The sequence below is a fragment of the Hippoglossus hippoglossus genome, chromosome 22 (assembly GCF_009819705.1).
Source record: "Hippoglossus hippoglossus isolate fHipHip1 chromosome 22, fHipHip1.pri, whole genome shotgun sequence".
Classification (NCBI taxonomy): Eukaryota; Metazoa; Chordata; class Actinopteri; order Pleuronectiformes; family Pleuronectidae; genus Hippoglossus; species Hippoglossus hippoglossus.
The window spans coordinates 22,371,536-22,492,769 of NC_047172.1; the positions used below are offsets into that span (position 1 = coordinate 22,371,536).

The 121,234-nt window shown below is 40.6% G+C and overlaps 5 protein-coding genes and 1 pseudogene across 5 annotated transcripts; 2 read left to right on the top strand and 4 right to left on the bottom strand.

Moving 5' to 3' along the window:
• Nucleotides 1–14,256: 14,256 nt before the first annotated feature.
• LOC117756193 (ornithine decarboxylase 1-like) lies at nt 14,257–19,069 on the bottom strand. The gene is made up of 11 exons (XM_034576598.1): nt 18,939–19,069; nt 17,964–18,112; nt 17,645–17,782; nt 17,362–17,535; nt 17,067–17,239; nt 16,735–16,951; nt 16,562–16,645; nt 16,219–16,381; nt 15,995–16,110; nt 15,665–15,879; nt 14,257–15,545 (listed from the first exon to the last, which is right to left on the bottom strand). The coding sequence occupies exons 3-11, from the start codon at nt 17,744–17,746 to the stop codon at nt 15,407–15,409; spliced, it is 1,383 nt and encodes a 460-aa protein (XP_034432489.1). The 5' UTR covers nt 17,747–17,782; nt 17,964–18,112; nt 18,939–19,069; the 3' UTR covers nt 14,257–15,406.
• A 7,634-nt stretch (nt 19,070–26,703) lies between these two features.
• Nucleotides 26,704–45,957, bottom strand: nol10 (nucleolar protein 10). Its single transcript, XM_034576576.1, has 21 exons — nt 45,774–45,957; nt 44,841–44,886; nt 44,647–44,745; nt 44,475–44,552; nt 44,360–44,397; nt 43,560–43,696; nt 43,378–43,443; nt 43,109–43,169; nt 42,535–42,620; nt 41,039–41,117; nt 39,770–39,919; nt 39,217–39,283; nt 37,776–37,828; nt 34,239–34,365; nt 30,537–30,616; nt 30,272–30,370; nt 30,041–30,133; nt 29,511–29,687; nt 28,779–29,083; nt 28,414–28,516; nt 26,704–27,497 (listed from the first exon to the last, which is right to left on the bottom strand). Exons 1-21 carry the CDS (start codon nt 45,837–45,839, stop codon nt 27,306–27,308), a joined length of 2,202 nt encoding a protein of 733 aa, XP_034432467.1. The 5' UTR covers nt 45,840–45,957; the 3' UTR covers nt 26,704–27,305.
• A 1,642-nt stretch (nt 45,958–47,599) lies between these two features.
• Nucleotides 47,600–56,337, top strand: atp6v1c2 (ATPase H+ transporting V1 subunit C2). The gene is made up of 13 exons (XM_034576614.1): nt 47,600–47,728; nt 48,995–49,062; nt 49,679–49,764; nt 50,063–50,125; nt 50,322–50,416; nt 50,765–50,856; nt 50,936–51,031; nt 51,112–51,180; nt 53,195–53,287; nt 53,381–53,468; nt 53,558–53,655; nt 53,747–53,876; nt 55,779–56,337. Exons 1-13 carry the CDS (start codon nt 47,600–47,602, stop codon nt 55,866–55,868), a joined length of 1,197 nt encoding a protein of 398 aa, XP_034432505.1. The 3' UTR covers nt 55,869–56,337.
• Nucleotides 56,338–57,053: 716 nt separating this feature from the next.
• Nucleotides 57,054–59,062, top strand: kcnf1b (potassium voltage-gated channel, subfamily F, member 1b). The gene is made up of 2 exons (XM_034576600.1): nt 57,054–58,484; nt 58,526–59,062. The coding sequence occupies exon 1, from the start codon at nt 57,163–57,165 to the stop codon at nt 58,480–58,482; it is 1,320 nt and encodes a 439-aa protein (XP_034432491.1). The 5' UTR covers nt 57,054–57,162; the 3' UTR covers nt 58,483–58,484; nt 58,526–59,062.
• Nucleotides 59,063–95,309: 36,247 nt separating this feature from the next.
• Nucleotides 95,310–111,192, bottom strand: LOC117756185 (calpain-1 catalytic subunit-like). The gene is made up of 22 exons (XM_034576579.1): nt 111,139–111,192; nt 107,552–107,806; nt 106,959–107,028; nt 105,510–105,628; nt 105,282–105,415; nt 105,000–105,174; nt 104,166–104,240; nt 103,981–104,066; nt 103,317–103,391; nt 102,822–102,982; nt 102,230–102,396; nt 101,939–101,950; nt 101,638–101,846; nt 100,402–100,447; nt 100,173–100,241; nt 99,757–99,814; nt 99,586–99,647; nt 99,352–99,420; nt 99,123–99,201; nt 97,355–97,471; nt 95,678–95,730; nt 95,310–95,537 (listed from the first exon to the last, which is right to left on the bottom strand). The coding sequence occupies exons 2-22, from the start codon at nt 107,786–107,788 to the stop codon at nt 95,511–95,513; spliced, it is 2,100 nt and encodes a 699-aa protein (XP_034432470.1). The 5' UTR covers nt 107,789–107,806; nt 111,139–111,192; the 3' UTR covers nt 95,310–95,510.
• Nucleotides 111,193–112,954: 1,762 nt separating this feature from the next.
• LOC117756535 lies at nt 112,955–115,179 on the bottom strand (annotated as a pseudogene).
• Between the last annotated feature and the right edge of the window lie 6,055 nt (nt 115,180–121,234).

The following is a 121,234-nucleotide window of genomic DNA, read 5'->3' on the forward strand; positions in this document are numbered from 1 at the left end:
TCTCTCGATCTCTCTCTTTCTAAACTCCCTCAACGGAGAGAAGGCTGTCGAGCCTCTCCTGCCTCTTCCTACGATCCTTCCACAGGAGGGAAGGCTGTCGAGCCTCTTCTCTAGCTCACATCTTCTCTTCCCATCCAACTCTTCGAGAGGAGCACAAAGGTGCAGCTTCCAGCTCATCTCACCAAGGAAACCTCCTCGCCCTCCAAGCTCTACCAACGTCCTAGCAGCGATGCGATGTCCTGCAGGAAAACTTCAGCCAGCAACTGAGCTATACCGCTCAACCGAAACCAGCAAGACGACACAAAACTGCGAACTGCACAGCAACTTCCTTTTTCCCCTTTCCACGGACTGGTAACACAACTGGGCTTAATAATTATACTAGGCTAAGCAAGACTGTTTATTCGATTCTGTGTGAGGTTTATAAGCTTGATTTGTGGTGTTGTGATATTTTGGGTACAAGTTATTGAGAAAGTAATGTTAGTCTGTTATGCTCTTCACAGTCTTTCGTTGCATCCAATCTAGTAACTTCCTCTAATTTGGCACACACACAGACACACGCATAACTCTTCACCTCATTAGCTCTACAGGTCGTAAACATTCCAATAGGTGGGGGACGGGTGTTATCTCTTTGGCCAGCCACCATCTTGAAAGCACGCTGACTCACACAGACACACACACATACCTATCTTTGTTTAGCAATTAGACCGTTAGTAATTTGTGTTTTTATACTTTATTATATTCATAATAAATGTTTTTCTTTCACAAATGTTTTTTATTAATGTTGCATAAGTGAATTTCGCCAACCTCTACACTGTCAAAAACCCCATATCTTTCAACTTAGCTAACTATCTATATGGTAATTTTGGTTATAGTTATTAATTTAATTGTTAATCAGAGTTCCAAAATTTGTAGTTAGAACCTTAATCTATGAGACTTAATCAATAAATTGGCTATCTTTTCCCTTCCTTTGAAGGGTGGTGCCCGAGGTAACTTTAATCAATTAAAGCTATTATTTAATATTAATAATAAAATATTAATATCTAATATTTTATTTTGATAACCAAATTTATTGAATGCCGAAAGGCACACCATTTTATGGTATCACGTTTGATGCATTATGGCACAACATTAATGGTGTCCCTGGGTGGACAGAGTACAGTTGAAAAAAAATCATAATTATGCAACATTAATTGTTTTTTCCTCTTCCATTTTTGGCTAACATAAATGGTGCCCCCCGCGTGAGGAAGAGTACAGTTGAAAAAAATTAATAATTATGCAATATTAATTTGTTTTCATTTTCGGCAAACGCTAGAAATAAGTGGAATTTTGAATTTTCAGTCAAGCCAAAGGTTTGAATTCAATTCCACTAGTCTGCCACCGGAGTAGACATTCAACCGTATTTACAAACAAGTGCATTGTGGTGAAATTTAATTTATTCATAAATTAAATGTTTATTAATAATTAATTATTCATAACTACCATTTTAGGTCCTCATAGTGTTACGCTAAAAGATTGCTATCGTTGCTAATAACTCCAGTTGAATATTCGTTGTTGAAATTTTAAGAATTTCTGTTAACATTTGAATATCACATATTCAATGTTAACTGGTCAAGCTGTGAAATTTTCTGTAACTGTTGCTTTAGAATTAAGACATAGCGTGCCACCGGCCCTATGGAACAGAGCTTGTACCTGGCTGTTACTGCCAAGCATATCAGCCCAAGTTGGATAAGAGAACCTGAGAAAGAGCCACAGCGTGCTTCCAGCCCTGTGAATTTATAGAACCCCTAACTGTTACTGCCCTGCATATCAGTTAGTGATTAAAAGTTTGGTGAACTGTTTAATCCACCATAGTTTGGTTAGGCTAGTGTACGATCAAATCCACACTACAAGGTGTCTGCCAGTGCAACACCAAAGCCAACCACACTGCTTTTTGATTTATAAACTTGTAAATCTAATTTTCAATTTCAGAACCAACAATGGAGAACCCCTGTGTAGAACAATTTGTTTCTTCCATAGCACAGAGTCTGACCCCTGGCTATCCTGAATTCATCAGTAAGTTGGACTTCAGTGAGTGTAATAAAGAAATAGATTCTCTACTTAACGACAGGTGTGATGCACAAACAGCATCAAAGGGTCCATTGTTGAGATGCATGATTCTAAATTTCCACAGGCAAATCAACCTTGCCTGTCAGAGCAAAGCAGCTGTGGAACAGGAGGTAAATGCCCTAAGAGCGCAAAATGCTTTTCTTTTCCAGGAGGTTCAAACTGCTAGTAAGAAAGCCCTGCACTATTTAGAGGACCTGCACTCAGCAGAGTCAGATCTCATTTCACACAAGGAGGAACTGTTAAAACTTAGATTAGAAGGCCCGGCCTCACATCAGTTTTTGAACCAATGCGATTCTGGTTATTCCGATTCACACTCCTCCGATAGTGTACGGTTAACTCCCTCTTCACTCCCAAGATGGGACAGAATCCCATCCGACCCTAAGTCTTCGGGAATTAAGTCACCTCCTGATCCTCCACTGACAGGAAGAGGTAACGGCTTCCTAACTTCCCATCTCCCTGACTCTGACACTGACATTGACAACACATGTAGTTTATCTTCAAGAACACATTGTGCCTCATATGCTTCTCATCCACGGATGCATGACACATTTTTCCGTGCACAACTCTCCAAAGGGGGGACTTCAACATTTCAGGATGTTTTAGCACCTCCCCCTCAACCAGAGAAACCTGGAGCAGGTGATGCACGTGCCCGGACCTCACAGTGTCCTCGCTTTGATTTGCTTGAGTTTCTAGCTAAAGATATTGAACAATTTGATCCAGACAACTGTGATAACAATATTGATAATTACTTTAGAGAACTAGATCTCAGCTTAAGTGATGTGCCAAATGCAACAGAAAGAGAGAAGGTTAGACTTGTGTTAAAAACCAGCTCTACAGCTGTTCACAAGTTTATTCAGTCACTTCCTTCCAGTGTCACAAGTAACTACACAGAGCTCCGTCAAGCACTAGTCGAGGAATTCTCTTCTACTGCTGACGAGATCACATCCATTGTTACAGCATCCCAAATTAAACATTCACGTCGCGAAAATCCCAAGGATTATTTTCGACGTTTGAGGCATGTTTATTTTCAGGGAAAGAACGCACCAGGCCTAGAAGAAAATCCCACCTTCAAGTCCATGTTCTTACGAAACTTACATCCATGTATACGCACACATGTTGTACTGATGACACAGCAAGGAAAACCTTCAATGCAGCAGATCAGGAAGATGACACAGGTGGCTTGGGAAACTGTTATCACTTTCAAGGCTACAGTAGGTGCAACCGAGCCCGTCAAAACAAACAGCACGGTGTCAAATTCATCCGCTGCCTCAAAACTTCACCCTCACAACAAAACGAAGGGGGGTGACAGAAGGCAGCGTAGGGACACAGAGCGTACCCGCCATGTCCGCCAACTTCCCAGAGATAGGCATTCCCACAGTAGAAGCTGTAGGAAACCATACTCTGAAATTCTGGCCCAGACAACTTACCACTGCTCAGAAGATGACGACAGCGTCTCTGAGTACAGTTTAAGATATGGTTATGACCGAGCACACAGTGACAGCGCCTCTGAAGTCCTCCTGGACTCTGGCTCCCCAGAGCGTTACGGCCCTGAGCCACGACACAGGTGATCCAGAGCTCGCTCCTCAAGGCCATAACCAACACAGTTCACCCCTGTACTGACAGTCAGTATTAAGTTTCTTGCAGTTAATAGGAAACCTGTTTTGTTAGCAACAGCAGCAAACTTCAAAACCTAAATTCTGATTAAACTTATATACCACTGCCAACTTTGTAAATATGTTTGGATCGACTACTTTCCATTTCATAATAATGAAGGCCATACCACATGTTAGGACATTAGCATATTATTACAGAAACAATGATACAGTCATTTGGATTTGGAGACTTTGAAAAATTATGACAACCTTCCGCAGAAATACCTGCTGAAGATTAAAATTGTTAAGTCTAACAGATCAGACTGAGTACTACATTGAGTAGGATTCCATGAGTGAACAAAACTCTTGGACATTCCAAAAATGACCTTATCATTGTACGTGCCACTCTCTCTGCATCTTATCTTACAATTTACAATGTCTTATTTCTTCCTTTTTCTCCCTAACCTAGTGAAGAGCACAGGTTATTCATATTGTACTGTCATTGTAATCTGAATTATTTGTCTAATTTGAATCTTGCTTAGCCAAACTAGATAGTATACACAAATGCCCAGATGTGACAATCCAAATGAACTGACAATTGGCTTTTCCAGCTTTGGACTAAACATGTTCAAGTTCGCCCTCAGGAACCCACGTCAGGTGCGATCCTGAGAACGAAGGGGGGATGTTGGGCCATGGTTTTGTGTGAAACCACACTTCGGCCTACATGTGCCATCAAAGCCGGAAGCAGCATGTCCCTCCAGGACTCCGTCTCCCAGGGGCCATTAAAAACCAGAGCAAGGAACTCAATGTCCCAGAGGGCATCAACTTCACACAGAGGGGTGGAAACCCCCTCCAGGGACACAGGTCTCAACTCCCATTGGTCACTCTGGACCCCATGACCTGTGAGGTCACCGGGCCAATATAAGCTAAGTTCTCCAGCTTCTGGAGCTCTCTCTCTCGATCTCTCTCTTTCTAAACTCCCTCAACGGAGAGAAGGCTGTCGAGCCTCTCCTGCCTCTTCCTACGATCCTTCCACAGGAGGGAAGGCTGTGGAGCCTCTTCTCCAGCTCACATCTTCTCTTCCCATCCAACTCTTCGAGAGGAGCACAAAGGTGCAGCTTCCAGCTCATCTCAGCAAGGAAACCTCCTCGCCCTCCAAGCTCTACCAACGTCCTAGCAGCGATGCGATGTCCTGCAGGAAAACTTCAGCCAGCAACTGAGCTATACCGCTCAACCGAAACCAGCAAGACGACACAAAACTGCGAACTGCACAGCAACTTCCTTTTTCCCCTTTCCACGGACTGGTAACACAACTGGGCTTAATAATTATACTAGGCTAAGCAAGACTGTTTATTCGATTCTGTGTGAGGTTTATAAGCTTGATTTGTGGTGTTGTGATATTTTGGGTACAAGTTATTGAGAAAGTAATGTTAGTCTGTTATGCTCTTCACAGTCTTTCGTTGCATCCAATCTAGTAACTTCCTCTAATTTGGCACACACACAGACACACGCATAACTCTTCACCTCATTAGCTCTACAGGTCGTAAACATTCCAATAGGTGGGGGACGGGTGTTATCTCTTTGGCCAGCCACCATCTTGAAAGCACGCTGACTCACACAGACACACACACATACCTATCTTTGTTTAGCAATTAGACCGTTAGTAATTTGTGTTTTTATACTTTATTATATTCATAATAAATGTTTTTCTTTCACAAATGTTTTTTATTAATGTTGCATAAGTGAATTTCGCCAACCTCTACACTGTCAAAAACCCCATATCTTTCAACTTAGCTAACTATCTATATGGTAATTTTGGTTATAGTTATTAATTTAATTGTTAATCAGAGTTCCAAAATTTGTAGTTAGAACCTTAATCTATGAGACTTAATCAATAAATTGGCTATCTTTTCCCTTCCTTTGAAGGGTGGTGCCCGAGGTAACTTTAATCAATTAAAGCTATTATTTAATATTAATAATAAAATATTAATATCTAATATTTTATTTTGATAACCAAATTTATTGAATGCCGAAAGGCACACCATTTTATGGTATCACGTTTGATGCATTATGGCACAACACCAGGTATGGAGTTCCCCGAGTCATCAGATCAGACAACGGGTCCCACTTCTCCAACAAACATTTAGGTACGGTAGAAGCCGCACTAGGGATCACGCATCGATTTGGTTCCGTGTATCACCCCCAGTCGCAAGGATTGGTAGAAAGAGCAAACCAGACATTAAAAAGAAAGATAGCCAAAGCATGTCACAACACCTCACTCACGTGGGTTGAAGCACTGCCCTTGGCGCTCATGTCAATGAGAAGTTCATCCAATGGTGTCACCCATCTATCCCCACATGAGCTTCTCACAGGAAGGCCCATGCCAGGGCCTCCTCGAGACCCTGGGTATGGACCCGGGTTGGATGTATGTCAGGAGAAATTGACTGACTACATGAAAGCCTTAACTAATCTTACTGAAGTTTTGTCTGCACAGGTCCAGGCGGCTGCTGGACGTTCTGACGAGACACCCACGGAGACTCCTGTTCCAGTAAGACCGGGTGATTGGGTAAGGGTCAAAGTTCACAAGAGAAAGTGGCCCGACCCTAGGTGGACAGGACCTTGGGAGGTAACAGAGTGTACCTCACATGCGATCCGAGTAAAAAAAAAAAAACAGGAGCAATTTGGCACCACCTCACACATTGTGTACCCACTGACCCACCTTCTCGGTCTTTACGAGAAGTAGCCACTGATTTGGCCGACTCCTCCTCAAAATCTTAGAGTAATACGTTGACCACAAAAGGAGGGTCTATCTGTATGTCTTGTCTTGATTATTTCCAAATATAAGCTTGTATACTCTACTTTAAACTCAGCTACGCACCTCTGAGTTCCATATGAGCAGAGAGAAACACGCATTCAATTAGAGAAGCAGTATACTGAGCTGGTAACATATATCCTGTGTCAAATGTTTTATGTATTCAAGAGCAATTTTCGTTAATGGGACTAGAGAGTCCATCTTATCTGGTATTTCAGTTGGAGTTGTTTATTTTATTTATGTTTTTTATTGGTTTATTAGATGTTTGTTTTATTTGTTTTGTTTATGTTTTATTCAAACAAGGATATTTTAATATTTTAATATTTCAAAATTCAAATTCAAATTCAAATGTCAGACTGAATAATGTTCATTGCTCTTTGAAAAGGTGAACTTGCATGATTATGTTATAATATAATTTTTCCTAAAAAGGTTTTAGAGTTATGACAATATATAATCCAACAAGATTTGCTATCGAGACCGCCAACCAAAATATTTTTTTATAGTGCACAAAATTAGAGGGTTCCTTGCACTGTTACACATATCCAAGCAAAATTGGTACTGTGAAATGATATATCCTTAACTGAATAGAGATCGAATTTGGAGTGAAGAAGCAATTTCCACACAGAAATTCTTTATTTATTTCATTTTCTTTGTTTTTAGAATTGGAAGATAAAGACTACTTAAGAATTTTACTTGAGATTTTCACCCTTAGAGATAATATGTGCTGACATTTTGCAAGTAAATTTTGTATCTGATGTTGTAATCATTTTATGATCAAAAAGGAGGAATGTAATGACGTTTTTTTTTACCATTATACCACACTAAATATTATCTCTGCTTATGCATACTATTCTGCTTGTGTAAACTGCCAAAATGACATCAGAGCCACAAATCTGAGACTGTGCTCGTCCCCCCCAACAAGACCACGAAGGCCTTCAGCATGTGTCTGTGTCTTATCTCCTGGGATTTTAATATTCACTCAGTCCACACACGTAGTTCTCACAACACACACACACACACACACACACACACACACACACACACACACACACACACACCCACACACACAGTTCAACTCTTCACACACACACACATCTCTTCATTGCATCTACATAAAAAGCATACGCCTGCAACAGTTTCTTTGTCACTACAAATGCAGTGTGCTACCCAAGGGAATGAATGTGATAAAATGGCCAATGAATGTGAACGAACAGATAAATCTGCACAGAAAAAGTTTTCTTTTTATCCTACAGTGCCTCAGTGTGTCAGAGTGGACCACGATCTCGACTGTGCCCCTCTTCAGAGACCTGAAGTGGCTTCAGCCCCAGCCGTTGACCTCCGCCCTGTATTCCACCACGAACAGAACAGCAGACACCTGCTACAGGTGTGGAAAGAGGGGACGTTGGGCGAGGGAGTGTCCGGAGGAACGAGGTGCAGCTGCTCAGGCAGATTTGAGGAGGGGGGGGGGCCAGGAGAGAGCGATGGAAACTCTGATTCATTCGACGCCTGAGATACATGGTATCGCACCCACACCACACATACATGAAAGTGACACACCAAATGTCACTGACACACACACATTGATATTAGAAGCAATCACATGCTTAGAAATGGAAAATTACTTTTCTGCATTATACATCACATGTTCATATGGTTCCTGATATCACATATAAAAAACAATGGTTTAGAGATGAATGCAAAATGATAAACCTTTGATAACACGTTTTGTGGAACACAGGCCCCAGAGGTTACACCCACAGATACAATGCACGAACCCCCTTGGGACAGCTCCAAAGAAACATCACCCTCACCCGGAGGATCACGCCTGCCGGTTCCCCCGACAATAGACTCTTAAACATCTCCACTATAACAAATTGACTAAAAAAGCCGCACTGCCTTATTATTTTGTTTTAGGAGTAGACATGACAGGAGCTGACCCCATGGGCATCGTTCTCCTCCTCCCCTAGAACTCAGCCTTCCCCTTCCCTGTCTGATAACTCTACTACTAGCTCCACGAACTCTCCCCCTGAATCCACCTCACCACTACCATCCCCACCCAGCTCCCCTGCGGTACAATATTACGAAGCCAGTACCGTTGAAGATGTGGTAGAAATAGAGACTGGATACACTGATGAAAACATATGGCTAAAATGGGTCCACTTTACTGCCCGTTCCCAAAACCTCACTAATTGTATAGTCTGCAGTCAGCCCCGGCCCACCTTAACCACCACCCCGGCCCCCCTACTGATAGACTCGGATCGACCCGGTTTTGATTGCATGTATGGCTTACACATGGAAGCCAGTCCCGCCAACTGTTCTACTCTCAGTCATCTCTTTCCCCCGGCGCCAAACAACACGCTGCCCCTATATTTACTCCAGTAAAGGGAAATTACACATGTCTGACTAAAAAAGGTAACTCATCTCACAGAGAGATGGGTTCAATGCCGTCCTCCTGGTGTTCTAGAAACATCAATGTTACCGACTGGCACAACGCCACACAGCTGGAGTGGGCCCGCAGTGACCTCTTCTGGTACTGTAGAGGAAAACGCTTGAGGAACCGCCTTCCTTCAAACTGGAAGGTTTCCTGCACAATTGTTCAATTGGCCATGCCCCTGACTATCCTCTCTCCCCGCCCAGGACAACCCACTAGCACCCGCCGACGAAGAACAACGGATTTTGACTTAAATAGGGACTCACCCACATACATAGATGCCATAGGGATTCCACGGGGTGTTCCAGACCAATATAAATTAGCGAATCAAATTGCAGCGGGATTTGAGTCTATCTGGATATGGGTAACTCCCAACAAAAACGTGGATCGCATTAACTACGTCCATTTCAATCTCCAACGCCTCACCAACCTTACTCGAGACGCCATAACTGGCCTATCCGAACAGCTCGCCCCTACTTCCCTTATGGTCACACAGAACCAAATGGCCCTAGACCTCCTACTGGCAGAAAAGGGTGGTGTGTGCACTATGATAGGAAGTTCTTGTTATACATTTATCCCCAGCAATACCGCCCCTGATGGCTCGGTGACCAGGGCCCTCTCCGCCTTACGCACCATGGCACAGAACATGGCCGCAGACTCTGGAATTAACAACCCCCTAGATAATTGGATGAACACTGCATTCGGCAAATGGAAAGGGCTAATTGCATCCTGCCTCCTCTCCCTAGCTATCTTTTCAGCTATCCTAGTCACCTGTGGCTGCTGCTGCATCCCTTGCTTTAGGACCTTGCTCAACAGACTCATCACCACGGCTCTGACCAAAGAACACATGCCCCCTCCCCCACCCTATCAGTTGCCTTTGTTGAGTGATGATGATGATGATGATGATGATGATGATGATGATGATGATGATGATGAGTTTGCATTGGATGAGATGGAGGTTGGGGAGTTCGTGGATGATCCCCAGTAAATTGTTCACACCATGAAATGGTGTGAAAGGAGGGATTTGTTAGGATTTTAATAATATAATTAGACACTATAGCCCCGAAAAGGATCGATTTTACACGCACCATGTTTGTACCTTAACAGAAATAATTTATGTTTTGTTATGTGTTAGGACTGTAATCCGTGGCATACAATACACTGTACTTAAACCTGTTCTCATACATAAACCTTTATATATATTACAGTATTCCTTTAGCTTTATTCAACATCACACATACATGAATGCACTGTGCTCATTAAGACACTGTGACCTATGCCTTAGAAAGAAATGAAGAAGCTGCCCCAGCTTCTGAAGGCCAGATAGGAAAGGCGTTGTCTTGTCTGATAAATACGCATGCTTACACACACAGAACATACAGACGATAAAACAGAAACACAATGTTTCACACTCCAATGAACAAAAACACTGTGTCTGCAAAACTACTGAAGACTCACAAAGCTTCAGCCGGATAAAGGCTTTTTCTTAATACACAAAACTTAACACTGTCAGAATGTGAAGATTTGCCCAGCTACTATCAAAGGAGTGACGAACCTGGGAGCGGCTCCTCATCATTGGTGGATTCCAGTTCCAAGATGCTGGGACCACGCCTTCAACCTACTATTATAAATATTGCACCTGTCATCCGTTCGGGGCGACTCTTGACTACCCCGAGCTACTGACTAAAAGCCGAGGCTGTGCCTTGAGTGCCCATAGCTATGCTGTACCTTTTCATTGCTTCTAAATAAATACTTTTTGAACTAAGACCGACCCTTCTCATACCTAAGGATAAAAGAACACGACACCTAGTATAATTATTAAGCCCAGTTGTGTTACCAGTCCGTGGAAAGGGGAAAAAGGAAGTTGCTGTGCAGTTCGCAGTTTTGTGTCGTCTTGCTGGTTTCGGTTGAGCGTTGTGTAGCTCAGTTGTTGGCTGAAGTTTGCAAGCAGGACATCGAGTCGCTGCTAGGACGTTGGTAGAGCTTGGAGGGCGAGGAGGTTTCCTTGGTGAGATGAGCTGGAAGCTGCACCTTTGTGCTCCTCTCGAAGAGTTGGATGGGAAGAGAAGATGTGAGCTGGAGAAGAGGCTCCACAGCCTTCCCTCCTGTGGAAGGATCGTAGGAAGAGGCAGGGCTCGACCGCCTTCTCTCCTTGGAGAGAGTGTAGAAAGAGAGATCGAAGCTGGAGAACCTAGCTTATATTGGCCCGGTGACCTCACAGGTCATGGGGTCCAGAGTGACCAATGGGAGTTGAAACCTGTGTCCCTGGGGGGGGTTTCCACCCCTCTGTGTGAAGTTGATGCCCTCTGGGACATTGAGTTCCTTGCTCTGGTTTTTAATGGCCCCTGGGAGACGGAGTCCTGGAGGGACATGCTGCTTCAGGCTTTGATGGCACATGTAGGCCGAAGTGTGGTTTCACACAAAACCATAGCCCAACACTACGCAGATGTTAATTCTGTGTGCACAACCAATCACTTATTTGATGCTATAAAAACGGGGGAAACATCAAGATAGACAACTTGAGACTCTCAACTGAGCATTACTGCACAGACTACAGGCCCCAAATGACATCACCAGGGCAGGATGGTAGCACCCCTGTCTAGTATATTTTGGCCTCAGTTTTGTAAAGTGAGAGGACAAGGGGCACATCAAAACCCCTATTAACTCACAAAATATGCAACATACACGCAACAAATCAAATAGATTAAAATTATTAAACTACAAACAAGATGGTGGAATCAAAGATGGCTGTGCAGCTGTGTGTCTCTCAGTTAAGGCCACCTCATGTAAATGAAACTGGATATGGGCGGAACAAACAGCAAATACCCTACAAACAGACATAACAATAATATTCAGAAAATACACTCAATCAAATCTAATACACTGACAAAGTCCTATAACCGTGTTGTGCTATTCTATGACAGGCCAAGTTAGGTAACCAAGTCCATGGAGGAGAATACCTTCTGATGTCAGGAGTCCAGTGAGCTAATGTCGTGCTGGCTGTGTAATGAAGGGCAACGCTGTGTGCCCAACAACAAGAAGCAGAAAGACAGTATGGAGACGGGCGCTGGGGATTTATTTGCTAGGTGACATCATCGGGACACACAGTGACCAATGTAGCTGGTGACCTGGTCCAGGGGCAAACTTCACAACCAGATGTGAAAGGCTGTGTGTGGAACAAAGGAGCACTGTGGTCTCATCCTCCATTCTGAGAGGCTGAGGCCACAGCAACAAAAGCAAAACTTTAACACGATAAGACACACTGACTACGATTTCATGGACCCCAACATTCCAATATTAACCCAATCAGGACAATAGGCAGAATAAGACACTGCCATGTGAACAGTATTTTCTGAATACCTTAACCTAAATAAGTTCAAAATCAGAACAAGCAATTAAGACATGTGGAGTATTCTGACCTTACTGTCTTAATTGCATTACATTACGCATGTTGTTCAATTGGGATTTTCACTGCATTTTTCGGCATGAATGGCAGCTACAACTGCTTGACGTCATAATCAGACGATGATCTGTAACCATAGACTGTATAATGAAGTCTGTAACATGTAAACAGGATTATAAATGTAATATTCGATTAGCAACTCATGGAAACATCATCCAAATAATGTCTTATTCTCATTAAGGTCAACAGTTTGAATGCGGCTGTCTAGGAAAAGTATTAAATAATGAGGGTGATGTTAGTTGGGCTGAGGTGGTCTCTCACAGTTCACTGCCCCAGTGTACCACCTTAAAGGGAAACTGTGTCCATGTTTATCCTGTTTTACATCAGTATTTGAAGAGGATCAATGTTTGATTTCCCTTAATGTTGCTTGCACCATGAACTACAATTATACAAGTATGAGGCCCAATTTAAGTAAAAAAGAAAAACAAGTTAAGGAGAGTAAGGTTGTAATACTAAGAGAATAAAAATAATATAAGGAATGGGCAGCAACATGTTATGACATACTTCAGGTTTCACCAAAAATGTAATACTTTTGGCAAATCAGTACCACATCATCATAAGTACATGGGTTCTCCTTGCTGCTTATTTCCTAAAAAAAGTTCTCAAAATATATCATATGTTTTCTTATTAAATTGCGAGGTTCTTCTCGCATTATTATAGCTTTTGTTCTAGTTAGATTACATTATTCTGGTAAGTACTTTTTTTGTCAAAAGATGTCAATTGAATTACGACTATATTCTTGTAATATTATAATTCTCTTCTTAATTGTTTTCTTCAACAGGGCCCTAATACTCCTTCCTACTGAACTTCACTCACATGTTAGCTCATTGCTGTCTAAAGCAAATACCTTTAAGCTATGCGTCAGACTTTGCCAGGGCTGAAACAACCAGGGTTACGATTATGAACCAGCACACATTTTAGAGGAGGAGAAGCCTCTACAGCCCACCAGCAGGGGGCAGAGCTGCGTGACTTCAACCTCACTAAAAGGAACAGGAACAAACAACCGACACCAGCGTGGCGAAGAAGTTACAATAACTTCAAATGCGACAGTGTTTTATTACTAACACAGCAACGTTACATGATGAAAGTATATAATAACACAATACACGTTATTTTATTATGCCCATTAATGGGTTAAATCAGGTTGGTATATATAATGCAATATCTTATATATATATATATATAGACTATACAGTGTACCGTCTTCTGTACACCGTATCTGTCTGTATTTATATCCATTATACAAATTTTGTATTATACCGTGCAATATTATCCTTAACTTGCAATCATTCTGTGCCACTGAACTTTGTTCTCATACTTTCTCTCTCTATAATGTCTGTGTGAAGTTAAAGGTATTAGCCTATATTATATTAATATCTCCATATGTATTGTAATTTATAATTTTTTGGGATACTATATATTTGTACTAATTTTATTGCCTTTTTCATTTTGTACTTTCACTTGCTAATTACACAACTACATTGTGTTATCAGTGTATTTTCTCAGTCTATTGTCAGCTGTTGATTTTGTAAAATTTGTTAATTTGACCTGACATACCATAGGTATCTTTATTCCTCACACAGACCATCAGATCTAGGACTTCGCAATTTTTTCTACACTGATATGAAGACTCAATTGTGTGTCAAAGGCACAGTTGTGAGCAGGAAGCGGACAATTTGTTTCGCAGCTGTTATTGAAATTTATGCAACAAAGCAGGAACTGTAATTTCCTTCTGCAACCACTAGATGGTCTCTGTACATAAGTTTTTAAAAGGTCAATAGAGCCTGTGTCAGAACTGAAATGGCTGCATGTGGTCCTATTTGCACCAAACACACAACATCCACAATTTGACTCTGCACCTAATGTTTTATTTATTAAAAAAATACAAAACTTCTAAATGTTTCCACAGGAAAGCTCAATGAAATTGCAATCCCATCTCTTTTGTGTCTATGCCATGTGTGGTTAAACATGTTATTAATATCACAAATAGATTTCTTGCCTTTTAAAAGTTACAAAACATAAAAAGAGAATAGGAGAAGAGAAGGGGTGCAGTCTGCTTCTTGAGTCCCTGTGTTTTAAGTGTTAATCTTGAAGATTTGTGTGGCACCCGTTGTGTCCACTAATCAGGAAAAATATGAGGATATGGGGGGCTGAGATGCCAATTAAGTGTAAGTATCTGTATTGTTGCTTGACAAATTGTTTCATTTGCTGCAGCCATTTTAGACCAGTCATACCATATGGTGTTTTTACATACAGAACAGGATTCATGCACATATTTACAGGTATTTCCTGTGAGCATACACATTTAAACTTTGCATTTGAAATGGTTCTGGCGATGAGCAGCAGAGAAGAATTTACGAGACACATTAAATACTTAATGAAATGTAGAACGACATTAAAATAATATGGTGTTTCTTGATGCGTTAACATCTTAAGGATTAACACTTGTGGAGTTCTGTACAAAAGTGGAGATCATGGAAAAGATTAATATTAACATAGCAGCCATTTAAGGAATTAAATCACCCCTCCAATCACCTCTTTGCGAGTTACTAGCAAGGGATGTGACTTCAGCTGTTAAGCAATTTGCCATTATATTTTAACATTATAAATTAAAAGCACCAGTAACCCTTGAAAAAAGATTTTGTCCAAATGTTGAGACCAATGGTGATGAGGAACCTTCATCAAAGTGGTTTTGTGATATATTTAGCAATCGACTTTCTATTCAGCAGATTCTTCAAGATCTAATTCCCACAGTCATTTCCCCTGACTAGGGCAAGAAGGCTGCCCATAGAGACACTCAGAGTGTGATTTAGCCTCATTACATTGAGGGTTGATCTCCAGCTTCCATACAGAACAGAGAAATTGTGTACAACAACATGCCCCTCTCATTCTCCTGTCAAGTAACTGGCCTTAAACGTTCACATACATTTGGGGAGAAAGCAGGGGAAAACCCCCCAAAAGAATCTTGTCCAATATTTGAAAACAAAGGATGCTAGATATGTTTAAACAACACGGGCCTGGCACGGCTTGGTAGGCATCTCCAAGCTGCTCTCTTGGCCACAGCCTGCAGACACCTCGAACAAGCGAGACTCCTCCGCAGGGGCTGGCATGCCCTGCAGACAGATCTGCTGCACGTGTTGCCTGCAGAAGAAAATGCAGATGAAAGTTAGAATTCTATAACACAAGAAGCACTACAAACTTGTAAATGTTCCTCAAGTAATACAATAACAAACTCATTTGGCTACAGTGACATCACTCACCAAGCAGGACGGGAAATGACATAGTGAAGGTCAGGTCTTTGGAAACCATTGAAGGTGGAGGAGGCAGCCACGGTGTAGGCACCCATGTTTTCGAAGACCAGCCAGTCGCCCACTTGCATGTCAGGCAGGTAACACTGCTCAACAATGCGATCAAGACCATCACATGTTGGGCCCCAGATACTGCAGGGGTACATGATCTCATCTGGCTTTGGCTTCTATTAGTCGTAAGAGGTGGGGAGGAGAAAGAGAGAATACATTTATCATGACAATGCATTTCACCTTTCATTGACCACCATGAATGATGAGTATCTTGTTGGTGTCTTGTGTTACCTTGTGCAGTATTGGCAAACAATGAGCGTGGTCATAGAGTATACAGTTGAAAGATCCGTACACTCCATCGTTGACATAGTACATCAGAGTCCTGTCATTGGTCCCTTCGTCTTCATCTAAAAGAGAAAAAAAAATAACTTTACTACTGAGCAACGGAACAAAACTGCTCCCAGAATAAACAGTTTTAGCAAATCATGGTAATTTTTCTAAATTAAGGCTTTTACCGTCAGAGACTGAATCCTCATCCATTATGACCTTCTTGGCAATGATGTTGACAACTAGCGTGTAAGCAGAAGCTACATAAAAGCGTCCTGGTTCAGCGATGACCTTAACACCACAGTCAGCAGGGAAATACTTGTCCAGGGCAGAGTTGATTACAACTGTGATCTAGAAAGAACAAAAATGTCCATGTGTAAATAAGACTGGAAGAGAACTTGTCGTACTACTGATGCTCCAGCTAAATTCATGCTGTACTTTTTTGTCCAATATAATAAACTCAAACAATCAGTTTGACCCTGTTATATAGCAGCCAATTTATATATTTGAAAAAGATTAATTTAATTTTACCTCCTCAAATTTGAGTTCAACATTGTCGGAACCAGGGAACCCACCACCAATGTCCAAGAGATCCATGTTGAAGCCGAGCTCATCCTAGAGGGAACAAGATTCAGTCCTTATTGACTTTGGTGGAAGAAAACCCTCATAAAATCAGCTGTATATGTATTTAAGTCACAACTCACGCCCATATGGAAAACACAGCGAGCATCAGCGATGGCCTGCATGTAGGTCTTGGAATCAGTACAGCCACTGCCAACATGGAAGCTGACACCGATCACGTTCAGTCCCAGTTCTTTAGCCCGCTCCAGAAGACCTCGACAAGATTTGAGCTGGGCCCCAAACTTCACACTCAGACGACACACTGCCTTTGAGTCATCTGTGGCAATACGCAGCACCAGCCTGGGCAAACAACAAAATCAAGTTATTCAAAAGGACAAACATTCAGAGAATATTGCAGACACACAATAAAAATAAAAATACCAAAGCCTTTGTTTCATGGATGATAGAGTCTTACTTGGCATTGTCATGACAACGGGCCACTTTCATGAGTTCCACTTCGCTATCAAAGGTCATCATCTGGACCCCATGGGCAGACGCATACTTGATCTGCGAAACTTGCTTACAGGGGTTGGCATAGATGATTCTGCTTGGATCCACTCCCAGAGACTGAACCATCGCAATTTCCGTCTAGATAACAACATTCAACAAAGAAAATACTCGTTCAAAAACTAAATTTGCAAAAGTTATCAATTGATCTTTGTATTCTAGTGCTTTGCATTTTGTGCTATGGACACTTTTCCAAAACCCACCTTGCTCGCACAGTCAAATCCAGTTCCCAGGGATGCCAGTGTTGTTACGACTGTCCGACTGTCATTGCATTTGACAGCATAGAAAGGAGTGATGCGAGGCAGGGCCCTCATCCAGCGCAGGTGTTTCTTAAGCACATCCCCCAAGTCACAGACGTAGAAGGCATCTCTCTCATCCTGTAGAAGAAAGGAACATATGCATTAAATGGAAGCAGTCCTTTCCATCCATCACTTAACAAATGGGGCACTGGGTGTCCCCTGAACAAAACCAGCACCAGACCCTTACCGTCATGGATGATTCATTGATCTTCTGCTCAACAACATCCCGGGCAGTGAAACCCTCCTCCAGGAAAGGGAATTCAAACTCAGTGGGAGTTGCAGTGTTCATGGTAACAACAAGTCCTTTTGTTTACTCACAAGTAAACTAGAAGAGGGAGGGAGAGGCGTATTGAGATTACATTCAACTTTGACAACAGTTTCTTTTGTGTCCTTGATTACACTCTCATGGGAAAGTCTCAAACTTTGTGAGTAACACTCAAAACACTGTAACTGAATGGAAATGGATTTGATTGTATACATAGAAGATAAGAGAATGATTCACTTACTTTAATACAAAAGAGATGGAATTTAGTGCTGCTGTTCCTCAGGTGCAGAGAAGCCAAGGTGGTTCACCAGTGAAGTTAAACCCCTTCAGATAAGACTCAAGGCCAGGGCCTGCTGAGTAGCCAGTGTGTGATCTCCTAGAGTTATGATTCTGTGGACAAGACAAAATGTTAACACAAACAGTTTTTAAAATGTGTCTTCCTCTGGTGGCAAAAAGCAGTTAATAAGTCAGACAACTATTTATAGACCCTACTTTAGTGAGTTCGAGTTGTCATTTTTAGTCACAAGTTACAGATTATTCTATCAAAACCACCACAGCCCACGAAAGTTCATGTATGTTAAGAGACACAAAATTGTTAAGACATTGTTAAGTCAGTCCTCAGCAACGCTCCATTTTATAACTGTCAGGACAACTTGACACCATATGCAGAAATTCAATGAGACGACTGGACGTTTAAGCCCCGCCCCATATATCCTCCAATCACAGAGAGGTCCGCCTTTCAACGTAAAAGACCGGCACGGAGGCGGACCAATCAGCGACCTGCAAATGACACCGACGTAGATATGCCGGTTCCGCTTGGAGCGCTTCTTGCCATGAGGCAGTTTGACGTTGGGACATTTCTCTTATCGTGATTCATCCGAAATGAACACGAGCAAATCAAACCCGTAGCAAATGTCACCACATCAACGTCCGAGGTCCTGGAGACTTACGTGCGCAGTTAACAGAAATAAGATCGTTTATAGCCAACCAGCGGTCCTACAAAACGGCCACGTCGAGACGTTCAGAAACACTCTCTCCAGCTTTGAATGAAACTGACGTTACTGGCCCACTCGTAACCCCCCTTCATTGTTCTTTTTCAGCCGCCATAACTGAACCGGCCCTTTAGCCGACCTCTGCTAATATTACGTGACTAGCAATGAAGCTAAAACGTGCCGCCTTTCGCGTAATGGCGTCGAGAAGAAACGTCCCCTCTTACCTTAAAAAGCATTTACAAAGAGTTTGTCCATTAGACACAACCGCCGGGATTAAAAAGAAGCAGTTGTCCCTCTGAATGAAGTCCGCTGCTGGAGGAGTGGCTTCTCAGACCCGAACTGAAAGATGAGTAAGGGCCGGCGAGGGATCCCGGCGGTATTTATAGAGAGCTCGTTACCATGGCAACGCAACCAGCTGAAACCGGCCCCCTATCCACGTAGGAACCGGTTTAGTCTCGTCACCTCATCCACATGGTGGGAAAGACAGAGGAGGCTTCCACCGCCGTGGATTACTAATGGTAACACAGCTCCTGTCTGTGTCAACGCTAACATGGTCAGGACACCAGACAGAGACTAGTCACATTACTGTTCGGGTTCCATCCAGACTTCACACAAGAACAAACACCGTATCTGTAATGTCTCTTTTCTCCGACTGTTGTCACTTCACGGTGTATTTAATCATTTCCTTGCCAGACTGTGTAGGAAACTAGTAAAACATTCAATAATAATAAAAAAAACTTTATTTATAGACATTAAGAGCTGTTGAATAAACTCATATGGGCCTCAAATGTGAGGATCTGATGCCTTTCTTTTTCACACAGTTTATGAAAGTAAGTTAAAACCCTTTTCTTGGTTTTTCACTGTTTTTTTTGTTTTTTTTAAAGATTCATTTTAAGAAATCACAGACAATTCAATTTCATAGACCATTAGCCATTAAGGAAAAAAGAACTGGTTATATTTGATAATGAGGGGAATCATGAGTTGCAGTCCCCATGAGCGTGTTTTGTGCTTTAATCTGACTTCATGATGATGATCAAAACATTTATACAAGGCCAGCTGCGATGGAAGAAGCCTGTGCTGCCTTTGTGTTAATCCCAGAGAGGCTCTGTCACGCTGGCAGACCGCAGACAACACTGTGCTGGCCACGGCACGGCCTGACCTGACATTTTTGACCTGCCTGATGAGATTAAAGAGGATTGCAATGACACGAGAGCATCAACACGAGCACATATGTCACAATAGCTCAGCAAGATAAATGCAATGAATGTACTCACAAATATTTGTTCAGGAAGTGACACAGTAGCTTAACTTATTAAGTTTCTAAAAACAACTGTTTTCCGTGAATACAAAATCTAAAAGCCTGTCATGGTGTGAATACTTTTAGTCAGAAACTAGTTCTCTCTCCTGTGGTGTGCCTCAGGGTGCTGTATTGCTTCCAAGTTTGATTTCCTCTGTTCATATTTTCCTTGGGTCATATTATTGGTCAATATAAATGTATCGCTTATCATTAATATGCTGATGATATCCAATTGTATATCTCATTCAAGCCGGATGAAACTAACAAACCTAGTGTCTTGCTCAACTGTCTGACTGCCATTAAGGACTGGATGGCAGGCACATTTTTTACATTTAGACAGAACTGTGGTTCTTATCATTGCTCCAGAAAATATCATTTCAAAGGTTTCTCAGTGTATTGGGTCTCTTTCTTAGAAATCTTTGACTCATTTTTAATCAGATTGTGCACTAACCCTGTGCAACACATCAAATCCTTAACCCGTTCTTGTCTATTCCATTTAAGAAATATTGAAAAACTGAGGCCTATCGTATCAAAAACCTGAACTGGAGTTAATGCAGTAATTCACACTCATATTTCCTGGAGTCAAGTGTAATTCCCTTTTCACCTGCCTCAGCAAATCATCTCTGGACCACCTACAAACAGCCCAAAACGCTGCTGCAAGGCTAGTGACTGGATCCAGTGAGATGAATCACAACCCAACCATTCTATATTCTTGAAAAAAAGGTTCAGGCTCTTAGCCTAAGATTCCAAGCACTCCATGACCAGGGACCTATGTACATCTCTGACCTTTTGCTACTCTACATCACCAACAGGTCACTTAGGTCTTCTGACCAAGGTTAACTAGTTGTCCCTTGCAAACGATTAAAAGTAAATGGTGATCATGCATCTGAAGCCATGGCTCCGACACTATGGACCGCCCTTCCTATTAGCATAATATCTGCTGTCTCTGTGGACAGCCGAATCAGAAGCTAAAAACTAATTTATTCTAATGGCCTGAGCCTGGTTTTACTTCTGTTTTTTATATTGTGTGTGCAAATGCTTTGTCTGACTCCTTTATTGGACTTTTGTGAAGCACTTTGCAACTTGCTTTGAGAAAGGTGCTATATCAATTAAACTTTTCTTACTTAAGAGATCATTAAATTCCTGATGCCGATACCTTCCACCCTTACTCCACAGACTAATCAGTCCAAATGCTGCTTTGTTAGACATTTGGTTTGCAAGCAGACATTACCAAACGGAGGAAAATGAAGAATCTGGTCAATACGGCCCAGCAGTACATGTGGAAATGTTGCACAGGCATCAGTTCCAGGACACTAACAGGAAACTTTTGGGCGTCGTGAGGACCACATATCTGTGGGCTTAGCTTAATATCTTTTCCAGGTCTCGAGGCCACCATCAACATGGCATTTTACTTTTTGCACAAAAGTTTCCAGTAAGATCTTTTGCAGGGTTAGTGAATTAAGTCACTTTTTTCCAAGCAGTTCTGATTCATTAAAACAAGTATTAAAAAAAAAACTTGTGTCTTTCTGAATTGATTGAAGAGTTAAAATGAGGATGAGTGTCTTTCTTGTTTGATGACAGAATCTGCAATCACTCTTATACATTCCAGCTTTCCCTATAGCCCTGCCCTGGATCTGAACTTGTTCTAGCAGGCCTCCTGTGCCTCTGAGGCAGGAAGTGGGCTCACACACTTGGGGCCTAACTCGTTTTCAAAGTTCAAAATCACAAGATCACGAAACGCTTAAAATATATTACAGCGGAAACGAAATAAACAGTTTCTCCTCCCTCCAGTCATTTCCCTTTGTTTCTGTTTTCGTCTCTCTTCCTCTAAACGTCTGTTTCCACCATCTCCTTCACCTCCTCTTGTTATGTCTGTCTCTTGCTCTGTGTGGACTTTCCGTTATCATTACTGTGACCACATTTACAAGGCTTCACAAAATACAAGGATGATGTGTTCTAGCGGCCGACCAAAACATACAGTGCAGTGTATGGGCCTCTGTGACCCTTGTTGTGACTTGTGTATCTGCCGCACATGGCATTGTGTTTCTCTTCACTTCTTTTTTCACCATTTTATCAACTTTATGTTCCTGCACTATCAAGCTCAGTGTGAATAACATATCTTGTAACAATAAGCAAATGAAACAAACCAACATTTTCCTTGACATTTCTCAAGAGGTTAAACTGAACTTTATTTCATTTGTATCAAGATGAAGAAAAAAAAAACTGATGTTTGGAACAAATAACTTCAACACTCAAGGGAGATTCTTCTAAACACATTGGTTCTGCTTCATGCTGTGTTTTGGTGAGACATCATGATTTAAATGGTTCCATTTACCGAGCTATGATAACCGTTTTAGTGACAACCATTAGTTACCATGTGACGATATATACTGCTTGTAAACAGTGCCTGGCAGTTACATAACACAGTAACACAGTCACACACATAAAGTATAACCTGTTGCCCACAACAGCAGCCGATTCTCTCATTCATGTTCACACACTCTTTGATTCAAAGAGTTACATTTCTATGGGCTCAGCACTGCGGGATTGCAAGTGTTTAGTCTTCACAAGAAGGCTTGACATCAATATACCTTAGTATGTCTGTCTGGCCCAGACAGCTACTTATGACCCCGTCAATCTCAATGTTTCTCTGCATGGCCTCAGGCCCATATGAGCACACCACAATACCTTCAAGAAAAAGTCAACTTGGCTGACTGGGCTCATCCATAGTTAATTCATTCATAAGAAGGATGCCACACTACACCTACTCCTTCACATTGTGTCGAGGGAATCCATTTTTAGAAGCATGTACTCACTGTCTGAACCACACATACAGACATTGCTCTGTTTGAACTGTACTCTTAACTTTGCACAATGCAGAAATTTATAGGCCTGAAGGGTTCATCACCACCAATAAAGGAAACACTCTTTAAGGCTTGCCATTGTATCCTTCTTTTAACAGTGTCAAGCGAAGCCACAAGTGGTAATTTGGGGTTAATGATGAGTTATTAATGAACTCAATTTGTAAAAGGAAGCACGTGTTACTTCTTATGTAAAAAGTCTCAGTCCCCAGTGGCAGCTGTGGCCCATGTAAACCACAGTGTTAAGACTAGGGTCTGCACTTTAAATAACTCTGAAACTTAAAGCGCTTGTTCCAGCTGTTGGCCGGCTCAGACACAAAGTCAGAAATGTCAGCTAAAGAAACAAGTTGATCATTTTTTCAATAAAGTTAACAAATAAATTAAACTTACATTTGGAGTACTGTCCTTTTGTGGTGTGATACAATAAATCCCACTCTGTTCCATTTGTAAACTGCAATACGATGATTTCAGACCATACACAAAACGATGCACATGGCAACGATGTGGTGCTAATATGCCAAATGCAGGAAACACCGTCTCACCTGTGCAACAATCTGCACACGCTCAAAAACAAGAGATGGAACAACAAATACATTTTACAGGTGTTGCCAACAACCTGTAGTAGCAAGAAATTATGAAAGCCTGTAGTGTTGCTTTGAAGTTTAACACACAGACATTTGCACAAAAATGCTAAAATATTATGACATTTGCTAACTAAATGATGAATGCTATATAACTGCGTTAAAATAGATTATTTAAATTAAGCCTAATCACAATCCAAATGATAGCAAAAAAAGTCTTCATAATGAAATTAGCCTTTGACTGTGTAGCTACTCCACTTGACAACTCTGTCCCTGAAGTGATGAGAACAGGGTTTGTTTAATCTGGCTCTGCGCTGACTCATCACTTCTTCTTCTTTCAAGGTTGAGTTGCCCAGAGTTAGTCCAGAGACCTCGGCAAAAAAAGAAAAAGAAAAAAAGTGTGATCATATTTTCACTAGAAGTTCTTTTGTGCTTTCCTGGATTGGCCTGAAGCAGGACAGGGCTGCATCAGCACATTTCACTCTTTTGATCCTTTTGGAGAAAAAAAAAAAAAAGGCTGAAGAGGAGGCTTCGCCGCTTCACGTGTGTTAGGTGTCATGGTTCCAGCGTTCACACGATCGTATTTGATCTATGAAATTTAGAATGAAAGGAGTAGAAGCGAAAGGGCATGCCACTGTTTATATCTATATCTATACCTTCCCATGATGCACAGTGGCAGCAAGTTTGCATGCAAAAAAAAGTCCAAAAAAAGTTGTTGACCTAATCAAAGTCGGAGAGCTTGATGACCTCTAAAATCTGAGTTTTATGCTCTGAAGCCTTTAACACACACAAGTTATCTCCCAGGAGCTCAGATAATGTGCAAGCACATTCATATAAACAACATTGTTGGGCATGTATTATTTAAAGTAGACGTCACAGTCTTGTTAGCCAGGCTCTTTGTGGCTGGATTTGTATGTATTTGAATGCTAAAACCAGCACATGAACCGAAAATGCAGGTATAACAGTTAACAGTAGTAAGGAACAGATTGGAGGTCATAGATAATGTACAAGCACATTCATATAAACATCCAAATTAAAATTAAAATTATTTGTCCAATATGTTTTTTAAGTAGACTTAGCAAGGCTCTACTGTGGCTGGATTTTTTAGGTATTTAAATGTGAAAACCAGCCCATTAACAAGCTAGCGTATAATTAGCATGCTAATATTTACTCAAGGAACAGAGTGGAGTTCATAGTGTTCAGGCACATTCATATAAGCATCCAAAATAAGTTCAACAATTTCTTTGGCCTCTAAATTTTACAGTAGACCTCACAGCCATGCTGGCCAGGCTGAGCAGCTGGATTTTTATGCATTTAAATGCTAAAACGAGCACGCAATGTTAATATTTGGTCATTAGTGTTAACCCAAAACCCAGCTGCAAGTATAACAGGAAACCAAAGTACAAGACAGAAATAATTTAGTTGAGCACTTTTGCTGAGACAATGTGCTGGTAGCTCTTGATAATCCTCACTATGAAGAGTTTCCAATGGAGCCACTTCCTTACTATAGGAAAAAGCTATAACGTGGAAGCACAAAGCTTCATCACATACTTTGATTCAGTCACATTAAAGGATGCTAGTTTCTGACTCTTTGTTTATACTTCAATATGAACCAGTACGATTTTCAATTATGCTCTGTCCTGGTGTCCCACTGTGACCGTGTTCCGATTTGCACTGATTATAGTAAACCATAACTTAGACGGTTTTATTTCAGGTGAAAACATGCGTTGATAAAGTCCAAAAGGCAGAAATTTACCACGAGGCATACCGTGGGCCTACCCAATGGTTCGTCTTACAAGGTATATCAAATAGCGCGTCCTTGTGCCTGTGGAAATTCAGTTTCTTTCCTTATTCTTTGTGACGGCCCTGGTTGACCCACTTCCTGTGGCCTGATTGCCAGTTGTCATGGTGAAGTCAAAGCACTGAGAGGAAAAGGGGCCAAATTGCCTGGAACCAGGATTAAACAACTATACCAGATGACACTTTGCTAAATGATGTTTTTCTTCTTACAGTGGGACTGCGTCACTGGTTTCTCAACACAAAGGACTAAACTAGGATAGAGCTCTGTCGTCGAGCCTCAGCAACACAGTTTCTTCCGATAGAAATCACTCTTTAGATACTTGGGTAAAAAGCTCCCTTTTCATACCAGTTAGGCTTTGTACCGATGGATTTCCTCTTTGAAACAATGACCCTGATCTATTGAGTACAAAGTGAAAGGGTCAGATGAGGTAAAGCCAATTAATAAACAAGGTTTAAGTTTGTGGAATTGCATGAATTTGCTTTAACATTTAGATAAGATAAATAATATCACCTCTTATATCTGTACAATAAATGGGTAAATATGCAGCTGGAGGCTAGCTAGCAGATGGTTCGCTTATAGCTTAGCTTAAAAATTAGCACACGAACAAAGATCATTGTGATAAGAAGTATTTCAAATAACAAGAAACAATCTTTGGGGGAAATGCTTTGGACATTTTGACAATGTCCCATCCACAAACATGGAGGAGGCAAGATTTATGATGCATACTGCAGCCAGCGACCAGATGGCTTCACTTATGGGAAGCAGTCATGTTGTCCACCTTTATATACAGTCCCTGATAAGAACTGAATGAGGCTAGCTTTATTCCCGTTTCCAGTTTTAATGCTAAGCCAAGAGGCTGCTAGCTCGAGCTTCAAATTTACCATACAGATATCAGAGTTTTATGAACCATCTAACTCTCTGCACGGAAGAAAATAAGCCTTTTTCCCATAACACTGAACTTTCATTTTAAGGCTTACAGTGCTGATAGCATGCTAGACTCTTGCAGCAAAGCATAACAAAGATATTTGTGTCTAATATGTTAAACCCCTCTTCAGAGATGTGTTGTTCATACTGTCACAAAAAACAACTGATGGGTCACGCTGGAATAGCAAGGGGACATCATATTAGCTCAAATGAGCCTGGGGCCCGGTTTGGCATGCTGAGCGCCGAAACGCACCTCCCTCCCATTTGAAACGGGCCAATGCAGGAGCAGAGGGGGTTTGCACACCATCAGCACATTGGGGGATGGGAAGGACACCCAAGCAGTCCCACTTCCAAGAACTGCAGTTGTTGGCTTGGGACAGGAAAAAAAAACTTAACTCGTTCACATTTTTTTCCTCCTCTCCCTTTACTTCTGACGCAAGTCGGTTGTAATCTGCTGCAAAGGAAACATTCTCTACTGAGACTGAGTAGTAAAACATTTTACATCATTCTAGCACTTAGTAAAGATTGCCACATTTTGATTTTCAACAATTAAAAAAGCAGAAGATCAATGTGCCAATTGCAAATACATTGTTGGCTCAACAAAATACAATAATAAGAAAATTATAATTTGAGACATCTTTTCTCCAATCCATTAAATGATATAATAGGCTCCACTGAGGAGCACTAGTAAGAAACTAGATGCCTGAAACAAGGCAGGTCAAGTCAAGTCCTTTCAGCTCTTTGTGTCTTTGACTCCTCCTGGGTCCACCCTGCTCAAAAAATATGCAGTCAAGGTACTTTTGGATAATGGCATAAGAATTATATGTGCAAAGACAGACACATCGCTAATCTTTTTAAATGTGCTGTGAATTTGCAGAGAGCAGCTAAACACATGGCTCAGACCACCCAGGAGCAGGACAACCTCACCCGTTCATCATTGTCTGTCTCAGCTTTGTGCACAATGTCTCCTATATGTCCATAGAGCATAAACGCAGTTTTCTTTAACACTTGAACACAACTCAGAGCTGAAACTACTAAACTTTGATTTGAATGTGAGGACTTTTGCAAGGAATGCCTCTGTTGTCCATCCAGGATGAAGCCTCTGACAGTGGACTATGTTTCCCTCCTCAGTAGTGGCCTCTTCCTCTCCCCCCTCCTCTCCCCCCTCCTCTTCCCCCTCCTCTCCCCCCTCCTCTTCCTCTGCCGCCGCCCCAGCCTCTTCCCCGGCCGCTGCTCAGGTGTCCTGCCGAGCGCCGCAGCTTCTTCCTCTCCTCGTGGTGCTCCCGCTCTGCCTGCAGCTGCTTCCTCTGCTGCTCCGACTGCAGAGGAGGACAAAATTATTTATACTCATTGTTACATCTGCTGTAGACTGATGACTTCCAGACAAGATCAGAGGAAGAGCACATTCAGGTGGATAAGCAATAACGTACTCAAATCAACAGTTGTTAAATACAACATTTACAAAAATGTAATTTCATTCAAATATAATTGAAGTAAAAGCAAAGGGTCCTCGCACCGTCAGGGTTCGGGCCCTAATTGGAGGTTTTTATACTGACAAGTGTACTGAAAGTTCACTTAGACCTATATATTGATATTTTCAAACATAATATTTGCATATTGTGTGTATAGGTATTTAGAGGTTTTATGCTCTTTACTATTCCGTCTCTAAACTGTAGTGAGAGCTTATTCCCTACACTTGAATTAGATTGTTGTGCCTATATATTACGGCAGTTACTGTAATCATATTCTGCTCTTCCTTGGGAATTGCTGACATGACTCCACCTTGGAATATTATTATCATGCTATGTTACACTGGCTTGTTATGGGAACGCAGGATAAAGGCCACTTTGGCCAAGGCTTAACTTTTTATTGAATTTATCATGGATGACAAATAGAGTTGCCTTGGACAATTGTGGCATCAGTTGGTTTACAGCAGATAGTGACCTGACTTGTTTTTGTTCTTCATTGCTTTGGAGAAAAGGAGAAAATCCATCTGTTAAGGGATTTATTTGACTTCCTCAGGATGAGTCTGAGGAAGAGCCTTGTGCTCGAAATGTCACTACGGGAAATATTTCCTTTAACAGGAGCTAATATTAGTGCATGTTTTCTTTTGTTGATCCGTCACCGATTAAACATTTCTTTACTGGATGTGAGCGTGTTGTTCACATATTTTGTTTTTTGCTTCGTACAATCAAGCGACAGTACATCGGACAGTACATCACGTGAGCAGTTTACCTTTTTGAGAGTGAAGGTTAACTGTTTGCTGCCAACTGCAGCGTCGGTCACGTTGCTAGTTCCAGAATTTTCCTCCAGCTTCAGACGGTCCTCCAGTGAAGCCCTGCAAGAACATGCACATGTTAATGCCACAAAACGCACAGTATACATCCAGGAACACAGTCAGAATTAGGTTCTATAATGTGCTTACCTACAGCTGTTAAAATTGCTATGAGTATTATTTCTATAAGTTTGTAAATGTATTAATTCAGAAAAACCTGCAGCTCAATGCTTCTGCATCGGCCATCAACAGCTGCAAACCCTAAAGTAAACAATAAACCAGCACTTGTGTAAGAGTTCCATTTAATACATTTCCAAAAACGTACTTCTGTAGTTTCTGCTTGCGGGCCATGTCGTTAAAACTTCTGAACTCCTCCCCGGCTTTGATTTGATAAAACTGAGGCTGACTTGTCTTCTTGCTCTCGGCCATGTTTGAGGTTTTCTCTCCTCCTTTCTCCAGCAAGACGGTGTTGCGGTCAGCATCCTTCCTCTCCTGCCGCCGGCGGTCTCGGCCCTCCTGCCACAGCAACCTCCGCTGCTCCCTCACCTCCTCCACCCAGCTCTTGTCATCGTCTGAGCTCTCCTCCTCGGAGCTTGCTCGCCCCTCAGGCTCCTCCTCGTTGTCAGCCGCCTGGACAAAGACATTGAAAAGTTTTAAAACATTTATTGAGATATTGTAATATTCTTTCAGGGCTCTGGACACAGGCCTGACCTTTCATCCCAAATCGTGTCTAGAAAACACAGTATGACTAAACATAGCACGCTCCCAGAGGCTTGGGAACAAGACAGAAACAGATGACCGTGTCTGGAAGGATTATGGAGCACCGCAAGCTGGTATCACACTTAATACTCTACTTCCAGTAGAAGAAGTGAATGTGGAAAGCCACGATTTAGTTATTATGCCACTTCCCTCTGGCTCAAACTAATTAAAACCCCTCACAAGACTTCCTTCCTTTGTTACATAGAAGCAGTTCAAAAAGTGTTCTTTACTCATACCTCTCATTTCTAAAAATCCTGGAGTCAAACATCAGGAGTCATAACTGTGCTGAGAATATTACCTGTTCGGAAGCTGCAGCCTGCTGAGCCAGTAGATGCAGCTTCTTCTTCCTCTTCAGTCCGACCTTGGAGACGATGGGGTTGAGCAGGCGGAACTCCTCGCTCTGCTCGTCTACCTGGTACTCAGGGTTTTCGAACATCATCTTGAAGCGGTCGTCGCCCAGGATGCTGGGGATAGTCTGCAGTTTTGAAAAGTTGAAATGGTGGAACTGGTTAGGAACAATGCATTAGAAGAAAAGATACCGAATTTTCAAAGTTTTTTTTAATAGATGCTGTGGTAGGAAATACATCCAGCTCATGAGGTACACAAAATAATCTTAATTTTATTAAATTTGTTTGATAAAAGTTCCAACTGAGTCCCATTTTATAAAACACAAAGATCACACTTTTATGAAGGTGACAAACTGTGCACGATAAACATAAATGCATTACAGTATTATTGTGATGGAGACAGCATCTTAACAATTAAGCACAAACAGACACAAACACAGAAACACCTTTATTTCTGTGGTTACAACCTCAGTTATCTTACCTTGCCCTTCTTTTTCCTAGAAGCCAGCTCTGCTTGGTCATCACCCTCCTCCATCAGCTTGAGAGCCAGATCCTTGTTCACCTTGGGCAGCTTCTGTTTCGGTCAGAGACAGTCGAATATTTCATTAAAAACACACAGGAAGCAGGAAACACGATCGAACAGTTTTTACGGACATCAAACAGTCACGAGAGGTTATTTGTTTTTCACTTTTGAAATGAAAAATACACTCACCGTAACCTGCACTCTCTGAGTCCTGGACTCCTCAATCTTCTGGCGGATCTTATCCTTGCGATACTCCTCGTATGCAAAAGGATTAGCCATGCTTTTGACCTGCGGCCAAACCAAACAGCAAAACTGTGAAATCTGAACATTCCGCTTCCACAATAACAACAACAACACTTTTACAGTAAGTTTTGTCTGTTCAGCCTGAACTCAGCAACTCATCTAAATAGTCAAGATATGTAAAAGAAACGTTGATACAGCAGTAACACCATACCTTGTGATAAAGCCTTATGTCCATGAAATAGCCGTGCATGTAGGCTCTCAGGAGAGATGATCCCACCAGATGAGACAAACCTGACACAAAGTAATAAACAGGAAGATGAGTAAATTAATATGAAGCAGAGATAGATCAGTTTGAATTGTGTTAGCAGCAAAGCTCTATGGAGGCAATGATGGTCTGTAAAGCCCATTTACCGCTGGTCAATGAATCGACTATCACCCACTAACATCTGGCTTTTTTCTGCAGTGGGAATGAATACATCCGACATTCACTCTCGGGTCAAATGACTCGGCAGTAGACACAGGTTTTTATCGACCTCAGCTCCAATTGGCAGTGATGGAAACATGATACCCCGGTGAATGAGACAGCGAGGTGAGAGAGCTCCTCAGTTTTCGGTGCGTTTGTGACTTGATGCTGAACATGATGCACCGGGGGGGGGAAACTAAAAGGCAAACTCCTCTACTGGAAATAGGAAAGGAGTCCATTGCCTCTTTTTTCTAGATTTGAAAGAAAACCTGCATATAACCGCTAATTTTGGTGTAAAAAAGGTATTAGTCTACAGGTCCAGATTGATATTTCAGAGTTTTTTTTACAGACGTTCATGGTCCCAGAGGATGAATCCCACTGGCAAAGAAACTTAATTCTTGGGTGATCTTTTTTTTTTTAGGTTTTCAGGCAAAGTCTATTGATGTTCTGATCATGTTCTTCATTCTTAACCAGTGGTTCCCAGCTTATGTTGAACACTTTATATTTGCATTTATAAAGGTGTCTCCAGATTGCATTTGCTGACAGTGATACTCTGACCATGTTGGGATTGTTCTCTACCTGGCCAGCTGTTGAGAAATTGTTTTATTCACAAAGAATTTGGCAATCATTATCTTTAGTCGTCTTACATGCTCTTCCAGGCCTTTTGTTTCTGCTGAGCATGGCAGTGCTTTATGTATTTTTAAGAATCTATGAAATTGTTGCACACTTGAGTCTCTGCAATTTGTCTTTTTTCAGTCTAACGAGGCACCATTCATTTGCATCTACGAGTTCCCATTACCAGCTACTGAAAGTAACAGCTGTTGTTAAATTAGCTGTTGTAATGCAAATCTAACAACAGCTAATCAAGTCCAGAGCTTTTATTTGCTTGAATTAAGATAAAATGATGAGAGAAGAGTTCAAACGTGGCCAAGAAACTGAACCAATTGTCCAATTGCTAGTGAGCCTCTGAAAATTGAGGGATTGTGTACAATAATGGCTGTAATTCCTAAACATAAGTGCAATCTTTGTGTTCAACCCCCTTGAATCAAAGTTGAATCTCAACTTCAACCATTGAGGTGGTGCAATGAGGCGACATTAAAAAAAATTGTGTGACTGTCCAAATACTTATGGCCCCAAAAGTATGTGAAACTAGTATTAGTGTAATCAATGAGGAGCTACACCTTGTAAAATATTTCAGCAGTATTTTGTCTATGACTGTAAATGAGAGAGGAAAACCAGTTTCATTGACCTATAGTCTAGATAATATACAAATCAGTTCAGAAAGTACCAAGAAAAACTAGGTTACTGAGGTCACACACTGTGTACTGGAACTGCAGGATTCAGTTGTAGTGACTATAAAAAAAAAAAATCTGCCAGCGTGTAGGTGCATGAAGTTGAACGGGGCGCAGAGAATGTGGAGTAAATTACTCTTCCCAGGAACTTACCAGTCAGACTGGGCTGACTCCGGGTTACATAACAGGGCCACGATACGCAGCTCCTGTAAATCAACACCGCTGTTCCCCCCCCCCCCCCCCCCCCCCTGCCTGCCCCCTCCTCTCCATTTATTCCACATTAGCCAACCACCTTTCTGCTTCTTGTCATTTGATCTCTTTACTGCTGAGCCTGCATTCCAATGTTCATTCAACCCTTCAAGTGTCCACTCCCCCGACCCTTCTTTCGCCCACCCCCACAAGCCTCTCAGTCGTTCCCTAGAGCCCTGTCTACGCCTGTTTTTTATATACGTGTCCTGATCTGATCACAAGTCGACAGCTTTCAGTTCAGGTATGAACGCACCAGAGACACATTGAGGAAACGTTTGAGATTCGATCAAACATTTGGAGGTGGTCTGCGACACATGTGGCCAAATTCTTTTAGCCGTCTGTGTCGGGGCCACATTGAAGGGCCGCCTACTCAAATGACGTCTGACCTGCTACAATTACATAACGAACCAAAAATATTTCACACTTCTTGGTGTTTCCAATCCATTTATTTATTTCATATGAAAACTGCGCCACATGTTCATTTTCTACTTTTATTTTCACGAGTAAAAAAAAATATTATTCTATCACAGAGCTGGCCAGCTCCTGCTGTCTTTCTCTCACACACGGACAACAGACCTGTCCATCAGAGTCAAGAAGAATATGGACTTTCTCCTTATCTTTAGAGTATTTATGGACTTTCATTTTGAGAGCAGTACTTCTTTTCACTTTCAGATTTTGTAAATCTGTCCCTTAAACCACTCCCCTCCCTCTTAAACAGTCTATGCTCACGTACACATTTTCTCAGTTCCTTTTCAGAACTTTGTCTGCAATCAGATATATATTTTTTAGCACAAATGTCTTGTGCTTCAGTAAGAGTTCGTCTCCTCGTGCCCTGACTGCTTCTGTGCGGATGTGAAACTTCAGCTCTCAGATTTCTGTGCTCGCTCTTAGACTCAATGGAGCCTGATGAACCTGATTATAAAGGACTGGGTGCCAAAGAAATGATTTTTTCAAACTAAATGCAAATTAGACTTAAGTCCTCATTATTGATTCAGACAGCTTCCCCAGTTACTCAATATATTGGTTGACTTTCTTCTCCTGTAGAGTCTAATCTTAGAAATCCTGGTGATACACAAAATCAGTGATGGTCTTTGACCATTATATCAAATCATTGACCTGTAGTGGATTTTTCCATTTAAAAAATACTGCCAAACTCAGGACCTTTGTTTCACAAACGGGGCTACAGACGATTATTCAGGGCTTTGTTTTATCCCATTTGGCCGACTGCAATTAACTTTATTACCTGTCTCAGGCTACCTCCATACTACGGCGTTTTCATCCAAACTAAAGCGATCTCCGTCCACACCAGCGTTTTGGCTCTGTATCAGTTTTAATCCCTGTCCATGCTATCAAACCGGAAAACACATATCAAATGGACAATTATGTACACTAACCATGCACGTGCCTGTGTAAACAGGAACCTTTTGTTTGTTAGTTGCAGAAAGAGCTAAGTGAGATGCTCCGCAGTCTCTGCAGACTTTCTCCCCCTGGCCTCCTAGTATTAAGTCAGTAGAAATCCAGGGGGATCCCCCACTGGATTCACCACGAGTGAGTAAAAAAGCAGTGAAACACAGACGAAGACTGCGGTGTCTGTGTGTTGTAAAAACAAAATCATGTGATCTCCACATCAGAGTTAAAATGCCACTTCGTGCCTCTGTTTGCTGCACCACCTCTCGCCTGAATAATGGGGAGGATTTGTTGCTGTTGTGAACGCGTGTGTGAAGAGAACCTCCCGCTGTGCTGTGCATGTGTGAAAGCGAGACTGCAGGTAAACTCTGTAACCAATTCTCCGGATTTTACATTGTCTGCATGCATTGCCTTTAGAAAAGACTAAACTGATACTGTAAAACTGTTTGTTCAAATTGATTTGCAGATGCAGTGATGAGAAATGGAGGCAGCAAGGTCTCACCCAGATTGTCCAGGTCCTTGCGGGTGACAAACTTGTAGTCATCGTACACTGTGCTCTCTGGACTCTCCTCCAGCTCCTCTGTCAGGTTGTCGAGGAAGGAGCACCACCGAGGTGCAGGGCCCAGAGCCTACACACACACACACACACACACACACACACACACACACACACACACACACACACACACACACACACACACACACACACACACACACACACACACACACACACACACACACACACACACACACACACACACAGTTCAGAATACTGAGTAAGTACTAAACCTGTCATGTATTTAGGGAAACAAAAATAGTCTTTACTGTACAAGATTCAGTTTCAGTTAGAAATGACTCAGCTGCTTCTGTGGGCTTGTGCTGAGCCAACACTGGTGATAGAGCAGAAGCATCAGCAAAGTACCGACTGCAATCATTGATGAGCAGTCGTTTTCACAGTGTGCACATTAACAGTTTGATTCTACTCGCTTTACACTGTGTGCTTGAAATCCGCATATGCTCATGTTTAGAAACACGTATATAAGCACCAAGCCAGGAATTTCATTATGTCTCTGTCACAATCTCATACAGAGCGATAAACAGGAAATTATAGTTAACATTCTGAGAACTGATTAATCATTAAACTTGTTTAAACAAAATTCCAGACAGTCTCTCATTCCAGCTTGTCCACTGTGACTATCTGCTTCTATTCTTTGTACTAAGCGATAGTAAAGTTAATATCTTTGGATTTTTGACTCTCTGTTTGGATCAAATAAGCTATTATCAACTTTCTGATATTTGAAACAGTTCATTGATAAACCAAGACCGATTAATCAATAATGAAAAGGATTGTTTGTCACAGCCCTAAAACCAACTCTACGCAGGTTTTATTATGTCTGAAAACAGATCAGGCGAGAGATGGAGCAGCCGGGCGAAGCAGGCAGAGGCAGGGAGTGACGCATTACCTCCACTGTGGAGATCACGTGGGGTTCTTATAAGATCAGCACGATAACACACAGCAGAAAATAAAAATACAGAGCGCTATACAACTCTGTGTCTCTTAGGGATCTGTGTAAATTACTGGATAATTTCACATTTAAAATAAATTATTAAATCATTCAAATGAAAAATACTGATGAGGTATAATCAGTTTGTTGTTGAGGTGGTTAAAACCATAGACTCTATATAAAAGAGGTTAAAACCCATGGACACATCAGGTGTGGCGAGGGGTTGCCAGTGGCTTTGTGTTAATCGAAGTCTGTCTTCATACAACACTATCAGTAGCTTTTTACATGATTTTTCTTTATAATATTATAAAAGAGATTCATTCTCTTGGATTGAGATATTGCGTTTAAGAGGTTTTAGTTAGATTTTGGTTGTTATGTGTTGAAATAGACATTTATTAGTATAAATGATATGGATTTGTTTTGCTGTATATGTAACTGAAGCATTCTCTAAAAACCTGTGGGGACCCCAGGTGGAGTAAGCACTGTTACAATAAAGTGACCCACATACCATGAGTACCATGTGTTATTTGTCCCTTATCGGGATGTCTGAGATTAATCACTTCAATTATCTCCTATCTAATTCCAAAAGATCTCCGTCTGTCTGGATGTGGAACGTGCAACTCGCAAACCGTTCTATTATTCAGGGCTCAAAGAATTGCAGTGTTGAATTTGGTGCGATTCGGACACGGACCACATTTAATATTGATGAAATTTGAATAGACAGGTGACCGGCGCTCTGTAGAAGCAGCGGCAGGGAATCATCAACATAAGTGATATTGTCGATCACGACAACAGCAACAACAAATTATTTGATCTAGTTCGTGGTTTTGCAAACCGAGTGGAGCTTCACCAAACTTTGAGCCAACAGGTGAGGTCACTTTAACATTTTTGGATTCTCAAGAGCAAGCTGAACTGCCATTAACAAAAATGAGGATGATGATAATAAATGTTATAAATGAAATGAAATGAAATACTGAGTTCAAAGTCGGAGCACAAAATGCTGATGACAACAGCCTTTACCCATCATGCAGCAGCTTTGACAACATGGACAACAGACCTGTCCATCAGAGTCAAGAAGAATATGGACTTTCTCCTTATCTTTAGAGTATTTATGGACTTTCATTTTGAGAGCAGTAATTCTTTTCACTTTCAGATTTAGTAAATCTGTCCCTTAAACCCCTCCCCTTCCTCTTAAACAGCCTCTGCTCACGTACACAGTTCCATGTTCCTTTTCAGAACTTTGTCTGCAATCAGATATATATTTTTCAGCACAAATGTCTTGTGCTTCAGTTTGAGTCTGTCTCCTCCAGCCCTGACTGCTTCTGTGCGCACGTGAGACTTCAGCTCTCAGATTTCTACGCTCGCTCTTAGACTTAATGAGCCGGATTATAAAGGACTGGGTGCCAAAGAAATGATTTTTTCAAACTAAATGCAAATTAGACTTAAGTCCTCATTATTGATTCAGACAGCTTCCCCAGTTACTCAATATATTGCTTGACTTTCTTCTCCTGTAGAGTCTAATCTTAGAAATCCTGGTAATATACAAAATCAGTGATGGTCTTTGACCATTATATCAAATCATTGACCTGTAGCGGATTTTTCCATTTAAAAAATACTGCCAAACTCAGGACCTTTGTTTCACAAACGGGGCTACAGACGATTATTCAGGGCTTTGTTTTATCCCATTTGGCCGACTGCAATTAACTTTATTACCTGTCTCAGGCTACCTCCATACTACGGCGTTTTCATCCAAACTAAAGCGATCTCTGTCCACACACGCGTTTTGGCTCTGTATCAGTTTTAATCCCTGTCCATGCAATAAAACTGGAAAACACATATCACATGGACAATTATGTACACTAACCATGCACGTGCCTGTGTAAACAGGAACCTTTTGTTTGTTAGTTGCAGAAAGAGTTAAGTGAGATGCTCCGCAGTCTCTGCAGACTTTGTCCGCCTGGCCTCCTAGTATTAAGTCAGTAGAAATGTCAGGATGTACATTCAGACATGTTTGCAGGAACCTGCCATTTATGTTGATATTCCTGTGTCTAACGTCCTACGCTCAGACGTCACCTCCTGACACAACACAAACTATCTGCGTAGGAAAGCTTAGAGGTATCAGGTATCGGCTCATTGATGAAGCTAAACAATGACAAGGGACTGGAGGACGGATTCTTTTGACTTTGCCCTCTGCTTGTGACATAGCGTGACTTCATCATCTCTGTGGACTGAGTAGATTGCACAGAACAGGCTGAAATACTGAGTTCAAAGTCGAGGCACAAAATGCTGATGACAACAGCCTTTATATATCATGCAGCAGCTTTGACCGTATCAGATAACTGACAGAGAAACTTGACGGCCCACACCCTGTTTTGTTAACTCCCAGTGTCCATAAAGATCGGCTGAGTCAAAGGGGCTTGTTAACACACCAAATATTATTTATTGCTCCATATTGCTTTTTTCTCAGATATGAGCCTGAGATAAGAGCACCTGGTGATGTCATGGTTAGGGAATGTAAAAGCCTGCGTACTCACCGGGATGTAGAAGGTGTTCATCTTGGGATCTTCATTGGCAGTGAAGAGCATACCTGTCAATGACATGGAGGATAAACGCAAAACAAAGAGCAAAGAGAAAATATTAATGGAGCTGATATCTGGTGTAAACCAGAACCACCAACTTTTGCAACTCATGGACCCTTTAACTGACACAAATTAGACCCTGGACACCCATTTGACAAGATATTTGTTTTTTTTATGTTTTATTTAAGGAAGTGTATGAAATTGACGACCAAAATAGTCATACATTCTCTCAATGTGTTTCTTGTGGATGAAATTATACTGAAAATAAATGATTCCCCTTTTTGCCTTTTTCCCTTGGAAACCCCCAAGTACTCGACTTTAAGAACCCCAGGTGTAAATATTGAATTTAGTACGAGTCAAGTATTTTAAGGTCCTACAACAGGGACTGGTATTTAAAACAGTAAAAGTTCCAGGTTAAGATTTGAATTTTGACAGGCAACAGAAGAGGATTTTTTATAAATTAGCCGTGAGGCAACTGAAAGGTAGAAAAGGAAAAAACAAGATGATTTGTAATTTCAGGAATTGTCTTTACTTCATTCCTCTATAACAGACTAAAGGATGAAAACGCGTTAAAAAATCATCTAAAACTAAACAATGACTTTAATGTGAATGTCACCCTCCGTTTTTTATCTTGTGTATACTGACTGGCATGAAGTGACCTACAAGATTAAACAGCACAGTCGAACACGTGTGCGAACCCGACTGTTGGACAGCGCCACCCGTTGGTAGGAGAGAGCTGCAGGAAAGCTAGAGGTTGTGTCAAGGATGCAAATCTGAAATAGTTCTCAATGACCATATTTTGACCATCTTGTGTTTCTTTTTAATTCTTTTTAATTTTTTTAATTCTCATGCTATGACATTTAATAATTTACCGAGCGGAGATTGTAACTTTACAAAAAGCTCCAAAATGTGTTCTGTGTCTATTGTTGAGGTGAAATTGTGTAAAATTGCCAATATAAACTTATGAAAAAAAGAAAACTGATTTACAACACCATTTTAAGGGGCTCCAAGTGTGAATGGTTTTTTTCGTTGAATATTTCTCGAGAGTAGGTTCATTCTTTTGTTTTGTCACAGAATATATAAGCATTTGCTCCTGCCTGAACCTTTTCAGTCGTTATATAAGATTGTTTAGACTTTGTTTATACTTATAGCACATTGTGTAATGATGACCGAAAAAATAAATAAATCCTTACTTTTTGAATTTATCTTTTGTATCTAAATATAATTTATATAATGTTTTAGTATTATTATCTAATTATTTTACTTTGTTTTCATTTTAAAGTAACATTTTGATGAACCTGTTCTTATGTTTTTGCTGCTGCGACACTGGTAGTTTCTCTACATCAGGACCAATTAGCTTTATCTTATCCTGTGATGTTGCTGAAGTCATTCTCACCTGAATTAGGGTACATGCACACATCATTAATGTTGGCCTGAGGCTGTATGGAGGAGAACACCTTGCCCTGTGGAGGACAGATAGAATAGGTAAGAGATGATGAATGGTGTCAGAAAGAGTCAAGACAGATAATGAGACAGTCCGGTTCTGTTTGTGTTGTACTTTTGAAAATACACATAAGCAAAGCCTGCATGATGAAGAATCTCTGATGGGTGACAACATAGTTCAATATTGCGATTTGATGTACAAACAGATACTGAAGTGCGCATATACAGTCCCTATGTCTTCCTCGGTGATGATGCTAATTAATCTAAAACCTTTGCTTTCTGTGATGAAGGAAATCACAGCGTAGCATCATGTGGAGTTCAACTTCGGTGAACTTTGACCTGCGATACTCACATGTCATAGTTATGGCAAAAAACCCTAGAACAAGAACTGATTTTATATATTATCATATTAGTGGAAGGATGTTAAAAGCTGCTAATATTTAAACATGAAAACAAAACGTCATACACTTCATCATCATTCATGTGCAGCACAAGTCAGGTCTTACGTTGTCTTTGTTCCAGAATTTTATAATCTTGGAGTCAGCAGACACAACCAGGTCGAGCTGATCGTGGAAGTTGAGCGCCTTGATTGGCAGGTTGTAGAAGTGGTCTTTAACCAGCAGCGGTTGGTTGGAGCGCAGGTCGTACAGCAGAACCTTCAGAACACAGCACAGGGGGGATAACACCAACGACATTCAGAAATGTATTGTATTCCAAGAGAATAAAAGATTCCACCAAACTCTAAATCAATAATTTAAAGCTAAATTACACCAACAGAGTCAACGTCACCTGGCTGAACATTTTCACTCCAAAAAGCGTCAAATTTTAGGGGAGTCCGCCTCACTTCAGTCAATTCATAACAAGTTAACAAATTGCGGGGAAGAAGTGGAATTTCACACCAGGCAGGCAGCTGAGTGTTTACAATGACATCAAACAGAGAGGAAGAAAACAATGTAGCCACAGATCTCTGATACTGAGGTTACATCCATACAAATATGTCTTCAGTTTAAAATAGCCTTTAAATCTAAAACGATCTCCGTCCAGACAAGCTTTTAATCAGGAGCAAACTCCGTCCATACCAACATACATAGAGAAAATTGTGCGAATGAGAAAGAGCATTTGTGAAAAGTTAAGAGCAGGGAATTCCTTTCTTGGACCGAAGATGAGGTGGAACTCTTACTGACATTAAACTCTGGAGTTTGTGCCTGTCACATATGAAGAACGCAGCAGGAGATGGTTTTGTGTCCACTCGCTCGCAGTGAATGCTCCAGAGGATCTCCTGCTGTGTTCTCACATGGACTCATTCGGACATTATCTGAAGTTTTTACTAAGAGGGCTGGCAGGAAAAACTCTGGAGAAAGTCTGGAGCCTTTGACTCGGCCATTTGCGTCCGGATAATTGGAGGAGATTTGGAGTTCAGTTCTTGTCTGAAAGCATTTTAAGTGTTAGTAGTGCTTTGCATTCTCCACTGGTGGTTCAGTCTGCTGGTGACTGTTTCATTGTTCCCAAACATCTGAGATTCTGCCTGTTCAGACTTAACGCAGTCCTGGAGTTTTCAAACTCAAATGTTATCAGCAGCATTTCCAAACTTCTCCGTTAGGCACCCGAAATAGTGGTGTGAAAGACAAGCGTAAACGTAGAAACAGACAGTTAAAGAGCCTGAGACCGATGTTTGCCATCATGAAAATCTTGTGTTGTACACTCATTTGAATTTTTAACACAAAAAAAAGTGGATGGAGTAAAAAGCAGAATATCATAAGAGTGTTTCAGCTCACCTGTCCTGTGCTGGTGCCGACTGCCATGGTGAGGGAGCCATTAAACTTCAGAGCACTGATTGAAGGCAAACCTTGAACTCTGTTGAGAAAAACATCATCAGAATAACAAAAGTCAAAGTGAGACACAGCAGCAAACATAAGTCATAATGACAGAGACACTGTAGCTTTTCTGAGACAGGATAGAAAACCGACTGGGATCAGAGAAGAGCTGGATATTTCCACACTGCACCAAAATGATGCAGAGCTTGCACTTAGTGTTTTCATGCAGCTCAGATACAGCAGGGCTCCAGACTAACTATTTTTACGAGGAGAACTGTAGCCTCTTACTGAAAATTTCAGGAACGCAAGCAGAACATTTAGGTGCACACCTTAAATCGACCTGCAAAGCAATTATTCAGATCTTCCCACATAAATAGAAAACTTACAGAAATGACAATGTCAGGGCTCCAGACAAACCTTTTCCACTAGTAGCACTGGTTTTACGGGCACCAGCACAAAATGTAGGTGCTCCACTTACAAAGACATACAACGCAATACATTCATATTTTTTCCCATCTTAACTGTTTTACTGATAAATGTTTCGGTAATAAATATAAATATTACAAAATAACAACCACAACAAAACAAGTAAGTGAGGAACTTCCTCTGACAGAATGCCTCTCCCTCCCCTCCCTTTAGAGCACATCCCCCTGAGGCACCTATGAAGGCCAAGCCTCATATTTGGGCCTTTTAGCTCTTTTGCCCTGACTGAACCTCATCTGTTCAGCCTACTTGGCATCAACCTCCTCCAAGCTAGTTCCCTCAAGACTTATTCTAATCAGGTGCTCCACTGTCTCCACATGAGGGGAGCCTCTGACATCACATTTAATCCTCTCTTGTGCCAAGAATCCTATCATATTATTCTGAAATTGGCCATTTTGCACTTTTACTTTAAGTACATGCTGATTAGGGCTGGTTATCGCCACCGATTTCCCAAATCAATTTGATTACGACTCACGAGGTCTCGATTCGATTCAGTTAGGGATGTTTCACTACCAATTTTTCTTGGATATGAAAGAAATTCTCAGAGAACTTAAGCTGTAAACTGTGAAAGGAAAGAAGAAATTATTGTGATAAATAATATTATTTTCATACCACTGAAAAAATAAAAATATTAGATCATAATCCTGCAAGTACACCCTTTCAAAGAGCAATGAACTTTCAATTCTTAAGAATATTGTGTCTGACATTTGAATTAGAATTAAAAATATTATAATATCCTCAATAAATAAACCATGAATAAAATAGACCACACAGACAACTAATATAATAAATGATATTGACTCTCTGGCTCTGTTAACAAAAATTGCGACTATTTATAAAATTTTGTCTCCGAAAATAGTCACAAAAAGTGACAAAATGGTCGCAGTGTGGTGCCCTGTATAGACAGTGGAGATGTGGCCATGTGGCTTCATATGAAACCATTCGACATGTCAATGCGACAGATTGGCACTTACTCTGTTCCCTCAGTGAGGCTGCTCAGGGCACAGTCCAGTATGCCCACTCTGTTCCGCACACGAGGGTCCCAGCATTCCACCCTTCCCTGGAGACCCAACAGATGAACCAGTCAATAAATACAGGGACTGTGGTTTTTTTAACATACACCTCAAGGCTTCCCAAAACTGACTGAGACAGAATTCTAAGCAACACTTGGTAGATTTAATCACTTAAAATAACAATTTCAAAATGACTTTGATGGTGCACAAAGTTATATTAGGGAGACTGGCAGGTCTTTAATTGCCAAAGTGCCCCCTGGAGGCCTAGAAGCGCACTATGTAACAGCTGGAACATTACGAGCTGCTTTCCTGATGAAAAGTGCCAGGTAATGGTTCGAAATAGTTGAACTTAATATGAAATTTATAGTATATATATATAGTAAAATGGAATTCTAAAGTTTTTACAGAGGCAGGCTGTCAGACCATAGACTATATATACAGATGAAGAACGTGACTGCTCCCTAAAATGAAGCCAAGACATCTTGATCGTGTCCTGAAAATCTAAATGAAAATCTGGCAAAACCATGGCACGTACCTCTGAGGTCCCTGTGGCAAGCAAATGATGGACGGGGTTTATGTCACACACATTGTTCTCCCTGGTGGAGAAGTCAAGAAAAAGGCATCGTGATTATCAGAGAGCGATCACAGCAGAAATATTTATGTCCAACTGCACCAGTGGTAGAGTGGAACAACAATTTCAATATTTACACTTGAATGAATTTAGAGTTAACAACTGCTACTATTGGATCATATGCATATCATTGCACACATCAACAGTCACATACTACCAATGGTAATACTTACACAGCATCAGTCTGGAGTGAGTTGAGAAAGCGCCCTTGTTCCAGATTCAGCCTGAAAACCTCTGAACTGTAAAAGAAGATTCCGGTGTCACCAACAAGCTTGTTTAAAGGACATGCTCAGGATACATTTTGAATGAAGAATGACAGAGGCCCTCATCATCCACCATTCAATCACTTATTCACCTTGTCCCCACAAAGAAGAGGTCACAGGAAGGGTAGTGGTAAGAAAAGTCTCGTCCGAACTTTGGAATACGCGTCTTGTAGTATTGTCCGTGCTGAGAGTGGATCTCTACGTAGCGGTCAGAATGCAAGAACACCAACTGCACAGACACAAAGCAAACATCACAGAATGACTTTCAAAGCAAGGTTCATCAAAAATGCTGAAGAACACAGAAATAAAGATATATTCACATAACAGGATAAATAAGTAAATTAAAGCTGTGACTGTGCTGTAAATGATGACACTACAAGGATTTCACAGATTTTTCAAGAATATCCCTAAAAGAGAACTTTTTATATTACTAATATGTGGATAAATCTGGTCGTTGATTGTAAACAGTGCTCACTGAAGTGTGCTGTGGAATCATAGTAAGCAGGGACTGTTTTCAGGGACTGGGAACATTGTTAAGATTAACATCCGATTTACTTGGTAAACGTATATTCTGTTGCCAGGAAGTCCATGAATATGACCTCTATGATATTAGTTTTATATTGTATGATTTAGCATTGATGTCATAGATAGTGGTGGTGATGTGAGGATCTGCTGTTTTCTCACATCTGCCTTTTCTGACATTCTCCTGTTTTTACAAGTGGATTTGGCAGAGAAACTCCGCAGAAAGTCTGGAGGCTCTCACTTAGTCATTTACCCTCTTACATAGAGCCCCTCTGGAGAATGTCCAGGGATCAGTGCATGTCTGAAAGCAGCTATACACAGATCAGGTATAAAAACAGCATTGTGGGGCAGCAGGCCACTGATGTCTTACCTTAGAGTAGTCATCAGACAGGATGTCAAAGGCCAAAACTTTGAGGGAGAAAAAAGAACCTTGTTAAATTTAGTCATTAGTGACATGAAGGCCAGTGAACAAGTGGGTGACTTACCGTCGGAATCCAGACAGCGTTCAAACTTCAGGGACAGATGATAGGTGTCGTAACAGCGAACCCTGGGCTTGTAAGTGCCTGATATCAACAGATACAAAAGTCAAAAATCTAAAAAAATTAAATGACCAGCATGATTGGGGCATTGGAACATTTTATCCACAGCTCATCTCACCAACTGCCAGGATGAACTGCCCGTCTCTCGACACTTTGATGGAGTTGCACACTGTGGGCATCTCAAAGTCCTGGATGAGCTCGATCCTGCGCTGGATGTCTGGAAAAAGAAACAATGAACACAAAAATAAGTCAAAAAATGATTATGTGCATTTTGGGGAAAGAAAATGAGCCTGTGTGTAATGCTGAACTCACCTGCATCGTTCTTTTGAAGCTGTCTTTTCTTACGATCTGAAAGCCACTGCATTAAAGAAGATACTCTGTTAAGCTCGTAAAGAAGCATTAGTTAAAAAAAAGTAATAAATAAGTTAACATACCATATAAACATCAGAGAAATGTGGGACATAGCAAGAGCGATATTATTTAAAATTTAAAGATGATTGCACATAGAAAGATAAGGAAATTCAGATAAGATCATCCATAGTTAGTCTTACACAATGGGGACATTTGCCATGTCAGCAAAGGGTTTAGAAAAAATAAGATGCAACAGGTACAATATAGAACTAAATAAGTAAGCATAAACATAGGGAAATATAAAAAACAGGAGAGCTATAACTACAAAGAAATACACAATCCAACAGAAACAATGCGAAGAGGATTGGGCAAAGAAAGGTATTGAAATTACACAAAGTATCAGGATAAGATGGAGATATTATTTGTAGAGAAATGGGTAAAGAGCAGTGGCACATGGTGATTGCACAAGGATGTATACTGTATATGTGCATGAGTATAAAGAGATATTGATAGTTTGTATGAAATGACACCTGTGTGAACAATGAGGTGATCCATAATAAAACAGTTGTTGGTTACAGCAATGCTCTCATCTCTAACATGTGTGTCGTTTATTCTAGTTAAGGTCAATTCTATTACTGGTCCAGCATTTTGTGATATGAATGTACAGAATGAGGGATGGAGGCTGAACTGAAGAATCTCAAATGATGACCAAACACATATACAAGTTCCTACAGTTACATGACATGTTACATTAGCGTGGTGAGTTAATGTTAAAAGTGTTTTTTCCTCCATACGGAAGGTTAGGGCTGCTCTTGACACGTTCGCCGGGCTCGTTAGCGATGTTAGCGTGTTAGCTAAAGTTAAACTTCATGCATTGAGTCACGTTGTTCTTACCTCAGGAAGAGACTTCCCGTGACTCAAGTTATAAATCTTCACGTCGTTCACACTTGATATCTGCATGATGGCCGGTGACAGAGGCTCCGGACTCACTCACTCACACTCACTCACTCACACTCTCACTACACCGTGGTGAACCGGAGTGAATCCACGTTGTTACCACGGCGTAAAAACAGGAAGTGGAGGTGTGTTTTGGGAGACGTGTCCGGGTGGAAACAACACTCACCGCACACGGTCCTCTTCGCAGTTATTTTTTTTAGCTTAAACGTTAAATAAATTATTTCTAAAATAATCAGTCAATAATTAAAACAATATATCTACAAAATGTAAAGCTACAAGTGAATAGTATTGCCTTATTATGTTTCTATATTGCCAGGTCAACCGAGTTGCCTAGCTACTTTTTTTTTTAATTGTACAATACAATATGGAAGTTCAATAGTGTCATAAGCTCGAAATAGAACAGAGAACACAACAATATAACTTAAATACACACACGAAGATAAATTAAATAAGATAACATTGTCATAGTTAAGGGGCTTGTAGTAATTCAAAGGTTATTTTGGCCTTTTTCTTCTTCATATACATCAAGGATTTGTTGTACAGTGCAAACTCTCTCATCAAGACTGTAAATAGAGTCTGTGGTTTTTTATACAGTTATACAAATGGATTCAAATCTGTGTGTTTAAAGTGTTTAACAGCAAATCATAATGTTGATCCTCCATCGTGATTCTAAATTTGACTTTATTGGAGTTAAGGTTCCACCCAATTGTACATATCACACCAATGTGTGTTGCTGTAAGGCCCGAGTTAATACATGAGAACCGTAGTGTCGATTTCTTCATCAGATAAAAAACCTATTTTAAAAAACTTGTTATTGTTATTATTAAAGTTAAATCTTTGTCCGAGGAGTTCTCTTGAAGTTTTTGTCTTAGTAAATATTTTTGAAATGAAGCTCTTATGCTTTTTGGAAAAGTATAAGAAATTAGTCATTAAGAAATTAATAATTAATTTATAACTAGCTAAAACTATTTCTGTTGCTGTTTGAGTTTTACAAAACACCACTTTAATCTCATGGGTCAAATCACTGAGAATGGTAATAATACATTCATCAAGACCCACCTCTTTAAAAACTACAAAATATAAACACAAATAAATACATAGAAACAACCCAAAAGGAGTTGACATCATGCTCTCGTGTTGTTTCTTGACTCTCCTACGTGTGGCAGTATGAAAGTTATTTAAATTGATGATCACCTGACTTTTAATGCACATGTGTTCAAAAGTACAATTGAAATAATAGCATTAGTGAAATTAGTGTTGATAACTTGACTATAACACCTGTACCTGTTCAAATGACTTGGAGTGATGTACCAGCTTGGTGTCATCCTCTGATGACAGTGTCTGTCAGTCAGTCAGTCTCTGGTGGAGCTGCTGCTCGCATTCTCACAGAGGGACTAACACAGGACAGTCATGAGGATGACCTAACGGTAAGAAGCTTTAATACCTTATTCATCTTCCATTTTAAAACTTTTGTTTAACTGTATGTTGCCATAACCAAAGAGAAATGTTAATACGATAACAGGACATTCAATAATTCAATAATCTAGTGGAAAAAGTGATACAATATGACATTTTACAACTACAATGAGGTGTTAAATCGTTGCATGTAATCTTAGAATGAGACACTGTATGATTTTAATTGTTTAATTGTTATTGTGTGTTGGTTTTTTCTGGGTCACAGACTGTTTGTTGCCAAATCCTGTTCACGTGGATTTGGGGGAGGATTTTGACTGAGGGTCTCTATGTGAAACACCGGGGGAGTCATGACAGACTTGTGGTTGATTTCTGTCCCACTGGACAAGACCAGTTTAAACAGCGTAGAGCAACTCAAGCGCACCATTGCCAAAACCAGCCGGGCCTCCTGCTGCAAGTTCTCCATCCCAGATCTCAAGGTGAGGCGGTTTGTCATCTGCCTGACGGAGTCAGATACATTATACAGAACAAATAAACAGACATGAAAGTTGTTGGAACTAAAGAGAAGAATAATTGCAAGTGTGTATTAGTTCTGTGTTTATTCCAGTACAGTAGTGCTCTGCTGAGGAGGAGGATGGTGTTTGGTGTCCTTCTCAGGTGATGGGATGAAGGCTCAGGTTGCTCTCTACAGTTTGAGGCAAAAATTCCATCTGACCTATTTAACTTAGCGAGATCACTGTTCACCTCAGCTGACAGGGGTCACGTTTGAACTGCAGTTCAAACCAGTTCAAAAATAAAAAACCCTTATAATCTTCTAAAAGAACATATTACTCTGATTTTAGCTTATTTTTATTGGCTTCAAGTAAAATTTGGATTTTGAGATTTTATTGCTGACTTCTAGGGCCCATTCTGGACATGGACCTGATTACATTTCAGATCTTTTGACACCATATGTGTCTGGTCACAACCTGAGGTCCTCAGTGAAGGCCTTGTTCGCCATTCCACAGTTCCAGCTGAGGACCAGAGGTGACAGGGTCTTTTCTGTCAGGGCTCCCACTCTTTGAAACAATCTCCCTGAGGAGATCTGTGTGGCAAACTCTTTATCCTCTTTTAATTATCTCTTAAAGACAAATTTTTATAGGTGTGTTTATCTTAGCAACTATTTTAATCATTTTATAATGTTTTAATTTATTTAGTTTTACTCTGTTCTAATCTGTAACATTTTGTATTTCTGTTCTCTATTCCTGTGTGATCTTCAAATTGTTTTTTAAATGTTTCCTAGCCTTTCATTTTTAATATCACTTGTTAAAGGTTCAGTGTGTAGAATTTAGTGACATCTAGCAGTGAAGTTGCATGTTGCAGCTGAATACCCCTCACCTCACCCTCCCCCTCCAAACATGAAAGAGAACCTGTGGCAGCCTTCAGTTGTCATAAAAACTCAAAAGCTGTTTAGTTCGTCCAGTTTGGACGACTGTAAAAAACATGGCGGCCTCTCTACGGAATATAAAGGGCTTCATATAATGGCCCCATTCTAGGATAAAGAAAAAAACTATTCTTACAATTTAGATGAAACACACACATCACTAGGATTATTGAATATTGTGCCAATAGATCCCTTTCACCTAAATCTTACACACTGATCGCTTGTGTTTAGTGATTTGAGCTCTGGATGATGTCAGATGGATGATGCGTCAGCCCGTGTAACACTACCACCACTAACTGTGCTGTCTATGCTGTGGCCGCAGGTGGGAATACTGGACAGTCTGCTCACTATGTCAGATGATCTTTCCAAACTGGACACACTGACTGAGAGGTGAAAAACCTGTTAAAGCATGAACCAAACTGTACATGTTTCCCATGCATGTGTCCTGTTGTTCCCCAGTGGTCATTGCAGGTTTGCAGCTTAATGTGCAGCTTTGTCCTTAATCAAGACCAGTAACTCTAAGCTTGTGTGCGGTCTGTGCCATGATTAATTGATGGTCAGGGGCAGCTGACGGTTAGTTTTCCCTCCTGATTTTAAATTCATTGTTGCTGAGCGGACGCAGAGTAAGTGGGGAGGCCTATTTACGACATCAAAATGTGGCCTTACGAGATCAAACCACACAGATTTATTTATTAGTTTACTCGAAATACCTTGAAATAAGTTTGACTCATTGTTTTCTGTCTCTGTCCTCAGTTGTCCACTTTTTTATTTCAAAAGGTATGTTAGCCTGCTAACATTGCCAGATAGGGTGATTTTCCAACATTTCGAGAGGAAATAATGAATGCTTCTTTGGATTCACAGATATCTGTGAGTGTGTGAAATTTGGTGCAGCTTGACTGAATTCAAGGAGACTATCGGTCCTGAGTGCCATTCTTGTTAAAATTGTATATTATATAATATCATAATATATATGATATATTGTATATTCTTCCCTTTGTCTGCTCAGTGTGATCAAAAAAACATGTCAGTGTATGAGGGAGGTGATGGAGCATTCTACTGACAAAGTGCTGGAAAACGCCTTAGCCAATGGAGGTGAGTCTCTCTCTCTCTCTCTCTCTCTCTCTCTCTCTCTCTCTCTCTCTCTCTCTCTCTCTCTCTCTCTCTCTCTCTCTCTCTCTCACACACACACACACACACACAAACAAACACTGAGGGTGTTGATTACATTGTTTACAAACTCATCAAGTAAGTGCATAGTAACCACAGGGTGCATGTATATTGCAAATGAAACTAAGAGCTGCTTAAATCATGCTCCATATGCAAACTCACAGAAGCAGCAGGAAAACATAAACCAGGCTAACCGCTGTCTCTGGTCACGTTCCTCCCTCAGACCACGGCGTGCCTCAGAGAGCCGTCCTGTCGCCCCTGAAAGCTTACCTCAAGTCTCTGAGGGGTATTTTATCTGCTCTTTGAGCTGCAGTGCAATGATGTGTGAGCCTTCTTGTGCAAAGTGTGTGTTTTTAAAGCACTTTTGGCCCTTTTTTTCCTGAATGACAAATTTCCCTGTGTGGTGGTGTGATTTTTTTTTACAACTGTGCAAATGTTTGGTCAGGTCACGACTTATGACTGTGTGTGTGTTTGTTTCTCAGTGGACCTGATGAGCTATGTGACAAAGTTTCAGTGGGACAAAGCCAAGTATCCCACAGCTCTGCCTCTCTCCAGCCTGGCAGATATCATCAACAAGGTACAGACTGATGAAAATGAGGATTTAATAAGTGTTATATTATTAAATCTGACTGTAATATATTTATTACAGTCAGAACCAGCAGCAGGAGATCTCCAGCAATGAATAACTGCACTTTCACAAAGTTACAAGACCCAAAAGAAACATTGAAAGTCAATGAAATAGAAATCACATTGTCTTTAGTTTCAGTCAGGGAGCAAATTACTTGGTGAAACAGTTACGTTTCTTGTGGAATTTATTTATAGTCTTCAAATTAGTTTGGACCACTCAAAAGGGGGCTAAGCTCCAATGATAGAACCGTTCACTTTGGCTCACAACTTCCTCACCTTATATCTGCATGTGTGCCAGGAAGTTTCTCAGGTGGAGACGGAATTGAAATGTCGAGCTGCGACGTACAACAGTGTGAAAACAAGCTTGCAGAGCCTTGAGCACAAACTCGAGTGAGTAACATCCATTCAAGATGAAGTAACACACATAATGATGTTTATAATCTAAATGTTAAAGTGGCTGTCTTTCCAGGGGGAATTTGCAAACTCGCAGTCTGAATGACATTGTGAGGAGAGAAGACCTGGTGGTCTCAGAGTACCTCACCACTCTACTGGTAGTGGTGCCCAGGTCAGTGCTATAACAGGGGTGTTCATGTGTAAATGTATATTGTGATATTCCTGATGTGTTTGAATGTGTTTTGGTCCCAGAGGGAGCTACCTGCAGTGGGAGAGGACCTATGAGTCTTTGTCACAGTTTGTGGTTCCCCGGTCGAGCAGGTGAGTCGTCTGTATGCACCGTTGACCTTGAGAGAAAACCACTCCACTTGATCGAGGCGCAGGTGCACTGGCTGAGCTCAACATCCACAGGGTCAGGCTCAGTAACCACTGGTGTTCTATTACCTGCAGAAAGGGAGAGTTCTGCGTGGCGAGTCTTATTACTTAAACCAGGGGCTTTTCCTAATGCAAAGTGTGAAAATGCCCTCCATAAAAAACACTTGTTAGTAAATGACCAAAATCATGCAATGCCACCATCATCGCTCATCTCCCCCTGACGAGAGGACAAACAAGGGCCTTTAAAGGTTCAGAGTGTGATTTAATGACACCTAGTGGTAAAGATGCACATTAGAAACAACTGAACCTAAATTGTTCATTAAAATGGACGTAGACTCGGAAGTGCCTGAAACCCATATTGTATCGAATGACCACTTGAGTTATAACATCATGGTTCATGTCTTCTTCAATACAGCATTATGTCCATTTTGTAAATTTTTATCCCATTTAGAGTAGAACAAACAAGATGATGATTTGCATTGGGGCATGGATACTATGTGATTGACAGATGATACTGTCCAATGGGTGCAGGTGTAGGTGGGCGTGCAGTTCCCTTGAGCTCTGACTGAAATGCCAAACCTGAGGCTTCAAAGCAGCAGCTCACAAACCAATGGGTGACGTCACGGCTGGTTTCTGCCAAGGCAATAGGAAACCAGGCAATAACATGTTAGAGTATTACTGCAGAGTGGTTCCCATCACTACAACAAACAAATAAATAAAATATTAAATGACTTACTTTTTTATATTGTATATATGTATGCAGCCCTCTTCCATGGGGCGGCTGTGGCTGAGGGGTAGAGCGGTCGTCCTCCGACCTGGAGGTTGGCAGTTCGATCCCCAGTCTTCCCCATCTGCATGCCGAAGTGTCCTTGGGCAAGATGCTGAACCCTGAATTGCACCATTTCCATGGTGCACCCACCTCTCTGCCAATACAACCCTCAAAGGATAAACACTACAGCTGATTGATGAATGAATGAATGAATGAGTGAAATACAAGAAAATAAATGTATTGCTTGTCAGGGTTGCCCAGCAGAGGGCAGTCTAGTCCACAGGAAACTGTAACGTGAGAAGCCATCATTATTCCTTTCAGCCTGTCAGTGATGATGAAGCCCGAGACAAGTTGTGATGACAGTTGATTGTTTTTCAGTCTGTCTCCATCTCACTAAAAGAAAAAAAAAGATGCATCACACATACTCATGAAAACTAAAGAAACACTGTTATGGATTTAATGTTGGTAGGTCTCTGCTGCCCTCTGCTGAACCAACTTGGAAAACCAAGAAACCTCTCCTCCATTTCACCATGAAAAACAATCCATTCACCTTTCAGACAAAAAGTGAAATAATTATCCATTTAAGATTTTTTAATCATAAAGAAATAAAAAGGTTGTTCATTTTTCAGTATCGTACAAATTTATTTTTATTATTGTGGCATGCACTTTATGAGCCCAACCTAAAACAAGCTAACAAGACGTTCCACTGTTTAGAAAAATAAAAAGTTCAAAAAAGGAAAAGAAGAAAGTAGAGTTGCAGCACCTGTCATCATCTGCACACCAGAACATTTCAGGATTTTGATTTAATATAGATTATTCTTAACTCTTCTTAATAAGGGCAATACAGTAGAAAATGTGATTCATCCTCAACCTCTCACACAACCTGTTGTCCTCAAGGATGTTTTTACATCAACAAACTTGGAGGGGTAGAGGAAGGACTTCCAAATCAACAGATCACCAACATTATTCCAATTCATCCAGAGGGAATCAACAGTAAATGTCAGTTAGCTGGTATATAGCCAAAAACATGCATCACTAATACAAAAATGATGGTTATTCCCCTTATTATACAGAAAATAAAACAATATAAGCTTCACAATGCTTGATATAAGTATAGTTATTACAGTGCATCAGTATCACCCGGCTTTGTTCATTCTATTTCTCATGGTCATGGTTTTGTGTGACCATCAGGAAGCTGCATGAGGACGGAGAGGGGGGAGTTTTCTCAGTCACACTTTTCAAAAGGGCCGTGAGTGAATTTAAAGCCAGAGCCCAGGAGAGCAAGTAAGCAGGAGGGATTTCCAGAAAAACAATCCGTCATCAGGTCAAAGACGTGTTGTCTGTGTCAGTTACCACAGCGTAGCCTCTGATCCACAGGTTCACTGTGCGTGAGTACCGCTTTGATCAGGAGGAGGAGAAGCAGCAGGAGAGGAAGCAGCTGAGCGTTCACAAGAAGGAACAATGCGTGAGTCCAACATCACGTATTCTCTCTGTAGAGTTGAATTCTGGTGTGTGTGTGTGTTGTGTAGATATTTGTGCTCTGCTCCTCCACAGGGAATCTTTGTGCGCTGGCTGAAGGTTAATTTCAGTGAGGTGTTTACAGCCTGGATCCACTTGAAAGCCTTGAGGGTGTTTGTGGAATCAGTCCTCAGGTCAGTGCTGATATCATGTACTCTCAACTTTAGTAAACCATTGACATGTGGAGCATGTGCGAGTAGACTCATGATGATATCCCACTCCCAGGTATGGACTACCTGTAAACTATCAGGCTCTTCTGCTGCTGACCGACAGCAAGTGCTCGAAGAAACTCAGAGGAGAACTCGCCTCACTCTTCATGCACCTGGATCCCACCGCCACTTCCAGCAAGACAGACGTAAGAGGTCCCATTAACCTTCACTTATTCTAATGCTGCTTGTAACTACACCACTGTTACATTCATATTTCATCCAAAGCCACATCGAGTCAAGCTGCATGAAACACGGTCGCAACCTCCCCTTCTGCTGCTACATAGTGTTAGATAACAGCCAGTAAACTGTTTTTGCAGAACACCGTGACGTCACTGTGAAGTTGACCTTTGACCCTTTGGATATAAAGTGTCAGCACTACTACATCATTTGATCCTTTCAGACATGTGCATGCAATTTTTATTGTAGGAGTGGCAGAGTTCACAACATTTTACATTTACTTGCATAATATGAATTATACATAAAGCAGTCTTACAATATTTATGTATTTTTGGTGAAGGAAAAAAAAGGAATCGTGCCGAAGAACAAAATACATAAAATAATAAATAAAAGGCAGAAAGGAATAGAAGACAAAATAAAAACAGTTTACAGTGTACAGCATGCAGTACCTATCAGACCTACTTCGACCCTACACCCCTTCCAGGAATCTGCGATCCTTCGACTACTCACCATCAACACCTGATTGGTGACTTTTGGGTACAGAGCTTTCAGCGTGGCGGCCCCCATCCTCTGGACTGCTCTGCCAACGGAGATTCACAATGCCATATCCCTGTGAATCCATTTAATTAAACTATGGGAGTGAGGAGGCCTGGCCAGAAAGAACAAAAAGATGGAGTAGATGTGAACCAACCACGAAGTTTACCCAGTTCAAATCCAGAAACTCTTATTCCCTGACTAACTAAAATCTCTAAAAGTGTTTAGACCCTTAATTCAGTACTTTTTGGGCTTTGTCAGCAGCTACAGCTCTGAGTCTTTATCACTTTGTTCAGGTGGATTCTGGCAGTTTATCTCAGTCTTCCTGGCAGATCCTCTCAAACTCTGGGGCTTTGGCTGAGCCACTTATTGACAGTCAGAGACTTGTCTCTGGGCCAGTCCAGTGCTGTCTGTCTCTGTGATAGTGAAAAGTGACCCTGTCACCCCAACTCAGGTCACATGCACTCTGGAGTGCATGGTTTTCTTCTGTCAGCTCCTCTGATCAAGATGACCACATTTTTCAGTTTGTGTCAGTTGACAATGGTTTGTTTCCTCCAAAACGTGAGAGAAAATCTAGTCATTTAGATTAAGTGATTTTTTAACTATTTAAATTTAACATCCAATGGAGCATTTAAATACCTATGCGCTGCTGACAACCAGCCCAAGGCATTGTGTTTTCAGGTTATACGTCTGTCCCGTTCTTGTGAACATAATATCTCAAGAACTGGACTCAAAAAAGAACTGATTAGATTTCGATGGTCAACAGTCAAAGGTCAAGATCACAGTGGCCTCCAAACTATTTGGCCTCATATACATGATATCTCAAATCTGCCTTTAGGAAATATTTTAAGATTTTGACCAGTTGTCACATTGATTCAAAGATTAACTGATAAGATTTCAGTGGTCAAAGGTCATGGTGACCTCATATGAGTCTGGAAAAAATATGTATGTAGACTGAGACTGCAGTGGTTGGTGAAGGAATACAACTGCAGTGCTGTATTTCTAGTTAGAGAGGAGCACTGTCAGCCATCTGCTGTCCGGCCTACATGAAATGACATCTGTCTCATGCAAATTTATCCATGGTCTTGCCAGACTGCAGGGAGGAAAGTGAATTAGTGTGGGCTGCTGCACTACACACACATTCACTGCAGGCAAATAAGGACAGTGGAACTATGGTGCACAACATACAAGACAGAACAGCCTGTGAAATGAACATCATTTGCATGGTGCACAGACGCTCCAGTACAGGGCAATAATGGGGTTTAATTGGTACTAGATAAGTGTAACGCTGCAGGGTTTTCTTTTGTGTGTTTTCTGTGTCTAACTCTGCCAAACAGGTGAACTGTGACATCCCAGGACTCTGTCAGCAGGAGTACTTCTCGTACATCTGCTTTGACATCAACACCTGCATGCTGGAGATCAGCTAGCAGTTGGCAAAGAGGGGACCCACACAGGGACCAAGCAGTGAGGGGCCCCGTCGCTCGTGGAGGGAGGGGCCCCGAGCGCGACATTAACACGGACAGAAAAGAGAGGACCCATGATGAGAAATGAGAGACCCTGTGGCTCCTGCACTTGTTCCAGACCAGTCACTCACACTCAGAGCCAGGAGTGTGAAAGCCCTCAACACTAAAAGAAACCTAATCTGGTAAAGAGTGTATCCAAGAATGTCTTTTCAATACTTCTTCTGAGGCAGAAGGAAGTGGCTGCTTCAGACAGAGATGTAAATAATCCAGTCAGGTTAACCGTGGATGGATTTGGCTTCTCTTCACTACAGTGTCGTCTACACACAGAGAAAACTGTGTGATGTGCTGCTCATGGAGTTATAGAACAATTAAAAAATGTCGGTCAGTGTTTTCCTTTGACAAACATGTACTGTAAGCGCACAAGAACTTTTTGAACCATCACAGTAATAAAGTGGATTTCTGCATGCACTGTTGTACATCATTAAAAAAGATGGGATGGTATCAATGGGGAAAGAGGAACTTTTACTTAAATAACTCAAATAAGAGTAGAGAGCAGTCAAACTGAAGTCTGGGCAGTGGAGTTGCACTGTGGGAAATATGCTCCAGCCAGGTTCAGGAAGAAGCCTATATTTCTGGTTTTGCCGCATGGACATTGTTCCTTCATTAAATCTGTTTATTGTCAGTACAACAATGATAAAACCAGTGGAGCACACTTTAAACTTAAGTTTTGCTTAGTCCAGTGGGTTCTTACCTTGGTATTTTTCTTTTTAAGGACTCTTTGACATTTGAAACATGACAAGGGCCCCAAGAACACAACGTAAAAAGTACCATGTTTTCCTCTAAAATGTAGTGGAGTATAAGTAAATAGCCCAAGTAAATTGCACTTAGGTAAAGCCCTTGATCTTCATGTGATGCCACATTACATGATCACCAAAGAGTGCACTGTCTCTGTTCTGTGGAACAACCAGCATCATAACATGTGTCACTGCTGTTTTTATTTTGGAAGGTTTCCTTTAGATATTAGCAGCTCAGAGAGAGAGAGAGAGAGAGAGAGAGAGAGAGAGAGAGAGAGAGAGAGAGGTGGGAAGTGTTAAGAAAAGCTGGCCGCTCAAACTGTGGCATTCAGCGCATGGCACAATCTGAGGAGGAAACATTTTACGCACGGAAATAAAAGACATTCATTCTGGTTAAAAACAAACGCTTTTTAATTTGTTTTTAATTAAATGACTGATATTGACACAGGGAAACATTAAATACAATGTGGACAATCCCGAAGCCCAACTACAGGAGGGGTTTCTGCGCAGAGGGGGAGATTGCTGTAAACATCGGCGGAGTCCGGGTGGTGCTTTTCGGGGATGTTTTGAACCGCTACCCGGAGAGCAGACTGGCGGAGTTAGTGAACTGTCCAACTCAAAATCACGAAGTTATCTCCTCGCTGTGTGATGACTTCGATCCGAGTAGAAAGGAGTTCTACTTTGACCGAGACCCCGATGCCTTCAAGTGCATCATCGACGTTTACTACTTCGATGAAATCCACATCAAAAACGGCATCTGCCCCATCTGCTTCATCAAGGAGATGGAGTTCTGGAAGATAGACAAAAGCGTTTTAGATGAGTGTTGTAAAAGTTACCTGAGTGAGAAGGAGGATGAGCTTACGGAGATTTCAAACAAGGTGAAGGTAATATTGGAGGATATGGAGGTGGACCAGTGCTTTACGCGCGCCCAGCGGTGCCAGAGGTTCCTGTGGCGGCTGATGGAGAAGCCAGGTTCCTCCCTGGCGGCGCGCGTCATCGCCATCGCATCCTTCCTCTCCATCCTGGTGTCGGCGGTGGTGATGTGCGTGGGAACCATCCCGGAGCTGCAGGTGACGGACTCCGAGGGGAAACTCGTGGAGCACCCGATATTGGAGGGGATCGAGACCGTGTGCATGCTGTGGTTCACGGCGGAGTACCTCCTGCGTCTCGCCTCCTCTCCGAACAAGCTGCACTTCGCATTCTCCTTCATGAACGTCATCGACTTCATGGCCATTATACCCTTCTACGTGGTCCTGTCCCTCACCTACCTCGGCACCTCATCCATGATGGAGCTTGGGAACGTGCAGCAGGCTGTGCAGGCGCTGCGCATCATGCGTATCGCGCGTATTTTCAAGCTGGCGCGCCACTCCTCCGGACTGCAGACTCTGACCTACGCGCTGAAGCGGAGCCTCAAAGAGCTGGGGCTGCTCCTCATGTACATGAGCGTGGGGATCTTCGTGTTCTCTGCGCTGGCCTACACCATGGAGCAAAGCCACCCGGAGACTCTTTTCAAGAGCATCCCTCAGTCCTTCTGGTGGGCCATCATCACCATGACCACCGTGGGCTATGGAGACATCTACCCCAAGACCACGCTTGGCAAGTGCAACGCGGCCGTGAGCTTTCTGTGCGGGGTGATAGCCATCGCTCTGCCCATCCACCCCATCATTAATAACTTTGTGGTTTTCTATAATAAGCAGAAAGTGCTGGAGACCGCAGCAAAACATGAGGTGGAGCTGATGGAGCTGAAGTCTGGCAGGGAGGCGCGCAGGGAAAGTAGGGATTGACAGTTTGAAAAAGCTGAGACTTTCTGTAACTTTTTATTGTAAGAGCAAGTTAAAATCCATGGTAAACGCTGAAAATCACTGTCAATCATCAGATCCACCAAATTTGAAACTTGTAAAGATAACGTTTACACGTAAAAATTGAGAGAGTGTTAGGAAGAGAAGACTTTGGGACCTGCAAGCACATTGACGTCTGTACATAGAGCCATGATAAAAATGTTGTATTTACTCTGCTGTTGCTTTCGTTTGGAAATATGTGATGTTCTGCTTCTGCCTCTGTTCCAGTTACCTCTAACTCTTGTCATTGTGAAGACTGTTGTTATTATGGGAGTAAAACTTGTGCATGAAAAAAGAAATGTGCATATAGAGTCGTTACATATGAGGGAAAAGGTAAAAATACAAATTGAAATTGATTTACAGTATTTACAGGTAAAGGATGGATTCATAAACTTTTAGAGCTTTTCCAAAGCTACAGAATGTTGAGTAAAATGTTCTCTCTGTGTTCACAGACATGTTTTCTTGTTGAACTTAAAATAGAGGGATAGGAGTAAAGAGAAACAGAATTTCTGACTCAGATCAAAGAGGACTCATATTAGCCCAAAGCTCTGGATTTTGTCCCTCATCACTTAAATTAGGGAGATGCTGGAAAAGGGGGATTTCAGCAAACAACACCTATTTCACTGTTTATATGGCCACATGCCACAAATTGGGAAAAAAAAAATTCTGAAAACTGAGCCTTACAATGCAGCCCCCAGAAAAAGCTATGTAAATAAAAGAGATTCATTTCTTTAATCAGATTACTCCAGAATTGATTGTAGGGGAAAGTTACACTTATCCAAATGATGAGTCGTGTGGAGCAGACAGTGAAAGATAGTGTGTGCCACAACAAAAAAAATCAAGCTAAATAAACCAAGACCATGACAACACATGTGCTTTCATTATACTTTCTCAACTTGATTTAAAAGGGGAAGCTATTCTAATTTATATTGGCCCTGGAGACATCTAACCCAGCCAGACCATAACCACAGGTGGCTGAAGACTTCCATCCACTCCTCCACTCCTAGTGATGTGACTAGGATGTCAAAATTATTTCTTTGAGGCATCTGTGCAAGTGTGCAAGTGTGTGTGTGTGTGTGTGTGTGTGTGTGTGTGTGTGTGTGTGTGTGTGTGTGTGTGTATGTTGTACTTCTACCTTTGTGAGGACCAGCTTGACTTACAGACCTTGTGGAGACCTCACTTTTTGTGAAACAGCTTCAACTGGCTTTTCGTTCATTAAAACTTGGTTTGAAACTTCAGGATAAATTAGGTTTACGTATGAGTTAGAGCTGAGGTTGAGTTGAGGGATTTATTTGTGAAGGTTAGGGTGAGGGTTATAGGGCTAGAGACTGCATTATGTCAATATGTGTCCTCCAAAAGACAGGAGCAACAGTTGCTGTGTATGTGTGTGTAATAGTGAGTGTTGGATCCTTTTCAACAGTTAAAATGTACTAGATATTGTTGAATTAAATAGACACTTTGTGTGCTTTTCCTTATAATTACTTTGAGAATTACCTTCGAACTTGATTATAGACTGACATAGGACAAGATAGAGAATTCCCCTTGTATGTTTTACATCTTGTCCTTTGTTCTAGGACATGTCCTTGTCTGTGCATGTCCGTGAAAAACTATTATTTGTTTAATAGCTATTCTCATTTCCATATCTTGTCACCTCGATCAAATGTCCATGACACTGCACAGTTCAATGGTTAAGAAAAGGAAAATTCATATTCAAAGATTTTTTAAATGGTTTTGCATTTATCATCTCTATACATGCACCATCTTTGGTACTCAACCAAATAATTGGATGTAATGCAAATTTCAACAAAATTCAAGGATTCAATAAGGTTCTGTCTTTTTCTATTAACATTTGACCACTTAAAGGTCTGGGGTGAGTTAAACCTTGAGACTCAAGAGGCTGTGTGCCTTTTGTTGACGCAGCATTGATTTGTGTACCACAACTGTATTTGAAAAAAAGTTATTCAGTATTTCATGTTTTGGTTTTTCAGCCATTTTATAGAACTAACACAAGGTTAGGTTTAGCTTTAGGTTCAGGTAAGGGTTAGGTGTGTATGTGTGTGTGTGTGGTCCAGGTATAATGTTGTAGGGATCTTACACTGTTTACACAGTCACATTATGGGGACTTGTCTTCCTTATGGGGACAAAAAGCAAGTCCACATAATGTAAATAATTAAATCATGCCATTTTAAGGTGAAGATGTGTTTTAAGGTGATGTTAGGTTAGGTTACGGTTAACCTTTAGATTAAGGTTAAGGTAAGGCAAGTAGTATCTATGGTCAAGGTTAGTGTAAGTTTCTAGGAAATCAATGTAAAACAATCTGTGATGCAGACACAACTGAGTGTGTGTGTGTTTGTCCACCATATTTGTGTATATACCTTTATCTGCATGTTGCCGTATGAGTTTCTGTTTTCTCCAGCCTGTGAGTCATGTGTGTGACATGATCCGAGTTGGTGGTCTGTGAGAAGTGGAGCTGTCCCCCTTCGGGAAAACACTTCAAAGTGAGGCTATGTACACACCCACACACGCTGAACACTCAGAGAACACTGGCTCCCTCACCTCCATCTCTCTCCCACCACCACCACCCCACCCGCTGTTTCTCCCCGTCTCAATTCTCACTCCCTCGTCTCTCCCCCTCCTCGGCCCCCCCCAGACTCGGATGATGATCTGCCAGCTTCACCGGCTGAGAGAGCAGCAATCAAATGCAGCAACATGTAAAGCACTGGCACTGTCATGTTTATTTCAAGGGTGGGTCGTGATGCAACACTTCACATATAAATATTCAAATGTGAAAACTGTGTTTGCACCCTGAATGTTAAGAAAAATGAAAGAGAGGGGGATCTGTGTGAGGATGAGGAGGGGATTGACAGACATTATCTGACATTGACTTCAACCAAATATAGCACATCATATGTTACAGATGACTCAATCTCACTCCTGTGGCAAACACACAGGTTGAAATAACATGTGTCTGACCACAGACTGTACTGACCTTCAAAAGCCAAACAGACCCACTGACCTCGGCTCAGAATGGGTGGCTACTGTATGAACAGGTCAACGCTCTAAAGTACAATTCACTTCTCTCTGTGGCTCTCCTGCTAATGTTTGATCAATGACAACCTGTAAACCGATGCATCAAAGACGTTAAGAGGCTCTTTGTCAATACCTGGCTTCCACACGTGTGCTTTGATGCTTCACACGAGACGTCTCCCACAATCCTTTTAGTCCCAGAGTGCACATCAGCATCCGGAAGAGGATTTGACAGTAAATAGCTTTTGTTTGAAGGAAGATTTCAAACTAATGATTAGTCATTTTTAATTAGTTCCCACAGGTAATAGTCATATTGTAGTGTAGGTGTGTGAATAGGTTGGTTTTGGTTTAGGTACGAAAAGTTTCACACACAGACACACACACACACAGCCTGTTTTTCTTTAGTTATTTCAGGTCTTTTTAGAGGTATAGTTAGTACTGATGCAGCCGCTCTGCAGCAAACACACAGTGACATTTCTAAAATGGAAAATGCTGTTCATAACCACCACTTTTTTTGTTTTTGAGGAGTGGTGTTTTTGAATCTAAGTCTGACAGTTGGGTTTGTAGAAATCTGAAGACACCAGATTATGGACCGCAAGTCAATACATTTTTTCATAAACCTAAAAATCTATTGAACCGCCCCAAACCAAAAGGTATTAAATTTACTGTTGTGTTAAGACAATTTAACGCATTACATTTTCACACCTGAGAAGCTGAAACCATCTAATATGTGGTGTATTTGTTTAAAACATCACATAAACGCTGTAATGGATAATCAGCGTGGTTGCTAAGTGACTGATCTCTGTACTCTTGGTTGATGAGGTATTCATTTGTGTAATGGCTTATTTTAGCTGGATTATAATAGTAATTATTGTAGCAAACGCACCACAGAACAAATTATGAAAAAAAGACTGTGATAAATTATATAAAGAAAAGAAAGAAAACTTTGCTCAGATCAAACATAACCTGATTTTATTAAAAAAAAATAGACAGAGAAATGTCACAAAGAAGCACAGAAACATATACATTCAAAGAGGGCAAGTGATGAACCTAAAACAACAACAATGATAAAAAAGACAAATACTGTACATATGAAAAAAGACTGAATGATAATTATATCTGGAAGGACAAATTGCATATCACATTGTTCATGTGAACAAAGATCAGTCACTCACATGGAATTAAATTCTTTCACCTATGTTATGAGTGAGCAGCACAGAAAACAAAAAGGACAATAATCAGTATGGCCAAACAATATAGACGAACAGTAAAAATGATCCATAACAGCAATACAATGTGATACTGAGACAGTTTTGTGTTGTTGCCCTCAAGAAGTTGCTTACAACCTGGTCCCAGAGCCACTTCTATAGGCCCCATAGACATTTATATCAGCCATGACTCATTTGAATTTGGAACGTTAGCCTGTTAACTGGACAGAGTACTTATTTAGCTTGTAGCCACCAAACATTGATGGTCCTGTATCATTATCAAAGAAGAGCCTGCACACTAATGCCACTCCACTTGTGCAGGCTCTTCTTTGTTTTCGTTGAATTGCTTCGGACCGCATTCGGATATCATTATCACACATTTTCAATTGGCCGGAGAAACCATCACAACCAATGTTGGTGAGAATGAAAACATTGAAGGAGACATATTGTGCTTATATTTAGGTTCATAATTTTAATTTAATGTTTACATGCACTAATGTTCAGAAAATCACTTTCCTCAAACTGTCCAATGCTGCAGCTCCTCTTGTCAGCCTCTGTCAGAAACACTTGTTTCTTGCTCCTGTCTCTTTAAGGCCCCCCTCCAGACAAAAAACTGTCTGGTGATAGACAATGGTGACAGTCTGGTGTTCGCAGCAATTCGCAGTGCAGGCAGCAAATTCCTCAGAGTAAAACATCTGTAAGTCAAAGTCAATGCCCTCAACATGGCGCCAGACCATGTCTCCTTTATCTGAAGTCATGAATTAGGTGTCATTATAGCAACATATCCCTTTCAGGTTTTAATTCTGTGTCAAATGAATACAGCTAATGTCCCTCACCAGCAGTGGTCCTCTGTTGTCATGGCTCCAGTCTTTAAATAACAGTCTCTCTCATTATTCTGCCTCAACGAAGCCTTTTTGCTTTTAGTCCGGACTCCCACATTGAATGCACGCTGCACCTCACTGTAATAGATTTAATAGTGCAACACAGTATTTTCTTGTAATCCAGAGCACGTCATACGTCTGAATCATGACTGATATTTTAGGGTGTTGCTGAGTTTGACAGGAAAGGAGTTCAATTATCTGATATATAATAATGCTCTATCCACATATATCAGCAGTGCACCTGGGATAGATTACTGACTGAAGAGCAACACCTATTCACACTCTCATTCAAATTGCCATGTGTAATTTTCCTTTCTGATTCAGTGCAATGCTTACACAGTACCAGAGTCTGTGGGCGGGGGTGAGTGATTTCTCCCCTGATTTACATGTAAAGGTGAATATTTTATATTTTATTAACCTCTTTAGCACTTACATACATTTACAGGTTTTATCAGTCTGTTAAAGTGATGTTTCTCTCAGCTTCATTCAGGCACATGCTGTATGGAAATAATTCATTGGAAATAGTCAATGCAGATGATATGGATGAAAGTTTAAAGTAAGGAGACAGCGGATCTGTTAGTGTTACACTACTGTGTTTTTTTACTCTTTTGCTTTGTGAAGGTCAACACATTTTTAGAGACCAGTTTTTGTCATTAACTCATTACTTATTAAAGCATTACAGTAATGTCATTACTTTCTCAGTAAGTGGTAGTGTGAGGGCTTCTGGGTTTAAACCTGCCAGCCGACAAGGTGTGTCGAGTTCTCCCCGTGCCCATTGTGTTTGGGTCCTCCGGGGTCTGGTTTGTTGTGTGTGTGTTATTGTTTTTTTGTCTCTGTATGTCAGTCCTGTGATGGAGACCTGTCCAGGGTGTGCCACACCTCTTTCCCAATGTCAGCTGGACATTATATTACATTTGCATAAAGAGGTGTATTAGGATGTGTGCGGAACCTGCTTTAGCCCTCCTTGAAAAAACAAGCTGCCTCATTTCTGTATTGTTGCTTTGAAAGATGAAATTATTTCCATACCAACCTTCTAGAGTCATAAAGAGTAAACGATAAATCACAGTCCAGTGATCAGTCTTCCTCCCCTTGGACACACTCCCACCCACCAACACACCCTCATGCATTTTTTTCAAACCAGGACTGTTTTCTGTCTGAACGCCTTCTATTTTAAAGAAAAAGTGACAATTTCTTGAGTTGAAAGAATTGTACTGAAATGGATGTTACATTTAAACTGGATTGCAATTTCTTTATAAAAAAACATTCACAAAGACTTTTTTGTAATACACATAGTTTACGCTCATGTTTGCTCGTCTGGAGTCTTTTTCCCTGCATATTCTGGAGCAGTGATACGTTTCTGGGCACATTAACACAACTTGTTGATCAGTGAACTAATATTAATTAATATTAATAATATAGTGTCAAAAAACGAGCTTGTGCATGTGGACCAAACAAAGAGGATCCTGTGTGGTGACCTGATAGCCAAAGGCTTAAGTGCATACACGTTGAGCTGCTGATCCGCATATAACCTATAAGACATTTTTGAGAAAATAAAATTGTAAAAGTCAGTCCTGTGTTGTGTAGTTGTGTTTGTCAAAGGGAAATGAAGTTATGTATCTGGTGTTTTCATGTGATATGTGCTTCAAGGCACGGATGATTTGAGCAGTGACTCAGGCTGTTGATGTATTTCTGGCAGCTTCTGTCTGACAAACACACAGTCTGAGTGTGTTGTTTTTGTGATTTCCATGTAGAATTTCACAGAATTTTCTCTTTTTTTCTGCATCGGACTCTGATGCTGGTGACATCTTGGCGCCGTCCTGTTCAGTGTGACCCGACAAAGTCTGAGAAACACTTTAACAACTTCACTTCCTTGATGTCAAGAAAGGCTCCGGATTCGGCCTCAGTTTATCTCAAAAGTGGGAGACGGCAATCTTGATGAGCGGAGTGAGAAACCCTTTTGTGTCTGCGCTTTAGATACGACAATCCCTCTGACAGTTAAATTATTGATCCTGACAATTAATCTGTAAAAGCAGCAGGACGGTGTCCTTTCAGACATTAGTTTTTTTCATTCTGCCGCTCCGATGAAGGGCGAGCACTCAGCCTGCTCCATGATTGCTTTGTGCTCCTCCTGGTCCCCCACCTGCTCACAGCTGGTCACTAAGTCTAGTTTTTAGTGCAGCGCGCCTCTTTCAGAGAATGTGTTTTCAAATGGCATCGCTGGAGACTCTTTGTGTCTCACTTTTCAGTTTTGTAAAGCACTTCTTGGTCAATAATGCATGTTCCCCCTGTAAAGGCCACTACACTGGCAGGGGGTGAAGAAGATATTCTGTGTTTTTGTTGGGCAAACAGGCACTGACCTTGTGTATGTTCTAATTTATGGTACAAATACTGAATCAGAAGGTGAGACAGAGTCTATGTATAAGAGCTCACTGGCTGCACTCTGAACAAACCTTATAGTCAGTTGATTGGTGGGTTGTTGTCTCTACGTCACTGTGATTTGGATGCATTCAAATGAAATGAAGAAGTTGCAAGTTATATATTAAATATAAATATATGAATTGAATTGGTTTGTCATAAGAATATTGTAAGATGCAAGTGTTTAAGACAATACACTTGTCCAGTAGAAAAGTCATATTTTTTCTGAATAATTTGTAGAGATATCATACTTTTTTATTAAGTGAAACAATTAGAATGGAACATCTTCCTCTGAAACCAATGAGAACTACCAGTACTAACATTGAGGTCTGTGGATTATCCAGGATCATTTTTTAGCCTTCGTTGTGTTATGGCTCTAGTCCACTTATTTACTATTTAGCTGCTAGACATTTTGTACATACATTCATCAGTTTTGTCTGCTGCTGATGGAGCGAGTGGTGTCCCACCTCCGATGAAAACATTTTCTTGCCTTCTCCCTTGTGGCTCCGTTTGGAGGGGACACTTCATAGGGGCAGGGCAAACTGAGGGGGAATTGGAACAGGGCAGTGGTAACCTCAGATTAACTGTCAACACAACGTACAACATTTCAGTCAACGTTACAATGTTTGGGTTGAGGCAAAAAGATCTCAAAACTTACACACATTATAAAATTAGACACCAGAAGTAAGTGAAAGCACAATAACTGGTTTGCACATTATGGCAATTTCTGTGACTAATAATCCTCATAATTATACAGTTTACAAGCTGAAGAGCAATCACCACCTTTTGGATTTGACATAGATCAACGAATAAAATAATAATGTTAATCATCCCATAAGAAATGAGTTCCCTTCAGCCCGAGCAACTTGGGAAACTTGAGAAAGCCCAACTGAGGATAATGTGTTCATAACTCGGTTCTGGGCTCCTCGCTTTTGTAAATATCATCGAGGGGAACTCAATCATATGGTTGAGCTCGCTTCTTATTCACATTCATTTCTTCCTATTTGCTCTTTAAAATGTCACCGGCTACAGAGCTGCTGCAGGCAGGCAGTCACTCCTGGAGGGAAGGTTGGGAATAGAACAGGTTGTCCACGGTGTAGTTTGGGCCACAGGTTCATAACTGTGGTACTAACACTCTGAATGCCCGGGGACACACATCTAAATGTAAAACTGACCAGGAAGGACTGAGATACAACATATTCTCTTTCCAACATTACTGTGGTTCAGAATAGAAGGACTGAGAGAGTGAATGTCACATCAATGTTCTTTAAATTCCAGTTGTGACAGCATGGCTGGTATTGACAGAGCATTGTGTGTATGTGTATGTGTGTGTGTGTGTGTGTGTGTGTGTGTGTGTTGTTGTGGCATTTCTGTCAGTTTTGTCACTGCAATATTGTCTACCCCATGCAAGATACAGTCATGAAACGGTGTGTAGTTGATAACCATCTATACTCAATGTACTCATTGCACTGCTCATGAAATGTAATAATGACTACTTAATACTCTTTATTTTGTACACAGAAAACACAAAGAAATACACCTACACAAAACATACAGAATACACAAATTATAAAATAGAAAGAAAAATCCCAAAGAAGAAAAAGGGAACCCAATGACCCCATCCCCTGAATCCTTGCCACGGGTCTCTACTGCTAAAGGTCTTTTGAGGTTCAATAAAAGTATATAAAGCCTCTATGACTGAGTCCTTTGCTCCATGGACTCAACCAGTTGGCAACTCTAAGAATATAATGTACATCAGATCCTAAGTTTGCATGTAATAATGTAATCATAACTACTCAGTAACCATGTAATAACAATAGTCACCTATAATGATAAAATAATTATATACATTTAGTATATTCCTATGATATTATTATATTTTAATTTCCTCATATTTATTACATATCCTACCTTCAACCCATTGTCTTTTCTACCTCAGAGCCCCAACATGGAGTTTTTCCCCCTCCCGAGAGTGACTACACTGGCTGGGAAGTAACAGGATTAACTCATGGAGGTTTGACTCACCCCCACCGGGCAACACAGTGTAGTCAGATATATGGTCCTCTGGCTGGTAAACCTCCTCTATCTCAGCCTGTCCATTATTTTACAGGTGAAAGGGTTTTATGAAATGACAACAGAATCCAATACAGCATAGAATCTATCTCACAGAAGACATTATGACATGTTTCAATACAGCACAGGTGTCACTCTGTCATGTCTCACTTAGACCATAGGAATACCGAGGAGAGAGCTTGTCAAGATAAATAGCTGATTACCGAAATTCTCAGGAAAACCTATATATATATATATACTATTCGAATATGCAATTCACATGTTTTTGACAATGATACAGAGGTTATCACAAAAATGGATGATGATGTATGAACAGTGATATCTCAGGATCCAACAGATTTCACAGCAACTTTGACGCTGCGGCTCTCTAACCCTGCCAAGAAAACTCAAACCTCATCAACCGTTTTACACCTACACCGATCAACCACAAAATTAAAACCGGTTACTTATTGTTTTAATGTTGCAGATCAGCACATTAGAGTTTTAAAGTGCTCTAAGATTATTGCAAAATGGAGTCTTGCAACATTAATTGCAAATTGCATTTTCGTGAAAATGTCTCGTAATAGATAAACAAATCTTTTAAATGTTATTTTGATGATGAGGGCTGACTGTGGGGAAACAGCAGGGACAGACAGCTTTGAACCCTGTGGTACTGTTATTCTGTATGTGATGTATTAAAGATAATAGATTCAATCTAGACGAGAGGCACAGAGAAGAAGAGATGGTAAAAAGTTCTACTATGGTTTTCAGTGATGTAACATTTTCATCTTCATCGACCAGGATTGCCTTAAAAAAGCAGACACCTGAATAACCACATACACAAAGATGATCATTTGCAGTATCTTAAGGTTGATCCTGACAAATGTTACCTGAGCCACAGCAGTTCTTGGTCCCCCTCTTTAACTTCTTTAATGGAGCTATTATTAACTTTCCTGCAGAGGTGAAGCACTTTCTGGCTCTCAGAGATTAATGAAAAGGTAGTCAGCACATGAATAATTCAGGCTGGTCCTCCTCATTCATTGCTGAACTCGGGCACATACCCTCTTCACCCCACACTTTCTCCTCCTTTAGCTGAAATCTACTCAGGATCTTTCATTCTGCAGGTGAGATTTTCATTACGCGACTGTGTGGTTTGCAGAAAGAGAGAGCTCGTCGCAGGATTATGATCATATGTCCACTGTGAACACAAACAGGAATCTATGATAATGTGAGAATTTCAAATTGTTAAGCCTCAGCAGTTCACATGGCAAAGAGCTGTTGAGGAAATCGTCATTTGAGAATTGCCTCACAAATCCTTAACTATAACTTAATGTAAGTTATAGAAATGCTTATTTGTAAGTTATTTCTTTATCTTCAAATACATTTATTTTAACAAAGACCCGGTGATTTGGATTCATTCAAACGCTGCAATGCATTGAAAGTTTTAGGTTGTCAGAATGTTTACAGAACAGTCATCAGTTCACACAGAATTTTACTCTGCAACCTGTTTCATTAAAGGCGTTTTCAGACATAACCTGCGGGTAAAATTCAGAGAAAGACTCAGGAGTTTACCCAGAGTTTCTCTTTCACACATGCACAACACAGCGGGAGGTTTTCTGCACAGACACTTTCCCATCAGCAACAAATCCTTCACATTATTCAGGCGACAGGTGGAGCAGCCGGTTGCAGCAGACAGAGGCAGGAAGTGACGTAATAACTCCATTGTGGAGGTTACGTGATTTTGTTTACAACACAAAGACACCGTCATCAGCTCTTATCACCTCAAACTCTCTTGACTTCTTCGTCGGTGTCTTCTACGTGTGTCTCGCTGCTTTTTCACTGGGAGATATTTGTTTTCTTTTAGCATTTTTCATTTTTGCGTCTGTTAGAAGCGTCATCTACCCCCCCAACTCGCTCGTGGTGAATCCAATTGGGGATACCCCCATGTGTGTTCACACATCGGATTCTCCTCGATTTCTACTGACTTTATATTAGGAGGCCAGGCAGAGAAAGTACGCAGAGACTGCGGAGTGTCTCACTCTGACTTTTGTGTTCACTCCTCCTCCAGAAGAAAATACAGAGGGAGTAAGGAGTTCAGTGCATGTCTGAAAGCAACTTTAGTCTGCCTGCATCCTCACTGACGGCACAGAGACTGTTATTAAATGACACAGCAGAACTGCAACTCGTGTTATTTTTAAAGGTTAAAGTCTTGCAAAGCCAAACCACCCAAGACGATCTGTGTCTCAAAGGCAATTTTAGTTATAGCCTTTCAATCTATGCACCCATCACAGCAGCGGGGACCCACTTGACTATGTTTAGTACCTCACCTAGCTTGGCAGCCTGGTCAGTAAAAGTAATGCAGCACAATGACATCAGAGCTTGGGAATAAATGCAGAGCATTTGCAAGACTCCAGCCAATCTGGCAGACAAAGTCAGTACAGCCTGAGAACAAAGGTCAGACTCTACAACATCAATGTCAAACATGGTCTCCTTCATGGCTCAGAAATGCTGGCGCGTGACATGAACAAGATCAACACCTTACACAATGGATGCCTCAGGAAAAAATGCTGCATCTTCTTACCTGAAACAATCTCAAATGAAGAACTTCACAAGAAGAGTGTGTGGTGCTAGAGATCAGATGCTGGCATATATAATTGCTTGGGCATGTGCTCAGAATGGACCAGAACTGCAGACCTGAAGAATATTAAAGAGAGGGGTCTGACAGGGAGAGACCCAGCACATAGCCCATGAAGACAGGCTCACATGGATGCCGATTGTGGATAACTTACCCCTTCAAGGGATAAAGAGGACTAGGTCTAAAGTCAGTCTTTCAGTCTATACATCAATCACAAAATTACAACTGTTATTACCAATACAGCAGCATAAGGATAAGAAAGAACAAAAAATGAAAGAAAGAAAAGGAGGAGTTGGTTTCATTTTGACAACTATTAGATCATTTTTAGAACCAATTACCTGTTTTAGTGCAGCAGCTGCTCATTATAAGAGTAAAATTTCTTGGAAAGCTGAAGGGACATATCTCCTCTGACATGGAGGACAATCTAAATGTTTAATGACCTCAACACTTCATTGGCTTGATCGCATTAACCTCCCCACTGCCTGGGAATCAGTACACTGTGATTATAGAATCAATGGCCATAATCAATGTGTATGTGCAGCGCTGAATCATTGGGAAAATCCTTTGTCCCAAACCACAGAGGTTCTTCCTATCATCTGAAGTTTAAAGTTATTTTTAGGCTGTTGTCCTCTAGTTCCTCAACATCTGACCCTAACCCAGCGTTTTCTGAGCAGTCTCTTGTGGCCAACATTCACTCTGCAAGAGGATTGCTAACAGCTTGAGGATTAACTTCAGAGATGCAGCACGTGTGCCAGATGGTCCCCTAGTCCCTCAGCTAAAAGCTTGAAGGCAACAAAGCACAGTGTTTTGTCCCTCAGCGATGCTGGATGTCAGAGAACCCACTATGGAGGATATTGCTTATTGTCAGTGTATCTCCCTGGATGGGTCTGTTTATCCAAGCTATGAAAATCCACCAAGTAGGCATGAAGCTAAAGAAAGATTCATTTTGCCAGTAGACAATGCCCAGTGTAAAGAAAAGAAAGGCAAACAATCATCAGACAATGGCAATGTGCTAGAATCATCTTCAGTACCAAGACACGATGGCCCCAATGCCTTTTTTCGACCGAGGTGAACCTGTTGTCTGTCTCGGAGTTGGATGAACTTACAAACATTTTGAGAACCAGTTTGCTTTTCTACAGGTTAGAGCCACCGTAATCTCTATAAACAGATTCTGCATGTGAATATGCAGAAGTAAGACATCTACAATAAGTATCACTGTTTGTGTTTTGTGTGGAGAAACATTTGACTTGTGTTATCAAAGATACTAATTGGACTGTACAGTACAGCGAACAGTATACAGTGAACAGAATATGGAGTCTTGGTCCAAATATCTACTGTTTACACCAGAAGCCCTCAAAATATTGGCCGTTGCCCCCAGAGGCTAATTCATCATCAATTCACAACAATAGCCAATGGCCTTGAAGATTGGTACCACGTCTCTGTGTCACTGTACATATAACTCTATATACCCACAGGATTCTAGTTGTATGTGCTCGAACACAGACTTTGTTCATGAAGCTCCCTCTAGTTTGGTCTGCACTTCAGCTGGCGACAGGACACAGTGGACAGTGACCATGGACCACTGCTGTTTTGCTTTGACATTTATAGTTAAAAATCTTCAATCTTCTTTGGAGACTACAAATGACAAGCTTCATTTATTTTTTTAAATGGTGGTCACAATGTTTTGGTTGGTGTCATTGGTCTTGTTGTTCACTATAATCCTGTACCCAGCACCTGACGTAAGCAGAGTGGAACTAGCTTTTCTGGCCAAGAGCCACTTCTTTGGCTTTCGAAACCCAAAGAGCTGGTTTGAGATGAGGCACTGGCATCTGACCGGCCCTTGAACTGCCTTGATACAAAAGCGATATTTGTTTCTGCCAGTCGTCTTTATGACTCTTGTGCTACACTATGTTTTACTTGGAATTACAAGTAGGAGTCTGATGTGAGTGTTTTTTTTTTCATTCAGCTGCTTGTAATTATGATCTGAATGATATGATGTTAACATAATAGCCTCTTAGCAGGTGAGAGTATGTGGAGGAGTATGATATATGTTGAATAGGAGAGGTTTCCAATCTAGTGCAGGAGCCATCCATGTTTTTATCTGTGATAGCCATCTTTCCTGAGACCTAACTGAGATGCATAAACATGAAAGTCACCTTCTAGGTATTCTGCAGCAGCACACCTCTAAACAATCATTCATATCATATCATGTAACTGCACACATGATTACAGCTGTAGTCTCTCCTGGCATATTTCAGAAGCTGATGTTCCGTCCCAGTGACCTTGGCATATACAGATTAAGAAGGTTGTCCTAAGTGTCTCTTTCATATGTGGTTAATACAAACAGATGGAACGGCGGTCCCTTCAAAATGAGGATACATAACTCTTTTTTCCTGGTGTTGCCGGCAAAACGTCAATGCACAGTAATTTAAGACACATTTAAGCGGGCATGTAAGGTTTATGGAGCCAGCAATGCCATGGTGTCATTAGTCAAATAAACTGATTCAAAAACATCAGATGATCCATTCCTCCATTATGATGATCTCAGTTGTTGCCACCCAAACATCTTCCTTCCCATTTCAAGTCTTTTTTTTTGTACATAAGAGACAGATAATAAAAATCAGAGAGAGAGACTGTGATGATGAATCACAGGGTCTGGTTTTTTTTCCTGCAGATTTCCTGTCGAGCCCCTTTTTTGTTTCTCAGTTGTTTCTACAGATGCCAGAAATTTTGCATGAAGTTAACCTATGCTTCACTTTTGCACAACTAAATCATTTACACGCTTAATTCCGCTAATCTTACATTAAATAATTTTCTCATTTCAAGGCATTTCATGAGAATTGTGTCCTAAGGTTAGTGCAAAGAAAGAATCAGATATCAATGGAGTTCTTTCTGCCATCTGAGCGTTTGAACTGAAGACAAAGAGGCCCCAATGCCCTGGATCAAACTGGTTCACCCTGACAGAAACTGTCTGAAAGAACAGCAATATTATCAGTGTGCATTATTATTCAACATTTGCACCATTAAATAACTATTTCTCCGTAACTGAGACATGTGATAAATGCATTAACACTACAAAGCTGTGAAGATTCTCTCAGCAGGGGAACAGGAGGATGCCCAAACCTCCTCCTCCGCCAACCTGACAAGTTGCAAGAAATATGGTCCCATCCTCGCTTCTGCTGCTGAGTTATGGTGTTAAATCATGGTGAGAAAAGTGTTTTTTGTTTTTGTTATATCACAGTGAAGGTGACCGTTGACCCTTAGGATACAACATTTCATCACTTCTTCATAGATAGATCTTGGTGTGATACTTTGTCAGAATTAGAATGTTTATTCCAGAGTTGTAGCCAAAACACCTATTTTGTGAAATCACAGTGAAGGATTTCACTCAAACATAACCTTTGACCGACAAATTATAATCAGTTCATCCTTGAGTGTGTTCCTGAGAGTTTGCTTTCACAGGAATGGTATTGTAGACGAATGGACAACCAGCACCAGCACAGAGACATAAAAAACGTGGAGGCTCCATGTACCCCAAACTGCATGACACATCCTGGTGACTAACGACTAAATAGCCTCATGGACCTGCACCACCTGCTTACTGAGTGTCTATATGAGGGTAGGAATGATTTGAATCAACCTGATCTGTAAATCCTATAAATATCATGGCTAATTTTCAGTGCAGTGCTTCCACAGAACAAACCCACGTTTTATCTGTAATAAAACTCACTTATTAGGCTACCTGCTAAGGATCCTATGTTTTCAACCCTCTCTGTTTGTTTGTCGGTTTGCCAACAAGATTACGCAAAAACTACTGAACAGATTTTGACAAAATTTGGAAGGGTGGGCCACGGGCAGAGAAAGAACCCATTACATTTTCTCACAAATAAGAACAAATGGCCAGATCCAACATTGTGAATTGGACGTTTTATATATATATTTTTTTACATTGTCACTGATTTCATTGTCACTGATTTCAAGGAAGAATGCATGGATCTTGATAAATAAAAATCCAATATCTACAAGTGTGCAATTTGAATTCAAAGGGACTGTTGCCGGTGGTATGCGCTCTATTGAGGATATTTCAGAGAGAGATTTAGTTGTATGATTATTGGTCACTTTCCTTGTTGACTACAGATGGCTCTTTCCGATTTTCTAGTTAAACCTACTCTAATAAATATATTAGACCATATATTAGATAATGGAGTGTGTGTAAAGTGATGTTTATGCGTTGTTTTTAGCTCATCTTTAATTATTAGGGCCATCAATGTAGATGATGATTCAATCTCACTGTTCTTCTTAGACATTTTGACACAAAAAGGTCCTAAAATCTCACTATTTGGTTCCTGCCCAGCACCAAACATCAGTTAGAGAGGGTTATCGCAACAGGTAAAAGGGAGTGAATACTCTACTTAAGTCATACCCGCTGGTCACAACAATAACATGAGGTAAAATGGCCTGATGCTATATGTTCTTCTGGAAATCTCTCCTGTCTTCTATCTTATCTTTTGCCCTATATAATAACTCAAAACGTGGGTACATCAATAACAGAAGACAGATATTAATAATGCGTGATATGTTTCAAGAGCAAGTTTTGAATCAAAGGATGAGATGAATATATTTAGTCTCTTAATTACCCAGAAGAACAACTCCAGAGATGATCTGTTCTGCGTGACACTCTGTCTTCGCCATATGCAAATTCATGTTCCTTCCATTTCAATAGTAAATCACGCCCTCTCACAGAGAGTCAGAGGAGACTGCTGGACAAGAGTGGGAGTGAGCCTATCATTTGAGGAATCTCTCTCACAATCGGCAGGCGCTGACTTAAATACCTCTGCTTAATTGCTGTGTCATGACGGGATAATTACCACTGTCGTTCCAACCATTCCCAGGGACTGACAGGCCTGCTCACTACCCAATGCTCCTCGCCTGTTTGCATGGTTCTGCAGGGAATTGTGGGGGCTCGTTGGCATAAGAGTAAAGGTGCGTTTCAGGATTAATGAGTGAACATCAGAAGAGGGAGAAATGTGCGACTTCTAAGCTCTTCAATTCCACCGCTGGTTGACATGTTTTCGTTTGTGCTAATGTAGCCTCCTCACACCTCGCACAGCCACAGCAACACCATCCATGTGTCAGACATCTGAAGGCTTTAACACAGATTTTGAGGGACAGTTGCCATATTTGCATTAAAACCTTCAAAACTTGCACCTCACCCTCACTGCCTTCTGCCATGGCCATTGAAAGAACTACATCAATCTATCACTCAAATGGGGTTTTATAGATGTACTTACTTATTGACCCCTGTGGGACATATGTCTGTAATAACTTTCTTCTTGCTCGTGAGGGTGTGTTAGTTGAATTTACTTGTGTTTTCTGGCTGGTTACTTTAGCTGTTGGTTCTGTTGCCATGAAATTCAAGTGCAAAGAAGAAACAGGGTGGCATCAATCTTGTTTTTGACAGACGTGTTGAACAAAAAAAAAAACAAGAGCAGAGGAGAACTATAATCAACTGAACTGAAGCTGGGTGCAAGCGTGTAGTTTTAGTACAAGCAGAGCAAATCTAAGCAAAAGCAGGGGATATTTGACTGTGAACGCATGGTTTTGAGTGCATTATAAAATCTGAATGTGAAAATCAATAAGTCCTGCTGTCAAACTGAACGCGCTCTTGAATAAAGATAGGGGAAAACAACCATAGATGATCTTTCTCAGGCTGATGTTGTGGAGGCCATTGACTCTCCACCAATCGGAGCTATAAAGGAGCACTGACTTAACATCACGTTATATAGCCCAATCTTTGTTTTGATGCTAATACTGTTTGGACTTCCAGATGCTCCGCAGTTGACTTGTGTTATGTTTTATGGGTTTGTCCGGATAAAATTGCAGAAGCCAAGACCAGCGGAGGCAGTTCAGTTACAGACAAAGACTTTTTGAGTCCATCAACACAGGAAAAACCCTGAAACAATGTCAAAAACACAGAAACACTGGAAAAAGAAACATTGCGAGGAAACAATTACTGACCTGAACAGAGCGCGAACTGAGAAGACAAACTGACACAGAATACTGCGAGCAGAGAGACCATATACACAAGGGAGGCTGCAGAGATAACTAAATACAGGTGAAGCACACGAGAAGTTAAACAAAGACAAGAAATTACTGAGTAAGAGACTTCAGGAAAGTGACCTCAAATTAAAACAGGAAATGAGACATGAGGGATAACAAAAGGTAGGTAACATAAGCTGTCCACTAAAGTGAACATAGTGAGTGCACTGTCCGACTGTTTAGTGAAACTTTTCAAACCCTGTATAGTGAACTAAATGTTCAGGGCAGCAGGAATAGCCCCAACTGTCGTACAAATGTAGATACAAGCAGAGCAGAGCATCACAGCACAAACTGAGGCAAGCAGGTTTATTTCTACATTTAAATCATTCAAACCTGCATTTTAACTAAAAGTGTAAAAATAAACATTTACAAATTATGATGGGATTTTTCATAGACGTTGTTGTACGTCATAATCAGGCAGCAATGACATAATTACAGGTGCAGAGATAATGTGCTGAATAGTGTCCGAAAGTTGTCCTTTTCTTTTACAGATAAGCTAAATGTATAGCTCTCTAATGAAAACATAATGAAAACAAAATGCAAATCAAAACACATCTAAACACAAGGGTCCATAAGAATAATCCAAAGAGTCTTTCAAGAAAACTTTAAGTCCACAAAAGATGACCAAAAAATATTAAAAAAAACTCCATGGCCTATTCAAAGTCCACGAGGAAATAACAAAAGGTCACGTCCAACAACAAAAGTCTCACAAAGGTGCTGAACTGGAGCAGAATTGTGACATTCGGGCACCATTGTCACTGGACTTTAGGCCACTGAGATATGGGAAGTCCTCAGTGTTCTCCAAATCACCATTGATGGTAATTCGTGGGTTAGGAATTTATAAACAGCTGTCAGTTACTCTGTTCCAATGTAGTTTATTGCTATATTTGTTTTATATCTGTGTTATGTCACACATGTTTTCATCTTATGTCTTTAACAATAAGGGCTAGATGATTTAAAAAAAAAAAAAACTTGATTATTGCCACTTTAATCATTTATGTCGATATCTGACTTTATGAACTGTAGGTTTCCAAGACTGAATCTTTTCCTTTCCTGGGTGAGCAGCATCTTTCCTTATCTCAAGAGAACTGAGTGTTCAAGGACAGAATGTTTTTTACAAAAAGTGTGTGTGTGTGTGTGTGTGTGTGTGTGTGTGTGTGTGTGTGTGTGTGTGTGTGTGTGTGTGTGTGTGTGTGTGTTTTAAAGGAAGCAGGTAGCTGGTTTACAGGCTAAAAATACACTTCAACACTGATGTACCACTGATGATTGACTGCCACAGTCAGAACCAGACTTGTGGTTTTAACATTTGGCTTGTTTCCTCTTATTGTGCAACATAATGTAACTCAACATATACATGCTCAGTGTGTATCATAATTTTTCATTTATACACAAATACATTTTCACTCCAGCCTCAGACATTCTGCTGCAGTCTTCCAGATGATGTAACGAAACATGCGGCTGCAGTTGTCATGAGACTCTGCAGATTAAAAAAACTATTATACACACATTATAAATTCGGCGCGTAAAACCTGCATTTTAATTGTGATTGCTGAGACAGGGTGATACTCATGCATGAGCTCATGAGATCAACATCAGCTGTCTCGAGCGCTGCTGTCACATGGCTGACAACTCCCATGCAGGACAAGAGACAAAGAGACAATGGTCAGTTTCATGGATGTAAAGAGATGTGAAAAACCATCTCAGCCAAATGGATGAACTAATTTAATAAAGTGAAAGCAATGTAAACTGAGAGTGAATTTCATAGGATTCTTAGCTGTGATTTTCTTGGCAAGCTGAAGCAGTCGGAGGAGCTGGATGCATTTCAGGTGCTATGGAGGAGAGCGGAAACTGAAAAAGGCATAAGTGATAAGAGAGGGATTTGTGACTGTGCAGCGCAGCGTGGAGAAAAAACCTGGTCCATAATTATCTAGTCAATAACCTGTAAAATCAATAACCTGTGCACCTATACACCAAGGAGATTAAAGGCTAACTGCAGTTTCCTCTGGTCACGATGAACCATATTTTAGCTTTCTTATATGTGGTCACTGTGCTTTGGCCTCATGTTGGTAAGCAGGAAAGATTCAGTGAGATCTGTAATGATCCCTGTGGAGTTTATTTCTATTTGTTCTGACGTCTATACAAAAAAGCTGAACCTCCTTGCTTTCCATCATAAGAAAATCTCAAAATGGGCTTCAAATGTTTATGTGATATTCAACTTTTTCCTTTTGATAAATATTATATTTCTAAAATTCGGATAGATGTGGGGGGAAATTATTTAAAAAAATTTAGGAAATAGCTGCACCAAATGCCACATTTTTCATTTGGCAGAAAATCATTCCATTCCATTTTTATCGTATGTACACACGCTATCACCTCATGCACACGAGATAGAAGAAATATCACACATTTCAAGACATAAGGGGCTCTGTAGTTTTCCTACAATACTCCTTTCAGGTTTTAAGGGCTTGAAGACACCATTTTCCACACTGAGGCACATTTGTAAATAAGGCTAGTTTATAAAAAACAGTACATCATGTAGAAACAGGTCTGTACTGGCAGGGCTGAACTCAGAAGAGTCGCTGCAACACACACATGACAGATAGACAGCTTTTCAGTCACAGAGGTGTGTTGATTAGAACACAATGCCCTCATCAGAAAACACAGCCCCTCTTACACGTAGGTCCTATTTATAGCTTTGGGAGAAATTACTGCTTTTTATCTACATGGAATGGGCTGCAGGTGGACAAGACAATAGAATGATAAAAAACGAGATTACTGCAGCAGCATTTTACATGATTTTTTTCTTGTCTTATTGGCATTTTATAACAAGAACCATTCACCTCACCTCTACTTAATGTAGACTCTACACAGCAATCAGTTTGTCATTTGATGTCATTTCATACATGAGTTAGGTTGGTTATGCAGAGAGCTTCTCGAGAAAGAATGACTCCAAAATAAAAATCTCCACTCCCCACAGAATGTCAAGATTGTACTGCCCTCTAGTGGATACATCACACATCAAAATAAAGCAGATTTTCATCTGTTATATTTTTTGTTTGTTTAAACTAGTTTGAATAGGACAAATCAAATATTACACAGGGAAACATGTAATGTATTTCTAAAATAATGTCTGATGAAACTGCACACTGGCTAAAGATAATTTTGACAGTGTGCATGAACACTGGGGGCTCAATCCAATTACGGATGTCCCTTTGATATAGAACACCAAATCTGAATTAATGTGTGTTTTATGTCGTATTTTTTAATTTCCCCTCCTGATATAGCTGCACATTGCAAAGTTGGTGTGACAACATTCAAATTAGTGAGGCAATTTGTTTGTGTTGTGCAATGTTTGTGCAATGTGTTTGACAGCAGCATGCCAAGGACAATACAACCTGCCTAACAGGCTTTCCAATCAATAAAATAGGATATATTGAACCACAGTATTTGTTAGATATCTGAGAAGCAGCGTTTGTAAGTGTTTCTCATGGCAGGAATGTTAGGTGATGAAGTGGACATGATTTCCGCTCTCCTTACTTTAGATTTTTCATGGATCACTTCATGAAATGGCTTCCTCTGCTCCATAATCATAACTCCCTTGTTTTTGTTGATTACCGTTTGTCAAAAAGGTTTTGAAACATGGCCCAAATCAATCACGTGAACATATTTTTGTTCCATTTGTCACAGAGCAATGCACGGACATTGTGAGAGCATTTCAAACCACTTCACAGTGAGCACAAACGTTTGAGCTTTGATGTTGCTGTTTGACAATAATTAAATCTAGGTTCATTGCAGATTTTCCGCGGTGTTGTGCCATAATGCATCAAACGTGATACCATAAAATGGTGTGCCTTTCGGCATTGAATAAATTTGGTTATCAAAATAAAATATAAAATATTAATATTTTATTATTAATATTAAATAATAACTTTAATTGATTAAAGTTACCTCGGGGCACCACCCTTCAAAGGAAGGGAAAATATAGCCAATTTATTGAATAAGTCTCATAAAGGTTCTAACTACAAATTTGGAACTCTGATTAACAATTAAATTAATAACTATAACCAAAATTACCATATAGATAGTTAGCTAAGTTGAAGGATATGGAGTTCTTGACAGTGTAGAGGTTGGCAAAATTCACTTATGCAACATTAATGAAAAAACATTTGTGAAAGAAAAACATTTATTATGAATATAATAAAGTATAAAAACACAAATTACTAACGGTCTAATTGCTAAACAAAGATAGGTATGTGTGTGTGTCTGTGTGAGTCAGCGTGCTTTCAAAATGGTGGCTGGCCAAAGAGATAACACCCTTCCCCCACCTATTGGAATGTTTACGACCTGTAGAGATAATGAGGTGAAGAGTTATGCATGTGTCTGTGTCTGTGCCAAATTAGAGGAAGTTACTAGATTGGATGCAACGAAAGACTGTGAAGAGCATAACAGACTAACATTACTTTCTCAATAACTTGTATCCAAAATATCACAACACCACAAATCAAACTTATAAACCTCACACAGAATCGAATAAACAGTCTTGCTTAGCCTAGTATAATTATTAAGCCCAGTTGTGTTACCAGTCCGTGAAAAGGGGAAAAAGGAAGTTGCTGTGCAGTTCGAAGTTTTGTGTCATCTTGCTGGTTTCTGTTGAGCTGTGTAGCTCAGTTGCTGGCTGAAGTTTTCCTGCAGGACATCGCATCGCTGCTAGGACGTTGGTAGAGCTTGGAGGGTGAGGAGGTTTCCTTGGTGAGATGAGCTGGAAGCTGCACCTTTGTGCTCCTCTCGAAGAGTTGGATGGGAAGAGAAGATGTGAGCTGGAGAAGAGGCTCCACAGCCTTCCCTCCTGTGGAAGGATCGTAGGAAGAGGGCAGAAGAGGCTCGACAGCCTTCTCTCCATGGAGGGAGTGTAGAAAGAGAGCAGAAGAGTCAGAAGAGGGGGAGAACAGGCCTTATATTGGCCCGGTGACCTCACAGGTCATGGGGTCCAGAGTGACCAATGGGAGTTGAACCCTGTGTCCCTGGGGGGGTTTTCACCCCTCTGTGTGAAGTTGATGCCCTCTGGGAGACTGAGTTCCTTGCTCTGGTTTTTGATGGCCCCTGGGAGACTGAGTCCTGGAGGGACATGCTGCTTCAGGCTTTGACGGCACATGTAGGCCGAAGTGTGGTTTCACAAAGAACCATGGCCCAACAGCGGCTTTCAGCCACATCTCGGTTGTCATGGAGATGGCTCAGTTGCAACGTGTGACTTAAGTTTGAAATTTCATTCACATGATGTCAGGATCATTTCACCACTTGTTTTGTGCTGTTGAAATTAGACAAGGTGAATGATGGGCTGTGTGAAAAAGCACATGGGTCATATGTTTTCTGTGTGACCATCAGCAACAGTAGATTAATAGTTTCCTGTATTTCTGTAGGGCCCTTTATCCAACTGTACCTACATGTAATTGTGATTTACTGCATACACAAATCAAACAGTGTGGTCAGATTTATTGCAAATGATGAATATATTTTGACACATTTCTTTTATAAATGCCCTTGTGGGAGATTACAGATAAAGAAATTTGTGTGGATAGGAAAGTGTTGTGTGTGGTATTAAACACATCATATGTTGCATTCTTGTAATTGGAAAAGATATGCGTCACAATATTCTCAACCCAAAAGTTAAATTACAATCATTTTGGGAGATTTTACTTGCTTCTTACAGTCGTCACGTTTATAAAGAATTGACCTGCCTCAAGTGCCGCGATGCCGTGACCTAAATAACATCTGTCACATGATAACAGAGTTGTATACAGGATATGGATGGTCAATGGGTCAACTGTCACAAGAGCATCAGAAAAGAGTGAAGGCCTCAGATGCCCCAGACTTTGTCATGATTAACGCAAACTGAAAAGTCATTGTTCTATCCGACTGTGGCTGTGTGTCATATTTGCAGCTGACTATTGATCCAAAAAGGCTAAATGAAATACTAAATAATAATATAAGACAGTCTATGCCTCTGGATTGATTTTCATGTTTGGTCTGTAATTATAGTTTTTATGATATTATTATTAGGGCCCGAGCACCTCCGGTGGGAGGCCCTATTGTATTTCGAAGGATTTGTATTTCCCTTTTGGGGCTTTTTCAGGGCCTAGACATGCTCAAATTGTTACCAAAGTTTGCAGGGAATTCAAAACCCCAAAAAGTAATTGTATTCTGGAGTAATTTGAAATGGGCGTGGAAAAATTGCTCAACAGCGCCATCTAAGGAAAAGCCCCTCAGTTAGCTTTCACCGATCTTCACAAAAATCGTAGCCCAGGTGTATCATGACCAGACAAACAAAAAAGGTCAGAGGTGCAATGGGAAAAAAGCAACAGGAAGCCCGCCATTTGGACTTTAGTGGCCATTTTGGCCATTTTTCACATTTTTACTTTGACGAACTTGTCCCAGGGCTTTCATCAGATCAACTTCAAATTGAGATGAGTGTCATCACAACAAGATGGAGATAAAAAATAACCCAAAGATCGATTTTTCGTCACACTGTGTGACCGTGGCGTGGTGTCAAAGTTTGATTACACGCCATCAAAACACGAGGTTCTGTATCTCGGACAAACATGGTCCAATCGAGTCCAAACTAGACATGTAAGACAAGAGTCCCGGCCTGATGACATCTACACAGAAATCATGACTTAAAATCACAGCGCCCCCTGGTGGAAACAAGAAATGTCTTCTTTTTGGAACGTCTTACACTTGGAGGTATTCCTCCTCACCCACTGCTCGCAGCCATGTCAAACTGTATCAAGTGGGTCTCAAGACATTGATAATGTAGGCATAACATTACTGTGACTTTTCGTCAAACACCATAATAGTGGCGTGGCATCAAAGTTCATCAACTCGCCGTGACACACAAAATTACTATAACTTCGGTGTTGGAGGTTCAACCTCCCTCAAACTACATTTGTGTAACAACAGCCCCCCCCTGCAGACATTCAGATGGTTTTAAGGAATGGACGTGGCAAAATAACTGACTAGCGCCCCCTCGGTTGCATTTAGGCCATGAATTGTCCATTTTGCCGTGGAATATGGGCTGCCACATATGGAGTGGTGTATGCTGGAAGCCTGTCCACATCCTCCGCTGCAACAAGGTCGGAGTCTGGATAGAGGTTAGGGACGGCTGGAGCTGCTGCCTGCGCCCTCTGCAGCGGTAGCAGCTGAGTGTCCGACTGGTCATCAGGCTGCACCACTGCTGGCTGTGGTTGTTCTCTTGGTGGAGCTGAGTCCAGATCAGGGTGTAGTCGGAGACACTGAGACTTTGAGATTAGTTCAGTCCCTGATATTCACTTCAGTTAAACAACATTCATACGCTCCCCAATCCGGCACATTGCAGTTTAGTTTTGAGTTGCTATAACTGATTTAAACTCAGACTTCCCATGCTCGGAAAAACCACAGTCATCCTCTCTATTCTTAAACCTATTTTCTCAAATAGGTTGTCTCAGCAGTTGTGAACCCGACTCTTATTTTTTATCAATTTAAACTCTGGTAATGTAATTATTTTTCCATCTTTAAATCTAAATGTGGATGCTTAGGATACTGAATACCTGGCCAATAGAATGTAGAAACCTTAAAGGTTTAGTGTGTAGAATGTACAGGCAGCATAATGTTCCCCATGTGTTCAGTGTGAACCTGCTCTTCAGCTTTTAGTTAGTTACTGGTTGGTACATATGCCACTACTGATATTTCTGTGAAGAGCTCGTATTGTTCAGGTTTTAACTTCTTGGCTTGTGTGATGCTGCGCTAAATCAACTTGCAACACAATCAGAATCAGATTTAGTGTCACTTCTATAATATTCACTCAGCATAAACAGGAATGATGAAGAAGAAAATGCCTTTCTCCACAGATCAGTCATACATAGTAAAAACTGACATTTTGAAAAAAGCAATAGAAAACAGGACTCAGAAGTCATTTGTATTTGGAGTTGACAAAGTGTTTTGTTAAATATATGCTTAATACAAACCATAAAACAAAATCGCAGATCCCAACTTTGGTGCTGACACAGATCAGACGGTGACATTCATCACTTCTCCAAATGAAAAATATGTGAATTTTATTCACAATTTATCTTATGTCATTTGTTTTTCAACTGCAGAACAAATCCCTGACAATGCACAAAGTATTATACAATGGACATGAAGGGTAACGTATTGCATAAGGAACTAAGTGAAGCAGTTTTTTAGGTACACCAAGCTAAAACTAATACAATCCAACACCAACAGCCCTAAAACATGTCCTACCTTCATGAAATGTACAATATTTATATAATATATGGCATTTTGTATGGGACTGCATTAGTTCCACTCAGTGTACCTAGGCATTGGTTATTAAATTAGGCATTGCTGTATTTCAAATAAACAAATTTTCAAGGTACAACTGGAATTGAAGATCTCTCACCTAAGATGGAGCACAAAAATAAGGGAGCATCAAAATTCTATGATTATATTTATATACATTTCCAAAGTTGGAGGGCCTTAAAATATGTTGGGAAAGGGACTTTGATCATGTGATCCCAGAAGATAACTGTAAAAAAACTTCTTTGTGTCATGGTATTGTCATAGATTAAACAGAGTATTTTGGACTGATTACCGCCATCTACTGAGTTGGTGCACCGTTCCTAGAGGTACTGCAATACAAGGTCGATCCAAGTGGATTCAAGATTCAAGAGTTTATTATCAAATGCACAACAATTACATTAAGCAGTCACTGGCAATGAAATGCTTGGGTCACAGGCTCTCTTATAGCAATGCTCCGAATATTACAAGCAAAAAAATATTGAATAAAATTATATAAAATAGAATATCAAAAATTTTAAATAGAAAATAAAATATATATATCTAAATATATATATACACCTAAAGAAAAAAAACAATAGTGCAATTATGTGCAATAGTGCAAATATGCTAAGGTGCTGGTTTAGTGGAGTTATTGCAGATTGGAGGAGTTTAAACGTCTTATGGCCTGGGGGATGAAACTGTCTCTGAGCCTGGTGGTGCGGGCCCGGATGCTGCGGTACCGTCGGCCAGACGGCAGCAGGCAAAACAGTTTATGGTTTCCTTTGATCTATTAGTCACATCATAGTCCTTTAACCCCCTTTGTTTGAATTTCTTAAACCTCCTTTGCTTCAATTCCTTTAACCCCCTTTGCTTCAATTCCTTTAAACTCCTTTGCTTCAAATCCCTTTCTATTCTTTAAAGATGCTCTTTATCTCAGAAAAATAAGAAGTGAAGAATCAGTCTGCACTAACCAGCGAATTGGTAGAACAAAGAAGATAATAGTTTTTCATGAGAATTTGGAAAACACATCTTGAACAGCGAAAATAACAATTCGTAACACACATTGAAACAAACAACAGTCGCAATGGAGATCACTCGGAGAGTGAAACAAATGGATATAAAGGTAGAGACTGTCCGCCCGTACTTCGAGTCCTTTTTTACGAAGATCACTGCAGAGCAGTGGGAGCTGTTGAAGTCATGCAAACCGGATGAAGCTACAACATTTATGTTGGCAGATCTTCTGCTGAAGTTAATGACGACCGTTTCAAATGCCATTGCAAAGCGATGTCCCGATGCACCCTTGTCTGAGGAAGAAGTTCGGTCCATTCTGGGCGACACTCTCAACGACAGTCTTTCACCAGGCACAACAAAGTCTAAGAGTTTGGATAAGCTCACAGACTTGGTTGTAGAGGAGGTGACGAAGACTGTCAACTCCACCTTGTCTGCAAGCTCCACCTGTGTGAGCTCTGAGAAGCCTATACCAACCCGCCTCATTAACCCCGCTAAAGTCCAGAAGATGATCTGTTATGCCTGCGAGACGTTAAAGGCAGATGCAAAAATCAAACTCTTGCTTGAGTGTCAATCGCGCAGGCGAAGTCGGGCCATTTCCTCAGAGGAACAGGACGCTTCAGATGATCCCATTCGGATGTGTAGGACCTCTTCAAGCTCCCACTCTTCAGGAGTCAGCTCCAAGTCAGGTAGTTCCTCAGAGGGAGGTTCAACAACAAGCAGTATGGACAGTGGGAAGATGCTTGTCCAGGAAACAATCAACAATAGTTTGACTGACATCACAGACTTCTTTAATGAGTTCAATGACAGCCTCTTTCTCAATTCATCGTTTTCTCCAGAGATTGATATGGCTTTAGATGAAATTATTGAGTCAATCAATAAGGAAAGCAAAAATGGAAAGGAATCTCCACAGCCAAACCTCTCAATCAGTAAAGGAATGAGGACGATCAATAGTCTTTTCATAAAGACTTTTGCCACAGCAGGGACGCTTCAAATACTGACAGGGGTCGCGAAAAAATTCAAGGAGGAGACCAAAGTCAATAGGAGGCTGACGATACAGTCATTGATGGCTAGTATTGATGCTGTGCTTCTGGAGAAGGAGAAGCCGGGAGGTGGAAATGAAAGTTCTGCATTCCAAACACTGAAAAAGCCTCCATCTGAAAAGGTTCTTGAATTCACAAAACAGCTTTCAGATCTCATCTATGCGCACATCGCACCTGGAAGGAATTCAGACATTAGTTCAGGTCCAGTGAAAAAGGTGGCTGTTCCTAAGGCACACAGGGGCATATATGCAGACATTCAGACCAGGGTGTTTTGTTTTCTGTCCTTGATAAGCTGGTGGCTGAACAACCAAGTTAACTGCCACACAAAAAGGGTGTCAGAGGCTTTTATGGCCATCGACTCACTGGAAACAAACAAGCAGTCAACATCATCAGAGGTCAGCAGCATTGAGGAGAAAACATCGAAGCAGTCAACATCATCAGAGGTAAGCAGCGGAGGAAATGAAAGACCGAAGAAGTCAACGCCAGCAGTGGTCAACAGAATTGAGGAGAAAGGATCGAAGCAGACGTCATCATCAGAGGTCAGCAGCAGTGGGAAGAAAAGATCGAAGCAGTCAACACCAGCAGTGTTCAGCAGCATTGGGAAGAAAAGATCGAAGCAGTCAACATCATCAGAGGTCAGCAAAGAAAAGGAGAACTCAGCATCATCAGACAGCAACTCCAGGGAGAAGATTGCAAAGATGCTGGCAGCAGACAGATATAAAATGTATGTCAGTGTTCTCTTGGACCAGCTCATCACACGAATCTATAATAAGACAAAGGTGACCCGGACTGATGTCGACATAACAGACACAAGTCATCATCTGCTGGAGAGAATATGGGCCGAGGTCAAAGACATTGACTCAACTTTCAACCCCAACACAATCCTTGATGAGGTCATTTTCAAGGAGTTGTGTAAGAAGTGGCCTTGTCCAGAGATGCTATTGGTTTCCTTTCTTTTAAGAGATCCAGAACTTGAGATATCAATTAGCTCCTCTTTGAAAAGACGCCTGTGCAAAAAGCCTGGCATCTTCTCCTCTTTCAGAGCAGGCTTCTCTTCCTTCTTCCGGAGATAAAAGGTGGATGATGTTATTCCGATAGCTTCACTTTCAAATTTAAATATGTTTTCTCCGGGTGCTCCTGTTATCCCCACATTTATAAAAATGAATAAAATGTATAAAATGGAATTATTTGCTCTCAGTATTTATTCCACTCAGACTTAAGTCTTGTTGTGGCTTTTCTCCAGGTGCTCCGGTTCCCTCCCATATTTAAAACAATTATTAAAAGATTCAAAATCGAATCATTTGTTCTCAGGATTTATTCCACTGAGACTAAAGTTTTGCTGTTTTACAAGCTGAAAATTGACTGTTTCACAGGTGCAAGTTTAGTTTCTTCCTTTAATTCATCAGCCATCAGCACCTTCACCTGAACTTAGCTCCAACAAGCTAAGCATCTAACTGTCAGATATTTTCAGAATAAGACACAGTTGCTGCTGACTATCACCGTAAATCGATACAGTGTTACTTGATTGTGTTTGTCTTAATTTTGAAGGAAATTTGAGATCTCAACTAATTCAATTTTGGAGTGAAATTTCTGCAGGAAGATGGAAATATTACAACTGCAACATGTTTTTTATATCTCACTTATGTAAAAAGCAACAAGAGTTTATATGATTTAATATATAGGATAAGATGTAGAATATCCCTTGTACGTCTGAAGGTCTTCTGCACAAATTACCACAAAAAAAACATTAGATGTTAGCAGGTGTTAGGGGCCACCAGCGGATGTTAGGGACATAACTTCAGTTGTGCACCTTAGCGTCATCAAGTGTTTTGACCTGATCAATGATACAGGCCGAACTTGAGGGTACGCTGAGGATAAAGGTAAATCTGACTGGCTGCTGGGTATTATGGCAGTACTATGAAAGCCATGTGGCTGCTCAGTAGATCAGACATCATTACCTCTTTAGCCTTTTTAAACTAAACTCTGTAGCATTTTAGAACATAGGACAAGATGGAGAATATTCCTTGTACGTTCGACCGCAGCAATTAATGCCTATTGCCAGTTGATGTTAGCGGATGTTAGTGACCACCAGCGGATGTTAGGGACATATCTTCAGTTGTGTACCTTAGCGTCATCAGGTGTTTAGGCCTTTTAATCACAAGACATCGTCTTTTAAGGCAGGCCCACCACAGGTTGATCAGACCTGGGTGCATGTCCCTAGCATATTGGGACCCAGTTGGGATCTTTCCTCCTGATCCAGAGACATTGGCTGCAGCGTTCTGCAGTGTGTGATGTTTCTTTTATGGTCCGGTGCAGGGCTTGTCGATGGATCTCCAGATCTTTGTGCAACCTAATGGTGCAGCCAACCTCCACAGGGCAAGTTATTGCTTTCCAGCCACATTGCTGTGCCTCAAATGCAAGGTCTGCATACCACAGCCTTTTCCTCTCATTTGCTTCATCAACATTATCCACCTAGGGTACTGTCAATTCTAAAAAGTAGACGATGCACAGGGTATAAGACCAGATTATCAGGTCGGGTCTTAGGGTGGTAGTGACAATATGTGATGGGACTGTAAGTCGCTGGCCCACATCCACCAGCATCTCCCAGTCTCGGACTTGCTCCAACTGACCACTACTGGCCAGTGGAGGAGGCCCTCTCTTTCCCTGTTCCCTCTCGCGGATAAATGTTGTCCTTTAAACTGCATTCGATGTTTTCGATGGCAAGGCATTGGTAGCAGTTCACTTAGTTTCTAGTGTTGGTGCAAGGCATTATCTGGTTGTGTATCAACGTATACCTACCTTAGGAGATACTTATTTTAAAACCAATGAGGATGTGCCTGACCCTAGCGTAATAATGTTAGTTAGTTGTCTCTATATGAATCCATTCATGACACAAAATGACTCGAGTGAAACTGATCTGACTTAAATGATGTGATTATTTTACAACCGTAGACCATACAACAATTGACAGTCTGAAATAAAAGATATCAAACTGAACAAATTTAACTTTTAACATTCTTTAGTTTTCAACATGATTCTAAGCTGACTTCATGTTATCATTTGATGCAGTGTTAACCTTTAAACTCTGATGTTGGACAACATACTGCAAATGTGAAGAGGAAAAATCGGACATTAGCTTTAGAGAACAAACAAATTCAGATTAAATCTTGTAATTCCACAGGCAGACACTGGTTATTTTGTTGATTTCACAAAAAGAGCCAATGAAATACATCGTTTATTTACATGGAAACATAACATTTTATAAGTTTTAGATCTTTTTCAGAAAGGCACTTGATCAAATTCTTGTTGCAAATTATCAACAAGATTAAGGAAAATTCTATTTGGTAAAAGGCACATAAAAAAAACAAAACACGAGGAAGACATGGAGGGTGTAAACAAACATTAACAGACCATTTTCAAACTTTGAATCACAGACAAAATGGCAATCACGACTCTATCCCAACACAGTGATGAAAAGTTCTATTTCTGATGATGGTTTAAGAACTTCAATGTAAAGTTCAAGGTGCGAGGAGTATTAAAGGGCCCTCGCTCCTTGGATAGATCAGCACATGTAGGTGAAACAATGGATTCTACTTCTATTCTACAAAACGTCTGCTTTGTAAATGGAGAACGAGACGGTGTGTAACATTTCAAGTAGAGTGACAACGGAATGGGCAGAAAGAGACAAAGATACTAGCAATATGAGAATTCATTATTATTCTAACCCAAATGAATTGGCTTTTTGAGAGCTTTAACATGCTCAAAAGGTTATGAAACTTAGAAAATGGTGAAAATGTACGTATTCTGGAGTAATTTGAAATGGGCGTGGCAAAATGGCTCAACAGCGCCACCTGGAACGCAGCCCCTAGGTTTCCCTTTGACCGATCTTCACAAAAAACGTAGGCCAGGTGTATCGTGACCAGTCATACAAAAAGGTCTCAAGGAGCATTATGAAAAACGCAACAGGAAGCCCGCCATTTTGCATTTAGTGGCCATATTCCACATTTTTACTTTGAAGAACTTGTCCCAGGGCTTTCATCAGATCAACTTCAAATTGAGATGTGTCATTTAAACAAGATGGAGATAAAAACTAACCCAAAGATCGATTTTTCGTTACACGGTGTGACCGTGGTGTGACGTCAAAGTTTGATTACACGCCATCAAAACACAAGGTTATACATGGTCCAATCGAGTCCAAACTAGACATGTAAGACAAGAATCCCAGCCTGATGACATCTACACAGAAATCATGACTTAAAATCACAGCGCCACCTGCTGGCTAAAGGAAGTGTCATGTTTTATACTTTGATGAACTGCTCCTGGCTGCTTTACAATAAACAGCTCAAAAGAGCTCAGTCAAGTCATTGGACCATGATCAGAATTGTGACATTTCCTCAAACCGTGTAAACATTGAGGTGCGGCGAAGGTTCATCCTTCGCCAAAGGAGACGATGTTGTCATAACTCCAGTGTCAGGGTGCGGTGAAGCAGTAGGACCCAGACGCAGAGTATTAACAAAAAGTGTAGTTTAATGCAAAAAGGAGTCTTTAACAGACAAAACAACAAAAGCACACGGGAGAACACACAGGAGGCTTACACAGGAGATGCAGAGGTGCAGAGGCCCAGGAGACACAGGATACGAAAAACATCGGAGATCAGGACAGGATACCAGGACAGGAGATCACAACTAACAGACGACAACAGACGACAACGATCCGACAAGGACAAAGGGGAGCACAGAGACTTATATCCACACACAGGGAAGGCAGGGGCAATTGGACACAGGTGTAACACATGAGGACTGGTGCAGACAATCACAGACAGGAAGTAAAAAACACACTATGAACAGAGACTACAAAATAAAACAGGAAACAGAACATGGAGTGGGAAAACCAGAGACACAGAAACACATACAAACATAAGCACAAGAATATACATGAAACACGAGGTACTAATAAACTGAAAACACTTTGGAAACGGTGGAAACTAAACATTGACAACCCAGTGTGCATAGTCCTATCACTACCAAACTTCTGTCTCATGATAAGAGACCAAGCCTGAACAGCTCTATGTGTCAATATTTCCTCAGTGTCATAGCGCCACCTACTGATTCGCCATGAAACAGGAAGTACTTTGTAAATCTACTCTGCACTATCCAACCGGCTCCGAACTACTGACCTATGATCACAAGCCTGACCTGAACAGCTCCATATATTAATATTAGTTCAGGGTCATAAAATGTTCACAGTGTGATGTGCAATTGATAGCGTGGACCGTAATGAGCAATTAGCAGTCAAGGATCGACGTCGCGTGACGGACGCAGGAAGTGAAGCGTTTATCCTTGCCGCAGTGCACAAAACGCATGCAACGCGGAGACGTGCGCTTGGTCATTGATCGCTCTCTCCACCGACCGCAACAGGCTTCGAAATGCGTTTGCTCGGGCCCGCCAGTGCTACAACGTAGCCCTAGTTCCAATTGTATCTCAGTAAATAATATAAACTCTGTACAAACAGGATACTAACTAATGAGTAATGATCAGCAAACACTGATCCTGTAGCCACAAGAGGGCACATGTGCAACACAGCCTGTGCTTGTGTTGTCATTTCAGTGACAACAACAATATTCATGACAATGTTGTGATTTGATACCTTGTATAAACGACCAATGTACCACAAGCTGTAGAGCTTGTTAATACACAATACACAATGAGAATTCACCTGAAGTTCATGTGGTATAGCAGCCGTTTGAAAACAGATGAAGTTACACTTCTTGGTAATGCACAATCTAAATAGATTCAATCAAATCCACAGGAAGCACCAGCAGCGCAAGTTTGACCTCGACCACTCCAGGAACAAATGGTGAGCAACAACAACTTGCCTCAAATTTATGTGGTAATGCTCCAACTGAACTTGTATTTGTCTCGTCACTTGCAGTTTGGTATGTTTTTCAATCATGACAATACTAGGAAGAAAATCTTCCATGATAACAGTAATTTCACCCTGTATGTTTTTGGCTTCTTCCAGGTACAACCTCAGATGGGGGAACAGAGCTCGCCCTTCACTCAACTTCCATATTCCTAGCTGCTGTGCTGACATCCGTGCTTCAAATGCTACAACTAACCTAAACAACGTTGTGACTTTAGCATCCTAATCAATCATTATTACATTGTTCGGTAATGCTTACATCTTGAGTGTGATTCATTAACTTTAATGTCAATGTTATTTATTCACGCCTGAAGAACTTTGTCAGCTGCTTAATTTCCGCTTCACTCTATCTCTTCATGTTGTCAACAAAACAAAATCAAAATAATCGGTTTTAAGTGATGATCTAACGGGATAAACATACTGGGATTTGGGAATGAATTCTTAATGATGACAATTGTGTTCAATGTTTATGAAAAGTGTAATACAAATAAATCCTTTGAATTTACTGATCATTTTATTATGAATTCAACTGTATTGCTATTCTTAAAATTAATAAATGTATACTAATAAACTGTTGCTTGTATTTCTTTCTTGGAGCAGATTTTAAAGAAATTCAACATAATATGTGCTGATGTTTTCCTACCTCAATAAATTCCTTTACTACACTTTTTAATAGCATCCGAAGTTGCAGAGCATACATATACAGAAAAATATCCAGACAAGTGTCTTACTTGTTTGCACTAAAAATAAAAGCGTCTGTATATTTTCTTTCTAGGGGACACAAATGACTGATCACAAGGCAATGCATTGTCACCAAAGTTTATTTTCTGAATCCATTTTCAAAAGGCCCACTTTATTTAACCTTTATTTCCCACATTTCAAGATATCTGCAAGGAATTTAAAAGATGAAAGAACTGTTCATACACTAAACCTGGATAATATCTTTATTTTGTTAAATTCAATCAAAAAACTTGCACCAAAAAAATAATAAAGTAGAAAAAAATAACACTCCCACCTAAAACTGAAAAAGCATTACCCCACATATAAAATAATTCTACTAATATTCAATCCGAGATACTAGATGTTAGATTTCACAAGACTTGTACTGTACATGTTAACTACTGTATGCTAACATTATTGCTAACAAGCTAATAATTAGCAGGTATAACATTTACCATACTCACAATCTTATTTAAGCATGCTAGCATGCTAACATTGGCTAATTCCCCCTGCGTGGCAATCGTATTACTGGATAGTATTCATGAAATTACACTCAAAACCATCAGTTACTATGTTTACATGGACACCAATATTCCGACTGTTGACCTTCATACAGAATAAGACATCATGTTGATTATGTTGTTTACATGAGTTGCTAATAGAATTCAATTCAATTCATATTCCTGTTTACATGTCACAGAGCAGTCTTGTTAGGACTCATCACTATGTCCACTAAGCCATTATGTCCGATGTCAATCCGACAGATTTAAAACCCCAACTTGAAATAGCATCTTGTTTACACCCAGGGCAAATGTCATCTAGCAGTTGGTTACTGCCGTATGCCGATGTCACAAAATTCAATGAAAACTCCAGCAGGACCTTTTAATGTTATTAAGACATATACATGTCCACATAATCTGATTTAGCTTGGAATACTCCACATTTCTTGAATATTGCTTATTCTGAGTAGGACCTTATTCAGGTTAAAGTAATCAATAAATTCTCTTTATATGACATTGTCTTATTCTAGTGTCTTGATCGGATTAATATTGAAATGTTGCTGTCCATGTAAACATATTCACTGTTAACAACATGGTAATCATATAGAGACAAAGGTGGAAGATGACAGAAAGTGATGTGGCTTCATGGGTACCACTGATACATGCTACAAACCAGGTTTTATGGCAATTCATCTATAAATGTTGAGATATGCAAGTTTGAACCAAAGTTGTGGGCAACATGCTTATTGCATGGCCCCAAAAATAGTATTTCCATCTAATAGCAAATCAGAAAATGCAATAACCCACTTAAAATGAACAGTACCCATTCAGGGAGACAACTTTGCACATTAGTACATTGACTAGGGGTGTAGCCATGATGCACGCAGAGAATGAGTTGACCTTTTTTTTGCCAGTTTTCAGTGTAGCATTTGTAAAAAAAAAATTATTCGGAGTATCTGATAGCATATCTGTGTGTGTATCCCATTTGTTCTCCCACTCAGCTTTGCAATGGAGTGAAAGAAACGACCTGTAGTTCAAAAATATAGAACAGCTAACTTGCAAAAGAGATTACTTTTTTTGTTCATTTATTCTATTTGCACATCGTCTGCTGCAGTTGTTCCAAATGAGTCCTGCAGCTCATCTTCTCTGTCAGTTTAAGTGTACATGGAAAGGTACATCCACTGTAAATAAACATAAAATAGATTATTCATTTGCTTCTGCATTTCTGCTAGATGCTCAAAATCGTCATCACTTCATCACAGAGAATTAACAATGTCCTGTTAATCAGAGGTTATGAAGAACTCTGTAGAGCTTGTGTTACCTCTGATTCACCAAGAGTCATGGCCGTTCCATCAGACAGCTGCTTGAAGACTTCTATTGAGAAAAAAGCAACGTGTTGTTACTAAACGCTTCAAGTGAAATAATCATAGCCATTAAAATGCAATGGACAATGGTACAGAGCAGCTCTGGCTTGCTAAAACACTACACAACACAAAATTCTCCAAATGGTAATAAGTGAAGGGACTTATTGAAAGTTATTGGACTGTTGAGAAAGATTGAACGTTATGTTTCCACTTCACCTTAAACTCTAGTATCCTGTACTGTTGCCAGGGATTTATTACACAATAACTACTGAAGTGATTTATCTGAAACTTGGTGAAAGGGTAGGGTATAGGCCATGGAGGGCAGAGATTGTTTTCCCTTTAACATGACAAGGTAGGATGTTAGCCTTGGTGGATGTAAGCACTCTCTAGTACTTAATGTTGTATCTCCCCTTGACTGAAAAGAGTATTTTTGCCAGAGAAGAAAGATGATTTTAAAGAGGATTGATAGAAGTCATCTTTGTCAACCTGGAGAAGAGTGGAGGTGGCTCAAGACACCAACTGTCCACCACTGCTGTCCTGAGTTCTCTCCCAGACAGTTCAATACACATTCACACCTCAACTCATGCAGCTCTAGTGCAGGGGTGGCCCCTAAACAAGACTGTTTGATCTGGCCCTCGGGATAATTCATTAATAAATACATTAAAAAAAAAAAATGACAACAATGACCGTTTTGACCATTGCTCACGCGAACCAGAAATCTGTGAAGTATGACTTAAACTTTTCATTGGTCGCACCGGTCCGCCTAACATTTAGCTGGTGTGTGTGAGAGAATTTTTGACCAATCCTCCTACAGTAAATCTGTTCACCAAGGTCTTGAAGGATGATGACAGAGGAGAGAGAGGCTGCTCTAGCAGGGAGAAGTTGCTCAGTGACAGCAAGGAGGGCAGTCTCATTTGAGTTGCCTGCCTTGAACAAGACTGGTGAGGATCAAGAAGGTTGTTATGGTGGAGATAGGAGGAGATGTTGATTAAAGATAGCACCGTCAAGTGTTTGGAGACAAAAGTAAGAAGAGAGACAGATCTGTATATGTTTACTTCAGACGGGTTGAGGGTGGGTTTCTTGAGAAGAGGGTTCACTCTCTCCTCTTTAAGAGAGTTAGGGAAACAGACAGTTGACAGGGAAGTGTTGATAAGATCGGTGAGAAAAGAACGTGAGAGGGGATGGGGTCAAGGGGGCAGGTGGTTGGGTGGGCAGAAGTTACCAGGGTAAGATCTTGATTGGGAGACAAGGGGGAGAAAGAGGAAAGTGAAGGGGATGAAGATGAAGTTGATGGAAAGGTAATTACAGAAGGTGGGTTTGGGAATGAGGAGCGTATGTCATCTATCTTTTTATAAAGTAGTTGACAAAGTGGCTTAGTAGAAGGGGGGAAAGAGGAGGGGGACTGGGGGGGGGGTCAACGTGGTTCGAAAAGATGGAGATGATTTTTTGGGGGGGTTGGTAAATGAGGATTGTAATTTTTGTTTGGTAAAAATAGCTTTTGGCTGCAGAAATAGTGGCAGAGAAGGAAGAGAGGAGACATTAATAAGTGAGCAGGTCATCAGGGTGTTTAGACTTTCGCCATTTCCTTTCTGATGCTGGCATATTGGCTTTGTCGGCTTTCCAAATGCACTTACGGGACATGCAGTCGAAGCGAAGGATGAGACTGATGAAACTCTCCAGTGTCATGTGTCCAGAGGAGGCACCGTAGCGCAGAGCCATCAAATTCAGCATGTCATCGCTGACACGCTTTCCTGAACAATAGACATCAGACAAGAGTTCAGAACATATTTCATTATTTTCATTACTGATTCATCTGCAGATTATTTGTAATAGGACTCTCATACTGTTGTATTTTGTTGTAAGGAGGTTTGAATAGAACAAAACCACAGTGAAAGGGAGAATGTTTAAAAATTGGCCAATTTTTGAATTCATAAATAAAAATATAGGGGGCAGCATATTGCCAAAAAGCTAAGTTGTCCACTCAGTTTAACAAGATAATTCAGGATCTCAATATTTGCAGCAATGGAGTCCAATTCATTACTGTAATGAAAAGAATGTGCTCTGCATATATTAAAAGGGTTATAACCCCTAACCCTATCACAAAAATTATTGACCAAAAAAGACAGCAGAGGGGTATTATGCAATACATCGGCAACGCAGTTAATGACGTTAATGTTTCTGATGTTTTCAAAGGATGAACTGCAATGTCTTACAATTTTTTACAGTTTGTAAACAATAATAATAAAACACTATATTTGAAAAGCACAAGAAATGTAGCTCAAAACGTTTTACAACAAATTTATTATATGGGCAAAACATGCTCTGACCAGCAGGATCCCTCTTCAGCTCTTCACTATTTACTGTCTCATTCCCGTTTTCTCTGCCGCTGAATTTCCTGTTTCTCCATTGTCTCTACCAATTAAAGACACAAGCCCCCCCAAAAATGACCCATTAAGAATTAAATGGAGCGACGCCGGCGAGCTAGTTCTGGCAGGCAACTCGAGCTGCACTGTTTCAATCGTGTGACACTCATCATGTGACATACATCATGTGACACACTTCATGTGACATACATCATGTGACATACTTCACTCGCCACTACCATCTACAGTACTCATCCACCTCATTAGGCGGTCTATTTAAGCAGAGGGAATTCCCATCCCTCTCTCTGCTTCCTAACTACTACGCAGTATCACAGACAATTGTCTCAGCCCCTCCACCACCCCAGCATCCACCTGTAGGCTCCGACGGGGGGTTACAGTATTAGCTCATCACTCCCATCATTCCTGTGTATCATATGGGGGAGTGATTAAGTCGGAGCCTAGACGCCAAACACTAAACCTGTTCTACTGTTGAATAAACAAACATTCAAACGTGAGTTGTCTGACTGAACTACCCATTATCGATACTGCTTATTTTTTGAGGGTCGCTGGGGGGCGGATCACAGGGACTAACCACTATTTACTTTCACATTCACACTCACGGTTAATTTAGAGTCTTCATCAACCTATCCCCAATCTGGACATAAAGACAACGGCCAAACTGGGATCTGAGCCAACAACCTTCTTGCTGTGAGACGACAGAGCAACCCACTAAACCACTGTGCCGCCCATAACAATGTGACGTTAGATGGAAAATCCCAGTTGAAGTGTATTGCTTGGTGGAAAACGGTGAAACCTCTTTCCCATGTCACAGTCTGACTGACCATTGAGTACTTCGTCCACATCTGGTGGATACCTTATTTATTTGGCACCTGGTTTCATAGCATTGCTTTGTGTTCAAAATTATTTGGGTATTTTCTGTCTTTGTACACAGTTCATTTGTTTTCAAACAAGGGGGGATACTCCTACAAGGCAGTGACGTCTGCCCACAGTAGACAAAAAGAACAAGTTTATCATCCACCTGAGGCCATGACAGCATTCCTGAGCTCATTCAGAGACAGTGTTCCTGTAAGTGAAACGTCTTTTTGGGAGAAAATGTCCTGTGTAAAAAAAACAACAACAGTTTAGTGAAATTATGAGGTGATCAGGAAGATCACACACGGTCAGGATTTAAAGCACGATGTATCCTAACACTTCATTAGAGTAGTGATGTAATAATTATGATGTAACCAGTCGTTGGATCCTTTTACCTTGTACACGATGACCTTCTTCCACAGACGCAGGAATTCCTCACCATTCAGTTTGCCCGTGATAGACGTCTTTAACCCAACATTAAGGTATTAAGTCAGAATGCTGTTCAATGTGTCCACCTGACTTTTAAATCTATTCATAACTTTGAAATGAACAAAAGGGCAGACAGATCTCTGCATGCACAGCGCTCATATCACTACATTCTAGTGTAGCATAAACATCACGTAGGATACATCCATCAGAGAAATCATGCTGCGACAGGCATCGATGCTGAAGCCTCCAGATTTCAAATCTCCTGAACAAAAACAAAAAATAGCAGGAGATTCAGTTTGGCCAAAACTCAGCAACTAAGCAATGCAACAAAAGATAATTACATTCGAATAATTTAACCAAAGTTTTCAAACCTTTCAAGATTTGGTCATTTAGAATCGTCTGGAGCATCTCAGCGTCCACTTCTTCATACTGGAACAGAAATCAGAAAAATAAGTCAGAGTAATAATAATAATAATTATTGTTATAATAATAATAATAGGGTACACAGGGCACACGCATGAATGTTTCTCTTACGTACAACAGATTGCAAGTAGTGACAGCCGCACAACAGTGAGAGAGAAGTTCTCGTGTGCACCACTGCAGCTGAAACTATTTGTTTGAATATAAGATTGATCTTGTTTCTGTATGCTTGGAAGCTGGGGGATACAGCTAACCTGGCAATTTTCAAAAATAACCCAGTGTCATACGTCTTTCATCAAATTCTTGGAAAGAAAGCAAATAATACTTTTTAATATGTTGTCCTATTGTCTGAAGACACATAAATTACCTTGTCAGAGTATTGACGGAAAAACTTTCTCTTATTTTGGTCATCCACTACATTTTCGTCTGGTGTTTTCTGAAAAAGACGGAGTGTTCAGTTCCAGCTGAGCTAAGGTAATACATATATATATATGCATGTATCATATATGATCAATGCAATCAGTAAAGAACATGGATCAAAGCAGAAACACCAAAATGATATTTACACAGAGGGTCAATTATAAAATCTTGTGCACCTCTTCTGTTTTGTTGTGTTCGTGGTTATGGCCTCCAGAATCCTCACTGAGAGGAAGAACATAAGTCGTCAGTACTCGTGGTCATTGCAGGGAATTATCACATTAGGCTACCTAATTACAGTAACAAGTAGTGTTAGGGGTTAAAACTTGAGATTCAGTAATTAATAACTACAGACCTTCACATAAGAAAATAATTTGGCTTTATTTTTCTGGAGTAACAAAATAATTGTCAGTTTTTCTAAATTATAGTAATAATATTCATGAGAAAAATAAAGGTGTTCTGTTTTTCTGGATGAACAATATTATTTTCTCATTTCATGAGGAAAAAAATGCAGTTTTCTTTTGGGTCACAAGATAGCCTTCCTCACAATCGCCAAATAATCTTGAATTTCGCATAGAGAGCAAACATGTCCCACCTGTGTAGTTTGATCCTGTTTGATTTGGGTTTGGGTTCAAGACACTGGGAGATAATTGTGTCTTAAGTAAGATAGATAGAGAGCTTCTAGCAGGATTTTGAACAATCTTGTTTATTTACAAAAACAGAGCAGAATTTATTTCTCAATTGAGTGAAATACGTTTCTATACTTTTCAGACATGAACCCTGGAGAATGTCCGCAACATTGGGTACAGACTTTCTCCAGATGTTGCCTTTCACACGAGGAACGTAGCAGCTGTTCAACACACCCACTTTCCGGATCTCCAGCTGTGTTCTCACATTGTCTTATTCAGACATTCTCCAGAGTTCTTACTATATATCGTACTTAACATATGACCAATAAAGGAATCTTAATCTTAATATTAATCACTATCCTTTGAGTCCAATGACTTAATTCACTTCATCACGGGAGCAGTGTTTCAAGTACCCTCAGCAAGACAGGACACACAGGCTACTCTTGCAGAGCTGCTAAAAGACCAGCAGATGTCAGTGTGGTTGTGCTGGGAAGATGAATCAATGCTTTTATATATTATTTATTTATTTATTTTAAGGAGCTGGCAGGAGAAACTCTCCAGAACATTCAGAGATTCTCAAACATTTTTGAAAGCAGCATAATATTAGACATTAGAAGGACCAGACATTAGATTGAACGTTGACATCAGTTTGGTCTTTGCATGTACAGTGTTCAGACTGGTATTTTGTCATTGTAATGTCTTGTAGGATATGCTATGTGGCATATACAGATAAACTGTACATCTACAACACTTTGAAAGCTAATGAGTGAGGTTTAAGTGACTTACTGCACTTGAGTCTCGGCCGTGGACAGGATGGTCAGGATGAAGGAGGCCGTCTCATTGGGATGGTAGGTGGACGGCACAATCAGGTATTCACCAGGCTTCAACATGACGAACTCCATCACCTCACGTGCGTCCAAGTAGTTTTTAGTTTGGGCCACAGCTTTGTTTCTGCCGAAGAAAGAGGCTGGGAACCTCCCTTTGTGTGCCTTGTACTGTAATGCCAACAATAAGCAGATATTTAATTTCTATGCAGCTCAGCTCAATCTCCAGTATAGACGGGCAATGTGTGAGAAATGTTACTTACTTCTTTGGTCACCTTGGATGAAACCAGAGGAAAATGAAGTTTGTGTTGGGGATAAAACAAAACATTTGACATTATGAAGTAAATAAAATAAAGTAAATGCACACCATGGAATTCAATTTCCCACTGGTACGTTTAACATGATGACATGTAATGGCTGAACCCACAGAACTATTTAATTTGTATCTTTATGTGACTATTTTCAACTTAGTTCAATGCATGAACTATTTAAAGTTTAATCCAAATGTGACACAAACAAAAAACAACAACAAAACCCGATAAAACAAAACTTACCTCAAATACGTGGAGTCCAATGTGGAGATTTTGGACCAGGCGTCTGTTCCTTTTGTCGGGCATTTGCATGAGAGACATCAGAAAGTTTCTTTCCCCCTGGTTCTCTGAACATTCACTGAATAATTTGCCGACCTTGATCCGATACTGTGGATTAGTGGAGAATTTTTCTGGAAGATTGAAGGAGACAAAACGTGAAATACAAACTTACTGCAGCCAGTTCATCCATGATTGCAAAATTCTGCTTTGTGTGTATGGAGTCTGGTGTGCGCCAAAGAAATAATTATAGACTTTAGATTTTGATTTTGATTTGTTAATAATTTCTTTCTACATTTTGAAAGGTGATTATAAATTCATCAAATAAATTGGAATGTGATCTTTTAACTGGCAAATGATTAGGCCCAGCTCTATTTTTCAGTCTTGTGGCTGTTATCGTGTTCCATCTCACATTTGTCTCTGGTTTTACTATTTACAGTTTCCATTTGGAGTCATGTTTGCCTCTTTTAGACAGTACAGAGCAGAACAGTGAAACTGTCTCTGTATCTCTGTAAGATGCAAAAACTGTTTAACTTATTTACAGATATTTGGAAAGTACCATAGTTCTTCGTGGATCCTCCAGCCGTGGTTCCTGCAACCCATCTGCCCTCATAGAATGACGACTTCCAATGGCATGAGGAGCTTCCATCAAGGAAGTCTGGACACAGGCAGCAGATGTCAAGATCCTCGTAGAGCTTACAGAAGTTTTCCAGTGTCATCCTGTCCAAATCAGAAATTGATTTAGTTAATTATCATCACTGAATTATGAGTATGATAGAATTAGTATTTAATAACTCTTTGATCCATAAGAGAAAAAAAAAATGTATTCTGTGGCAGTCACTTGAGCGAAAATATACTGCTCGGAGAGTATATGAACATAGTGCCTGATACACAGTACTTATTTTTAGATATATAACTCTGTTTTTTATCAACACATTAGTGCATTTTTACCCCAAACTATAATGTAACAAAAGGTGTGTTACAATAATAATTATAATTTTTTGCCTTTTTAAGAAAGATATCAAATTTTGATTCGAACATACAACACACTTACCAAAACTCTCCATCATCTCTCACTGAAAGGCACATTTCACGATCCTGAGGACTCACAGTTTGCCACAAAGGCGAACTTTAGTGAAAGTTTTACAATGAGAGAGGAGGAAAGAAACATAGTTAAATATAAAAAGATGCATACACACACACACACACACACACACACACACACACACACACACACACACACACTCTATAGTTGTGAGGACAGTAATTTACATAATGCATTCCCTAACCCCTTACCCTAACCCTAACCATCAAAACTAAATGCCTAACCCTAACCCTAAAACCAAGTCTTAACCCTCAAAAAGCCAATTTAATTTGTGAGGACCAGCCAAAATGTCCTCAAACTGTCAAAATGTCCTCACAATGATGGGATAGAACCAAAATTTGCCCTCATAACATATACATGTATTGACATAGATTAACATATAAATATAAATATATATAAAATACAATACAACTGCCTCCAAAGTATTAAAGCTAATTAAAGACAGTAATAGAAAGGCGTCTTGTCTCTTGTTTCAGATATCCTCAATCCCTTCATATGTGACTAACAAAAAAAGGTGACGGTGAAAACATCAGCAACATGTTATTTAGTGAGGGTAAAATAACTTCTATCTTTATAAATCTTCATAAAACATTTGCTGGGTAGTCATTCTTACTGATCGCTCCACTCTCCTTTCCACTCTGTTTTGCCCCAGGGGTTCCACAAACGCACCAGGTTCACGAGTCTCCCTTGGCTCATAAACTGACGAGTAATCAGCAGCAGAGAATAAATCAGGGATATTTATACAAACACATGAATTCTGTATGCTGCCATGCCTTCAATGCAAATATGACTATTTACCTGTTTCACACCTGTGACAGTATAGGCATGGCCTTGGACCAATCCATTTGGCAACACATTGTTGGCAGATGTCTTCTACAAGATAGAGGTGTACAGTATAGAGAGATGTCACTGAAATGGGATTGATAGACTCCACATATGCTGAAGGTACAGTTCTGAAATTTATGAGTTAACAACGTGTAGTAAAAACTTAATTGCACTTCTTAAATAACATTAGACTTAAACTAAATTAACCTGGTACCAAACACACCCATTTAAATGCACAAGCCTGAAAATAATGTACTCAAAAACCAAAAGGGAAATTGCCAATTTGATGACATCAACAAGAAAATTAAGTGAACTCTTGATGTGACAGCTGAATTGACTGGAATAAATGCTCTCATGCATTATTGGACCCATTCAAAACCCTGACCCCACCCTCTCTCGCTACCACATACTTTAACTACAGCTTCGAGCACTTAATCTTTTCCTTCAGGCATAGGCTGTTAGTCAAATGCCAAAGGTAATTACATACAGTTGAACTGTTCTTATGCTCTACAGATCATTTTCTGAGTTATTGAGTCTTGGCAGCCACTGCTGGCCTTTTACGTTGAGGTAATTATACTGGAATCTGAAGTGCATATCAGGGATTGATCAAACTGTAAATTAAACCAAACTACTGTTTAATGATTTTATCTTCCTGCTATGAAAACATAAAATGTTGGAAGCTAGACAGGTCTATTAACACTTCCATCTTAGATACTGCTCTCGGACAACCTTAGATTATCTAAGCCTTGAGATGCTTTGAAGTTAAGCTGTCAACTCTGTGGTTTTGTGTTGTAAATAAATGCTTACCCCCAGAGGAGTCCCACAGCCCATCAGGGAAATATTTTGTCCAGCTCTTGTCATCAGCTCCCACAGGTCCGGAGGAGGTTCTGTGAGGTTAACGCACATGTGGACACCACCAGTGAAGTCCACCATAGCCTCAGCAGGAGTTCCAGTATTCATATCTGCGTATGAACCACACACCCTGACAGCAGGTGTTAAATTACTTTCAAAGACTTTCAGAAAAGTAAGATCAATGTCACTCTGAGACTATGAGGACTGTGTGACTGAGAAATGCATTGTTTTTCATACTTGGCATAGGCTTTCTCCAGCAAAGCAGGCCAGAACTCAGTCGGGGTTTTGGATTGGACGAAGATTAATCTGCCATCAATTGTTGGTAGCTTGTCATCAATGATAATATCCACCCATTTCCCAAACCTCCAAAACTGAATAGTTGAGAATATGAAGAAGGTTATAGCAAAATGAGATGTATTTAATTGATCAGAACCTATTTTTTTGGATGATGTTGGCAATATTTACCCTGAAGTGGAACAGCCCGCAGTAGTCCTCATTAAAACTTTGTTCAAGAGGAACAACTTGCTTTAGTATTGAATTCTGGAATGTCAGAGCTCCGATAGATGCAAGGAACCAGCAGTTTCCTAAGTAAAATAGAGCCATTGAGTTGTCAGGACAGTATGTTAAGCAGACATGACAGTAATGTTTCTTTAAACAGGTTTACGTCTAAGAAACATTCAAGTATGCTAACACAGCCAAGAGGCAGAATACACGTTGGTACAGTGGTTATTGTAAGTTCTTACTGTCCCATGAACACAGATGAGGTTAGGTTTGACAACATGGATGTCTTCTCAGTATCATTACACTGATGCACGAGCATTACTTTTTCTGAACATTCTAAACCACATGCTGGAATTCAGACTCCTGTGCATAACCACCATTATCTTTCAGACTCGACTTGTTACCTTTTCATCTCGAGGTACCATGATTCATTGAGCTTTGATTAAATGAAAATTCCATATTTAAATAAGTATATAATAAGTAAAATACATTGTAAAACAGGGATTATTTCTATGTCGCCCGGAGTCCGTTCCACAGAGATAGAGAACAAGTGGCGACTTTAAATCCTTAAAAGATTGTTGAAGGAGAGGCTTAAGGATTTTGGATTGTTTTCTTCCAAACTTTTAAAGGGCTGTGCTCTGCAACATATGTGTCACACATGCTAAAAAACTGTGCAATGGACACAATTACCGCTGTTGCACCTGTGCGATACAATTTTGTGTGTGTGTGGAGTTTGTGTACTTGCTTGTAAGGGAGTTGACTTGATGACGCATCACTATTTTACTTGGCAGCTGTAGTCTGTTGTCTGTCGTGTGATTTAAAACCATGTCTCCATCAAACACCAAATCCCACAATTCAAACAATCAAACACTTAAAAAATTAGCCTGAAATGTTGTTCTTGGGGCTAGTAGGTGACACACACACACACACACACACACACACACACACACACACACACACACACACACACACAGTTTGTTTTCTGTTATTAGTGATTTACTCACAAATATATGTATGATGTTATTTATTTAAAGAGAGGCAAACTGTTAATTTCAGTATATTGAAGTTTTTATACATTTGTAATGTCCATGCAATAAAGACAATGTTTATCTGAAAACATGACTTACCCACAATTACTTGCCTACAATGCAACAAGTCATTGCTTGTCATTTAAAGTACCTGTATAAGTGCGCAAGACCTGTTTTCAGATACCGATAACAGCACAACCCCGTGCCGGTGACAACATGGGTGAACATGTTTGAAACTGAATACATTGGGCTTGTTTGGGCTTGAAATGCTGTTTTCTGCAATTTCATGAGGATGCAGTTGTGCCACTTGGCTGTGTGGGCATCTCTTAATGACATTGCTGTAAAACAAACTCATTTATTGTTGTGAATCAAGCAAGTTTCCTACCAAGCAGGCCTTGACCAAAGTCAAATCTGGAGACCCCATCAACAACCAAAGATGGATTGGAAACTATTTTCTGAAACAGAGGAATTATTTACACGTTATTGTTGAAGGTTTTAATATTTCAACTGTGAGAAAATAATATTGCAATATAATATTACTATGGCCTGCCTTGTCAGGTTGGTCATTCATCTGAGCTCTCTATCCTTAAAAAGTATTGGCAATGGGACTCTGTGCTACACAACAGCTAACACAAGCTAACAATAAACAAGTGACATAGTAAAACACACAATAATTTGTAACTACAGTATGTTGGCCTGTTATTGCTCGGTCGGTAACGTGCCATGACAACATAAATGATCACTAGTGTGTTAGTGTTATCTTGTTTTTTGCCCTATGGTACAAAATAGCTTTTAGCTTTGAGAAAAATTCACATTGCAGCTTTAACCAGCCGAAAGTATAAGCTACTCGCTTGTGGATTTAAATAAACACAGATAGACAGTCACTTGAGTTTGCCTTTTTAACGACATGTTCATTTAACCATGAACTTGGATAACTGTTATGCTAAATCCCATCTTTTCAGCTACCACACCACTCACCCCTGGTCTCAGCCACACCACACGGTCCAGGTCAGTAGGTTTCAGTAACCCTTGGCCGATGGTGTTACTGTCAGGGGGGAACATCTCATCAATGTACTTTACTCGTCGGCTGAGGCAGTACTGTTTCATCTGCTCGTAGTCTTGGTTGAGGAAGCTAATGGGGTTGGTGATGGTCCCATAGCCACTTTTCTGATGCCGTGCATTGATGATGTTCATACACACACCAGAGGTAGGCATTGCTGCAGTGGTTGAGCTCTGTTCAGAAAAAAAGAGAGTAGATAATCTTGGCATAAAACAAACTTTACACAAAGAAGATTTATCTTATTTGAGTCCTTATATTCAAATCACCTCTATGCAAATCTAATTACAAGAGCGATCGCTGATACTTTGCATTAGACTGTACTCTTCAATTTGAACATGGGGAGGGGTACATTAAATCAAGTAGTATACATAGCTAAAGTACATCTAATGTTAATTTGGTATCAAGTAATGGGATTTGTAAGAAATGGTTACCACATTTAAATGAAGTGTGGGAATGGTATAACCTTTTGTTTAGGCCAACAGCGTTAAGTAGTTAAGAAATTAGAGGAAAACGTATGTCCAGAAATAATGGCATGGAGAATCCAGGTCCAGGCACTCAAAGTGGTTTGAAAAATGTAAACAGCCTTTATTTCAATGGGCTTGAAGCATTAAAATAATCCGATGCGTATCGGTTTATGTCTTCATCAGGGTGTACTGACACACAGAGACAAAGAGGGATTATTTGCAGTCACTAAAGGTGTGCAAGGTGAAAACGTGCAATTTTTTACCTGACCTCTAGGGGCCTTGCACAATAAATTTAATATAGAAAAATCTCGAATCGACATTTATCAAATCTAGACTTATTTCTCGTACTCGACCAGGTAATATCCTAGCTTCCAACCAAAATAACTGTAGTAAAGTGTTAGATCTCACCGATCAGATCCCAGGATCGTGAGTTTCAGACAATTTGCCCCGCTACCTGCACCGGCTGCTGCCGCTAGCAACACTTCCAGATTCGTCATTTTCACGATGTACTGAAGGTCTCGTTGAAATAAACATCAAACAAAAACCCATCGCGAGTAAATATAATATGTCCATGTCAACAACAAGTTTAGACAACAATATAAATCATATGGGTAAAAATATAAATATAGTATAAAAAACTGATGACGATCTCATTACACAACCGAGCCGCTGAGATGTTCGGTGCGCTTTACCTTAATGAAGCGTGTTTTACTCTGTCAGCTGTATAACACCAGATTTTGTTTAAGGAAACGTCCATGTTATCTGGTGATAGTCCGAACACAGATTAAACACTGCATAATTCATAACCGGGCGACAACAAATCACCTGTTGCCATGATCCCCAGTTAAACTGGAACCCCACACTGGAGTTGGGTGCTTCAGCAGAATAATGAGCTGGCTCCAGTCCGCCTGCTCAGCTCACTGCCTCGGCTTTGTTGACAACTTCCACTTGCTGTGGGGGCACTCTTCCTTCTTCACCAACTATGGGCTCCATCCCAATGCGCTTGCCAGCCGACTGCTAGCGGCTAACATACAGCATGTTGTACATTCTGCTGTACGAGACTGACTGTTTACCTTTCAGACATGCCCCCTAGAAACATCTTCCTCGAATACAGCACCTCAGAATACTACTCCCACTAGCTCCCCCAAACGGCCGCACCAGCCATCAGCTAATCAATATAAACAGCATCTGAAAAACATTCCGTCCCATTATAACTCAACTAAAATAGGCAGCGGTCATGAAACAGTGTTAAGCATCCTTCCCCTATATGTCTCTAACAATGAAAGACTACAAAATAAATAAAAATAAATTATCAACCATCACAAATCATATTCATATTCCCAGTCAGGCACTAATTGCCTCAGGTTTTAAATTCCGCCTCTCTCCCATACACCGGGTCTGGGTTTCCCGCCTGGATTATTGCAATGCCCTGTATACATGGCCAGCCACACTGATTCTGGTTCTGCTGGAGGTTTCTTCCAGTTAATGAGGGAGTTTTTTCTCTCCACAGTCGCCAAAGTGTTCATTGTGGGAACTGTTGGGTTTCCTCTGCAAACTTAAGGTCTCAACCTTATCATGTTATGATTTGGCTCTTAAATTGAACTGAACATAATATCTTTTATTACAATTGATTCTTCATTTTGCCATGGATTTTTATGTGAAGCACTTTGTAACCTCGTTTAGATAAGTGATACACAAAGTGATATACAAATTATAATTATTATTATTATTACTATTATTACAAATGTACTCAAGTGATACAAATATATGGTATCTACAATGAGGAATTTGAACCTGAAGGGTTTGAAGAACCTCACAGAATGATCAACTGATGACAATGCTATCTATTTATAAAAAGATGATAAGTCTAAGTCCTCATTGAGAAAAGGTAACTGGTGCCTTTACGGACATGGATCAAGTTTGCCTCTCTTTGATTAAGGCGTTTGATTTTGTCCCCGCCCCTGGCATCAGAGCTGATTACTTCAATACCTGACACTCTTAAAGTTTTATCGCTCCCATGATGGGCTTCTATGTAGTGTTTGGCCATAGGATAATTCAGATTCCCTGTATGGAGGGCATACCTATGCTCGGCCACTCTGTCCCTCAGCCTCCTTTTAGTGAGGCCTACAATGAAACAACCACAAGAACATCAATTTGGTACACAACATGGGCGGTGCTACATTTTATGAAACTGGTGAGAGGATAGATTTTGTTGGTAAATACATCACTAAAAGTGTTTTCACCATATTGTTTCAATAATTGTAATTACCACAGCAGAGGTTGCTCTTGGGTTGGTGAAGCCAAGTGTCAGGTTTAGGAGCATGAAGTTAACTCCTGATTAGTTTGTCCTTGGTAGTTGAGGCCCTTCTGAAACTGACCCCTGGGGTTCAATGAATACCTCCCGTAAGGAATGATTGCTCTCAATGATGTCCCGATTTTTCTTTATGATATGTCTCATCTGGACAGCTTATTTGCTATAATGTGTAACAAAGTAAGTTAAACCATTAGATAATACCCTTAATACTTCTAAAGTGTTCCTCAAACATAGTGGAAAGAAATGCATTTAGATCTGTAACATTTGCCCATCTTTGTGATTAGATGAATCACTGCAATACAAGAAAATACATGGACTTTTAGTCCATGTATTTAGTTTCCTGACATGCTGCCAACAGCACCAGCACCTGCAGCAGAAGCACTGACACCTACAGTTGATGTTGTTGTCACATTGCCAAAGATGTAACAGATGCATTTCTCAGCCTTTGCATGCACCATAGTCCAGAATACATAATACAGAAAAATACAGGCAACAGAGTCAATTTCCTTTTTCATAATATTAAATTGTGACGAGAAGTTAAAGAGCGAAGTTATCTACTCTTGTGATCACCACACTTTTTATCAGTTGTGGTTGTTATGTAAGATTGCAGTAGAAGTAAGTTATTTCTAATGTCTCCTGTGTAACAACAATTGTTCAATAGAAAAACTCAGAATGACAACACCACAAGTTCCATAAGTGTAAGTGACATTGTCATTGGCGTTCTTACCTCAGCAGCCACAGAGAGAAAGTGTTGAGTTCGGGTGGATCAACACATATGAGTGAAGAAGCTTTTGTTCTAATAACACCTTCAAAAGCCTGAGGCCACGACTCTCAGTGAACAATTACATCTGCCTGCATTTGTACCTGTAAGCAGACATGTATAAACAGATCAGAAAGATACAGAGATAGAAACACACACACAAAGAGAGAGAGCGAAAGAGAGAGAGCTGCCCAATTTGTTTGTTCAGAACATGTAGTTTTTTAGCTTTTAGTTAGAACATGGACACACTGACTGCTTGCAAAATGAATCTATCAACAATCATCTCTCAAGGCTGCCTGCTGCCTCATATTTGCTAAACTACAATAAGATGAGGTTTGCAATGACTTTTCTTTAATTAAGGAAGTTATGAACTGCACACATACTGAAGATTCATTAATTACTTCTACCTAATGCTCGTGTTGATAAAGTGATGCTCGGTGTGGTGAATGGAATGTTTTACAGGGTGCACCCAGGGTTTGTTTGTGACAGACAAACATTCACACACACACTTGAAGTCAAAGGTTAATCTAATCTGCTTGTTTTTGGAAGATAAAAAGACGGACAGTCTTGCTGTCTGTCCGTCTGTATGTGAAACACATACATGTCCATTGAACAGTTTATCTCATTGGCTTCACACTTGGCATGTTTAATTTTAATGGTGCGAGGAAGTACATTGTTGAATTTGGTGCAATTTTGGCACTTGATCCATTCAGTATTAATATCATATGAATAAAAAGCCATAAATGTTATAGATAAAATGACTGTCAATTCAACCCAAAAATGGTGTTGCATTTGTGTTCTATCCCAAAGTTTGCAGTGTAAGACAAATGATACTCCAACTGTATCTGCATGGGGGCTTTTTTCGCCCCTGAGTTTTTCTCCTGCTGTAACATTCAAAATTTGACATTTATGTTCTAATCTGACCTTGAATTACTCTGGTTCAAATTTAAGTGGAAAAATGTTACTCCGTTTTCTTTCATAATCAACTCGAAACAAGGTCAATTACACCGTGTTTTAAGCCTAAATGTCCACTGGAAGTGGACTAAGCTAGCAAACGTAGCTTAGTCCAGATATCAGAGGATATTTAAGGTAAACACATGGGCAAATGACACCGTTTCTTGTTGAATATGAATGTCACGGCTTGCGGACAGTTGGATGACACTACACGAGCAGTGTGGAGGCATGCTATTTATATAGTGTAGTTTTTTTATAGTATAGTTTTTTTATGTTGTTTTATTACGTCTGAAGTGTACGTATGGTATAGTGGTGAGTAGATTACATTACATTACATTTCATTTAGCTGACGCTTTTATCCAAAGCGACTTACAATAAGTGCATTCAAACATGAGGGTACAAACCCAGAACAACAAGAATCCAGAAAGTGCAATTTCTTCAAAAAAGCAAAACTACAAAGTGCTATAAGTAAGTGCCATTTTAAGTGCTACTAAATTGTTAGTTTAAAATTTTATTCAAGGTATAGTCGGAAGAGGTGTGTTTTTAGTTTGCGGCGGAAGATGTGTAAACTTTCTGCTGTTCACCATTTAGGAGCCAGGACAGCAAACAGTTGTGATTTTGATGAGTGTTTAGCTCGCAGTGAGGGAGCAACAAGCCGTTTGGCAGATGCAGAGCGGAGTGAACGGGCTGGGGTGTAACGTTTGACCATGTCCTGGATGTAGACTGGATCCGATCCGTTTGCAGCACGGTACGCAAGTACTAATGTTTTGAAACGAATGCGGGCAGCCACTGGTAACCAGTGAAGGGAGCGGAGGAGCGGAGTCTATTTCTATTTGGCTTTTATATTCCTTTCGGAACATAGGCCATTGATGAATTGTTTCCACCCTCATCTGTCTTGAGCCATCCTCTCCAGCTGTTTCCACGTCAGCCCCTTCTTCTTGAATTCCTGCTCTGTGCTCCTTCTCCAGGTGTTTTTGGGTCGTCCTCTACCCCGTTTACCTTGTGGGTTCCATGTCAGTGCCTGTTTTGTTATTGCTGTTGTGTTTCTTCGTAGTGTGTGTCCAATCCAGCTCCATTTTCTCCTTAACAGCTGTATATCTACTGTTTCTTGTTTTGTGCATTCCCACAGGTTGATGTTGCTAATTGTGTTTGGCCAGAAGACTCCAAGGATGCGTCTTAGGCAGTGGTTTATGAAGGTTTGCAGTTTGCTCGTGATGTTAGTGGTGGTTCTCCAGGTTTCGGAGCCATAGAGCAGCACGGTTTTAACGTTGGAGTTGAAGATTTGAAGCTTCGTCTTGAGGGAGATTTTGTTACTTTTCCAAATTTTGTTTAAGATGTTGAATGTTGTTCTTGCTTTCCCAATTCTTGTCTTCACGTCCTCCTCTGTCCCACCATCAACAGCTATCACAATTCCCAGGTAAGTGAATTTGTCAACATCTTCCAGCTTTCCTGAAACCAGCTTGGTTTTCTCTCAGTTCATCATCAACCCCCTTACGCAGTCTCTCCAAGATGATGCGGCTGAACACTTTGCCTGGTGTTGATAGCAACATGATCCCTCGGTAGCTGTTGCAATCCCGGAGGTTTCCTTTCTTTGGTATGACAGAAATGAGCCCGTCCTTCCAGTCTGTTGGTATGTTTCCTTCTTCAATCCATATGGTCTTTATTAGCTGGTGGAGCATGGTGGTTGAGGTGTCGAGATTCGCTTGTAGAGCCTCTGATGGGATGTCATCTGGCCCTGCTGCTTTGCCACGTCGCAATGCCTTGATGGCCTTCCTCACCTCAGATCTTGTTGGGGGGGGCACAGTTGATGTCAAGCGTGTGCGTGGCTGGTGGGATCTCTACCTTTTGGGCAGGGGGCTGTCTGTTGAGCAGCTCCCTAAAGTGTTCTGTCCACCTTTGATGTTGTTCTTCCTTGGTGGTGTGGAGTCGTCCCTGTTTGTCCCTGATCTGAGTGTTTGTCTGCCTAAACTTTCCAGCTAGTTTCTTGGTGGTCATGTAGAATTCTTTGAGGTTGTTTTTTCCAGCTGCTTCCTCTGCTTCCTGTGCCAAATTCTCGATGTAGTTCCGCTTGTCACATTTTGCACTTTTCTTCACCTCTTTATTTGCTGTTTCATATTCTTTGTGAGCTGCTGCCTTTTTTGCTCGGGTTTTGCTTTTGTTTAGTGTGTCTTTTTTTGCCCTCCTTTCTTCACTTTTCTTCAGTGTGTTTGTTGATAACCAAGGTTTATGGTTTTTTGTTTTTCTCCCCACTACTTCTAGGCATGCCTCCTTCCATATGTTTTTCAGGTTGTTCCAGTGCTCTTCCACTGATTTGTGCTCTTCTTCTTGCAGGGCTTGGAACCTGTTCTGTAAGGTGGTCTGGTACAGTTCAGTTGTTCCTATGTCCTGGAAGAGCTGGATGTTGAACTTTGTTCTTGTGTTGATGGGGTTGTTGCATCGCTTCAGCTTGAGCTGGAGTTTTGCAGCCAGTAGGTGGTGGTCTGACCCAGCGTCTGCCCCCCTCTTCACACGGACATCTAGGAGAGAGCGCCTGAACTTCCTGTTTATACATATGTGGTCGATTTGGTTTTCGGTAGTGTGGTCAGGTGACATCCACGTGGCTTTGTGGATGGGTTTATGGGGAAAGACTGTCCCACCTATGACCAGATTGTAATCAGCACAGATGTCTGCAAATCTCTCACCGTTTTCGTTCATGCAGCCGATTCCATGTTTCCCCATTACCAGTTGGTATCCACTGTTGTTGTTTCCCACCTTTGCGTTCATGTCGCCCATAAGTAGAGTGATGTCTTTTTCTTTCCTGGCCTGGAGTAGCTGTTGTAGTTGGTTATAGAAAATGTCCTTTGTTTCCTCCTCAGTGTTGTTGGTGGGTGCATAACACTGTATGAGTTGGAGGTTGATTCTTTTATGGGTAGTTTGGAATCTTGCAGTAATTAACCTGGAATTAATGGGCTCCCAGCTGATGAGGGCCCTCTGTGCTTCTTTGGAGAGCATAAAAGCCACTCCCTCTGTGTGTGGTGCTTTATCATCTGGGTGTCCGGAGGAGCGGAGTAGTGTGAGTGAATTTAGGTTAAAGACCAGTCGAGCTGCTGCATTCTGGATGAGCTGCAGAGGTCGAATGGCACTAGCAGGTAGACCTGCCAGGAAGGAGTTACAATAGTCTAGGCATGAGATGACCAGGACCTGGACCTGGACCAGGACCTGCGCCGCCTTCTGAGTGAGAAGTGGACGTATTCTCCTGATGTTGTTCAGCATGTATCTACAGGAACGTGTTGTTGCAGCAATGTTGGCAGTAAGGGAGAGTTGACTGTTGAGTGTCACACCCAGGTTCCTAGCAGTCTGGGTGGGGCTAACACAGAGTTGTCAAAGTTAATACTCAGGTCATGGGTGGGAGAGCCTTTCCTTGGAAGGAAAATTAGTTCAGTCTTGTCAAGGATAATTTTCAGGTGGTGTGCAGACATCCACTGAGAGATGTCAGTCAGACAGGCTGCTTCGTGCTGCTACCTGTGTTTCAGATTGGGGAAAGAGAGGACTAGTTGGGTGTCATCAGCATAGCTATGGTAGGAAAAGCCATGTGAGTGAATGACAGAGCCGAGAGAGTTGGTGTACAGAGAGAAAAGGAGGGGACCCAGGACAGAACCTTGAGGGACCCCAGTAGTGAGAGGACAAGGTTCAGACACAGATCCTCTCCGGTAAGTGCGATCATTGAGGTCGGATGAGAGCAGGGAGAGAGCCGAGCCTGAGACACCCAGGTCCTGAAGGGAGGAAATAAGGATCTGGTGGTTCAATGTGTCAAATGCAGCAGAGAGGTCTAGAAGGATAAGGACAGAGAGAGAGAGGCTGCTCTAGCTAGATGATGAGTGCATTTTCATTTTTCGGTTAATTATCCCTTTAAAAGGGCCCATATTGTGTAAAATATATTTTCTGGGCAGGAGGCTGCGGTCCATCAGGACCAAAACCTCACACCACAAGACCAGCTTCTTCCCGGCTGCAGTTGGCCATATCAACAAGGCCCGGGACCCCCACCTGACTTGGACTCTTATCCCGCCCCCACGCCTCAAGTCTGTGTTACATTAACACACATTACATTACATTGCACATTGCACATTGCACATTGCATATTGCACATTCACATTGCACTCCTGTTTTGCATCTTGCATTTTACTTTTTACTTTACTTTTTATATCTTTTATATCTTTTTATTTTATATATTGTTTTTTTCTTATGTGTAGTACTTATTGTGTTTTTATGTTTTATGTTCATTGTATGCACCTATATACCAAGGCAAATTCCAGGTAGGTGTTTCAAATAAGGGTTCCATCCTGTCAGGTAGACAGTATCACAGTATCAGTGAGACACCTGGTCAGTGGAATTTCCCACCACAACAGACAGCCACAACCTGCAAGGTAGGATCAAGTTGACGAATGTAAATGTAGCTGAGGTAGCAGCAACATGAGCAAGCTAATATGCCAGCATTGTCACGCTTTGGTACATGCGCCAAAGAATCTCTCTCTCAGTCTGCATTTGGAGCAGAGAGAGACAGTGGTCTGAGAAGAGGATGTAAACTGATGCAGTCCTCGTTTCATGTTATATCGTTACAGTTAATACAATCGAAAGAGAGCTGCGATGTCGCAGTGTTTTCTTGGTGTGTGTCCTGAACTCGCTATGTGTGTAATTTTTTCACTAGTTGTTCAATAAGTTGTTGAGCAACAGCAAAATCATGTTCACTAATTTGTGAATAACATCACGTTTGCCTTTCTTTGCATTCTAGCGTTCCCAACGTTAGATCTGTAATCTTACTTCTGTGTTGTGACAGAGGCTCAGAGAATAGCCCGTAGAATGAAACGATTTTCTGCAAATATTTCAAATCATTCTGTGTTGATGAGCTCTCATCAGCTCTTCCACATGATCCTGCGAACAGAGTGTCCACGAAATCAAATGTCTCTATGGGAACATGATCCCATGTTGGTCAGCTGAGGAGACCTCTTTCACACAAAAGGTTCAACCAGTTATGGTTCGATGATAAAAATTAAAAATAACAAAGATCACCCCTTCATCCCCCGTTTTCCCCACCCACCTCCACCCAAAAAATAATCAACAACCAAACAAACAACCTGCAAGAGAATGGGATGCCGGTAGGCAGTGTGACATACGCAAATTAGACATAACTACATGACTTATGTTATCTACATAACATGTGATGCCATTATGCAATCTTTCCACTTTTAGCTACATTTCAGAGAGCCAATAGCTACTTCTGGTGAGATTTTTTTGGCAACACTGGTCGAGCTGAACTTTTAATGGCCTGGCTTCAGGGTTTTGCAGACTGAGTCCGGCAGCTGCTGCAGGTACATTTTACAGTTTTAGACAGAAAGCTGCAACTAGCATTACTACATGCTAAGTAAACAGCCTGTTCCAAACAGTCATTTAGATTGGGAAATGCATTAGTAAAGGGTTTAGTCAGCTCACTGTGGAAGGTCCAATGCTTACCTAACCAGACAAGTGCATGCCATAAAAGGTCAAAGTTTAACTGTTGTTGTTCACTTACTGAAATGTTGCTTGTCACTTTTAGGTGGAGGTTGCAGATCTTTTGACCTTCGATCAGCTGGCCAGCTACGCAGCTACTCCGTCACAGCTAAAGACGAAGCAAGAAGTGACAAAAGTCATGGCGGTCATCAAACCTGTCACCAGCCATTGAGGTGAACATCTAAAATGTATTTTCTTATCAGTAATACTCACTGTGGTTAAAGTTGCACCCTATGTAAACACATCATCTGTAGCATTTAAAAAATAACTAAATGTTATCTGGTGGTTGTATCGAGCGATACTGTTAAAATTGTAACTATCAAACATTAGCGAGTTTTTGTATCTATTTACTAGGGTTATCTACCGAAACTGGGTCCTACTCATTCGGTACCAATCATAACACAGAATACAGTGCCTCATTTTGGTGCCTCAGCTCTGTCCTGAAATAGTTGCTCTGCTCATGGGCAACATAAAAACTCTGGTGGCAACACATTCTAGACAGGCTGCTGACCATGGACTATGATTGCAGCAGGACTGCTCGATACATAGTATTTCTCCTCAGACACTTGACCATTAATGACATTAATCCACCAATTCACTGACCTTCAGTTATACTTCAAAATGTTTACCCTAATCAATGCTGCTAAAACCTTTATCTTGATGTTCTCCTTTACACTTGACATCCATTGCACTTCTGTCCGTCCTGGGAGAGGGATCCCTCACATGTGGCTCTCTCTGAGGTTTCTACGTTCTTTTTTCCCTGTTAAAAGGGTTTTTTAAGTAGTTTTTCCTTACTCTTGTTGAGGGTTAAGGGCAGAGGATGTCACACCATGTTGAAGCCCTATGAGACAAATTGTGATTTGTGAATATGGGCTATACAAATAAAATTTGATTGATTGATTGATTGACATTGCTCTGACAGCTTGTAGCCTACAGTTAGTTAGTAGTTATCTCAAACTGGAGTCGACATGAGACAAAAAAACTAAAGTGTGGCTTTATTTCATGCAAAAGTATTTAGACACCGTAAAAGGCAGCAAATGCAAATGCAATAGCCGTCCTGGGAGCAACAGCTTGTAGCAGAATGCATTTTGTGCGAGGAACAACACAAATTTGATAAAGCACCTGGCGATGCACAGGATACAGCACCGTGTTTGACTACATACGTGACCCCATGTCAAGCACATCAGCAGGCAGTGTGGGTGTGGGGAGACGATTGACGCAGAGTTTAGAGCTGGAGGATTTTGCTGTGTTTAGCGCTAAAGCTGTTATCTAGTGTTAAATTAATTTAGTTGGGTGAGGTTTATTTATTATCTGATTTTGTATGTAAATTTGTTCAGAGTTTTGGACTTTATATTTATATATTTAAGTTAAGTATACTTGAAACTGTTAATAGTTAATATGTTTTAATTTGCCTTAAGGGATAGTTCACCGAAAATGTTTAATTCACTCTTTATCTACTCACCACTATGCCGATGGAGGGGTGGGTGAAGTGTTTGAGTCCATAAAACCCTTTTGGAGTTTCAGGGGTAAACAGTGTTGCAGCCAAATCCAATACAATTGAAGTTAATGGTGAGCACTTCTTCAAATCTATTAAAAAAACATACTGCTCCTGTGTTGTCATCAAAGTGTCTGTACACCCCGACATTGAAATTCGACTCGAGACGGCATCATTTACACCAAGTTTTTAGCCTAAATGTCCTCTGATATTCTCCTTCGGAGCCATGTTCAAGTTCACACACACTGCACACACTGCACACAATGCAAACACTGGTAACTGACTTTTAGCTATCCTTTTACCAATAAAAAAGCCCTTCTTACCATCGCCTGTGATTTTGTGCTTTTAAACTAGTTTAAACTTACCTGCTAATATCAATGAAAATGTTGAGATAGTGCGTATGTCATTTAACCATACTTCACTGGAACAACAAAATAGAAAGGTATGGAGATCAGATAATCATGTGAGGATAAGCCATATGTTTTGGATAGTCTCCCAAGAAGAAAACAGGAAAACAGTATATCCGTGGTTCCACCCAGGTGCAACTACAACATGGCTCCACTTTAAATGTTACTGCAATAATAAATTGTGGCATTTTCCCTTTTTCTATTACAAAGGATGGTCCTGTTTTTCCTATATGCAAAAGGAGATAAGATAGGAAACACAAGAGCTCCTTTCGTTATCATTTAGAGAATGAGCTCTTATCTTGACTACTGCTGAAATACTACAATCGAATAATCCTAACTCTTTATGGATTTTTGTCCCCACATCTTTCCTTGACCACATGACTCTTTCCATCATGGTTTTGGGATAGTGGTTAGGAAACTGCAGCCAGATTCTGCACAGTAGGCATCGCAGTGTGGTACCACGGATACAGAAAGCTTTCATGTTATCCATCTTTATAATCAGTCAATGGTTTATCAACAAAATGTATGCGTTTTGTATCCTCAGTTGGATTTTAAAGGCAGCAAAGGAAAGCGATGATTGATACATAAATTCTAACATGATGAAAATGATTATTTTACTTTTATGTAGGCACAAACTATTTAATTTCACTTAAATCTCATTGTCCCGTAGACCCACCCGGCCAACTACACAGAGGAGGTGAAATCTGCCTTCCTCCAGGCAATATATGACAGAGGGAATCTGTCCTCTCCAGCAATAAATGACTCAGAGTTCCTGCTGTGGCCTCTGCTGGTCGACCTCTCTCCCAGCCTGGTGACACCTTTACTTGACATTGGGAAGAACAGGAGTTGTAATAGCAGCCAAGAAATGTAAGTATGCCTGTGGTGGTCGTGATTATTTTTTGATTATCATTGTGATGTGATCTGATTGTTGACTTGCTTCTGACTAATGTTCTTCTGAATCTAGCATCACATTGTTGGACACACTACACTTGACACTTACGAATAAAACTATGTACAGCATTTACCATTATGTATATATTGTTGTGATGTATTTTTTAATACAGGTCCAATACCTCTCAAATGTTACACTGGCAGAAGCTTGTACATCTATCTGAAAGACACATTCCTCAGCTTTGGATTCCCAGATTTGTCCACGTTCAAATCTCTTCTGCCAGCGACACGTGAATCAGAGGTGATATAATAGAATCCATCTATAAAGTTCACACAGATTGCTCATTTTCTTTTGAAAAGTGGGGCTAATCAGTTTTCACCAAATTCCTTTTCATGTGTTTTCCAAGTGGTAATTCAGTAGAAATTTCAAACTGAGTATTGTAATTTATTTTCGTCATTAATTCCCCCCCCTTTCTATTTGTTTCAGCTCCTAAGTACCATCAACGCCGCAGAGCTGAATCAGCTCCTCAATCACCCAATATGATTGACAACAACTCTGACATCTGTGTCCTTTTCAACAACTACAATTCATCAGGAGAGACTTGATTCACATTTAAAAATGTTTATTTTGACAAATGCACTTTGGACTTTTGGACTTCGCAAAGTGCGACATCCTCTGCCCTTAACCCTCAACAAGAGTAAGGAAAAACTACAAAAACCTTTTGACAGGAAAAACGTAGAAACCTCAGGAAGAGCCACATGCGAGGGATCCCTCTTCCAGGACGGACAGAAG

Excerpts from the sequence above, each read along its gene's own strand:
- LOC117756193 (XM_034576598.1), bottom strand. The coding sequence starts at position 17,746 with ATGAACACTGCAACTCCCACTGAGTTTGAATTCCCTTTCCTGGAGGAG. Across the intron at positions 17,536-17,644 it reads TCAATGAATCATCCATGACG|GATGAGAGAGATGCCTTCTA; the intron begins GTAAGGGTCTGG and ends TTTCTTCTACAG. Across the intron at positions 16,952-17,066 it reads CGTTGTCATGACAATGCCAA|GCTGGTGCTGCGTATTGCCA; the intron begins GTAAGACTCTAT and ends TTGTTTGCCCAG.
- nol10 (XM_034576576.1), bottom strand. The coding sequence starts at position 45,839 with ATGCAGATATCAAGTGTGAACGACGTGAAGATTTATAACTTGAGTCAC. Across the intron at positions 42,621-43,108 it reads TTGCCACAGGGACCTCAGAG|GGAAGGGTGGAATGCTGGGA; the intron begins GTACGTGCCATG and ends TTGGGTCTCCAG. Across the intron at positions 27,498-28,413 it reads TAACCTTCACTCTCAAAAAG|TCGGAGCAGCAGAGGAAGCA; the intron begins GTAAACTGCTCA and ends CCTCCTCTGCAG.
- atp6v1c2 (XM_034576614.1), top strand. The coding sequence starts at position 47,600 with ATGACAGACTTGTGGTTGATTTCTGTCCCACTGGACAAGACCAGTTTA. Across the intron at positions 49,765-50,062 it reads AAACGCCTTAGCCAATGGAG|ACCACGGCGTGCCTCAGAGA; the intron begins GTGAGTCTCTCT and ends TTCCTCCCTCAG. Across the intron at positions 51,181-53,194 it reads GTGGTTCCCCGGTCGAGCAG|GAAGCTGCATGAGGACGGAG; the intron begins GTGAGTCGTCTG and ends TGTGACCATCAG.
- kcnf1b (XM_034576600.1), top strand. The coding sequence starts at position 57,163 with ATGTGGACAATCCCGAAGCCCAACTACAGGAGGGGTTTCTGCGCAGAG.
- LOC117756185 (XM_034576579.1), bottom strand. The coding sequence starts at position 107,788 with ATGCCTACCTCTGGTGTGTGTATGAACATCATCAATGCACGGCATCAG. Across the intron at positions 99,648-99,756 it reads AAATGACCAAATCTTGAAAG|GAGATTTGAAATCTGGAGGC; the intron begins GTTTGAAAACTT and ends GTTTTTGTTCAG. Across the intron at positions 95,538-95,677 it reads TGACTCTTGGTGAATCAGAG|TGGATGTACCTTTCCATGTA; the intron begins GTAACACAAGCT and ends GTTTATTTACAG.